Genomic DNA, 144,179 nt, shown 5'->3' on the forward strand with positions numbered 1-144,179 from the left:
AGGAGTATGGCGTTCGGTGTGGCAGGTTAGCAGTGTATTCAATCTTTAGTATGAGAAAGTTCATGGAAAGGCGTTGGGAGTGTGCGAAGGATCTGGTGATCTTCACTTAGCGAAGAATTACGATAGTGTCCGCAGAGAAAAGCAATGGAAATGTTGGAGAGAAAGAGAGTTGGAAAATAAACAACTGAAATCCTTCAAACAATTTACGACCAAGTCATCAGCTGTGTCCAGACCCATGTTCGACGAATTGATTGTTTTAGGGATGTAATGGACTTGAGACAAGGAAGTGCGTGTTGTTATATTTATAAAGGTGATGCATGGAATTTCGAGAGAGGCAAAAGCAGTGCATAGTGGAAGGGAGATGAGCTTATTGCTTTTTGCCGTTGATGCTGTGGTGTGGGGAACCAACAGTAAGGAGATGCAAGAACAAGTAGGCATATTAAATGAAAAAAGTCGAGAGATATGGAATGAAATGAAGACTGGAGGATACGGAAGAGATGGTGGTAACCAGAGGAAACAGAGAAGGTAAGGGACAAATTAACACTGCAGAACAGGATATTGTAATTGTAGATAACTTGTAGAGAACAGTCTCTGCGCCAACCGTCAGTCCAATGTGTGTCCGAGAAGCTACAAATTCCGTGAGCAGTATCATTAACTGGATACAGCTGCTAGTATGAAAGCCTCCAGCTAGACCTAGTGGTAGATCCCCCAGTGGAAATTAGCACAAAGATCATTTTAACTTGAATGGAAGATATTTAACAATCTTTCATTTGACACGTTAACTTATTCAATAAACATATCCATATAGAATGGATTATCAAAGACTGTGGAATGGTTTACGAGCTTTATATGTACAAATTCAGATTAGTGGATTTACATGACGGCATAAGAAAAGTATGCCCTTCAAACGGGCGTACCGATCTGAAACTGGATCTCAAAGTTTGTTAACGTCAAATAGAAACAGTGACTGTAAACCTACTAGTTAATCAAGAAGCTCAACCATTCAATATAGTAATGGGGGACCTGAGAGAGGCTATCAAACAAATCTGTGAAAGTGCAGAGCAAGAAATGTTCTATCGCTGCAGTACTGCTACTTACGCTCACTGTAATTATTCCCGGACAGCCATGGTGAACGGCACTGTCGTGCGAACGTCTCAAACGTGGAGAAGCCGAGATCACGTTGCTGATGCAGGAACTATTGACCCCGTCGATCTCCTAAGATGCGCGCTGATCTGTGGCTCCAACGTGCTTAGCTGGTATGCACAAGATGTGCGCAGTTCTACGTCTTTGCCCTCCTATGCGCGTAACCACCGACTCCTTTAATTTTTGCCGGCCGAAGTGGCCGTGCGGTTAAAGGCGCTGCAGTCTGGAACCGCAAGACCGCTACGGTCGCAGGTTCTAATCCTGCCTCGGGCATGGATGTTTGTGATGTCCTTAGGTTAGTTAGGTTTAACTAGTTCTAAGTTCTAGGGGACTAATGACCTCAGCAGTTGAGTCCCATAGTGCTCAGAGCCTTGAACCTTTAATTTTTATTGATTATTACGCCCTGATATAATTTCCTGCAAAACACTGCAGCGAAAAACGCATGCACGGTGGCCCCATACCGCAGATCTTACCAGGACGCAAAATTCCGCCAAGACGTCAGTCAGTTGACAAAACGCTTTCCCACTTCTAAAAAAATCACACTGACTAGTTTACTACTGGCAAGTTTTCGCGCCCAGCACTATCCTCAAATCAGAGGTTCTCTGTATTTGGAACGCAGCTTACGACGCTAGACAATTATTTCTGCAAGCCGTGTTTCTTTTGGAAAGTTGGCAATGGTTATGTAAAAAAAAAAGCTCTCAGAAAAACGTGAGGGAGTGTCACTCTGCCGCTGCTAGTGTGGCGTCCCGGCCAAAGTTAGCCACTGTGCAGGGCCCAGGCTGGGGGCACACAATGGCCAACAACACACTTATTCGCCCCTGATGTAACTTCCACGAATACAGACACTTGGGCTCCCGGCTGTGCTGAAGGCAAGCGGCCGCTTTTTCGTAGCATTCTCTGCCCGAGATGTCTCAAATCCAACACACTTTCACACGCACACCAAAATAATCGAGGAAAACAAGGCACTCCAGCACGATGTTAAATGAAAGTAAATGAGGATGGAAAGATCACATTATGTCCAGTTGGTTGGTTGGTTGGTTGGTTTGGGGAAGGAGACCAGACAGCGTGGTCATCGGTCTCATCGGATTAGGGAAGGATTGGGAAGGAAGTCGGCCGTGCCCTTTCAGAGGAACCATCCCGGCATTTGCCTGGAGTGATTTAGGGAAATCACGGAAAACCTAAATCAGGATGGCCGGACGCGGGATTGAACCGTCGTCCTCCCGAATGCGATTATGTCCAGTCACTGTCATTCTATACACTTAAAGAAAAACATTGCCCAAGGAATCCGCATTGTTATCTCCCTCTAATTACCTAATCAACCACAACTTGAATGAAAAAGGCGTGTGAAATTCCTTTCCGCATTCCAGAGTGCCCCGGTCTCCGCTGGTAACGAAGTATCTGTACACGCGAGGGTTGTCGTGCGAAATGTGCAAGGCTGTCACATCTGGTGAGTGTCCTCAGTAAATCACTCACCCTGCTCCTTCTAAAGATGTCCCTTAGCTGTTGCGGAAGCGGGCAGTCATGGCCTTGTATAGAAGTGGCGCTGTAATTATGATAATCAGAGGATATCCTTCACTGCTTTGCAGTAAGGAGCACACAGTTGTTCTCTCTCGAGGGATGCCTTTTAATAATTCCAGTGGTGTCTGACCACAGAACAACGACACAGCGTGTTGCAAAATACGAGGGTAAACCCTAAAGTAAGGTCTCCTTTTTTTTTTATAAGTACATAGACTAGTTTATTTCTGCAATGGTTTACTTCAGTTTACAGCTTGAACATTTAGCTATTTTGCGACATAATCACCATTTCTGTCGATGCAGTTTTGTAGACGCTGTGACAGTTTTTGTATGCCCATGTCATACGAGCTCGCCGTCATGCTGTTCAGAAAGTTATGAACCTCTTCTTTCACCTCGTCGTCGGGGGTGAATCGCTTTCCGGCTAAATGTTCTTTTAAGCTAGGGAACAGGTGATAGTCACCGGGCGCCAAGTCACCACTATAGGGTGGGTGGATGATTATGTTCCACTGAAACTGTTGCAGGAGAGCAAAGGTTTGCCGAGCAATGTGTGGGCGTGCGTTGTCATTCGGAATGTGTAGGCCCTTGCTCAACATTCCTCTTCTCCGGTTCTGAATTGCCCGTTTTAGTTTTTTCAGAGTCTCACAGTACCTGTCAGCGTTAATTATGGCCCCAGAGATTCAGCTCTGACGACGAGGGGAAAGAAGTAGTTCATAACTTTCTGAACAGCATGGCGGTGAGCTGGTATGAAATGGGCATACAAAAACTGCCACAGCGTCTACAAAAGTGCATCGACAGAAATGGTGATTATGTCGCAAAATAGCTAAATGTTCAAGCTGTAAACTGATGTAAACCATTGTAGAAATAAACACGCCCATGTACTTATTAAAAATAGGAGACCTTACTTTTGGGATTACCCTCGTATATCGTTTACTCTTAATACTGAAATCGCTCTTGGATTAAATCTGTAATCAATTGTGGCTCACTTACGCGACCACACTAATCGTCGGTCCGCAACTGACTTTTTAGTAAACTATTATCAAAATTACACAAGAAATTACTCCATGGCTGACCATGCCTGTCCATATGCTCTGGCTGCCTCGAACGAACAGCCAATAAACAATAATTTTCAACTGTTGGCGAGAGCCGTAACTGATTTGACCGTCCACTATGAGACCCACTGCCAGACTTTTTTATAATGCAATAATTAATACCTTTTAGCAAATTACTGACGGAGTCATAAACGACACGACTTTACAATGTGGCCCCTTCCACCAGATTCCCTACCAGCAATAAACTAAGTTCCTTTCAGCACAAGAGAGCTTCTGGCTCGCGTCATTTAGCCAGTCGCAGCAAAGAAATTTTCATGCTAGTGTGCAGGGTGTTGGTACCTTAACATATACCCACTTCAGTATGCTAATTGTTTTTTCTTTGCATCCAACAGTCTTCCCACAAACACGTCACAGAATTTGCTACCTGATGTTTTCTGTACAGTCGTAACTGAAACTCTTTGTTGACTACTCCTGTCAGTATAGACTAGCCGTTTTGCGTGCACGTGTGCACACTTCAATATCCGAGGAGCTGCTCAGGGGAAAATAAACATTAATGGGTTGCTCTTGCCAGATGTACTTGGAGGTAAAGACCAACGTAAAAACGTACTACAGCTATTAGCTATAATTATAGGCTGCATATGAAGTAGACACTGACGCGTTGTTGTTCAGCACACTGTCCTCAATCATCAACAAATATTCTGCGCTGATATCCCTAACACTCTGTATGCAGTGGAGCCTTCCTTGACCAACAGTAAGCGAGGACATCGTTCACAGGTGGGTGACGCCGTACAGTGCTGGAACCACCAAGCCGAATTCAAAGTCTTCTGACATACTGCATCATATTACGAATATTCGATATCCATTTTAACACAAATGTTACTACTGTCGTGACGAATCAACACCCTGGATGCCATTGCCTGACACTCGAGCCAGTATTCCAGGGTCCCGGGTTCAACGTGGGGCCTCTGCAATCTCCTCGGTGAAGCTCAGGTCTCAGGTGTCCCACCATGCATGTGCAAAGCGGACAGCTGTCTTGCTTCAGCCAGGTCGTACACGCTGCCACCCGCTGTTAAGCTGAGGCGGCACGTTACAGCTCCGACGTCCGCATCCGCTGCCTGGCCCCTGGGAACTGTTGCTGGACGCCCGTATGGAGGCAGCACCTAATAAAGGCCGTCGTTATTGAGTAAGCATTCTTGACCCCGGGCTAGCCTCCGTACTGAAAGTTCCCATCCCACAGACCCCACACTACACTCTGGCGGAAGTGTCCATACCGGAAGCACGCGTTTTTGTGTTGATTAGGCAGTCGCGATATCATTACAGTAATCCTGAGGAAATGCAGTCCGAAAACAAAGGAAGTAGGTTACAGTACACTTGTTCGCCACCTGCTATCCATACCAGACAGGGTTGATAGAAGAGATAGAGAAGGTCCAACGGAGAGCAGCGCGCTTCGTTACAGGATCATTTAGTAATCGCGAAAGCGCTACGAAGATGACAGGTAAACTCCAGTGGAAGACTCTGCAAGAGAGACGCTCAGTAGCTCGGTACGGGCTTTTGTTGAAGTTTCGAGAACATACCTTCACCGAGGAGTCAAGCAGTATATTGCTCCCTCCTACGTATATATCGCGAAGAGACCATGAGGATAAAATCAGAGAGATTAGAGCCCACACAGAGGCATACCGACAATCTTTCTTTCCACGAACAATACGAGACTGGAATAGGAGGAAGAACCGACAGAGGTACTCAAGGTACCTTCCGCCACATACCGTCAGGTGGCTTGCGGCGTATAGATGCAGATGTGAGTACTAAATATGTAGCTTTCATCCTCGATCGTACGCTACCACTGAAGCGTCATTGCCACCTGTCAAAGTGGCTGGCCTCGATAGTAAATTCACTCCCCAACATTACCGGAAACAACCGAGGAGTAAGTGAAGATACGCCTTTGCTATGCTAAAGTTTGATTCGCGTACCAAGCTGCTGAACATCGTGCCCTGCATGGGAAAGTACAGCACATGCAACTAAGACAGAAGTACATTTACATGTGGCCACGAAGATCATTACTGCAGCTGTCAGGTCGACTTTTATTCAGGGACTGTCTGGTCTCTCCAACATTGGTCCTACATGTATCAGAATGAAAGCTAACTAGGTGATAATTCTTAAAAAGACAGAATCTCATAAGAACTCCTTTCCAAATCGATAATCCGCTATCTATGCGTCTGAAACCACATAACCTACCTTGGATCGATCTTCGGGACGCAGACGGTTTCGATATCACCAGCAGTTGGAAATAATGCTGGAGGGAACACCCACTCCAAAGATTGCAGGATTTGATGTTCTTAGTCTCGGATGGTGAAGACTCAACCGTGTCCGAACGGAAGTTGGTATGCCCACATTTTTAAATCAAAAACTTTAAAAAAAGCGGTTTTGATTAGAATTTTGTCATGACAGTTGTCGATTGATGAATGACGTGGTAGTGTCGTGTAAAGGAGACACCTACGGACACCAGTTATATGATATCTAATATTGGCTCCTGGGTTCAGGACTTGGAAACAAAGTCTAAGAAGGTGACCTTGCCTAGGGTACTGGACGGCTCACAGGTAGCGAATAGAGAAAGTTCCATCAGATACGGTGGACACCTGCAAATACAGAATAAACACTCCCGTGTCAAGGCAAAATAAAACCAAATCCACTTGTAACAAGCGGCGAAGTGGTCAGTGTCTGTTCACCAGTGGTGTGGGTGAAATTTATTTTCTGGAACTAACCATTCCAGTCTTAATTCACTAAGTTCACTCAGTGAGTCTACTCTGTCCCACCTGATACCATGCAGCGTTTTGATAATCACAGTATTACCCCATGTGGTCAATCCACGGCCAGTATTACTGGCGCAACTGGTCTTTCGGATCTGGGGTGGCCAGGTTGAAATGCAATGTGGTTCAACACAGGAAGTCGGAGTCCTCTAGCCAACTTAAAACCAAAGCAAATACTTTTTCCAACGCCCCATATACACTTTTGCAACCAAGGAAACTCCATAAAGTGGGAGATACATTAAAAGAGCAGAAGATTCAAATTTTGGCACTTCAAGAAACACGAAAGATGGACAATAAGACCATGAATTTCGGCAATTATCGTCTTTTTAAAAGTAAAACTGATAAAAGAATACTTAATAATACACCATGTCGGTGAGTTGCTTTTACAGTCTCCAAAAATATTTAAAATTCAATAACGGAGGTAAAACCCATTAATAATAGACCAATGACAATTTCTCTTCAAGGTGCAAATAAAGCATAGACTTTAATTAATGCCCATATGACATTCAATGAGGATAATCTTAAAAAACCTGAAGTAGTTAATGAAGCTTGAGAAATGTTAGAAAGCATCATCTCGAAAATTTCCTCAAACCATGTTAAAATTTTGATGGGTGATTTTAATGCTCAATTTTGTAAAGAGAAAAAAGTATGAGAAAAGGTTGGGTGGGTTTCCCGTGCATAAATGAACAAACCAAAATGGCGAAAGACTTGTTGAAACGTGCAAAATTTTAATCTTAAAATCATGTCAACACATTTCAAAAATAACCCTTCTAAAAAAGAAAACCTTGACGGGCAACCAATACATTTATTGGGGAATCTCAAATCGATCATGTAGCAATTTCATACCCTAACTACAAAGAAATTTTAAATGTGCAAGTTAGGAAAGGGGCTAATAATGATTCTGACCATTATTTAACCCAAATAAAAGTAAAAATTCAAGCTCAAAAACTCTTGAAAACAAAAAATGTTATGCCAAAATTTGACACTGCTAAAATAGCGCCTACTCTAACAAGCAAACTTGACAAAAAACAATGCAACAATTTGCAAAGCCTAAAAGAAAATTTCATCAAAAGAGCTTTGAAAGGAACAAAAACACCCTTGGTGGAACGCTGATTGTGAAACAGCTGTTAAGTCTAGGCATGAGACATTCAAAAATTGGAATAGTAACGAAACTGAAAATACGTACAGCACCTACCTAACTGTAAGAAAAGAAACTTCTAGATTAATCCGTCAGACTAAAAGAAACTACAAAATGCCCAACTTTTAGAAATCGAAAGAGAGTTCTAAAAGAACAGTGCAAGAAACTTTTATAAAACATTCAAAACAAAACTAACCGTTTACCAACCACAAAGCCTTTGCTTCAAGAATGAAAATGGCAGTTTGGCTCTAAACAACCACGAAAATTGTAAGGTAATTGCTAATTATTTTGAAAAACTATCAAACTGTCCAGAACCATCTAATAAATTCAGAAACAGCAAACTAATAATGCCATACCTAACTCTAAAGAACCTGACGAAATCTAATTAATTAAATTAATTAAGAGGCTTGAAAAAACAAAGCATCTGGAGAAGAAGTACTAAAATCAGCTGGCCCTAAGATTGTAAAAGAGATCACTCAACTAATAGGACATATCTGGCAAACTGAGGAAACACATGAGGACTGGAAAACTGCTCTAATTCATCCATTGCATAAAAAAGGGACAGATCCGATGTTAATAATTACCGATAAATCTCTCTTCTCCCTGTCACTACAAAATTCTCTCGCAGTGTTTACTTGATCGAGCCCAAAAACTGTTAGAAATTAAAATTGGTGAATACCAAGCAGTATTAGACCAAACAGATCCTGTTGAGAACAAATTCTTAATTTAGAACTAATCTTTAGGCACTAAAGGGTTTCTGGTAACAATATTGTACGCACATTTGTGAATATTAAAAAGGCCTACCACTCAGGTGATCGTGAATCTCTTTTCCAAATTTTAAAGCAACAAGGGCTAGATAACAAAACTCTAACACTGATTAAGGGAAAATCGACTGATACTAGCTCTAAAGTTATATTCAAGGAAGAAATTTCTGAACCATCTGATATAAAGACTGGTGTCTACATCTACATTGATACTCCGCAAGCCACCCAACGGTGTGTGGCGGAGGGTTACACAGAGAGACGGACTCTAGCCACAACTGTTTAACTGTGTTTTGGAAAAGGAAATTACAGAATGGGGAGAGCAAAATTTGAGCCAAAACACAGCTCAGTCAATCAAGTTAGGTAGAAGTAATATTAGAGTAAACACCTCGCCTTTTCAGATTATCTGACTATTTTACCTAGGGATATTACCAGAGCTCAAAAAAAAAATTGAAAATCTTGAAGAAGTTGCGAAAAAAGTAGGATTACAAACATCATTCGAAAAAAGTGAAAATATGACATGCAACAGGTAAATACCAAAGTTCTTGAACGCGAAAATCGAAAACAAAAAGGATTTCTCAGTTTAAATACTTGTGGGAAACCATACAATGTTGCGGTCTGGAGAAAGCGGCAAACGAAATTCCTTGTCAAAAATTGGCAACTGCATTCAGATTAATACAAAATGCTTATAATATAAAACCACTTTCTAAGTTTAGTTACAACACTGTAATCAAACCTGAATATCTTTATGGGTTGGAAATTTTAATTTTAAATAGAAAGAGGGATATTGAAGAAATTCAAAAGAAAGAAAGAAAATTCAAAAGAAAGAAAGATTATTAGGAAAATATTTGGCCCCAAAATTACTGATGGAGAAACTTATAGGCTCAGAAGTAATATGGGAATAGAAGAATACATACACATGATGACATGAGAAAGCGAAGACTTAAATTTTATGGGCACATTAAAAGAATGGCACGCACTAAGTTGACAAAACAAATAGAAGAATTATACAAAAACAGAATTAAGGCTAAAACTGAGCCAATTAAATGGATCGCTACGATTAAGGAGGTTCTTAAAATAGAAAGTATAACTCGAGCAGACTTTATAGGTAGAAAAACAATCAGACAAAAGATATTTAATAGGAAAGTTGGTCAGAGAGAAGATAGAAAACGGACTGGAACACCATGGTCTGTTGAAAGAAAGAGACTTCATTCTGACAAGGCCGACAATAAAACTCTACATTGATGGACTGTACTTCGCGTGGTCCTATGGGGCCCATACGTAAATAATAACAATAGATTGGCTCCTTTTATAGCTGCACACGATGCTGGATTCCTTCCAACCTAAGTTGGTCAAGGGGACTGTTGGTGGTGTAACGTAAAATTAGAACTGGTTGCGCAAATGAATTACATGCAGAAGTGACGGCTCCAGGTTTTTCAATTTAAAAAAATAAATTAAGACGCTATTAAACTGCTGGTCGTAATATTTTTGAAATTACAATGAAATGAACATCTTTAGTTGCTTACAGACGTTGACATACGTCAACGGGGACAGATGAAAATGTATGCCCCGATCGGGACTCGAACCCGGGATCTCCAGCTTACATGGCAGACACTCTATCCATTTTTTTTTTTTTTTTTTTGTAATCTCATTTTGTTCGTTGCATCTGGTCGGGGCGGATGTCACATGACATCCGTTTCAGTTCGTCGTTGATCCATTAACTCAGTTTTTTTATTATAGAGGGCAGCTAACCCTCTGACCGAACACGCTGAGTTACCGTGCCGGCTCCATCTGAGCCACCGAGGACACAGAGGATAGCGCGACTGCAGGGATTTATCTCTGGCACGCCTCCCGCGAAACCCACATTCTCAACGTATTGTCCCGCACTACATTCGTAGTGCCCTTGCCCATTATACTCATTACTCGCGGCGCGTTGCCGATTCCCGTAAGAGTTCGGGCACTGTTTCTGCATTCGCACAGAAGAAGAAGATGGTCAAGTGGCCGTTGAGCCTTAACTATGTATGTACAGGGTGTTTCAAAAATGATCGGTATATTTGAAACGGCAAGAAAAACTAAACGAGCAGCGATAGAAATACACCGTTTGTTGCAATATGCTTGGGACAACAGTACATTTTCAGGCAGACAAACTTTCGAAATTACATTAGTTACAATTTTCAACAACAGATGGCGCTGCGGTCTGGGAAACTCTATAGTACGATATTTTCCAGATATCCACCATGCGTAGCAATAATATGGCGTAGTCTCTGAATGAAATTACCCGAAACCTTTGAAACGTGTCTGCGGAATGGCTTCACATGCAGATGACATGTACTGCTCCAGCTGTTCAATTGTTTCTGGATTCTGGCGGTACACCTGGTCTTTCAAGTGTCCCCACAGAAAGAAGTCACAGGGGTTCATGTCTGGCGAATAGGGAGGCCAATCCACGCCGCCTCCTGTATGTTCGGATAGCCCAAAGCAATCACACGATCATCGAAATATTCATTCAGGAAATTAAAGACGTCGGCCGCGCGATGTGGACGGGCACCATCTTGCATAAACCACGAGGTGTTCGCAGTGTCGTCTAAGGCAGTTTGCACCGCCACAAATTCACGAAGAATGTCCAGATAGCGTGATGCAGTAATCGTTTCGGATCTGAAAAATGGGCCAATGATTCCTTTGGAAGAAATGGCGGCCCAGACCAGTACTTCTTGAGGATGCAGGGACGATGGGACTGCAACATGGGGCTTTTCGGTTCCCCATATGCGCCAGTTCTGTTTATTGACGAAGCCGTCCAGGTAAAAATAAGCTTCGTCAGTAAACCAAATGCTGCCCACATGCATATCGCCGTCATCAATCCTGTGCACTATATCGTTAGCGAATGTCTCTCGTGCAGCAATGGTAGCGGCGCTGAGGGGTTGCCGCGTTTGAATTTTGTATGGATAGAGGTGTAAACTCTGGCGCATGAGACGATACGTGGACGTTGGCGTCATTTGGACCGCAGCTGCAACACGGCGAACGGAAACCCGAGGCCGCTGTTGGATCACCTGCTGCACTAGCTGCGCGTTGCCCTCTGTGGTTGCCGTACGCGGTCGCCCTACCTTTCCAGCACGTTCATCCGTCACGTTCCCAGTCCGTTGAAATTTTTCAAACAGATCCTTTATTGTATCGCTTTTCGGTCCTTTGGCTACATTAAACCTCCGTTGAAAACTTCGTCTTGTTGCAACAACACTGTGTTCTAGGCGGTGGAATTCCAACACCAGAAAAAGCCTCTGTTCTAAGGAATAAACCATGTTGTCTACAGCACACTTGCACGTTGTGAACAGCACACGCTTACAGCAGAAAGACGACGTACAGAATGGCGCACGCACAGACTGCGTTGTCTTCTATATCTTTCACATCACTTGCAGCGCCATCTGTTGTTGAAAATTGTAACTACTGTAATTTCGAAAGTTTGTCCGCCTGAAAATGTACTGTTGTCCCAAGCATATTGCAACAAACGGTGTATTTCTATCGCTGCTCGTTTAGTTTTTATTGCCGTTTCAAATATACCGGTCATTTTTGAAACACCCTGTATGTATATACTAAGATGGTATCTGTTCTTTCGGACATGTCCGAAAGGACAGATACCATCTTAGTATATATATGTAATATTTTTGCTCATCACGGCATATGCAGAGACTTGTCTGTATCGGCGCCTCTGCTCTGCAGACGTTTATTTGTTTGCTACTGTTACAAACTACATTAAAAGGCAAAAATAAGGCATTATCGGTGACTCGAAGCTGTATTTTTTATGTAGCCTCGTAAGCTTCAACTTTCAGTACGTCACAATGCCTCTTTAGCGCCACTGGACTATCCTCCAATAAGGAAAACGGGCGTCGAGAGTATGTTTTTTAGAAGCTGACCCCTAACGTTTCCACCGAGCACGATACAGAAAGATAAGGGGCGGCCTGCGTGGTGTGAACGAAGCGTCCTGGCGTCGGCGCGAACGGACCCACTCAGTCAGTAGAAGCTGCCCCAACCGGCGCCTGCAGACCAACTGTTTGCTTAGGCGCGCCCGCTTCTGGGCGTCTGGCGAGAGGATCAAGGGCTGCCGCTCTCTTGTCTGGGCCTACGGAGGCCTAACGGCTACTTGCTGACGTAACCTGCAGTTGAAGACCCTGCCGACCTACGAGCATACTTGATGTCGCACTGCACACCGGGATACGCACATTAACAAAAATGGACGGAGGGGAGGGAAGATTGGTAATCTGTGTCTAAATGACGCTGAGTGTCCCATTAATCTTGAACACCACAAATATCTATTTGTTCTGAAGCAAAATAAAAATTCAGAAAGAAATTTTCACTCTGCTTCGGAGTGTGTGCTCATATAAAATATCTTGGTTGCGTTAAAACTGTGTGTCGGACAGATACTCGAACTCAGCACTTTTTCCTTTCGAGGGCAAGTGATCTACCGACTTTATTTTCCTGTTCGAAACACTGTATCAAGGTTTTTATAATAGCGTCAAATTTACTGACAACAATCATTACTATACTACAGTGCAAATACCCTGCATATTAACTAATGTTCATCAGGTACCTCCAACTTCCCAAAGTACGAATCATGGGCATGCCCATGTCCACTACCTGGATGCATCTTCTCCCAAGCTTCCTCAACTGCATTTGTTACTCAGAAAGCTGTAAAACCATATATTAATCTCCTGAATAAAAGTGGGGTAATTTTGTGGAAAAATCAAAACTTTCGTTCTATAGCGAGGGATGCATAGGCCCCTTCTGCGCCAGAGTTTTCTGGACATCTAACAACTAAGGACAATCATCTACTTTATATAATTGTCAATCCTGTACTTCGTATTGTTTTCCATGCCCATGGCTATGTCCATGATCTCCACCCATTGCTAAGGCAAATGAACTTCTGAAATTTCAAATTTACAACTCATTTACAAAAATACAATGTAATCAAAACGTTAGAATCATTGTGTACCACAAACCTCTTTCCGACTGGACTACCCAAGCACGACTCAGCTTTACTTCCCCCAGCACATATACAACTTATATTTACATCTACATACATACTCCGCATACCACCGTAGCGTTCAAGATGGAGGGTACCTTGTAGCACTAATAGTCATTTCCTTTCCTCTTTGCGAATAGACCGAGGGAAAAACGTCTGTCTAAAAACGAGCCCTAATTTCTAGCATCTTATCTTCATGGTCCTTACACCAAATGTACGTTGGCGGCATTAAAATAGTTCTGCAGTCAGCCTCAAATGCCGGTTCTCTGAATTTGCGCAATAGTGCCTTGCGGAAAGAGCAACTACTGCCCTCCAGAGATTCCCGCCTGAGTTTATGAAGCATCTCTCTAATATCTCTAATACCTGTATGCCGACCGAAACTACCGGTAACAAATCTAGCTCCCCGTCTCTGAATTGTTTCGATGTCTTTCTTTAATCCGACCTGATGGACATCCCAAACACTCGAACAGTACTCAAAAATGGGTCGCACTAGCGTTCTGTACGTTGTCTCCTTTATCGATGAGCTGCACTGTCCCAAAATTCTCCCAATGAAAGAAAGTCGAGCATTCGTCCACCCTTCAACCAACCTGACGTGCTTATTCCACTTTATATCGCTTCACAACGTTACCCCTGGCTGTTTAATCGAAGTGACTGTGTCAAGCTGCACCCTAACGTTGATGCATTCGAACGGTACAGGACTGATTTTCCTACTAATCTGCATTAACTGACATTTATGTACATTTAGAGCAAGCTGCCATTCATCATACCAACTAGAAATTTTGAAATTTTGTCTAAGTCATCTTGTATATTCCTGCAATCACTCAACTATGGAACCTTCCCCTACACCAGCCTGTCGTCAGCAAAAATCCTTAAACTGCTGCTCACCGTGTGAGCCGGGTTATTTACGTATACAGAGTATAGAAGCGGTCCTATCACGCTTCCCTGAGGCACTCGAGGACCATGTACTGGATTCTACTGAAAAGTCTCCGAGCCACTCACATACCTGTGGACCTAATCCGTATGGTTGGACATTCGTCGACGATCTGTAGGTTGGCACCGTTGAGAGACAAACATTTCAAGGAATGGCGGAAGTACAGCTGTGTGGAATGGTCGTAGTCATGCTTGGGTAGTTTAGTCTGTAGAGCACTTATCTGTCCCAAAGGTAAAGGCCCAGAGTTCGAGTCTCAGTACGGCATACAGATTTAATCCGCCAGTTTCAAAATAAAAATTGCGTTAGGAAGCATGGTTGTCTCACTTGCAAGTTTGCTCGTTACAGAAATACGAAAAGCACAACGTCTTGTTCTAAACAGCACCCTGCATTTTATTCGGTAATCCAGTTTCTGTCTTGAACGACCTTTCAATATCATATCACACTGTACCATTCGCGCTAAACATGACGTTATTAAAAACTTAATACAAGTGGCGATCAAAAAGTTTTCCCTTGATGGCTTTGCTGCAGAGGATATGCAACGTGGAGCTACTCCGATGCGGGTATACAGGGTGATACACAAAGATATGCAAATATTTTAATATGTTACTCTGAAAGTGAAACTAAGGAAAAAGGTTCATATAAACATAGGTCTGCAAGTGTTTAGTTACGGAGTTAAGGCTAATAAAGGATTTCACTTGAAATTTAGCCACTTCGCTAATACGGAGCCATCGCAAAACTGTTCGAGGTTAAAGCACGATTTCCATCTATTTTGTTGTTTTTGCTCTGGTGAATATAGTAAAAGATGTCCTAGACGTGTATCTGCAGTAGTTTTTCAGAACATCCACAGAAGAAAAGATTATTATATAAGTAAATTTGTTTACTTTCCATTAAGATTGTAGAAACGTTTGTGTCGTTGTTGGCAACCGTTAATGAGTTGCTTCAGTCATTTCCTAGCCTTGAAACGAGATAATTTTCTGCATTGTTCAGTAAAAGACCGTAATACCAACAGTGTATTGAAGCCATACCACATAGCAACTGTTGTAGTTTGTAGATTATTTATGAAATAGTGTCGCCTTTCAAATTTACGACAGAGGAACATGCCGATATGGTGTTTATTTACGCAAATGTGATGGTAACGCTATTGCTGAAGTTAACGAATATCGCGTACGTTATCCAACAAAGTCAATACTCATGAGGCTTTACTTGCTCGCGTTATGAAATCAATAGACGTAACTATGAACAACCCTTTGAAAATGAAACGAGAAACAAAATCTGTTCATATACGTGCAGCTAAATGCATTGAACTCGGTGGATACACTTTTGAACATTTATTGTGAATGTATTGTGATACTGCATGTACACTGTACAACTTCCTTAATACAGCTTTCTCTTTTTCGGTTTAACATGAATTCACGTGTGCTATGGTATTAATAAAAGCAGATTATCTGACAAATTCATACAGTATCAGTTAACGTTATTACCATCATTTTTCAAAAATTAAATTCTCTGCAGCTTCTGTTGAAAGCTTTGTGCAATTGTCCGGAATTAAAAAAAAAGAAAAAAAATTGGCCAAGTGGTTAATAAATTAAAAAAATTACGATATTACGTCTTTGCTTCTCTGGATGTTTTCGAAAACCACTGCAGATACACGTCTGGGACATGTTTTATTATATTCACGAAATCAATAACAACAAAATAAATGGAAACCGTGCTTTACTTTAACCTCGTACAGTTTTGCGATGGCTTCATATTAGCGAAGTTGCTAAATTTAAGGCAAAATCTTTTGTTAGCCGTAACTCCGAAACTAAAAATTTTCGGACCTGTGTTTATACGAACTTTTTTCTTTGGTTTTACTTGTGGCATAACATATTAAAATATTTACATATCTTCGTGAATCGCCGTGTATAAGCAACGACATGTAGGCATGTCATCAGTGTGGCAAATGCGGAAAGGGAACTATAGCGACGTTATTACCAAATGTGTCGAAACAGGACCAACATGATGTTATTCTTTTCTTGGCTGCCGAAGAACGAACACCGATAGAGATCCATCGGGTGCTGACGAATGTGTATTGGGCAGCAAATCTATCGAAAATCACCGCGGTGGAATGGTGCTCCAAATTCCATTCTGGTTACTATTCGATACAACACGCCATTCGAAAAGGAAGGCCAGCCTATCAATTATGGGCAACAACAACCGAGAGGTTGGTGATGCCCTGCAATCGTGTTCTCGCACTATACTATTATCACGTCTTTTGTCCTTTGAAGGAGGCCTTGAAGGGTCGATGACTCTTGTTAAGCCAAGGATGTGCAGCAGGCAGTTGCGGACTTTTTTCACGCAGCAGGACACAGTGCTTTATTCAACGGGTGTCCAGCCCAATAGCTGAGTGGTCAGGGTGACGACGGACTGCCATCCTACGGGCCCGTGTTCGATTCCCGGCTGGGTAGGGGATTTTCTCCGCTCAGGGACTGGGTGTTGTGTTGTCTTCATCACCATTTCACCCCGATCCGGCGCGCAGGTCGCCCAGTGTGGCGTCGAATGTAATAAGACCTACAGCAAGGCGGACGGACCTGCTCCGCAAGGGGCCTCGTGGCCAATGACGCCAAACGCTCATTTCCATTTTTCATTCAACGGGTATCTTCAACATGCTTCGTCAGTGAAACCATTGTCTCGATGCTTACGGTGATTTTGCGTGATTGTCACAATGTTTTCCGGATTGTGTGCCCTTCCAGTGGAATCCTTTTTTATACAGAATTGCCTTTCATTCTCCGGTAATAGCACACAATGTAGGTATTCAGTGTAACACAGTATGTCCGCTCGCTGGAGTTGACAGAAAGCAAATGGAAACGCAAGGTGATTGCGTACTAGACATTCAGTTAGTCGTCTTGAGTTGAAGTTTGATACGTTTTTTGAGCAAGTGTTGAGGAGGAAAACTGAATTACGTAATAAAAAAAATGTTCCACTGTTCATCTTTGAAACGAACATAACTACGTGAAAGGGAGTCTTACTGTTGATGCTTTTTTTTTTATTTTGCTTGTGAACAAAACAAATGCGGAGTGGTCAAGATAAATGGGACAGCTAGTATTCTTACTGCTTATTTTGGTTTAATACACTCCAGGCCACAAAGTTTTTCCTTTCTTCCTTCATTTTAGTTGGTTCTGCGTTTTTTTGCGAGTAAACACAGTCAGTGTCAGTGTCATTTTGTTTGCTACCCCCAAGCGTTATGAAAACCTGAAACAGCTGTAAGGACGACAATCCGACCGTCCGTGTTCAGCTGGCCTGAAGTGAATCGCTGCAGATAAGGTCTAAACATCAGCTTTACAAATGTTTTACAATGACGCAGTTTAATATACAAACAGATTTTACTAAATATTATTATCTACTTTTTTTGTTAAAACAAAAGAGTTTTTCGTTGCAGCGAGATCTTTTCAGAAAATTTCAGTAACCTTTTCCGTATGCGAAAATACTCAGTTCAGAACAATTATGGAAACACTTGTACCTGTGTTTGTGCTGCGTAATTTGAGATCCTCGCTTTCAGTGTGTGCAGCAGAGAAGGTGATTCACCATCTGTCGTTTGTGTTATGTATTACTGTATCAGGTGGCTCCTCAGAGGGAAAGGAGGACCGCTGTTCCAGTGTTGTCTAGTGAAGTACACAGATGGTAGTTGTCATTTCTGGGCGTTGTATTCAACCAAGCACATGCAATGCGACGTCTTAATGCCCTGCAAGTTACTAGGGCGGTCTGTTTGATCAAAAAAGGATGGACTTTCCCCTATGTTGTTGCAGATTCCAGTGCCTCTAGATGTGTCATCAATAGGTTGCGGAACACTACGGGAGACAGATCAGTATACAAGGTGATTTGGGCAAGGTCGCCGACGCATTATTACCCAGATGAAGGCCAATCTCCAGTCATCTCTGCGTTACGGTGTCTTACGGATACCACCAGAGCGGCGCAAGACGATCTCAAAAAGGCCGCTGGAGCCGCTGTTTCCGATCGGACTGTAATGAACAGGTCATGAGAAAGGACTATTTGACTCAGACATCGTGTTCGAGTTCCATGCTTGACTCATCTTGCAGTTCGCCTTCAGATCTGGCGTTCCCATATCAACTGGCAACTTCGTCACTGGCGAAACGTGTTATTCACAAACAAGTCTAGACATTCTCTGACGTAAAGTGATGGCCGTGCTCGTGTGTAGAGTACCCGTGGAGAGCGGTACCTGCCAAATGTTGTCCGTGAAGTCGACAGATCTCTATGGTTCTGTGGATCTGTGGTCCGCGTAGGGTAGCCGCGCGACCCGAGGCATCTTGTCACGGTCAGCGCGGCTCCCCCCGTCGGAGGTTCGAGTCCTCCCTCGTGCGTGTGTGTGTGTATTGGTCTCATAACCCCTTATCACAAATTTCCAATTTTTCTAAGGTTCTGTGAATTTATGAGGAGACTTCTGTATTGACAGCCATACGGGTCTCTTCCATGTGCACGGTCGCCTTAACACCAGGAAGTACATCGAACAGATCGTGTGGAGTCATGTGGTGGATGCTGTATACGGTGTTGGCCCTGATTTCCTTCTAATACCAGGGCCCACGTTGCGAGCGTTAATTGAAAATAGCAAGTAACTTTATTGTGATAGAAAATAATTACAACAATGATGATCTGTATGGAAATACTTAAAACTTACACCATACACATCAAATGAATGAAATTGCGTCATATTGTACACGACGGAGAAGACAACGTGAAACAGCAGGAGGATTTGAAACTTGTCACCCGTGATCCTCTAAATATCCTGTTTTGTACCAGGCGTATTTCAGTACTTTGGAAAGCCTTGGCGAAGAGAACTGGTTCTTATTACTGACTGCAGCTTGACTGTATGGTTCCGAAGGTGGAGTTTGACATCATAATCAATCAACAGAACTAGATCTGAAAATCATCTCACAAAGTTCTTTCGGCATCGACAGCCGTATACGTTTCAGGGCTACACCTGTGTCATCGAGCATTTCGGGACCACCACATCAGTTCGATTTAAAAATATCATTCAAACTAATGGGCATGTATCAAACTAAATTTTGAAAATATAACATAATGCCAATAGGAAGTATGCGACGTTTGTAAATGTGTATAATGGTTTATTATGACAACGATCGCTAAGATATACACTACTGGCCATTAAAATTACTACACCAAGAAGAAATGCAGATGATAAACGGGTATTCATTGGGCAAATATATTATACTAGAACTGACACGTGATTACATTTTCACGCAATTTCGGTGAATAGATCCTGAGAAATCAGTACCCAGAACAACCACCTCTGGCCGTAACAACGGCCTTGGTACGCCTGGGCATTGAGTCAAACAGAGCTTCGATGGCGTGTACAGGTACAGCTTCAATACGATACCACAGTTCATCAAGAGTAGTGACTGGCGTATTGTGACGAGTCAGTTGCTCGGCCACCATTGACCAGACGTTTTCAATTGGTGAGAGATCTGGAGAATGTGCTGGCCAGGGCAGCTGTCGAACATTTTCTGTATCCAGAAAGGCCTGTACAGGACATGCAACAGGCGGTCGTGCATTATCCTGCTGAAATGTAGGGTTTCGCAGAGATCGAATGAAGGGTAGAGCCACGGGTCGTAACACATCTGAAATGTGACGTCCACTGTTCCAAGTGCCGTCAGTGCGAACAAGAGGTGACCGAGACGTGTAACCAGTGGCACCCCATACCATCATGCCGGGTGATACGCCAGTATGGCGATGACGAATACACGCTTCCAACGTGCGTTCACCCCGATGTCGCCAAACACGGATGCGACCATCATGATGCTGTAAACAGAACCTGGATTTATCCGATAAAATGACGTTTTGCCGTTCGTGCCCCCAGGTTCGGCGTTGAGTACACCATCGCAGGCGCTCCTGTCTGTGATGCAGCGTCAAGGGCAACCGCAGCCATGGACTCCGAGCTGATAGTCCATGCTGCTACAAACGTCGTGGAACTGTTCGTGCAGATGGTTGTTGTCTTGCAACCGTCCCCATCTGTTGACTCAGGGATTGAGACGTGGCCGCACGATCCTTAACAGCCATGCGGATAAGATGCCTGTCATCTCGACTGCTACCGATACGAGGCAGTTGGGATCCAACACGGCCTTTATCAAAGTCGGAAACGTGATGGGACGCATTTCTCCTCCTTACACGAGGCATCACAACGTTTCACCAGGCAACGCCGTTGAACTGCTGTTTGTGTATGAGAAATCGGTTAGAAAGTTTCCTCATGTCAGCACGTTGTAGGTGTCGCCACCGGCGCGAACCTTGTGTGAATGCTCTGAAAAGCTAATCATTTACATGTCACAGTATCTTCTTCCTGTCGGTTGAATTTCGCGTCTGTAGCACGTCATCCTCGTGGTGTAGCAATTTTAATGGCCAGTAGTGTATAAAAAAAAATTACATTACCAATTTCGGCAAATAGATGTGATCAATCCACTAAAAAGCTTCGTGCAGGTATGTTAACAAGTAAAGTTAGGTAGTCTGACATTATGAAGTCATTTAACTTTTCACTCATGTCGTCACATGATAAAGGAGACATCTGTTGGAAAGCGTAGCTTGCGTTTTTTCTTTAACCAGAGAGTGAATTCTGTCCTGCAATATACTACAATGAAAAGGCAACAATAAACTACATCGATTCGCTTAGACAGTCAATGCTTCTAAAATTTTTGCATCGTAATTTGTTTTAACTTATTAAAAAAAACTTGCCATCATGTCTTATCTATGGAAGCTGGTACCACCGATATTGTATTTGTAATTAACCATTGCCAAGAGATTTATTATTTGGTTCCACAAAAGCTTGGACGTTACTGAATTTCTTTTGTGTCTATAGACCACTTCATTCAATTAGATATTTGCCATCCAGCGACTGAATTGTCGATACAGGTCTGCTCACTTTTTATCCTTCTCAGCTTTAATATTTCACCGCAGATATGAATATTAAACGGTAACCATTAATATTAAACGTCTGATAGCTCTTCGATTATGCACCGTGGTCTCGACTGTTACCCATAAAGAAGTGTGACAGTAAATTAATGATCAACACGTTCAACGAGCGCTGTAGTTTAAGAAAGTGAAGCGATAACCAACATTGGTACATTAGGAAAATACGCATGACTATACACGGTGAATGTGAACTCCACCGAGAAAATTCGTAATTCGTTCAGGCATATTCTCTGTGTATTTTGGTACTGGTAGTTAATGAGTAGTAAGTAACTATGATGTACTCCGATTGCGTCCGCCCCGGTAGCTGAGTGGTCAGCGTGACAGACTGTCAATCCTAAGGGCCCGGGTTCGATTCCCGGCTGGGTCGGAAATTTTCTCCGCTCAGGGACTGGGTGTTGTGTTGTCCTAATCATCATCATTTCATCCCCATCGACGCGCAGGTCGCCGAAGTGGCGTCAAATCGAAAGACCTGCACCAGGCGAACGGTCTACCCGACGGGAGGCCCTAGCCACACGACGACTCCGATTGTTACCACAGTTGCCTTTTAAAATAACATCACAGTAGTAAAAAAATACAGTTATATGAAATCACCAAAATGTACATCATAAAACGAAGAGTAAATCGAGAATCCTCTTCTGTAAAAGTACTGCGGTGCGGTTGCCACCAATACTGAAACATCTGAGCATAGTGTCCCTATAGTACTCTTCCACTGTATTTAACGAACCAATACAGGAGGTGTACATTGGCCAACAAATATGACCTTACTGCTGTACACGATGTCCGCTTTTTAATTAAAATTTCTTCTATGAAACATAAGGAGTAGTTTAGAAGAAGTGATTTTAGACTAGATTTAAAATTTGCTTTGCTAGTTGTCAGACTTTTATGTTTCTTGCACATGAACAAAAATCTTTGTTGATGCATTTTGAACCAATTTTCTGAGCCAATGAGTAGGTAATTTTAAACAATAGGTAATAAAAGTCTTTGCTTCGCGTGTTGTAGGTATGGATATCAAATTTTTCCAGAAACGTAACAAATTACTCTTATTACTTTTGACGAACTTCAGTAGCGAATTATAAATATGTATACTCAGTAACGCCTTAAAGAATATTTTCCGAGGCAACTCCTCAATTTAAAAGAATAAGCGATGATTTACCTTAGAAAAATATTCATTAAGACATTATTGAGTATAAGTAGGTGAAGTACATTCGCAGATTGATTCATTTTTTTCCAAGCCTAACAACTGCACAAACAGCAAATGTAGCTAATCTTAATTTTTTGAGCAGCGCAGTAACATGCTTCATCAATATGTATACCCGAAAACTAGGAGAATTGTACATGAATGGTTGGTATGACCATCTGTTGTACAGAGCTGAATAAAGTGCGTGGTTTGGAACGAGGAATAGCAAGCCGTGCTCGGTGAAACATAGTGGCCGGCCGTGGAGTGGAGAGCCAACACCAAGAGTTGTCTCCGGAATAGGCGCCATCACCTGATACTTGCTCACTCATCTGGTACGAGGGTACTTCATTGCGCGGTGCTAGTCTTAGAAGAGTTTCCAGTATGTACATGGAAGACCAGTCCCTAGTTTCATCGGGAAGGGGCTCAGCTTTATACGATACCACGGAAGTATGAAGTGTTTACTAATCTTTTGCTCTTCTTACCAGTGTCTTGCTAATAAACAATTTGTTCATTGTGTTGCTGTAATCAATGAAGCCACGGAGGTCTTTCTATCTATTTATGTACGTTTTTGTTTCGTAGTAGTTTATTTATTTGATTACGTTTGTCGCTCCAGTTTACTAATTCACCACCCGAAACACAAACAACAACAAAGAATTCACTGTACAGCTATCGTCCTACATAATAAACCTAATTACTTCAAACTTTAGTCTAATTTTATTCCAGGCGAAAAACTGAACTACGCAGTCACAAAACCTGTAAAGAGAAGTCTTTCTTATACGTCTGTGAAACACTGTGACTCCTACTTAAAAGCTTCAGTTTTGGAGAAACTTGTTTTATTCTTTTCCTCAACTGGTCTAAGTAAAAATAGGGTGTAACTGGTATAAGTGCAGGTATTTTTTATATTTAGTAGCCTGATATGTTCACACATCAGAGAACTGATTATTTTTTTCCTCTGCATCGAACAGTCTTTCGACAAGGAAGTCACAGACTTCAGGACTTGATATTTTCTGCATGGCCATAACTACACCACTAAGTGTACTATGCATGCCAATATGGACTAAAGGTTTTGCGTCCGCGCATCCACGCATCAACACCTGACCTGATGCACATAAACATAAAAAAATAGCTGTAAACAGGTTTTAAAAAATATATTTTTTTGAATGTTGTTTGAAATCTTATAACTGACTTTTATGTACTTTTCAGCGCTGTTTTCAAAAATGCAATCAATTTTTTTCTATCACGTCATGTTTTCTAACAAAAAAGGGAGAATTTTTTAGTATAATAACAAAATTTAAGCAATTTATCACATTTTTCCCAACTTTATAAAATTTTATTTTATTTATAAATCGTGATCTAAACTACATATCCAGTACAGTTCCAATTCTCTTTAAGCTCTTAAGTCATTGTAATAACGACATCGGTAGTAAATAAATTGGTCTATTGCAGCTTTGTGTCATGAATTTCCTGAAACTCTTGCAATCATTCTGTAGAGATAATGTATTGTTAACCACCCACTATAAACTTCGTACGACAATTTGATCATATACAAGGTGAGTCACAAACTATTGCCACCAAGAAAAACTGCGAAAATATGATAGTAGCTGAATAGTTTATGGGACAAAAGTTGCATCAGACAGCGAGGGCTATTATATGACCTTTTTTTTTTTAAGGATGCTATAGTTTGATACTTATTTTCTTACACACCATTGTATTCGTCTCGATAGTCGCTGTAACACTAAGGTCTTTGAAGGTCAACGAAGGTATAAAATGTGGCATGGACGTCCATTTACAGAAGATGTTCGAAGTGGTGACCATTGGTATCAATGCAGTGCTGCAATTATGGACTGAGTGGTATTTCTTATCACATCGACAGTTGTCGAAGCACATGCTCTGACAATTATCTCTCGCATATCTTCAGGTGTACATGGAACGTGTTTATAAACAATGTCTTTTACGAATCCCCACAAGAAAAAAATCTAGAGGCGTCAAGTCTGCCGAGCGAGTCAGCCACGACACACCTCCTACGCGTCCAATCCAACGATCAGGGAAGTGTGTCTGCCACTCATTTCTAGCCATCAGCGAAAAATGTAGCGGACACCCTTCGTGTTGATAACCACATTCTGTTCCTCGTTCCTAAAGGCATTTCTTCCAATAACAGACGTAATGTTTCTTGCAGGAATGTGATGTACTTCCTACCATTAAGATTTCCTTCGATGAAATAGGGCCTATAATTCTGTCCTCCAGAATGACACACCATACATTCACCGACCACGGATTTTTGTGTGCAACTATCGGCATCCAACATAGATTTTCAGATGCACAATAATGCATATTGTGCAAATTAACATTTCCATGGTTCGTGAATGTAGCCTCGTCAGTAAATAAAATCAAATTAATAAATGTGTCATCCCTCTGAATCTGAAGTTGAGCCCATCGGCAGAATTCAATGCAACACTTACAATCCATACCAATTAATTCTTGCTGGAGACTCATACGGTAAGGATGATATTTGTGGTGATGCAGAACACGAACAACACTACTCTAGCTGATGCCAGATTCACTTGCGATTTGACGCGAAATAACACAAGGATCTCGTACAACAGTGGCAGAATACCAATTTCCGTTTCCTCGTTAGTACTAATTGTTCTCAATTTATCATGTACGTATTTAAATGTACGACGTGTACCATGAGTACGTATGAGTCTCTAGCTCTCACTGAATTTCGTTGGCATTCTTCGTAAATGAGAAGCATATCGACTTATTCTTCGAAGGAATACTTCATTACACATTCGCTTGGTTCGACGATATTAGTCTTACCGTTCCTATTAGTGTTGTAATGCGAAACCGTCGAGTGGTGTTTACATGTCAATTGCACGTAAGGTGGATACGCCGTATTCGGAGACTATTTACTATTTGGACGATATACGAGAGAGAATTGTCAGAGCATGTGCTTCGATAGGTGCCGAAGTGATAAGGAATATCACTCAATTCATGACAAGTAGATTGCAGCACTGCATTGATACCAATGGTCATCACTTCTAACACCTTCTATAAATGGACGTTCGTGCCACATTGTTGACCTTCGATTACCTTCAAAGACGTTATAAACATCATTGGATTCGTCTCGATAGCCGCTATCAGAAAATAAGGACCAAACTACAGCATCCCATTTAGAAAAACAATGTTGATGTCATATCTCTGACGCGACTCCACCTAGTAACAAAAAACCAACGTCATATTATTGCTCCCGTTGTCCCCTGCAACATTTGTCCGACAAACGTTTCAGCTACTATCATACTTTCGGAGTTATTCTAGGTGGCAATAGTTAGTGACGCACCCTGTATAACATCTGTACTAAGTTTTCTTTATAGTCCTCGCAGGATCTTAGAAACCTTAAAAGTGCCCAAATTCATATTTTGAAGGAATGACGTTTTTAAATGTGTTAAACCAAACCTGTTAACCGTTTATTGACTGAAAAGTTGTGCCTTGTAATTTGTATTTGGGTTAAGGTTGATGTGGAAAGTTCTATTTATATTATCACACTTAAATGTAACTCAGATCATGCTGGCCAATGAAGATCTGAGCTGTATTTAAGAGTAGTGACATAAATACAGGTGTCCACACCAAACTTACACCAAATACAAATTACGTAGATTGTGAAAATATACGAAGCCCGATAAATAATCAGTGGTTTTGGTGTTAAAAATTTGAAAAGGTCTTTCCTTCAATATTTGAGAGCTACAAGACGTAATGTACTGAAACAGTTTATATTATGTTTTATAATGCAGCTGCTGACCCTACGCCCCTCCTATCCGCATCCTTCACGGAGGATGACACGGCGGTCAGATGATCCAGGTAGGCAACTCGTGGCCTGAAGACGGAGTGCTTTGTTATGGAGCAGTGAGTGAGACAGGATTATAGCCTATCCCTCGTGTTATTCAAACTGTGTATTGAGCAAGCAGTAAAGGAAACAACAGAAATTTTTTTAGTACGAATTAAAATCCATGCAGAAGAAATAAAAATTTTGAGGCTTGCCGATGATATTGTAATCCTGTCAGAGACAGCAAAGGACCTGGAAGAGCAATTGAACGGAATGGACAGTGTTTGAAAAAAGAATATAAGATGAATATCAACAAGAGTAAAACGAGGATATTGGAATGTAGTCGAATTAAATCAGGTGATGCTGAGGGAATTAGATTAGGAAATGAGACGCTTGAAGTAGTAGATGAATTGTGCTATTTGGGGAGCAAAATAACTGATCACTTGTGTGTAGTGTAGACGTGTATGGAAGTGAAACATGGGCGATAAATAGTTTAGACAAGAAGAGAACAGAAGCTGTCGAAATGTGGTGCTACAGAAGAATTCTGAAAAGTAGATGGATAAAGCACGTAAGTAATGAGATGCCGGCCTGTGTGACCGAGCGGTTCTAGGCGCTACAGTCTGAAACTGCGCGACTTCTACGGTCGCATGTTCGAATCCTGCCTCGGTATGGATGTCTGTGATGTCCTTAGGTTAGTTAGGTTTAAGTAGTTCTAAGTTCTAGGGGACTGATGACCTCAGAAGTTAAGAACCATAGTGCTCAGAGCCATTTGAAGTAATGAGGTGGTACTGAACAGAATTGGGGAGAAGAGGAATTTATGGCACAACGTGTCTAGAGGAAGGCGTCGGTTGGTATGACACGTTCTGATGTATCAAGGGATCACCAATTTAGTATTGGAGGGCAGCGTGGAGGGTAAAAACCCTAGATCGAGACCAAGAGATGAATACACCAAGCAGATTCTCAAGCATGTAGGTAGCAATCGTTACTCGGACATGAAGATATCTTGTTGCTGGACGCTAACATCCCCTTGTGTTGTAACTATGGACTGCCTCTGGCTTCTGAGAGAAAGTTCTAGCCTTTGAGAGGAACTTGAGAGTATTATAAACCGCACAACAGAGGATGCTGTGGAACACTAACAAGATATATTGTACTTCCGATGGTACATCACATAGAAGGCAGTGAAAAACGTTTGAAGTCGCTTCGAAATCGACTGCAGATCATGAAAGCAAAAAAAAAACAATGAGGAAGAAAATTACTAAAATGTTATTCTTCGTACTCCATAAAAAAATTTCACCGCTAATGTACACAGTTTCCAGCACCATATTTGTACTAATCATTACCAGTGGAAAATTGTAAATTTGTAATCCAGAATCCATCAGGATAACAAGTTGCAATATGGCTAAAAAAGATTTATAATCATTCAGAACTTCTTCAAAACGTGCGTATTTCAATGATAACATTATTGGAGGCTCTTTAATGTTAAAGTAAAATGTTTTAAGAAGAACTGCGATAAACCAAAATTAATGATTCACTTGAGTTTGGAGCTCAGGCTCAGAAATACATTGTGGCTAATACTCATAAATTTAAGTCACTTGTTATAGAATGATGCGGTTTTCTTAACGGCTTATAATTCAGTCTCTGACAAACCACTCAGAAATATAGTTGAAGATGGTGGTGTAACCCTTCTCTCGGAATTTAAGGAAGGCTTACGATAACTCTTGCCGGGGCCGGGCAACTTTTGTAACACAAAAATGAGGTTGAGGGTGAACAAAACACAGATAAAATTTATTAAATTGTAAAGATGAATATAACGCGAAAATGCTGTGGAAATATCGAAACGATGTAACAAACTAGGAAACAAGATTACGATGACTGAAATCTGGTATGTACTGCATCATTAGTAGTTTGGCACAGCTCAATAAAGTTATCTTGAGGAAAGATATTCGCACAAAATAAAGAAGGTAGTCTCTGAAGTATTGTTTCAGAGCGAAGGGAAGTATGAAGTATCTCTCTACCGTAGATAAAATTAGAATGAGTACAGCATAGAGGCACGATATTTTTCGGGAACTAGTCACATGCTAACGTCCTGGGCTGTGACGTAAACAGCGTGTTTCTTTTACAGATTGTCTACTTTCGGCCCAATCCGGCTGTTATTTTTCTCATAACGGACTGCATTTCCTTAATTACAACGGCTTTATTAGAAACCGCAGTAATACCACCCGTCTACTTTGCAGAGCTATCGGCACCTCCCATAGAGGTTCGCTTGACTGAGCAGTTCATAAAATAACACAGACGCGTAACGAAGTGAACTTGGTCTTACGACGACTCTCGACAGTCAGCCGTCGAAGTTTTAAGCGGATTTCCAATTTTATAACACGAACTCTTTTCATGAGCATGCGAAGAGAGTTTAGAGCGAAGATAGTTTGACTGACGCTGAATAATGTCAAATTATACACATTTCGAGTTCAAAAGGAAGTTAATCGGTGAACGACAAAGACAGCAATTAGTAGTGCTCTTCCACTTCCATTTCGGAGCTTTAGGCGATGAAGTAAAGGTTTGTTTTTGACACTCACTGTAAACTTAATCAGAGGAAAATTGCTTTAACTATTATTAGTAGCTCTGATCACTTTTCTTTACAAAATTTTTCGAACTTATTACTTTAATTTTAATAGAACTGATTATACACAGGATATGTAGCACGCTAGACTGAGAGGCAGAGAGTTGAAGATTAAAACCGAGTGGTGGATTAAACTATGACGATTTGGTAAAGAAGGAAATCTGGTGTTGGTTTTTACGCTCGTCTATGCCAATCCCAGGCTGACCGCTCGCACACACCTCAGAAATCACAGGACACAAAGCAGGGAGGGTAGTTCAAAAAAATTGACAGACTCCCTAAACATACCTGTCACAACCCTTCTGCCTCCAATATTGAGTGAGTGCTCATCTCGTGAATTCCCCAAGGAAAAGGAAATAACGAAAAATATAAAAAGGAATTCTCCTACCGAAGCTGGGGCACTGGAAAGGTAAAATGTATTTATATAGATTTGTAACAAAAACATGTCTATATGCAGCCCTCTCTTTCATCTAACCAGGCATTTTTACATTAGTTCACTACAACATCAAGCTTATAAGAAGTATTGGGCATAATGTGGCCCCTGACGATTACTAATAACTGTAAAATGAACTATGGCTACAGTTGTAGACGCAAAGAAATCCACAGCTGTATTTATTCATAGAAATTAGAAAAATGAAGACAAATTAGAGGTACGGAGATTTCAAATGATGGCACTGGTAGCAATAGACTTGACATAAGGGATAGGAGGGGGGGGGGGGGGAGGGAAGAGGAGCGTAACAGAATACAAAAAATGAAGAAAATGGGGGATGGAGGACAAAAATGCTGCGACTGGATGAGAAATGAAAAGAGAAAGAAGCGTAACTCGCATATAACGGAAACATTTGTTTTTTCTGTTTGACAGACAGAAACTGTTTATGCATGTTAATTACTAAGGGCTATCGGCCTTTAGTGAAAAGATACCGAGAGAAAATTCGCTGTTCGCTGCTTAGGATACTTCTTTTTAATACAGTGCTATTTGACTTTAATTGAATTTCAGTGATTTCCTGGCTTTCGTTTAGGCGATAAGATTTAATGAACACTGTGAATATACAGCATTCTGCAACAGGGGGTATGACATCGCACTGCAGGTCACTATCATTATATTGGTATTATGTAACAGGATGTAATTGTTATTGTGTCAGCGATTGTGTTAAGTGTCGCGGAAAATATTGCAGTGTGGAATAAGTACTTAGAAACCCTTGTAAATATAACATACTTATTACTGGAAAGTAGACTTGGACATTCATATAACAGATTCACAGAACCAGATCATTAACGCAGTCACGACTGTGTGAGATTTTCTGCTAGAGGGATATATCTGTAGAAAAAGCCAGCAGAGGAAACTGAACTTAGGCAACAGTGCACGATGTGTACAGGTCCAACTGTATCTCCGACGTGAAGTAGTTGTTACAGCCAGCCACACTCTCGCCTTCGTGGTAAGTTGCGCCGGCCGCGGTGGCCGAGCGGTTCTAGGCACTTCAGTCCGGAACCGCGTGACTGTTACGGTCGCAGGTTCGAATCCTGCCTCGGATATGGATGTGTGTGATGTCCTTAGGTTAGTTAGGTTTAAGTAGTTCTAAGTTCTAGGGGACTGATGATCTCAAATTTTAAGTCCCATAGTTCTCAGAGCCATTGGAACCACGGTAAGTTGCAGTTGGACCGTTGATAAATGGAGGCGTGTCGCCTGGTCGTTTCTTGTCACGCCACGTCTATGGTCGTGAGTGGATACGCCATCATCCAAACGAACTGTATCTCGAAACATGCACCGCGCCTCGGATGCAGGCTGGCCGCGGCAGTATTACGCTATGGGCTTCCATGGAGTCTGTGCTAGTAGTGGAGACACAAAGACAGCTGTGGACTACTTTAACATCATCGCAGATCATCTGCATCCTTTCACGCTTTTTTTCTTCCTTTATGGCGGTGGTATTTTCCAGCACGATAACTCCCCGTGTCACATTGGCAGAATCGTGCTTCTGTGGTTTGGGAATACGATAATGAACTCACGTTGATGTCTTGGCCACCAACCGCCTGATCTGGTCCCAGTGTAACACATCTAATGCGGCATCAGGCGGCAGCTCTGTGCTCACAAACCAGTGGCCCTTAGTTTTTCGAACTGCCCGACCTGAGGGTAGACATCGGGTGCCAGATACCTCCGGAAACCTACCAAGGATTTGTGAAATCCATGCCACACAGAATCAAACGTGGACCAACACTCTTAAGCAGATGCTCGTAATGTTCTGTCACATTAGCTTGTGTACATCTGGGAGCTCTTGTTCAGTGAGTCCAAAAAGTATTCGCCTAATGCATTTTTTTTAAAAAAAACTAAGTATATCGTATGTGAAAAAAAGCGAATACAAAATCTGGAGAGCCTATAGTGTTGAAAGAAACTCGGTAAATAATTTTTGTTGAAACACAAGGAAAAAAAATATTCATAGAGACAACAAGGCTAAAAAAATAGAAAATTTAATACAAAACCTACTTCATACAGTATTAGACCAATCAGATGTTTTGGAAGTTAGAGGCTGAGAACACGATTCAAATTAGAAAAACTGATATTTCGTGAGGTACAACCTCGTATTTATTGTCCTGATGATGTAATTCCCTTCGAGACCTAATTTTTCGGCAGTAGCGCTTTGCGTTTCCTTTAAAATGTGAATATACAGTTTGTGATGCATCGTACCGTCTGTCAGATGTAGTTTTTCAACACCTGCATCACTTATACACCTCTAATCCACCGTGGTTACATGTTATGCGGCACCATCTCCGTGTTTTTCTTAAGCCACATCATTCCGCTGGCATTCGACCAGAATATGTAACTATAATCCACAAGTGCCGGCCGGGGTGGTCGACCGGTTCTAGGCGCTACAGTCTGGAACCGCGCAACCGCTACGGTCGCCGGTTCGAATCCTGCCTCGGGCATGGATGTGTGTGATGTCCTTAGGTTGGTTAGGTTTAAGTAGTTCTAAGTTCTAGGGGACTGATGATCTCCGAAGTTAAGTCCCATAGTGCTCAGAACCATTTTGAACCAATCCACAAGTTTTCTTCATTAATCTAAATTTCTGGGCAAAATAAAGACGTTTCTTCCGATTCTGTTCACTGACGCAAATTTTCTTACGAACTACTTGGCCAATATATTCGTATCTCTTGCAGGTATTTCTGACTGTGTTGGCACACACCTTTTTGCTCCTCGACTCTAACTCCCTAGTCAACTCAGGAGCGCCGATTTTAGGATTTTTCTTGATTTCTCTCTCGATGAACCTCAACTATGCTTCAGTCAATGAGCGAGGGCGTCCGGTCCGCGTTGGGTTCCTCATTTTTTTCTTCGCAAAAGCAATCTGTTATCGACTGAACCGTCGATCTAGATCAACCGACTACTTCAGCAATTAGGATATGCACGAATTACGCAATCGCAGAATAGGTTTTCTTTCAGTTAGGTTCGTCTCACCAACCTTACGGGCTATGTTGCAAACTGCACTCTCCCCGTGCTACCATTAAACAACAACAGGGCGCAGAGTATCATTGCGCACAGTTGACGATAGAGTGTTGCGTGGTTCAGGATTAAAGTTTCGTCCCGGGGCGCGAATTTTAAGCATATTCCGATGATGGGCGAATACGAAGTGCTTGAATAATGATATCAAAACCAGCGACTGTATTTAAATCCAACGTCGTTTATTCTTTTTGAAACATGCTATCAGTTTCGATGCCAAATGGTGTGATCTTCAGGCCCCAAGCATAACCTGCCATCCAGACGTCGCCTCGTCTGACCATGCTGGGCTTGTTATCGCCATGGAAGATACGGAATCCAGTTAATTTTGGTCCGCTGCATACCATTATGTTCATTACACGTGAAAACGATTGTGGATTGGAGCCTGAAGATGACACCATTTGGTGTCGAAACTGGTAACATGTTTTAAAAAGAATAAACAACGTTGGATTCAATTACAGCCGCTGGTTTTCTTATCATTATTCAAGCTTTTGTATGAAACATTCCAGTTTGTTAACCTTATTATAACTATGAACATATTTTGTTCCCTTCTTTCAATAAAAATACCGGGTGATGAAAAAGTCAGTATAAATTTGAAAACTGAATAAATCACGGAATAATGTAGATAGAGAGGTACAAATTGACACACATGCTTGGAATGACATGGGATTTTATTAGAACCAAAAAATACAAAAGTTCAAAACTGTCCAACAAATGGCGCTTCATCTGATCAAAATAGCAATAATTAGCATAACAAAGTAAGACAAAGCAAAGATGGTGTTCTTTACAGGAAATGCTCAATATGTCCACCATCATTCTTCAACAATAGCTGTAGTCGATGAATAATGCTGTGAACAGCACTGTAAAGCATGTCCGGAGTTATGGTGAGGCACTGGCGTCGGATGTTGTCTTTCAGCATCCCTATAGATGTCGGTCGATCACGATACACTTGCGACTTCAGGTAACCCCAAAGCCAATAATCGCACGGACTGAGGTCTGGGGACCTCGGAGGCCAAGCATGACGAGAGTGGCGGCTGAGCACACGATCGTCACCAAACGACGCGCGCAAGAGATCTTTCACGCGTCTAGCAATTTGGGGTGGAGCGCCATCCTGCATAAACATAGTACGTTCCAGCAGGTGTTTGTCAGCCAGGCTGGGGATGATGCGAATCTGTAACATATCGGCGTATTTCTCACCTGTCACGGTAGCAGTTACTGACGTTTTGCCGTCCAGCGCCATCTGTCGGACATTTTGTGAACTTTTTTTTTTGTTCTAATAAAACCATGTCATTCCAAGCATGTGTGTCAATTTTTACCTCTCTATCTACATTATTCCGTGGTTTATTAAGTTTTCAAATTTATACTGACTTTTTGATCACCTGGTACTTTAGAGAGGTACTTTCCATAGAACTAATCTTCAGATTTTGTATTCGCTGCTTTTCACGTTCCACATGTACTTTTGGAGTCACTGAAAGTTTTGGTACCTTCCCTAACATTTTGGAGTGCCAGCTCAACGATATTTCGTCAGTCAAGTTATCCAAGCAATCAAGTTATCCAGCCCTGTAGAAGGGGCCGCTTGTCACGCCACGTCGCATTGAGTGGCAGTTGGCTGCGCGCCCACGGCAGCTGTTGGTGTGGTGTCGAGTTGAGTGGAGTGCCGTGGTGCTGCGGGCTGTTGACCGCTGGCCTTGCATTCCGGGGGCCGCGAGCGAGCCCAGACCAGTTCACGGACGCCGCCGCCTGCTCCTGCCTGTCCGCGCTGGAGCCGGCACACACACACACACACACACACACACACACCTGCTGTCAGTAGCCAAATTCCTGAACGCGTTCATCAGAGACGCTGTTTCTCTAGACCACACTAAATTTGTGCGTGTTGCCGCATGTCCCTATTATCGCGGGATGTATCGAGGTATGTCATCTGTCTCGCATAAAATTTACGCAGGACGCCAAATGTCCCAACTTTCGGTCTCTGCTAACAATTTGAAATACAGGGTGGTTATAATTAGACTTTTGCAACATCGGAGGGCACCCATGAATAGTGGGTGATCGTAGAACAACTACAAAAAAAAATAAAAAAAAAAAAAAAAAAAAAAAAAACATGTAGGAGAGAAGTAACGAAAAAACCATTAAGGCATCATCAGTGGGATGGTTCTTCCTGTTTACAGTTGACATTGGTTTCTCATCTGGTCACATGGAGGTCTCACTGCTCCTCTATTTACGAAACACAAATTTCCTTTTATTTGCCTATTTAATTTAGTATTTTGATTCTACGTATCGTGAAACTGAGAGAGGCAAAATTTTTGATTATTTGTTTGATTTCTATGTTTATTAAATCAGCTGTTTCGGAAACCGGTCATTTTGAGCTTTTTTAACAGTCAGATTAAACTTACGTGAAGAAAAAGGGATATTCACCGATAACCTCCATCCCTAAGACAGCCTGGAACCTCAATAGAGATTGATCTACTGCTCCCCAAAATATCTCAGGTGAAATGTTGGCTATCTTCCTCGTTAAGCTCATCTTCATGCCACGTAAGATAGACATGATTACAAAACTACCACCTAAGCCATTAGTATATCACATCATGCATACATAGTAGGTTAACACAATATTTAACTGTAAGAATAACAAGAACTTATAACTGTCACAGGTGTGAACACAGGGAATAACAGCCTACATTAAAACCGGAAAAATGTAGAAAAACAGAAATATTTCTTCGAAAAGGGGAGAGAAAGAGGCGTGTGGACCCATTACATAAATGATGCAACATATGGGCACTAATATCCAAAGGGTGGGAGGGAGGGGGGTGAGGTAACTCATTACATAAATAAAGCATAAATATAACGTAAACTAACTGCAGAAACAAATCCACCATATGGGCCACTAATATCTCATATCATGTACACTCCTGGAAATTGAAATAAGAACACCGTGAATTCATTGTCCCAGGAAGGGGAAACTTTATTGACACATTCCTGGGGTCAGATACATCACATGATCACACTGACAGAACCACAGGCACATAGACACAGGCAACAGAGCATGCACAATGTCGGCACTAGTACAGTGTATATCCACCTTTCGCAGCAATGCAGGCTGCTATTCTCCCATGGAGACGATCGTAGAGATGCAGGATGTAGTCCTGTGGAACGGCTTGCCATGCCATTTCCACCTGGCGCCTCAGCTGGACCAGCGTTCGTGCTGGACGTGCAGACCGCGTGAGACGACGCTTCATCCAGACCCAAACATGCTCAATGGGGGACAGATCCGGAGATCTTGCTGGCCAGGGTAGTTGACTTACACCTTCTAGAGCACGTTGGGTGGCACGGGATACATGCGGACGTGCATTGTCCTGTTGGAGCAGCAAGTTCCCTTGCCGGTCTAGGAATGGTAGAACGATGGGTTCGATGACGGTTTGGATGTACCGTGCACTATTCAGTGTCCCCTCGACGATCACCAGTGGTGTACGGCCAGTGTAGGAGATCGCTCCCCACACCATGATGCCGGGTGTTGGCCCTGTGTGCCTCGGTCGTATGCAGTCCTGATTGTGGCGCTCACCTGCACGGCGCCAAACACGCATACGACCATCATTGGCACCAAGGCAGAAGCGACTCTCATCGCTGAAGACGACACGTCTCCATTCGTCCCTCCATTCACGCCTGTCGCGACACCACTGGAGGCGGGCTGCACGATGTTGGGGCGTGAGCGGAAGACGGCCTAACGGTGTGCGGGACCGTAGCCCAGCTTCATGGAGACGGTTGCGAATGGTCCTCGCCGATACCCCAGGAGCAACAGTGTCCCTAATTTGCTGGGAAGTGGCGGTGCGGTCCCCTACGGCACTGCGTAGGATCCTACGGTCTTGGCGTGCATCCGTGCGTCGCTGCGGTCCGGTCCCAGGTCGACGGGCACGTGCACCTTCCGCCGACCACTGGCGACAACATCGATGTACTGTGGAGACCTCACGCCCCACGTGTTGAGCAATTCGGCGGTACGTCCACCCGGCCTCCCGCATGCCCACTATACGCCCTCGCTCAAAGTCCGTCAACTGCACATACGGTTCACGTCCACGCTGTCGCGGCATGCTACCAGTGTTAAAGACTGCGATGGAGCTCCGTATGCCACGGCAAACTGCCTGACACTGACGGCGGCGGTGCACAAATGCTGCGCAGCTAGCGCCATTCGACGGCCAATACCGCGGTTCCTGGTGTGTCCGCTGTGCCGTGCGTGTGATCATTGCTTGTACAGCCCTCTCGCAGTGTCCGGAGCAAGTATGGTGGGTCTGACACACCGGTGTCAATGTGTTCTTTTTTCCATTTCCAGGAGTGTATATGTACTGGGCCATAATGATAAGAGAAGCTGATCAGGTGATGTCTGCTGTCCTAGTAACTTCTGCAATCTGGCCTCTAAGAATCAGCTGTTTTAACTAAATTCTCATTTTAAGTCCTTCTTTATTGGTAAATAATAGTTCAATCTAAAGAAATTTGTGTGTTGAGATGTACCTTACTGAGACATTCAAAACCTGTTGCTATATTCTGCCAACAGTATTATTTTTGTAAGGAACAGTCTAATTATGTGGTTATTATTTGTTCAGTTGTTAGAGGCATTAATATGTCAAAGCAAGAATCTAAGGCGAGTATACTAATCAGCTGCTGTATTTCATATTGTATTTGATTCACTTTATAGTTATGTGGGTATTAGCTTGTACGTAATGAAGTCATTTGTAACTAATTTTTGTCATCCTGCAGTCGACCCGTAAGTATTTTTGGGGTTGGTGGTCTTTATTATCATTGTCCTATCTACTGACTTGCTAGTCTGGTGAGTATAGCACCGAGGATTATAGTGGATAAATCTCATTTACACTTCGTTGTCCAATTGCCAGGTCACAAAACAGAACCATATACGTTAACGATAGTAACGATTTTCTTAAATAAGCAATCTTGACATCTAGGAGATGGAAGCCTCGCTGTGTCGTTGTAGTCGGCACAGAGAGAACCATATTTTACGACACGATCTTACTGTTGCAAGTGAACACTTTCGTAAAGCGTAGTTACAATCTCTAGCATGCACAATACCGTTCCTAGTACCGGACAGAAAGTAATCAAGAATGTAAGATCGAAGAAAGACATAATTTCCACTACCCTGTCTGTATAAAATAAGAAGTTTATTTAGCACTATTGAACATTTCCGAGCTTTAGTTCATTTTCAAGTGCACAACTGAGCTTGGACACACCTATCAGAGGTCTCATGCGCACAGTATTTACACATGGCACGTCTAATTGTGCATGGCCTATCATGCGTAAAGAGAATTTGTCAATTTTGGAAAAACTGAAGGTGGGAGATACTATCCTAATTTGCAACTTTCTCGTAGTCTTTTCCCAATTGTTGTGGACATCTAATGATAGAGAGTAGGAGCTATTGAAATTGGCTAACATTTCTGCGTCGGTTCATGCAATAGCAGTGGCGTTGCCATCAGCTTTGACTTATGCAATCATCATATGTGTAAGTCGATTCATGCGCTGTTACATGGCGTAAAACTGTCAAGAAAGTTAATGCAATGGTTCACGACACAATTACGGCGAGATGAAAGATTATGGGAAGACACGGAGAACGTGCAGGAATATTATTAGAAAATTCAATCACATTGACGGTTAATGTACTGCACAAATAATGAGCCTACCGAACACAATCCGAAGATACTCCGAAGCCAATTCTCTCAGACTTCGGCGCTGTTCCGTGCCCAGACTATACATATCCGTTCTAGGATTGTCTCTTGAAAAATGCCGTCTTGCACAACACAATAATACGCCCCAAATATGACTCATACTTAGTAGACAGTATAAGACTAACCTGAAAAATATTTCATGCATTTCAAGATAAACAAACCAGTTCACATCATACGACGTGGTGTGCGGATGGTTAGATGGGCTGTTTGCTTTAAGGTGCATGAAATACTTTCCGCGTCAGTCTTATTTTGGCCATCCCGTATTTGAGTGGACACCTTTTGCTTTTCCTCAGCAAATGTACAGTAGTAACTCCCACTTTTTCCTCATTTTTGTTATCATTAAAGATATGTTTCAGCACGTGAGAGAATTTTTAAAATATTAACCCATTCATTTAAAACAAATTTTTTCACGATACCTGTTCACTGAAATACGCTGATATAAGTAAATTTGAAGTCATGTAGTTAAACTAATTGTGTTACACCACAGCTCAGTATGTGGTTCCATTTATAGAATGCTGAACTTGGTCATACATCTGTGGAATAAAAAGCGTGTCAAATACTGAATCTATTACATGGAACTGCACAATGCAGCTTCATTTTTTGTGTAGCTGTAACGCCAATAGGCCAATGGCCTTGACGCTGTGGTAACACCGTTTCCTATCACTAACCGAAGTTAAATGCTGTCAGGCTGAAGTAACACCTGAATGGGTGACCACCCAGTCTACTGCGCGCTGTTGGCAAGTGGGGTGCACTCAGCTCTTTTGAGGCAAATTGAGGAGCTATTTGATTGAGAAGTAGCGGCTCCGGCCTCGTACACTGACATACGGCTGGGAAAGGATCGTGCTGACCACATGCCCCTCCATAATGCCTGTGGCCTGAGGATGACACGCAGGCCGGTCGGTACCGTTGGGCTTTCATGGCCAGTGTTTAGTTTTTTAGTAACGCCGATAGAGATTTTTTGAAGTATGTAATTAATCTCATAGAATTGTATTAGGAAGTATTTAAAGTCCCTTTGAAAATAAGAAAAACAACAATGAGTCGAAATATTCAGAAAGATAGTTAAAACATTCGAAAATCAAACCGTAGTTGTGAAATTAGCTCTGAAATGAACGGCAGTGACTAACCTTGAAGTTGAGTGGACTAAATTGAAAGCTAACTTATTGATGAAACCATCGAACACATTATTTGTACTTCTACCGCTAAGGATGCAATAACAGTTAAAATATTCTACTCACTTGTATAACATTCTTACTCCATTTACCAGGCGTGAAGATCGAGGGACCGTTAAAAAATACACTGCCTGGCGAAAGACGATACGGTTAGGTATCTATAAATTCCTATACGTAAACGGCGTCACCGGGTATGTAAATGATTAGAGTTGCAATTCTTTGTGACAGGCAGAGTGGCCACCAGAACACATCAGTGTTGTGAGAGTTTAATGGTGGTACAAGGCCTGGATGAGCATGTAAGGGACTTGATGAGCGTCTGGACCACTGAAAGACACGGAGATACCTGGTACTCAAGTGAAGCAGTGTTATTAGCATCTGACAGGGTATGAGAGGGGCCTCATTTTGGGTCTCCTTTTGGCTGGCTGGTCGAGCAGTACAGCATCCAAATCATTGGGCCGTTCGGCCTTGAATGTGGCCCAGTGTTGGATTGCATGAGAAAGGGAGAGAATGCATAGTCGTCGTACTGGTCGAGGACGTCTGACCACTGCAAGGGGGGATCACCGAATTGTGCACCAAAGCACATGGTAGCCCCTTCACATCTACGCCTGCCATCCGAGAGCAAGTAATGGATACCCACAACATTCTGTGTCATCCCACACCAATGGTCGGAGACCAGCAGCAGCCGGAATGGGGGATTACTCTAGGCGTCAGGAAGGGCTTTATCTGACTGCCCTCTACCACATCCAGTTTAATATACCAAGAAAAAGAAAGGTACACTAGACGAGACCTGTTAATGTTTTTGAATACCTTACTGCTTGCCTTTGATGTCTTCACTTACAAGGAGCTTTGCCTATTGGACTATCGGAGCTTTATGTACACTGGTGTCCAAAATTAAAGCAACAAATCGCTATTTCTCCGTCCTGTGTCTGTCACGAAATAATCATACTAACTGTCAACAGGTGTCCGTACGATCGCGCTCTGCTCGGAAGATGGCAGCGATGGGCAGCGAGGACATCAGGGCACCTATCAAAAGGGTAGTATTTGTCGAGTAATGCCACATCCACAATCGCTGTGTACGCAGTCACAAACGGTGCAGAGAAGAAGCCTACCAGACTCCCTACAGCGGAGAGCTGTAGGAAGAATGGAAGCAGTATGGTCGCAAACGTTTATAGCTCGATGGCTTAATGTGAATCGTTCTGTTGTTTCTCGGGTGTGGTGACAGATTTTAGAGACCGAAACGGTATCCCAAAGACCAGGACAGGGCCGACTATACGTCACATAAGAAAGAGAAGGCCGTTATTTGGCTGTAAGGGCACAACGGTACCGCCTTAGTACTGCAAGGCAACTGGCACCTGACCTCGTAGTGTGCAGTGGTAGTGTTGTATCGAGGCAAGCGGTGTACAGGAGGCATCGACAAAGTGGCCGTTGTTGCCGAGATTTGCTGTTCATGTATGTCTGGCGTGTCTTCACAGAAGGGAACGTCTAGAGTGGAGTCGTCAACGTGCCATCTGGACGGTCGACCAGTGGGCCAAAATTCTTCTCACAGGTGAGTCCCGGTTTGGTCTGGAGAATGATTCTCAACGGATTCGCCTCTGGAGGGAACGTGGGAAGAGGCCGATATAGAGGAGGATCTCTAATGGTGTGGTCAGGGATTGTGCCGATCACTCGGACACCTCTTCATGAAATTGTACGGGTGAATCGGTATAGTTTAACTACTGTCAGGTATCGTGCCGAGATCTTGGGACATCATGTGCGGTTGTTGCGAGGTGCTGTGGTCCCAGATTTTCTACTGATGAAAAATAATGCTGGACCTCCTAGAGCACAGCTGATTGATGATTTCTTGGAAACGGTAGATGTTGTATGCATGGTGTGGCCTCCTCTCCCTTCCGATTTGAATCCTGTAAAACAAGTCTAGAATGCACTGCGAAGACGGGTTGCATCACGTCATCATCCGCCAACCACTCCCCAAGAGTTTCCAGCAGATCTGCATGAAGAATGGGCGTTATTGCCTCAACATGAGATGGATAGCATCATTCGGTGCATGTCACGTGGTTGTTAGGCCTGCGTTGCTGCCAGAGGTGGTCACACCCCATACTGAGCACGTTAATCAGTTGTTGGAATGTGTGTGCGAATCCTTTAAGTTGGAAAAAACGAAGAACATTTCTGTCTACCGTTATGCATATTGCAGTTGTTTACGTTCTGTAGTCTTTACGTTGTTTCTACTTTACTATCACCTATTTATACTGTTTTGTGGCAAAATAAATGCAACCTTACAAAATTTCCGTTTGTTGCTTTAATTTTGGACATCAGTGTAGTATCCGCATATAATCTCTAAGAAAACCTAGAAAAGGGGAGGATTTTTTTTGTACTAGTGGTGAGTTAATGTCGTTACTAGGAGCGGCTCCGTACTAGCATCTCCACGCTGCTAAATACAAGCCGAGCTACCAACCGTGCGAGCCAGGGCTACGTAACTGCTGGAGCCGCAACCTACCCGGTTATCGTTCCATTAGCGACTTCCTCTGTTTACGTTTTACGTTTTTGCCGGATGGCGATTAACGGTGGATCTGAGTGTTTCCCTCGCGCGTTTTGTATCATCCAGCGCGTTTCTGTACCTCGTTTATGGGGTACTCATTTGTCTGGTAGGAGAAACTCAACCTCCCCCCCCCCCCTTCTCTCTCTCTCTCTCTCTCTCTCTCTCTCTCTCTCTCGCAAGAGGGATAAGACCGCTACGGTGTTCAATCCTTGTGTGGAGAGACAGAGCACTGGTGTTGCGGACGCTTTAGAGCTTAATTACTTCGAACTCGCACCTTGCGATGCATAGATGAGATGATTGATGGTTACGTAGAGTGGCAGTGTATAGTCAATACTCTGGATTTCTCAAATGTGATCTCATCTGAGACAAGGTTAGTAATAATGGATAATTTATTATTCTCAAATTTGTAGCTGGATGCCTTTTTTTGTCAGCATATAGCTCTGCTATCAAAGTGAGAGGGTAGGAGAAAGTGAATTGTGTATGTATGTTCTGCGTGTATCATGTATTAGCTTTTTGTGTTAAGTATTTGACAGTTAGTCTGTCAAGCATTTTCCTAAACCACTATGGAAATTAGCCTAAAATGAAATTCAAATCACACTGTTTATCAGACTAAGGAGCTTCAGTTCGGTACACGGGTTCTGTTCAGGTCTCACTCCTGAAAGCCAGCGCGTTCGGGGTTCATGCATACAAGCTTTGTTAAAGTCGAGCCGGCCCGTGTGGCCGAGCGGTTCTAGGCGCTTCAGTCAGGAGCCGCGCGACCGCTACGGTCGCAGGTTCGAATCCTGCCTCGGGCATGGATGTGTGTGATGTCCTTAGGTTAGTTAGGTTTAAGTAGTTCTAAGTTCTAGTGGACTGATGACCTCAGAAGTTAAGTCACGTAGCGCGCAGAGCCATTTGAACCATTTTTTAAAGTCGCCAATAAACAGCCTAAGGTGTTGTTCAACCAACAGAGAGTGAAATGCAACTTCCGGGCATACGCTAGATAGGTCCTTAACCTACAAAGATCATCTTAAAAATGTAAATCAAAAACTGAAGACACAAATTAATAATATTGGAAAATTTAATGGTAGGTTTTGGGTGCAGATGCATCGACAGTGCGAATAGCAGCAACGTCAGGGATCTTCACCACTGCAGAGTACTGAACTCAGGTCTGGCAAGGAACGGAGTTCCACGAAACCATGCTTATTATCCGCGGTACATTAAGGTCTACTCCGATACCGTGGCCATCCGTCATCAGTAACGTAACTCTGCCAAAGACAAGATGACAAAACGTGACTACTAAATAACAGAAGAAAGCACTACAGATATACCATTAAAAATACATACATATTCAAAATGTAGTAACGAATTTGCCAAAAACACGCTTGAAATCACGGAAGCCAATATGGAACAACAGCTGTGTAAAAAGGCACATGGATAAAAGAGTGTAAGAACCCAGCAGTTACGTAGACGACCGTGGAGTAAGTCAGCTACCCGCAGTTTTATAGCGGACTGCATTTTCCTCCCTAGAAGTACCGATTCTACAGATACTCCGTTGTTAAGTACAAGGCAACAGTTCCGGCCGGCCGGAGTGGCCGTGCGGTTCTATGCGCTACAGTCTGGAGCCGAGCGACCGCTACGGTCGCAGGTTCGAATCCTGCCTCGGGCATGGATGTGTGTGATGTCCTTAGGTTAGTTAGGTTTAATTAGTTCTAAGTTCTAGGCGATTGATGACCTCAGAAGTTAAGTCGCATAGTGCTCAGAGCCATTTGAACCATTTTTGAGCAACAGTTCCACACGGAGGAAGTGGGTGCTACTCCGTTATTCAAAATCAGACAGTTATTATAGAATTTTCTATGCTGAAATACTACTTCACTTCGCTGCAATATGAATTGCATGCGACGAAACATCTGTTATTAAATGGATAGACGTTTTCTGTGATAGTAGGGGAAAGACACGACCGAGGTAATTTCTGACAACACCCTTCATAAAGACGGCTGTCTTTCCTCCGCAGCTACGCACAGCTTGGGATCCGGCCATTGGAAGGCTGAAGCGGATGAGATGGTCTTGCAACCAAAACACTACCTTTATGGCGCTGGATTTGACACGGGGCCCACGGAAAATACGGACCCTGAAACGTACTCATGACGTCACAGTAGTTTCCTTGCCCAATACACATCACGAACGGTCGGCCACGCCCGGAGCTACGTGGTAAATCAGTATGCCAATGAAAACGAACTCCATCTAGTCCTTGAAGCGACTGGAAGCCCGACGGAATTTAGTCAGTGAACGTCGCTGTGAAACCATGCGTTTGTGTATATTGATAATACATGACGCAACACAATACTTTCGCGATTAATTATTGTGGTTCAGTTCACAGCTCGAAGCGAAAGTGTAGTCAACGCGGCGAGGCAAGCATTGACAAGCATAAATCATTTCCCTCTCGGATTGTTTCAACATAAGCACGGAAGTGCGCCGCTTGTTCCGTTGCGTGGCGTACTCGAACACGCGCCGACAATTGATTACTTACTATCGTTATAGCCCGCCCGATTGGCTGTGCAGCCTAACGCACTGCTTCCCAGGCGTGAAGGCGTGCGGCACGAAACCGTCCGGCGGATTAGTGTCGAGGTCCGGTGTGCAGGCCATTCTGTTGATGCGGTTTTCCATCTGCCTCGGCGAAAGCGGGCTGGTTCCCCATATTCGGCCTCAGTTACACTATGTTGACGATTGCTGCGCAAACACTATTTCCACGTATGCGAACACCATAATTACTCGCCCACGCAAACATTGGGGCTACACTCGCAATAACGCTGGGTTCGGTGTGTAGTGGCGGTGGGGTGAGAGGACTGCTGTAGCCTGTTGTGGGGGTTGTGAACCACTGAGGTCTATGGCGGTGACGAAGCTTCTCCGTCGTTTCTAGGTCCCCAGTTCCATACAATACAATACTATCATTATAATATAATTTTCGGTACTATAGTCTGCGCCATGTATGGGGGAGCGAGCGAACTGTATCCTCAGAGTTCTTCGTAATTACTTTTCGCGAACGAACAAAAGTGTCATTGTTTGCGAATTATCGGTAGCGGCGTACGACTAGACACAGCTTGTAAGGAGATTAGCCTCATGGAGCTGTTACGAGTTGATAAATGATTTAAAAAACGTGTTTAATCTTCATTGCGAAAGTGGGAAATCACTATTGGAAACAGGAGGAGTGGTTGTACGTAAAACTTGTACTATATTATTTGATTATTCCACCTCTTCATGGAATAAATGAAAAGCGGAATACTGTGGAAACAAAGACATGTGACATCTTTGACAATACAGTGTTAGTTACGCTCAACAAAAGAGAGGATGTGGAACACACGGTATAACAATCTATTACACTATACAAAAATTTACATGAAATTAACGATCACAATAAGATAAATACAACACCACTGAAAAATAACTTGAAGAGGTATTGGATGTGGAGCGAGAAACAGAGTAAAAGAAATACCTGATAACTATAACAGTATATGTAAACTGATTTCCGTTTCCACGTGACTTTTACCTACATGGGGCGGCGGAGGAGTGAAGGAGACTGCGGTAGTCGTCGTGGGGTTGTGGGCCACTGCGGCTGCGGCTGCCGCTGGGACAGAGTCTCTCCGTTGTTTCTAGGCCCCCGGTTGCACGCAGTTACCACAGCACTATCAAATCTGACATTTACTTTTTATCTTTGCCGTACTCTCAATATACTTCTTTTTTCAATGTTATTATTCGCTATTATAGCCTCTTTGACGGCTACATCCTGATGGTGGTTAACAGAATGAATTTGTCCTGTAGAGCATCCATCACAGTGAGCTTTTCATTTATAAAACTTTTACTCATGAGAAGCCATTCTACACCCTGACAGAATTTCAGCAGCAGTCTAAAAACTTCTCCAAGTCCCATGTTCGATTGATGGTCTACATTCTTTAGTTCCTCCGTAACGTTTTCTTGTTCGCACTGATGGTCTCCATGGTGATTTAATGAGCAGTGATTGCCCGAGGGTCGCCAGACCTGGTGTAACTGCGAAGTGCCAGCTGCGGCCTCCATCTACAATGCAAATAGGCAGGGCAGGCGACCTCGCGGAACGGTCAAATAATTCGCCGCCGGATGGCCGAGTGGCCCCCGCGTTTGCCTCGTGGCACTCGAGAGCGCCACCCGCCGCAGCGTCCTCTGACGTCACGTGGCCGGCACTGCCTGATGCGAAACACGTCAGTCTCTTGCACCAACCGACGTTTAAGACGATAAAGTAACTGTCCAGTGGACTCGTATACACAGTCATTACACGTAAAGTAATCTTTAACGTCACGCTTAATTTTAAAAACCGAACTTGTGCGAGTACCACCCGCTCTCCGCGCTTTCATTTCAACTTACAGGATGGCAGTTATTGACCTATATGAAATAAAATCGTCATAATTTCTGAAGGGTTTGGGCTAGGACGTTCAAACTGTACGGCTAGCTGCGTGGTGAGCAGTGTCCCTCCCCCCCCCCCCCCCTCTCTCTCTCTCTCTTCTCAGCGATCACAGGCCCTGTAGACCACGCGCTGCATCAACGATCTGCTTCCACCGCCTTCTGCCTCTCGCAGCCTCTCTCCACCCTGCGGAAATTCCTAATGCTGCGATGTCATTCTCTGTGTCATCTTTCCACCCTGTACGAGGTCGCCCCAATGGTCTTGTTGCCTGGAGAGTTCCTTCAAATGAAACTTCCTGGCAGATTAAAACTGTGTGCCCGACCGAAACTCGATCTCGGGACCTTTGCCTTTCGCGGGCAAGTGCTCTACCAACTGAGCTACCGAAGCACGACTCACGCCCGGTACTCACAGCTTAACTTCTGCCAGTACCTCGTCTCCTACCTTCCAAACTTTACAGAATCTCTCCTGCGAACCTTGCAGAACTAGCACTCCTGAAAGAAAGGATATTGCGGAGACATAGCTTTGCCACAGCCTGGGGGATGTTTCCAGAGTGAGATTTTCACTCTGCAGCGGAGTGTGCGCTGATATGAAACTTCCTGGCAGATTAAAACTGTGTGCCCGACCGAGACTCGAACTAGGGATGTCTCCGCAATATCCTTTCTTTCAGGAGTGCTAGTTCTGCAAGGTTCGCAGGAGAGCTTCTGTAAAGTTTGGAAGGTAGGAGACGAGGTACTGGCAGAAGTAAAGCTGTGAGTACCGGGCGTGAGTCGTGCTTCGGTAGCTCAGTTGGTAGAGCACTTGCCCGCGAAAGGCAAAGGTCCCGAGTTCGAGTCTCGGTCGGGCACACAGTTTAAATCTGCCAGGAAGTTTCATATCAGCGCACACTCCGCTGCAGAGTGAAAATCTCATTCTAGTTCCTTCAAATGCTTTCTTGGTTATTTTGTTGTTTTCCAGCCCATTGCAGTATCCTACTTTCTAATTTCTGGATGATAGTGGGTTGGTTCATTAACTGATAAATTTCATTGTTCTTTCGAGTTCTCCATACGCCATTCTCCAACACAGGTCCCCAGATTTTTCTCATTACTTTTCTTTCAAAAACATTCCGTTTTCCTCTTTCATTCTTTGTAAGCGTCCAGCTTTCTGAACCCTACAGTGCTATGGAGCAGATAATAGTGCTGTATATCTTCATCTTTGTGGTGATTGACAAAGCTTTACTTTTGAGTGGATTGCTTAGTGAGTACAGACATCTTGACCCTGAGGCTATTCTTTCATTTATATCCATCGCTATGATATTTTTACTGTTGAAACGTGATCCAAGGTATTTAAACTGGAGAAATTTTCTGAATTTAGAATGTTGGTCAATTTCAAAGTAAGGATTTGGGTTTATGACTCTACCTATTTTCATATATTTGGTTTTCTCTTGGTTAATCAAAAGCCCGATTCTGCTGGCACTCTGCCTGAGAGATCTGTATATGTCTTTCAGTTCTTCTTCAGTTTCACTCAGCAACACTATATCATCTGCATAAGCCAGGAGTTTTTACTTCACTGTGTTCGAATCGGAGACCATTGTATAGATGTAAATTACTCTCCCGAACCACTTTCTCTAATGCAAGGTTGAAGAGGACACATGAAAGAGCGTCTCCCGGTCGTAAGCCTGTTTAATTGTAAAGGTGGGCGACATGGGTCCTCTGAACTTCACTACTGCCTGGGAGCCATCCATGCACAGTTGTATGTCCAGTCACGGAATAATCAGTGCGATATTCCTTAATGGTACGGTGACTACCGAACGGTACGTGAAGGTTTTGGAAGATGATTTCATCCCCATTATCATAATTGACTCTGATTTCGGCAATATGTGGTTCGTGCAAGACGGAGCTCGACCCCGTTGAAGCAGGAGAATGTTTGATGTCCTGGAGGAGCATTTTGGGAACCGCATTCAGGCTCTTGGGTGTCCAGAGGCCACTGGCATCTGCCTTCATTGGCCGCCATATTCTCCCGATCTCAACACATGCGACTCCTTGTTGTGGGGCTATATTAAAGACAAGATATACAGCAATAACCCCAAAACCATTGCTGAGCTCAAAACAGCCATTCAACAGGTCATCGACAGCGTCGATGTTCCGACACTTCAGCGGGTCATGCAGAATTTCGCTGTTCGTCTGCGCTACATCGTCGCCAATGATGGCATGACGTCATAACCCACATCCGAATAACTGTAGCGACGTTTACATGTTTAATAAAGTGTGTGCACGCCGTAGTTTGTAACTAATTAAAGTTTTTTCATATAGTTCAATAATTATCACCAGGTAATTATATGTACGAGGGTTGAATGAAAAGTAATGCCTCCGCCTTCGTTAATTGGATTTGGATGGGAATATTTTAATAAATCAAACGCAGAAATAATCTTTAGAATATAATCTTTAATTAATAATAATCACTTTTCCACATAATCGCCAGCCAATTGGATACATTTTTGCCAACGATGAACAAGTTTTCTGAAGCCGTCACAGAAGAAGTCGACACTCTGTTACAGTCTGGAACCGCGTGACTGCTACGGTCGCAGGTTCGAATCCTGCCTCGAGCATGGATGTGTGTGATGTCCTTAGGTTAGTTAGGTTTAAGTAGTTCTAAGTTCTAGGGGACTGATGACCTCAGATGTTAAGTCCCATAGTGCTCAGAGCCATTTGAACCTTTTTTGACACTCTGTTTCCGCAACCACAGTGTCAGAATTCTCTCAACGTCTTCATCAGGAGTATAATGATGTTCCCGTCTTTCATTATCGAGAACAGATTGAAGTTAGACGGTGCTAAATCTGGACTGTGTGGAGGATGTCGTACGGTGGTGAGATTCAGTCTCTGAAGTTCTGCTGTACCAATGGTGCACAGATCATCCAATAACGAAGCAAAGGAATAATGTGACCCACACGTTCTTGTGAACTGCTGATTGTGCTTGCATTTTCTCTCTGAGTCATACGACGATCGTCCGGGATCAATCTGGCAACATTTTACTTGTGAAACTCGGTGGTTGCTGTCACAGGACGTCCAACTCCTTGTTTGTGACGCAGGTCAGATGTTCCCACTTCAACATCTTTAAACTTACTCGCCCAACAACGCACAGTACTCACATCAACACAATCACCATAAACTGCTTTCATGCTCTGATGACTCTCCTTTGGGGTGACGTCATCTGCTGTCAAGGATTCAATGGCTGCACGTCGCTTAAATCGCATTGACCGACCGGCTGCGCAGGGTTTCATACTTAACACTGTAACAACAGAACCCTTCAATGCTAACGCTTCCTGCCAAGTGGAGCTGTAGAGAAGAGGCTACGGAACAAGCCAGTACCTGCCGCATAACAATGCTGCCAACTGTTGAAGAGTTGCGAAGGTGGAGGCATCACTTTTCAGTCAACCCTCGTATAATAGGTTAGTGCATAAGTTCATAGACACTTTCTTTTACATGTTGGTATTCCTGTTGCTGTGGGTTCACTTATTGATTATTACTTTATATTTGTAGTTCACTGACGCAATTTGAATTTACATATTGTCATTTAGTGAGTCGAGCTGTGAACGCTAGAAAATGGAGTGCCGAGTGGAGAAACAGGAACATTTCCGAAATAGGCATCTGTTTGAGTTCAATCCAGGCGTGACAGGAGCGGAGGCAGTGAGAAACATTTCCGCCATCTATGGGGTAGTGCCACAGGATAGCGCATGGCAAGAAAATGGTTTTCTCGTTTTAAAGAAGATGATTTTGACAAAATTAACTATTCGCTTCCAGGGAGACCTTCTGGGTTCGATGGAGGTCGTTTAAAGGCGTTAGTCCATTACAATCCACGTCAGTGTACTCGATGGCAAGTGTGATGAACTGTGAACATTCTACCGTCGTGCCACATTTGCATGCAATGGGGAAAGTTCTAAAAACAGGTGTATGGGTACCGCTTGTCGTAAGCCAAAATCACAAAAATCAGCGGGAGGCCATATCTGCATCTCTGCTTGCTCGTCATCAGTTGGTTCGTCAACAATACTTACCATTCCTGTCCTGTATCGATACTGCTGACAAGAAACGACGTCTTTATGTTAAATCCCCGGACAAAGAAGTGAGCGTGCCGATAAAAGATGATGTTATGCATCTGGTGGAACAGCGACGGTGTGATTTACAACGAACTACTTCCCCGAGATGTAACCATCACTGCTGATACGTATTATCAGCAACCGAAATGTCTCGCAGACGCAATCCAAGAACAACGACAAGGAAGACTGCGTGAAGTGATGCTATACTACGATAACGCCCGCCCACATTCTGCTAGATGGAAGAAAAATACTGTGCAGAAACTGGGTTGGAAAGTCACTCCGCACCCGTCTTACACACCTGATCTTGTGCCCTCGGATTTTTCACTTTTTCCGCCCCCTATAGCACGACCTTCAAGAAAATTTGCTTCCGTATCAAAAGGTTCTCCGAATATTGCTCGACGAGTTCTTCGTTTCAAAAAATGAGTGATTTCTACAGTCGCGGCTTCGAAAAGTTATTTCAGCGTTGGCTGACTGTTGCAAATAGTGAAGAAGAGTATATTTTCGATGACTGAGGTCTCTGTTACGTTTACTGTTGTGTTCATTAAATTTACGATAAAACGAACTATTGCACTGACCTCATAGACAGACCATCCATCCCGGGTATCGAGAATCGCGGCAATTTTTGCCTGTTATCGATGTTGATACTGGCAAGATAACGGTCCCAGGCATTCCAAGACTTTCTAGGATGTTGTTGTTGTTGTGGTCTTCAGTCCAGAGACTGGTTTGATGCAGCTCTCCATGCTAATCTATCCTGTGCAAGCTTCTTCATCTCCCAGTACTTACTGCAACCTACCTCCTTCTGAATCTGTTTAGTGTATTCATCTCCTGGTTTCCCTCTACGATTTTTACCCTCCACGCTGCCCTCCAATACTAAATTGGTGATCCGTTGATGCCTCAGAATATGTCCTACCAACCGATCCCTTCGTCTAGTCAAGTTGTGCCACAAATTTCTCTTCTCTCCAATTCTGTTCAGTTTCTCCCCATTAGTTATGTGATTTACCCATCTAATCTTCAGCATTCTTCTGTAGCACCACATTTCGAAATCTCCTATTCTCTCCTTGTCAAAACTATTTATCGTCCACGTTTCACTTCCATACATGGCTACACCCCATACAAATACTTTCACAAACGACTTCCTGACACTTAAATCTATACTCAATGTTAACAAATTTCTCTTCTTCAGTAACGTTTTCCTTGCCATTGCCAGTCTACATTCTATATCCTCTCTACTTCGACCATCATCAGTTATTTTGCTCCACAAATAGCAAAACTCATTTACTACTTTACGCGTCTCATTTCCTAATCTAATTCCCTCAGCATCACCCGATTTAATTCCACTAAATTCCATTATTCTCGTTTTGCTTTTGTTGATGTTCATCTTATATCCTCCTTTCATAGCACTGTCCATTCCGTTCAGCTGCTCTTCCAGGTCCTTTGCTTTTTCTGACAGAATTACAATGTCATCGGCGAACCTCAAAGTTTTCATTTCTTCTCCGTGGACTTTAATACCTACTCCGAACTTTTCTTTTGTTTCCTTTACTGCTTGCTCAATATACAGATTGAATAACATCAGGGATAGGCTACAACTCTGTCGCACTCCCTTCGCAACCACTGCTTCCTTCCCTTTCATGCCCGTCTGGTTTATGTACAAATTGTAAATAGCCTTTCGCTCCCTGTATTTTACCCCTGCCACCTTCAGAATTTGAAAGAGTATTCCAGTCAACATTGTCAAAAGCTTTCTCTAAGTCTACAAATGCTAGAGACGTAGGTTTGCCTTTCCTTAATCTAGTTTCTAAGATAAGTCGTAGGGTCGGTATTGCCTCGCATGCTACAACATTTCTACGGAATTCAAACTGATCTTCCTCTAGGTCGCCTTCTACCAGTTTTTCCATTCGTCTGCAAAGAATTCGTGTTAGTATTTTGCAGCCGTGGCTTATTAAACTGATAGTTTGGTCATTTTCACATCTGTCAACAACTGCTTTCTTTGGTATTGGTATTATTATATACTTCTTGAAGTGTGAGGGTATTTCGCCTGTCTAATACATCTTGCTCACCAGATTCTACAGTTTTGTCAGGGCTGGCTCTCCCAAGGCTATCAGTAGTTCTAATGGAACGTTGTCTATTCACGGGGCCTTGTTTCGACTTAGGTCTTTCAGTGCTCTGTCAAACCTTTCAGGCAATAACATATCTGCCATTTCATCTTCATCTAAATCCTCTTTCATTTCCATGATATTGTCTCAAGAACGTCGCCCTTGTATTGACCCTCTATATACTCCTTCCAACTTCCTGCTTTCCCTTCTTTGCTTAGGATATTATCTTTTTAAGAGATGACTGTAACTTTTTGCGAATTTCGCATTTGCTATTGCAATTTTTTATGTATTTCATTAATTTTTGAGTTATATTAACATGCTATCTAATTAGCAATTGTAAACACTTTGACTTCGTCTGCTCTCATTCCTGTTGCTATTACGGGTAAGATTTGGTGGAAGTCTCCAGAGGAGAAAACGATACAGCCGGCCACAGGGCTAGTGTTGTTATGCAAATGTCGAATTGTGCTGAGGACTGTTACAAGGGATGTTTTATGAGATATTAGAACCTCATCCCAAAGAATAGAGGTGCAGTTCTGCATCAACTACCAGTAGTAATTTGCTTTTAAATATTATAGATGGTGTACGTGTCGTAGGGATAGAATGTCAAACATTTCTAAATATAATAAACAGATCGTAAAGAACCTGTGATGCTAGCGCTGACGTGGTGCGGCAGTCAACTGGCCTTAGCGCGTATCACTGCTAGATGGCAAAGGCATCGTTTTCACAGCGGTAGGGGAATTCACGCAATCGCAGCTCAGCGAATCGGCACAAGATAAAAATTTGGAAATTTGTAGTTGGTTCTATGGCGTCAAACCGCTGAGGTCATCGGACCCTAGACTTACACACTACTTAATCTAACTTAAACTAACTACACTAAGGGCAACACACACACTCATGCCCAAGGGAGGACTCGAACCTCCGACGGGGGAGGCCGCGCGAACCGTGGCAAGGCGCCCCAGACAGCACGGCTATCCCGCGCGGCCGCATGAGATATTTGTGAATTACATGTATAAACTTTCCTCGTGAATCACTCTACATATTACTGAAAACCAGAGAAAAATCCCTACAACAGTTCCTGAGATATTTGAAACATTACAGATGCATTTTAAGTTTGTAATGACAAAAAAATGTTTATGTGATATAATTAAAAATTAACAATTTTCGGATTTTTTTCTTTACTTTCACCGTTAAAGCTTACTTATTGTCTAATTTTGTGATTCTAGGGCAACGGGAAGCACACTATGTAGGTTTTGGTAAGTAAGTTTGTGAGTATCAAAAGCGGCGTTAGTTTTGACTGCATTGACTTAGAAGCTTAAGTTTTCTACACCTCCAAGGGCTGGTAGACCTTGGTATGTGACATAAATTTCAACGTGATACCTCTAGCCGTTCATGAGAAAAAAGGGGTCTTAACAGTCGGACAGACAGACAGAGAACCTGATGGACAACAAAGGGATTTTATAAGGATCCTGCTTTTACCGACTGAGACGTGGAACTCTCAAAATATAAGCAAAATAACAGTGAAGGGAATTCACCATTTGTCAAATAGGTGACCATCCCTAATACTAGTACAACAGTCACTCAGTTTTAAAAACAATAATAAATAATTAACAGTCAAACCAAAACTCAATAATAAACAATAATCCTTTGACAAGTTGAAATGGTATGCTATCATTAGATGACCGCACGTATGTAGACATTGGCATGTGGATCAGAGACATTGCCAGAGAAATTCGTTTTGATGTCGGTAAGGTTAAGTCGACGATTAGATCTAGCCTCCACAAAAGAACAGCACGTTACAATTCAACTAACGTAAACTCCAATCACAGATTCGAAGAGCTGATGAAATTACGAATCGGACGTGGTCGTCCGATTCGGGTTCATTACAATTCATTTCATCTGCTTACCGAACGTTACAGACGTATCGTGTACAATGTCTGCATGCGCTGTTTTTCCTCCCGCAACCTTCTTCACACAGTAAACATTATCATACACAATTAAACTGGAACTAGTCAATTAATGTAATGCACTAATGTGGTCTACGAATGAGGAAGCAAAGCGAACTGGAATAGTCCTGTCGGAAGTAGTATGTACGTAGTAGACAAGTTCGTCGGTAGACACCTGTTGCTGGAACCGTTCTGTATCTCTACCGGCCAGCGTCGTCGTGTGAAACAGCAGTGTCGCTGAATCGTTTTGTTTGTCTGCTTTCTATTTTTCTGTACTAGCGAACTACACGAGGTTGTGTGCTTTTGAAACAGGAGAAACAGCTCTAGTACCAGGCATTACTCCTTGCACTAAATGGCTCAGAAACGCACACAAAAATAAAACTGTCAATCCGTCTACTAACTGGGTGGTGTCATCTTCAGGTTGTGAAACTTATGAATTATTTACCTCAGACCGCCCTAATTCATCTTGTTACCTTTAAGCATGTAGTCCTAGGGAAATATTTTGTGGTTGTAAAATAGGTAAAGAAATGTAGAATGTCAATGAAAGGCACCACACCCGCATGAAGTTCAAGACTGGTTCGGAAAGCGCGAAATATGTTTCTACTGGTAATCTGATTTTAATCCATTTCTGCCACCTCAGAACAAAAATGTGGAATTGAGGGTTTTCGTATATGTTGTGAAAAAATATAAACAGGAGACCATTATCACATTTCCAGTAAATCAGCATTACATAGGAAGGCATAATTAGAAAATTGTGAATCGTAGGAAGATATGCGGATATCACAAATTTAAATAATATATGAAGGATATACAGGAGAATCTAAGAACAACATATAGATGAATAGAAACAAAAATTTAAGAATTATTAGATGAAGGTCAGTTTTGGTTCGTATTAACCGAAGGCACCACAGAACTAAATATGAATTTTGCGCTTCGTAACAATGGGCTGAGTAAATATATCTTTATTTCCAGAATGAATTTTCACTCTGTTGCAGAGTGTATGCTGTTCTGGAACTTCCTCGCAGATTCAAACTATGTTCCAGACCGAGAATCGAACACAGCAGCTTAATTCTGCGGGCTAGTGCTCTATCGACTGAGCTATCCGAACGCGACTCTCACCAACTCCCCCCCCCCCCCCCCCCCCCCCGCATCAGTACTTTAGCCATTACCTCTTCTCCACCTTCCTGACTTGTAGAAGTTCTGCATGCTTTGCGGGATTAGCACTCCTTGTAGGAAGCATATTGCGGAGACACAGCTTAGCCACATTCTGAGAGATTGTTTCCAGAATTGATTTTCACTCTGCTGAGGAGTGTGCGCTGATCTGCAAGTGTAACGTATGCAGGAGAACTTCTGTGAAGTTGCCGGCCGCGGTGGTCTCGCGGATCTAGGCGCGCAGTCCGGCACCGTGCGACTGCTACGGTCGCAGGTTCGAATCCTGCCTCGGGCATGGATGTGTGTGATGTCCTTAGGTTAGTTAGGTTTAAGTAGTTCTAAGTTCTAGGGGACTGATGACCACAGCTGTTAAGTCCCATAGTGCTCAGAGCCATTTGAACCATTTTTTTCTGTGAACTTGGGACTATAGGAAATGATGGCGAAAGTAGAGCCGTAAGGATGCGTCGTATTTTGTGCTTGGGTAGTTGATTCGGTGCCGGTACGGTAGCTCAACCTGTTCGGTCAGAGGGTTAGGTGCCGTCTGTGACTTTTTTTTTAAAAAAAAAAAAAAAAAAGACACCTGAGTTAACGGATCAACGATGAACTTTAACAAGCGTCGTGGGACGTCCACCACGAACAAATACAACGATCAATAACGAACAAAATGAGATAAAAAAGTATTTGCCCACGAAAAGCGGAAGTGTCAGGTTCGAGCCCCGATGGAGACAACAGTTTCAACCTGCCAGTAAGTTTAACACGTTCATTTCATTTACAGAGTTACCGAAACAGGTAACGATGTTGTATATTTACGTCTTTCTTTCTTCCATATATTACTGTAAATAGCTTAAGTCATAGGGAATAAATGCTGTTTTTATTTCACTTTATTCTAGTGTTAAATCTGAATTTGGCCTAATAAAATGTAATGTAGATTTTCCGTCCAGTAAATAAAAAAAAGATCACTGGCTTCTCTTGCGACAAAATGCAGCCTTTCTCTAAGTCAGTGACGCAACATCTAGCTCTATAGCCGACCGTAGTTGTCGAGCGGTTCTAGGCGCTTCAGTCTGGAACCGCGCTACCGCTACGGTCGCAGGTTCGAATCCTGCCCCGGGCATGGTTGTTTGTGATGTCCTTAGGTTAGTTACGTTTAAGTAGTTCAAAGTTCTAGGGGACTGATGACCTCAGATGTTAAGTCCCATAGTGCTCAGAGCCATTTGAACCATATTTGCTCAGAGCCATTTCAACCATTTTTTTCTTGTTCTATACTGGTTGAGTCAGGAGGAAAGGTACATGCATAGAGGCGTGATAGTATTGGTGATTCTGAACAACGAACTTCAGATGAACATATGGCCTTTTTTTAACCGTGTGCGACATACAGCTGTCTGAAAATCACGGGTGTCAGTCGCTTGCCCTTCTTCACTAGTACTCTCATGCAAATATAACCAAAGCAACATTAGGCTACGTAATGTTGTCCTTAATGATTACTTCAGAGATGGCCAACTGATCGGTCCAAATGTTTTAGATAATAGTCCCAATGTAGCAGGGTACTTTGATTTCCTTCAAAATGTGTTATCAGAACACTTGGAGGATACACCATTCCTTTGTCAACACGACGTCGTATGTACTTCCTCATGACAGCTCCTGCACATTCCGTACGGCCAGTGACACAATACCTCACTGGAGCTTATCCTGGACGGTAGATCAGTCACCGTGGGGTCATTTCTTGGCCATCTAAGTAACCGAATATTATTCTATTAGATTACTGTTTATGGGTTGGCCCAAGAGCCAAGTCTACAAGCACAGAGTGGACGGCCATCCTGATTTAGGTTTTCCGTGATTTCCCTAAATCGCTCCAGGCAAATGCCGGGATGGTTCCTTTCAAAGGGCACGGCCGACTTCCTTCCCCGTCCTTCCCTAACCCGATGAGAACGATGACCTCGCTGTCTGGTCTCCTTCCCCGAAACAACCAACCACAGAGTGGATATTCGCATTTTATATGCTTGTACTCAAGTGAAGGACCATACGAATGAGCTCAGATCAGCAACACAGCAACTGTCTACAAGAGCTGCAAAATCCATTTCAGTTGGTGATGGACTTTCTGAATATCTTTTGTAGGGAAATGTACAGAATTAAACACAACGTTAAATCAAAATCTTTGATTCACTATCGTCTGCATTAATTTGTCCTTATTCCCATCGTTTTCATTCCTTTCCTCGGAAACTGTTAAGGACGGGACACACTGACGGGAAAAAAGTCACAACACCAAGAATGGGTCGTACAATATAAACGATAGTTGGTAGTCGTGTTTCTACATCTGAAAGATGATGTCTATTCAAATTTCGCGCCAGTCGCGTAAGAGTGGCGCTGGTAACACCATTATGAAGATGCAGATAAGGTTTCCGTTAAATACGCTCTGTAACGGTCATGAGTCTTTGTTACGCTTGAGATTGGACGTGGTGGGTTGACGTTAGTCAAGAATGCCTTTATGGGGACAAAGACGTCATTATCAACACCACAATGAGTTTGAACGAGGTCGTTCAATTGGGCTACAAGAAGCTTGATGTTCTTTCTGTATTCTGCATAAAGACTTGGCAGGAATACAGTCACTGCACATGATTGTCGGCGGAGATGGTGACGAGAACCAGGCTTCGGACAGCCACGTGGCACTACCGTTCGGGTTATGGCTCTAGCACATCGTACTGCATATGTAACAAGAGTGTGAGTAGCAGTTGGTACCGCAGTGACCCAACTTATTGGTGCAAATCGGTTACTTTAAGGACAGCACCGAGCCAGAAGCCCTGTAGCGAGTATTCCACTGACTCCAAACCAGCACCATCTCCGACTTCAGTGGCGTCAAGCGAGGGTAGGGTGGAGGTCCCTCGTGTTTTCTGATGAAAGCTCGTTATGCATGATGCCAGTGATGGCCGTGTGGTCGTTAACAGGAGGCCAGATGAGGACCTGCAACCAGACTGAACGTTCACTTGGGGCTACGACTGGGATGCGATTTCCTATGACAGCATGAGCACTGTCGGGGTTATCCCACACACCTTGATTGCAGATCAGTACGTCAGTCTGATGATTCGACCTGTTGTGCTGTCAATCATGAACAACACCCCAGAGAGTATTGTCCAAAAGGAGAACGCTCGCCCGCATACCGCTTTGTAGCCCTACATGCTTGGAGGAATGTTGATTACCAGATCGGTCTCCAGTCAAGTATATGTGGGACATCATCAGACCACACCACCAGTGTCATCCACAAACAACATTAGCCGTCCCTGGATTGGCCGATCGAGTGCTATGGGCATGGAACTCCATCCCACAAACTGACATCCGGCATCCGCACAACACAAAGCACGCACGTCTGCATGCTTGCATTCAACATTCTGTCGGTTACACCGGTTATTAATGTACCAGCATTCTGTGGTCATCAGTCCCCTAGAACTTAGAACTACTTAAACATAACTAACCTAAGGACATCACACACATCCATGCCCGAGGCAGGATTCGAACCTGCAATCGTAGCAGTCCCGCGGTTCCGGACTGAGCGCCTAGACGATGTTATTCAATCTGCATATTGAGCAAGCAGTAAAGGAAACAAAAGAAAAATTCGGAGTAGGTATTAAAATCCTCGGAGAAGAAATAAAAACTTTGAGGTTCGTTGATGACATTGTAATTCTGTCAGAGACAGCAAAGGACTTGGAAGAACAGTTGAACGGAGGGGATAGTGTCTTGAAAGGAGGATATAAGATGAACATCAACAAAAGCAAAACGAGAATAATGGAATGTAGTCCAATTAAATCTGGTGATGCTGAGGGAATTAGATTAGGAAATGAGACACTTAAAGTAGTAAAGGAGTTTTGCTATATGGGGAGCAAAATAACTGATGGTGGTCGAAGTAGAGAGGATATAAAAAATGGTTCAAATGGCTCTGAGCACTATGGGACTTAACCTTGGTCATCAGTCCCCTAGAACTTAGAACTACTTAAACCTAACTAACCTTAGGACAGCACACAACACCCAGTCATCACGAGGCAGAGAAAAGGAGGATATAAAATGTAGACTGACAATGGCAAGGAAAGCGTTTCTGAAGAAGAGAAATTTGTTAACATCGAGTATAGATTTAAAAGTCAGGAAGTCGTTTCTGAAAGTATTTGTATGGAGAGTAGCCATGTATGGAAGTGAAACGTGGACGATAAATAGTTTGGACAAGAAGGAATAGAAGCTTTCGAAATGTGGTTCTACAGAAGAATGCTGAAGATTAGATGTGTAGATCACATACCAAATGAGGAGGTATTGAATAGGATTGGGGAGATGAGGAGTTTGTGGCACAACTTGACTAGAAGAAGGGATCGGTTGGTAGGACACGTTCTGAGGCATCAAGGGATCACCAATTTAGTACTGGAGGGCAGCGTGGAGGGTAAAAATAGTAGAGGGAGACCAAGAGATGAATACACTAAGCAGATTCTGAAGAATGTAGGTTGCAGTGGGTGCTGGGAGATGATGAACTTTGCACAGGTGGAGAGCTGCATCAAACCAGTCTCAGGACTGAAGACCTTAATAACAACAATAACAAGTCTACTTCCGAAATTTAATTACTCCACATTAATTATTTTTTTGTTGTTGAGATTGTTTTCCCGTAAGAGCATGTGTATCTACTATTTTCTTATTCGTAATCACTATCACCCCTCGAAGCATGCACCTTCCCCCCTGACTCATCCTGTATTATCCGCAGTGATCCGCTAGAGCGGCGCCGGAATGCAAAATACTAGCTACCATGAAACAGGATGCCCAGGAAATGCGGTAACCACGACGGGTGGCGGCTACACGGAGGCCGCGGTCGGCTGAACACGTGGTGTCTCGGCGGGCAGCAAGTTGCGGCGGTGGCAGGCACCGGCGGCTGGTGGTCAATGCCCTGCCCGGCGTCCTCCTTCGGCTGACCGGGCCCAGCTGCAGCCAATGGCCCGGCCCGTGCGCCGCCGCAGACGAGCAAACCAGCCCGCTGTGCTTCGTATCTGGAGCGCTGATTGCCCGCTCACTGTGCGGAACGCCGCAGCGTTATTCATTCGCGATGTGCGGTCCGTAGTGAAGCCACTTCCCAGTGCCAGCAACTCTGAGCGGGCAGGATAAAAATGGCCCGGAAAACATGCTGACGGAAAAAAATCGCCACACCACAAAATATTTAATGTAGAGTAATGAAAATTCGGGAATAAATCTATTTAAGTAACGTATTTAAGTGACTTAACATTGCAAGATCGGAGGTTAACACACTACTGGCCATTAAAATTGCTACACCACGAAGATGACGTGTTACAGACTCGAAATTTACCCGACAGGAAGAACATGCTGCGACATGCAAATGATTATAGCTTTTCAGAGCATGCACACAAGGTTGGCGCCGGTGGCTACACCTACAACGTGCTGACATGAGAAAAGTTTCCAACCGATTTCTCATACACAAACAGCAGTTGACAGGCGTTGCCTGGTGAAATGTTGTTGTGATGCCTCATATAAGGAGCAAAAATGCGTACCATCGCGTTTCCGACTTTGATAAAGGTCGTATTGTAGCCTATCGCAATTGCGGTTTATCGTAACGCCGCACTGCTTGTCGCGTTGGTCGAGATCCAATGACTGTCAGCAGAATATGGAATCGGTGGGTTCAGGAGGTTAATACGGAACGCCGTGCTGGATCCCAACGGCCTCGTATCACTAGCAGTCGAAATGACAGGCATCTTATCAGCATGGCTGTTACGGATCGTGCGGCCACGTCTCGATCCCTGAGTCAACAGATGGGGACGTTTGCAAGACAACAACCATCTGCACCAACAGTTCGACGACGTTTGCAGCAGCATTGACTATCAGCTCGGAGACCATGGCTGCGGTTACCCTTGACGCTGCATCACAGACAGGAGCGCCTGCGATGGTGTACTCAACGACGAACCTGGGTGCACGAATGGCAAAACGTCATTTTTTAGGATGAATCCAGGTTCTGTTTACAGCATCATGATGGTCACATCCGTGTTTGGCGACATCGCGGTGAAACCACATTGGAAGTGTGTATTCGTCATCGCCATACTGGCGTATCACCCGGCGTGAATGTATGGGGTGCCAATGGTTACATGTCTCGGTCACCTCTTGTTCGCACTGACGGCACTTTGAACAATGGACGTTACATTTCAGATGTGTTACGACCCGTGGCTCTACCCTTCATTCGATCCCTGCGAAACCCTACATTTCAGCAGGATAATTCACGACCGCATGTTGCAGGTCCTGTATGCGCCTTTCTGGATACAGAAAATGTTCGACTGCTGCCCTGGCCAGCACGTTCTTCAGATCTCTCACCAATTGAAAACGTCTGGTCAATGGTGGCCGAGCAACTGGCTTGTCACAATACGCCAGCCACTACTCTTGATGAACTGTGGTATCGTGTTGAAGCTGCATGGGCAGCTGTACCTGTACACACCATCCAAGATCTGGCTGAATCAATGCCCAGGCGTATCAAGGCCGCTATTACGGAGAGAGGTAGTTGTTCTGGGTATTGATGGCTCAGGATCCATGCACCCAAATTGCGTGAAAATATAATCACATGTCAGTTCTAGTATTATGTATTTGTCCAATGAATACCCGTTTATCATCTGCATTTCTTCTTGGTGTAGTAATTTTAATGGCCAGTGGTGTATAAGCAAATGTGAAATACTGGTACATCAGTAGCCAGTGTAACCGCCAGAATGTTATATGTAAGGATGCTGAAGTGTATGCATTACGTTGTATAGGTGCCAGACGTCAGTTGCGGGATGGAGCTCCATCCTGTTGCACCTGGTCGGCCAACACAGGGACGGCTAATGCTGTTTGTAGATGACGGTGAAGTTTTCGTCGAATGATGTCCCATATGACCTTGACTGAAGGCAGATATGGTGATCGAGCAGTCGACACTGTACAGTATAGTGAGCTACAGCAGCGATGTATGGGCGAGCGTTATCCTATTGGAAAACACCCCCTGGAATGCTGTTAATGAATGGCGACACGACAGGTCCAATCACCAGACTGATGTACAATTTCGCAGTCAGGCTGTGTGGGATTCCACGAGAGTATGCCTGATGTCACACAAATCCGCACCCCAAACCAGGTGCAGTGTGTCTAGCACTCAGAAAAGTTGGTTGCAGGCCCTCAACTGGAATCACCACACAACTGGACCACCCCAAAACACGGCCATTACTGGCACCGAGGCAGAAATAACTTCCATCAGAAAACGTAAGACTTTATACTGCCCTCCTATGGGCTCTCGCTTGACACCACTGAAGTCGCAAATGGCGGTGGTTTTGCGTCAGTGGAATGTGCGTTGCAGTACGTCTGGGTCGGAGCTGTCCTTGAGTAAGCGATTTGTGATAGTTCGTTGTGTCACTGTCATGCCAGCTGCTGCTCAGATTGCTGCTGCAGATACAGTTTGATACACCAGAACCATAGGACGAACACGATGGTTTTCCCTTTCGGTAGTGCCGCGTGACCGTCCGGAGCCAGATTTTGCGACCTTGCTCTGTCGCGACCACCGTTGCCAGGAATCATGAGCCTGGTTACATTCCTGCCACGTCTTTCTGCAGTATCGCCGAAGGAACATACAGCTTCTCGCAGCCTATTACACGACCTCATTCAAATAGAGTGAGGTGATGATTACGGCGTCTTTGTTGCCTTAAAGGCATTCTTGACTAATATTAACTCACCACGTCTAATCTTACAGGTAACTGACGCTCACGACCGTTACTGCGTTTACTTTAAGGCAAACCTGATTTGCATCCTTATAGCGGCGCTCCTAGTGCCACTCTTATTCGACAGATGAGAAATCTGAATAGACATCATCTTTCAGATGTAGAAACACGCCTACCAACTTTCATTTATGCCAAGCAACTTCTTGGTTTTGCAACTTTTTGTCTGCGTCAGTGTATTAACGCTGCCAGCCAAAAAAGTGAAATACCCAGACAGGAAGGTAGAAACGGAAAAAGCATGCCAAATTGAAAAGAACGCAGACTCCCCAAGGCTGGCAAAATTTTGCAGACGTTCGAAATATGGCGCGTACTTCAATGCAAGATGCTTTTAATAATTTACACAACGAAATTCTGTCTCGAAATCTGGCAGAAAACCCAAAGAGATTCTGGTCATACGTAAAGCACACCTGTGGCAAGACGCAATCAGTACCATCACTGCGCGATAACAACAGTGAAATCAATAATGGCAGTGCCACTAAAGCAGAGTTATTAAACATGGTTTTCCGAAATTCCTTCACCAAAGAAGACGAAGTAAATATTCCTGAATTCCAATCAAGAACAACTGCCGAGGTGAGAAACATAGAAGTAGATATCCTCGATGCCGCAAAGCAGCTTAAATCACTTAATAAAGGCAACGCTTCCGGTCCAGATTGAATGCTAGTCAGCTTCCTCTCATAGTATGCTGATACAATAGCTCCATATTTAGCAATTATATACAACCGCTCGCTCACAGAGAGATTCGTACCTAAAGACTGAAAAATTGCTCAAGTCACACCAATACCCAAAAAGGGAAGTAGGAGTAATCCGTTGAATTACAGACGCACATCATTAACGTCGATTTGCACTGGGGTTTTGGAACATATACTGTATTCGAACTTTGTGAAGTACCTCGAAGAAAACTATTTATTGACACATAGCATGGATTCAGAAAATATCGTTCTTGCGAATCACAATGCTGTCATATACCGTCTTGTAAAGTCATCAAATGCCCAAAGCGAATTGCAAAAGGATTTAGATAAGGTATCTGTATTGCGCGAAAAGTGGCAATTGACCCTGAATGGAGAAACGTGTGAACTCATTCACATGAGTACTAAAAGAAGTCCGCCGCGCGTATTAGCCGAGGGGTCTGAGGTGCTGAAATTATGGACTGTGCGGCTGGTCCCGGTGGAGGTTCGAGTCCTCCCTCGGGCATGGGTGTGTGTGTTTGTCCTTAGGATAATTTAGGCTAGGTGTGTAAGCTTAGGGACTGATGACCTTAGCAGTTAAGTCCCATAAGATTTCACACACATTTGAACATTTTTAAAAGAACTCCACTAAATTTCGATTATGCTGTAAGTCACACAAATCTGAAGGCTGTAAATTCAAGTAAATAGTTAGGGACTACAATTACAAATAACCTAAATTGGAACGATCACATAGATAATGTTGTGGATAGAACAAACCAAAGACTGCGATTCACAGGCAGAACACTTCGAAAGTGCAACAGGTCTACTAAAGAGACGGCTTACACCACGTTTGTCCGCCCTATTCTGAAGTATTGCTGTGCGGTGAGGGATTCGCATCCGGTGGGACTGACGGATGACATCGCAAAAGTTTAAAGAAGGGCGGCTCGTTTTTTACTATCGCGAAATAGGGGAGATAGTGTTACAGACATGATACGTGAATTCGAGTGGCAATCACTAAAACAAAGGCGTTTTTCGTTGCGACGGAGTCTCATGAAAATTCAATCACCAGTTTTCTCCTCCGATTGCGAGAACATTCTGTTGGCTTCCACCTACATGGGGAGAAATGATCATCACGATAAAATAAAAGAAATCAGGGCTCTCACAGAAGAATGTAAGTGCTCGTTTTTCCCGCGCGCCGTTAGAGAGTGGAACGGTAGAGAGACGGCTTGAAGGTAGTTCGGTGAACCATCTTCCAGGCACTTAACTGTGAGTAGCAGAGTGATCACGTAAATGTAGATTGAGATGTGTAGAAACTTAAAACGGATTGAGTGGGTGTATGCTGTTATTTCGGTTATTGCAAAATAGAATCAAATATACAGAAAAGGCCTTGGCAGTATGAACCGTCTTACCTGTATGATGTTGCATTTTTGCTGGCCTGGTTCAATGCACTGATTCAACTGGGCAGGGTGCCATAAGGGAGGCAAACTGGCCCAGAACTGTCGAAACTGTTTGCTGATATCCTGGCTACCAGCCCTGCGATGGAAGTAACGCCGGAGATGGTCACACAAATGTTCTCGGGATCGCATTTCCCACAAGAGTACCTCAACACCGCTCAGATTTCTCATTGATACACATGCCACGTGTGGAGAACAACATTCCTGAAGTCAAATGACCTGCCCGAAGTCCAGACCTGAACCCAATGGCCGGCCGAGGTGGCCGAGCGGTTCTAGGCGCTACAGTCTGGAACTGCGCGACCACTACGGTCGTAGGTTCGAATCCTGCCTCGGGCGTAGATGTGTGTGATGTCCTTAGATCAGGTTTAAATAGTTCTAAGTTCTATGGGACTGATGACCTCAGAAGTTAAGTCTCATAGTGCGCAGAGTCTTTTGAACCATTTTTTTGAACCCAATGGGGCACCTCTGGAGTGAGAACATCGACTTCGTTCCAGACCCCACGTCCAACATCACTGCCTCCTCTGGCTTCGACTCTTTAGGAAGAATCAGCTGCCATTCCTCCATAGACATTCAGACACTTCAGTGATGCCCAGCAGAATTCAGTCCGTCATGAAGGCAAAGGATGGAGACACCCCGTATTAACGTCCACTAACAGGTGTCAAAATACTTTTGAGCAGATAGGGTAGGTTCACAATATCAGACCGTAAGATCAAGGAACTCTGAGGAAGTAATTTCGGAATGGGTCAGGATCAAAGGTTTCTACTTTGTGGGGACATTCCAGTACCACTGACCACATTGTCCAGTCTTTACGGAGAATGGCTAATCGAAAAGAAACGCTTAGGTAGGCTTGCATCTTCTCTGCCTAATCTCTTGGAGTACCTGATGCCACCATCAATGTTACGACAACCCACCTACAACGGTAACGGCAGCTCGACCTAACACTTATCTGCACGGCCAAAAAACACATACTGACCAAATCGTTGCAGTTACCGTGTTTGCCAGTGTTATGCGGCAAGTATGGAAAGAGATCATGCCTCTTGATTTATGTTTCAATCCCGTGAGATGCGCACATCAGCAGCAAAGAAGAAACTGGTGTAACTGAGCGTAGAGTTACATGGGGAAGACTAAAACTGCAGTGATGTATGTCATAACGCGTGAAATGGGCTGAACCAAGGAAATTGACCAGGCGTCTTTTTAACACTCCAGAATGCAGTATAACCAGCGATATACACGGCATAGTAGTGTTTGGGTCCACTCTTTTAAAATGAGCTTAAACAGCAGTTCTGATGCTAAGAAATCTCGAAAATTATTATTATTATTTTTATAATAGGACTGTCAGCTGTAAATCACTGAGCTTCTTTACTGCAAGCCATTGTTAGAAACAACGACAGGTACATTAGCTATGTCTGTACGTTTAGAGAAGACATCTAATTAATAAACATAAAAATTATTTTGTTCTTTGAACAGTGTAGACAAAGTGCACTCAAAGTACTGAAGAAGAATTCCAGTTATGATCTCTGATTATGCGGAATCAAACTGTAGGCTATGTAATTTTTTGCGGTAGCGCTAGATCAAACAGTGGAAGAGTGTTGTGTCAAATTTACATGGACTGAAGACATTACGGTGGCCAGTAGTGACACTGAGTCGTGCTACAGTTCATGCGTTACTGCCGCGAAAGGCGAGGACCAGCAGTTCTATCTCGTCACATAAAGTCAAATTTAACAATGTCGTTTTTAGAGGCACGAAGCAGTACGAAAGTTCAGTGATAAATCTACAAGGACTGGAGAGAACACAACGGCAAATAGACGTATAGAGTCGCGAGGGAATTGGTGATTTATGGCCGCGAAATGTGAGAGCGAAGAGTTTTATCTCTTCATATACAGTTAAATTTAACAATGGTGTTCTTACAGGCACGAATGAGTCCGAGACGACAGAAGTATGCAGGGAAAGAGAAAAGAAGATGGGAAGTTAACGTTTCACTTATCTACTAAGGAGACTGTGTTAATCCACACATATTACAGAAATGGATGTACATGTATAATATATGTATGTACGTTCCACCTCTTCTCCTAAACCACCGGACAGATTTCAAGCAAGCTTGATTCACCTACCACTCACTTCTGGAAAGAATAGCTATGGTGGTTAGAAACACGTACCTATGAAAAGGGGAGGAGGTCGGGGTTAAAAATAAGTGTAGCCCACGATGGGCGAATAACCGGACTTTATTCACCCAGTATTTAAGAATGAGAGCAGTTGCAACAAATTCTCCACATAGTTTCAAATCTTTACGAAAGTTTTTGTCATTGACAACGCTACAAAATGAAGAAAGGGAAAAAGCTTATCGCTTACTCCACTTCCGCTGTTCATGCAGTAAAACTGCCGCATCAAGAATGACGTTTAAATGTGTTACGCCTTTACTACTAAATCTATTCGCAACACATTTCGCAGACAGTATCCACTTATGCCGCCGAATAATGTAATAACAAAATTATATCACTGTGCGACACATACTAAAGGACATACGACGTCATAAACTCTCAGATGCGTGATAAACAGTGTCATCACGAATGATGTTTCGATTTATTACGTCTTTGCTACTAACTGTATGTGCAGCACATCTCGCAGACGCTATCAAAATACACCACGGAATGTACCTCCAAAATTCTTTCTTTGTACGAACAATTGCTCAGAAGATATGACGTCATAAAAATTGAGCTGCGAGAAAGCGAAACTGCAGGGCAAATTCGCTTCAGTTACAGAAAAAATATGTGCACAACTATGTGTGAAATATGTTAAATATGTGTGAAATGTATGCCACACGTGCGTACTCCGGGAAAACCGCCGCTAAAAAGCTGTTACTAAACTACTGTACCGATTTCAACCAAAATTGTTACACGTATTACCACGGCCTGCTATTGGGCTATGGTTATACGTTCGAGAGAGAAGGCGGGGAGGAAGAGATGGACGGAGAAAGGTGGAGGAGAAGACGGACAGAGAGAGGGGGGATGAGCAGATATTATGGAGAAGAGCTGGGGGAGATGGATCGAGAGGGGGCGGGGGAGGAGGAGAAAGAGGAAGTGAGGGATAGGAATAAAGGATTTGAATACAACCCAGGCAGCGCAGAATACTCAGCTAATTGAATATAAATACAGATAACTGGGTCCAGTTACTTTTAAAATATCTGTTTCTACAAACTGGTTCTCGAGGCTCTTCTGGCTCATCTTCAGATGGGGGATGCAGAAGTTACATACTTACCTTCTTAGGGTGTGATAAGAAGAGACTAAAACAGCTCAATGTATATCGCCACGAGTGATAGCTGTGTTTCAAGTTGTGCCGAAAAACGCATTTCTCTGCGCACTACGGCAGTACGAGCGGTACTGTTGTTGATAACCACCTAATAGCGTCTTCTACATCTACATACATACACCGCAATCCACCATACGGTGCGTGGCGGAGGGTACCCCGTACCACAACTAGCATCTTCTCTCCCTGTTCCACTCCCAAACAGAACGAGGGAAAAATGACTGGCTATATGCCTTTGTACGAGCCCTAATCTCTCTTATCTTATCTTTGTGGTCATTCCGCGAAATATAAGTTGGCCGCAGGAAAAGTGCACTGCAGTCAGCCTCAAATGCTGGTTCTCTAAATTTCCTCAGTAGCGATTCATGAAAAGAACCCCCCCCTTTCCTCTAGAGACTCCCACCTGAGTTCCTGAAGCATTTCCGTAACACTCTCGTGATGATCAAACCTACCAGTAACAAATCTAGCAGCCCACTTCTGAATTGCTTCTATGTCCTCCCCCAATGCGACCCGATAGGCATCCCAAACGCTCGAGCAGTACTCAAGAATAGCTCGTATTAGTGTTTTATAAGCGGTCTCCTTTACAGTTGAACCACATCTTCCCAAAATTATACCAATGAACCGAAGACGACTATCCGCCTTCCCCACAACTGCCATTACATGCTTGTCCCACTTCATATCGCTCTGCAATGTTACGCCCAAATATTTAATCGACGTGACTGTGTGAAGCGCTACACTACTACATCTCAATCTACATCTACATCTACATTTATACTCCAGAAGCCATCCAACGGTGTGTGGCGGAGGACACTTTACGTGCCACTGTCATTACCTCCGTTTTCTGTTCCAGTTGCGTATGGTTCGCGGGAAGAACGACTGATTGAAAGCCTCCGTGCGTGCTCGAATCTCTCTAATTTTACATTCGTGATCTCCTCGGGAGAGTAGGGGGAAGCAATATATTCGATACCTCATCCAGAAACACACCCTCTCGAAACCTGGACAGCAAGCTACACCGCGATGCAGAGCGCCTCTCTTGCAGAGTCTGCCACTTGAGTTTGCTAAACATCTTCGTAACGCTATCACGGTTCCCAAATAACCATGTGACGAAACGCGCCGCTCTTCTTTGGATCTTCTCTATCTCTTCCGTCAACCCGATCTGGTACGGATCCCACACTGATAAGCAATACTCAAGTATAGGTCGAACGAGTGTTTTGTAAGCCATCTCCTTTGTTGATGGACTACATTTTCTAAGGACTCTCCCAATGAATCTCAACTTGGTACCCGCCTTACCAACAATTAATTTTATATGATCATTCCACTTCAAATCGTTCCGCACGCATACTCCCAGATATTTTACAGAAGTAACTGCTACCAGTGTTTGTTCCGCTATCATGTAATCATACAATAAAGGATCCTTCTTTCTATGTATTCGCAATACATTACATTTGTCTATGTTAAGGGTCAGTTGCCACTCCCTGCACCAAGTGCCTATCCGCTGCGGATCTTCCTGCATTTCGCTACAATTTTCTAATGCTGCAACTTCTCTGTATACTACAGCATCATCCCCGAAAAGCCGCATGGAACTTCCGACACTATCTACTAGGTCATTTATACATATTGTGAAAAGTAATGGTCCCATAACACTCCCCTGTGACACGCCAGAGGTTACTTTAACGTCTGTAGCCGTCTCTCCATTGATAACAACATGCTGTGTTCTGTTTGCTAAAAATTCTTCAATCCAGTTACACAGCTGGTCTGATATTCCGTAGGCTCTTACTTTGTTTATCAGGCGACAGTGCGGAACTGTATCGAACGCCTTCCGGAAGTCAAGGAAAATAGCATCTACCTGGGAGCCTGTATCTAATATTTTCTGGGTTTCATGAACAAATAAAGCGAGTTGGGTCTCACACGATCGCTGTTTCCGGAATCCATGTTGATTCCTACAGAGTAGATTCTGGGTTTCCAAAAACGACATGATACTCGAGCAAATAAACATGTTCCAAAATTCTACAACAGATCGATGTCAGAGATATAGGTCTATAGTTTTGCGCATCTGCTCGACGAGTTATAATGGAGTATTCAAACATTACAGGATTCTTTTTCCTATTCATCTGGATTAATTTACATTTATCTACATTTAGAGTTAGCTGCCATTCTTTACACCAATCACAAATCCTGTCCAAGTCATCTTGTATCCTCCTACAGTCACCCAACGACGACACCTTCCCGTACACCTCAGCATCATCATCATCGTCTTCGTCGTCTGTTGGCCCCAGAATTATTTACTAAAGCACCTCACCATAAATACGCTGCCAGATAACAATATTACCGCCCCCACTGTCACACCTCATAGGTATCCGTCGTGGCTAGATACGGAAGTATTTCCTATATTCTTGGCACAGAACTAGTGCCACCAGCATCACGCTTATGGAAAGAAACATGTAGCTTCTACACACCCCAGTTGATGAAAAGACTGAAAAGGCTTGAAAACTAGTTTATGGAAAGAAACAGTTCGAAAATTATCAGTAACAGTCATTAACATCATAGTAGAAGGGGAAAGGATTTACACTATCCTACTCCCAGACTTGAAGTGGCACAGGAAGGAGTGAGATATTCAACCATAAAAGTTTTTGACCACCCACTGCAGTGACATCAAGAATTTCGTAGTGAATAAATATATCTTGTAACACAAACTGAACCCATACGTGCCTGACTGTTCCTTCTGCTCTATAGAGGAATTTATGAATGTTCAGTACTGTAATTATACAGTGTGCGTGTACGCGCGCAAGCGCGAGTGCGTGGAGTTGTTTTGAAAAATTAAAAAATAATCTGAAAACTCATGTGGCCTTTGCTGATTTTAAGAAAGCTTCCAATTCAGCTGACAGAGGAAAACTTTGGAAAATCCTCGCAGAAATTAAAAACCCACCACAGATCTTAAAAGCAATTCAGAAAGCTTACATCCAAAATATGACTGCAGGCACAACCAGACAACACCTTCCGGAATGGCAACACGTTGACAAAGGAGTTACACAATTATGTTGCCACTCATCGTTTTTGATCAACATATACATAAATAAAATCGAAAGTGAATTTAGATTAAATCCCCAGGGTGAAAGCAAGATAGACGAACTGACCTAGGCATTCTAGTGTTTCAGGGTAAGCAGATAATTTTTTTTCAGAATCCAAGGACGATCTACTGAGATCAATGTATATCCTGCGCACAACAGCAGAAACGTATAAAATGGAGATCTCCCTCAATAAATAAAGCTAGCGTTATGGCGTTCATCGGGAAAGAGCACAAGAGAATCGGAATATCGATTGACAACACAACGTTCGCGCAAATATCAACATTCGAAAAACCTAGGGTATATCTACATTCAAGAAAACGATATGCAACACACAATGACAAACTTCACAAAAGTTACACGACTAACAGAAAGCATCGTCAGACCATCCTTTGTTCAGCAGCGCACCAGATTAATACTATACAACTACACAACAACCTGGCCAAACCCACCCTCTTGTATGGCAGCGAAGCTTGGACACTCCGCTGAGATGACAAACGGAGACGAATGAGGGCCGAGATGTGGTTAATGAGAAGAAGAACTGGCTAGACACTGTGAGGTAGTAAAAGATCTAATGACATGCTTAAGTATCTCAAAGTAATACCAGTTTCCAGTTCAGGTTTACGAAACATCTTGGGGGAACCATGTACTGCGGATGAAGACAGGACAGAGCCCCGAAAATTCTCAAATACAACCCCAGAGGTAAATGAGGTGTAGGAAGACCAGCGAGGAGACGGACAGAGATGGCAACAGTAGCTCTAATACTGGATAAAAAGACGAAAAAGACGGGAAGGTATAAGGACGCAAGAAAACACGAACATGACACAAAATGCCAGATTAGTATTAAATGACCAGACGTGATTTCGTGTTTCGTCTTTCTTATATTAAGTTTTCACTAGAAATACTAGATTCAAATTGTAAATTCATCTTATTTCTCATCAGATATTAAATGTATCTTCACAAAAAGATTTTGTTGCTATCCATATTTTCCGCTGTACTGTAAATGTAGAATACATTATGATAGTCGCATTCGGGAGGACGACGGTTCAATCCCGCGTCCGGCCACCCTGATTTAGGTTTTCCGAGATTTCCCTAAATCACTCCAGGCAAATGCCGGGATGGTTCCTCTGAAAGGACACGGCCGACTTCCTTCCCCATTCTTCCCTAATCCGATGAGACCGATGACCACGCTGTTTGGTCTCCTTCCCGAACCAACCAACCAACCAACCATTATGATAGCCAGAGGTTGCATTGTGACTCACGGAACATGTAAATAACCAACTTTATGTTCCCGGATTTAGTCCCTTCTATGCACACTAATCGCCGTTAATAGCAGTAGACGGTTGCTCTTACATCAAAGGGCAAGTTCCATAAAAAGGACTAATGCTCAATTGTTCTTTTTGTATCAGCCTGTAAGTTTACGGGAGGCCACATAACTGATCTTTTTGTTAATGAAGAGAAAAGGAAACCATATGTAACAGTCAATGTTTGGTTCGAGCCAAGATGCGTTTCCCAGTGGCTTGTTTTATTATGGTGACTGTTCGCGGTCAGAAGGAGTGCGTATTCGATTACCGGTCCGGCAGAAACATTCCTTTGTCGCAACGTACTTATCAAATTCTAGTTGGATTAGAATCACCACTGGTCTGGACGGGAGATTGTCCTAGCGAAATACTTGCTCAAATATTTATCATTCGACAGCTGTTACAATGCGATTTAAATAAATTTCCGTTGCAAAAAGTTAGCAGCAAAAGTAGAAAGTGTTAAAAAAAGCTGCAACAAAATAAAAGCATCATTAACGATGTATGTAAATCTGCCTCAGTAGTCCTCTATTGTCACTTAACATTTCCTGTAACATAACTGAATTTTCCGTCGATGTTTCGCAGAGCATATAATAATACTAAAAAGCAAGGCACAGAACGCCAGCTTAGTATTAAATGATCACGCTGAATTTCCATCTTCCCCTTTGTTAAATTAGGTTTTCGTTACAAATACTACATTCAGTTACAAATTCATCGTATTTCTCATCTGTTGTTAAATGTATCTCCACAAAAAACTTTGCTTCCCTCCTTTCGTAATTAATGTAAATATTTCAATGTGACAAAAAATTTAATGTTTCTTACGTAAACGCTTAATGTCATTTTCGCATACAAATAATGTCTGTGTAAGTCGCACATCATTTTTATCTGTGTTTACAACAGTCAGTTGTCATCTGTAAATGGCCTAAGAAACCGACAGTATGGCCAAACAGGTATAGCTTTGCAGAACATTACGACGTGTTTTCGTATTTAATGTTATGTCTTATAGTATTATTTGCTTATTTCTGTCTGTTTAAGGTCTCTGTATGAGACACTAGCAGTAACTGACGTCAGAAGGTTTTAGTATGGTGAAGACACCACGTCATTCTTACATAATTTTCCGATCCTACTTTGCGGTCGTCGTTGCTGAGTCGCTCTTCGTCGAAATGTCTGACTGACCGCACACTGTCAGCCAGTTCCCTAGTTCCCTGGAGATGGCGTCAGCAACGAAGACCGCAACGTCAGATCGGAAATTATGTAGGGATGATGCCACATCAATACCCAGGAATTGTTAGCATTTTCAACAAAGGCTGTCAAACAAACGCACGTATGTGACAGTAGTGCGTCTCCTCTAAAATTGTGAGTACATTCGGCTATGACGAAATACGATCTTCACAGGGCACCTAGTCACATTAGTACGTTCAATCACTAGGATTATTTGTGCCGAGTTTCGTGTTCTCTCTGAGTGACTACGGTTTCAACAATATCGGAGTTCTGATGCAGGCTGATTGTACACTGCAAGTGAAAGCAAAGCCGTGTATCGGTTCGAGAGAAACTACCCGCATACCATCCACCCTTACTTTCCAGTTCCGCAGAGAAAATTTAACGGAGACATCGTGTGCGAAAGGAGCGGTTCCTCGTTGTCTCCATTTCGTGGAGAAGACGTCGTAATTCCCTACTATTTCCAACTTTCTCTGTAATTTAATCGGGGAAGAGGAAATCGATGAAGCAACATAAATGTGATCTGTCCTGGCCAGAACAGTTTCCACTAACACCGGCGTTGCCAGCGCCCTTGTGCTCGCTCGGCTTCTTGCAACCGTGAAGGAAAACGATTGTGTATCCATGAATATAACGGAAGTGTATTCCGATAACAATGTCTCGCTATCGCACTCCTCTCAATACCAACGTGTTAACATAGATGCCTCTACTACGGCCGTCTACGCTTTCTTGCATTAACTGGTGTTATAGCACTCTCTTACTGTTGCTTCATAAAATAACACAGTTCTACGTTGCAACTATAGGTCTGTCTTCTCCGAAATTCTTGCCATTGCCCACTTCCAACGACATTATGAAAGCGTACAACAAACCATCACAAAATACATTGTGTGCAATATCAATGAGTATACTAAAATTCGTGATTGCAAATGGCTATGTCAATGACGGATATTTAGCAGTGGTGGTGGGAAAACATTCTTTCACTATCTGTTGTATATTCCATAACTTGCAGCGACCAAATGTTTATTGAATAACTCCATTATTGTGTACTTCCTGCAACCTTTCTGTGTTCTGTAGAGTACAGGACATATTTTAGACGTTGCGTCCATTTACATCTGTTTCGAGTGCAAAAGTAAAAACGCGGTAGACGAAGTTGAAAATCGACACAACGGCTGAAAAATGTGCCGTCATTTAAACGTCTTGAAATTAGGCAACTCTGTCAAACATTTTATAATATAATCTTATAGACATGTGTATAATTTCCACAAAAATGGAATTTGGTAATCTTTATCCTTTCGTTTTGATAGAAATAAAGCTTTATGTGCAGTGAGGTATTCACAGTATGCAATATTGTCACAAAATTATCCCGGAGCTAAGGACGACAGTATAACATGAAGTCCAAGACAGGGAAAGTAGAGTTAAATCCATTTGTCACAACGATGGGCTGACCTAGCGTTTCTTTTCAAGACTTAGTCACAACTCTGTTACAAATTTACCGAATTTTATGAGTTTTATTCTATCCATCCACAGAAGAATATACATCACAATCATGCAAATTTGATGAGATTTCCTGTTCTCATTTTCTTAAAATCCAAACAGTTAGGGGCCAATCACCATCGAAACAAAATAAGAATGAAAAAGTGTAAATTGTGTTAAATAACGAAATTAAAATCTTTACACCCTTATATATGCAACTGTTCGGAGCAACCGTATAGAACAATATGTCACAACACTTACAGTTGACGCAATATCCTCTAGGCAAGGTAATTAGTTCCCACTGTTAGCCACTTAAGTCGGCCACTGAGGTCGAGCGGTTCTAGGCGCTTCAGTCCGGAACCGCGCGACTGCTACGGTCGCAGGTTCGAATCCTGCCGCGGGCATTGATGTGTGTGATGTACTTAGGTTAGTTAGGTTTAAGTAGTTCTAAGTCTAGGGGACTGATGACCTCAGATGTTAAGTCCCGTAGTGCTCAGGGCCATTTTCTGTTAGCCACTTACTTACAAGTTCAGTGGTATGAGAAGAAACGAAGTCACGACGCAATCAATACAGTATTCTGAACAACTGTATGTTATATTTAGAAACACCAAAATAGAACTTAGTCTTTTTTACCAAAACATTCAGAAACGCTTCTAACTTTGCTAGACTTGTTTTCTACATTTTCAACTGTCACACCTCTTTCTGCAAATATGTGTGCTGTAACAAAGTGACCTTTATACTTCATGAAAATAACTTTTCTCGCTTTCCAATAGTTGAAGAAATTTTTTGTATAATGCAGAATGATCTGCACATGTAACTACCTTCAGGTAGCTCTTGAAAGTTATCGGCAGTAGAAGAAAGTTTCCAAGAAATCTAGTCACTTTTTCCACTTGTCAACAAAATGGCATTGTGACGAGCCCAAGTGTAGTGTACGTACTTGTATCGTCCATCACTAACGGCAGTACTATGCAAAGACACACTGCAGCAGAGTTGTAAACTGAATGTTGATCCGAATTACAACATTTAAGAATAAAAAGTTGGAGCGTGCCGTTTTCACACAGTTATACCATTGTCACGAAGGTGCCCACCTTTTCTATACCATAAAAGTTGAAGCAGGTGCGCAAGAACGGAGTTATTCAGTAAATAACTCTTCCGTTACATTGTCCAGTCTCCATAACTCCCAACACAGTAACAAAAATTGTCCCCGTATTGATGCCGGCTCGATGCCATCTATGAGTAACACACCCAATGACGAGGGATTGTCTGAGTAACACGTCGATGACAGCTGCTCGCAACTGCACATCCGCAGTTGTACAGATAACTCCCTATGCCCTTCCCTGTCCCTCTCTGCCGCTACTCCCACACCGCACGACCATTCGTTCTCCCCTGTAGCGACCGGGTCAGCCGTCTCCCTTGCTCCATTCCGCGAGCTTAGCTGCGCCGCTATAAATCCCGCCAGGCGCATTTTCCACCACACCTCCAGCGGAGCTAACCCTCTCCCCCTCCCTCCGCTCACCCCTTCCCACCCAAACTGCATCTCCGCGTCACTTCCCCCCCCCCCCCTTTCCGCTCCCTCTGCCTCCGACGTGACTTTAATTAAGCTTGCGTCTCTGGCACGGTGTGGCACCAATGCGCACATGTCTACGAAAACGCGACTTAACTTCGATTCTCCTACGCAGTCTAAGTTATGAGCGGCAGTTCAGCCGAGCTCTGATATTTCATGCAAACGATGCGAATGTCAAACGTTCTGGTTAACAACTTCCTTCCGTGTTATAAATCTCTCCAGAAATTGGGAAGCACGTTGGGTTCTTCTCGACCTCTACCCGATTACCGACGTAAGGTACAATAAATCAAGTCTTGCAAAATTTTAGTGATTTCTTGGTACCACCTAGAGCAGAAAAATACTCCAAAAAAAAAAAAAAAAGTTAACGAATTTCGAACGATGTGCTGTATATATACAAGTTATTATCAGTAAGTGCGTGAGTGTGTGTACATATTTTATATGATCAGCGATGTTATGCAGGTAGAAATTAATCTTGTGTGTTTACGTTGTATTTTCAGTCATTAAATAGCACCCCAGCATGAAAAGACAGCAATTTTTAGTTTATGTCACTGAAAAATACGTCTGAAATGCCCCAACGTGCACGACATACGTCACACATCTACCTCGAATTCGTCCAATTGAGGGCAGTTCTATTAGTTTTGCTGTAGGCTACTTCATGATTCGCCACGGCAGGAAGTGTCGCTTCAGCATTGCTACTGGCGGGTGTATAGGCCATTCTCAGTTGTCATACTTTTCACGTATACAGTAACTTGCAAATTATTTTCAATATCGTCAGTTATTACAGTGTATTTTTGTACAGAGTGTAGAGAGTGCAAAAATGTAAAATGACACAGACAATGCTCTACTGAGCAATTTGAGATAGGGAACGTGGGCTTGGAGACGCCTAAGCTTAAGGAAATGTGGAAGTAATCTTGTCTACCGCTTTGTCAAGCACTACTGTTTTCCAAATGGTTCAAATGGTTCTAAGCACGGTGAGACTTAACATCTGAGGTCATCAGTTCCCTAGAACTTAGAACTACTTAAACCTAACAAACCTAAGGACATCACACACATCCATGCCAGAGGCAGAATTCGAACCTGTGATCGTAGCAGCAGCGCGGTTCCGGACTGAAGCGCCTAGAACCGCACGGCCACAGCGGCCGGCTACTGTTTTCCAGCTTATTTACTACCATATTTTTTTTAACACGCGTACAAGTTTACACGTACTGTGCTGTTTATTTACACGTACGATCTTTATTTCCTGCAAGCAAGTGGAGGACGAGCCTCCCGCGACAGAACGTGCTATGAACCAACGACAGACCCATTCATTACGCTGTTATACAGAGACTTGCAGTACTGTACGATAGAGCAGTACCGGTGCAGGATTTCCTGGTCGCTGGATTGGTCCATGGTCTGCGAGGTCACCTGACCTGAATGCCCTTAGTTACGTCCTATGGGGATATCTAAAGCCACTCGTGCATGAGAGCTCAGTGGATACGGAAATGGAAATAGTTGCCAAGATTGTAGCTACCTGTGATGTGATTCGAAACACACCAGTGATATTTGTCAGGGTGCATAGAAACTTGTTCGCCGATGTCATACTGCCATTGAAGTTGATGGCCCTCAGTTTCAGCACATCTTGTAAGATGCAGTAGAAAAGGTAGGCTCATTGTGTCAATGACGTTATGTGCAGTTAATTAACCTAAATAAAAAAATAAAAAAATGTGATTTTATTCCTATTTCCTTAAGCTGAATTCTCCGATCTCAGTTTCCCTGCCTCAAATTGTTCAATGGAGCATCCTATATGTCGTGTTAAATTTATGTATGCTCTTACGGAAATGCCCTGCAGGGTGCCTGTATCTTACATTAAAATGTTCTCCAGACATTCGTGCACGCATGAAGGACATTGTAATGCAAGGTACAAACACTACACGAATGCGTTGTAATAACCAAGAAGTATAGTTGCCTCGATAAGATAAACATAACGATAGTAAAAAACGTTTGTCTCCGCCTGTGAGGAAATCGTAAGCGCGATCATAAATGATAAGGACAATGTGACATAAAAGTACTCAAAGAACAGAAGAGTGCCCAGGCATTCTTTCCGTGAAAACGACATACGAGCAAAAACGAATAGGCGCCAATCATCGTTAGCAATATCAGGAGAAAAGGCAGTGTGTTGCAGCGTACAAATTGAAATTTCTATGAAGAAAGATCATATAGAATCCCTTTTCTCGGTGAAATCTATTCCTACTTGATATAAGGCCATTTATGATTCTGTGTTTTCGTGAACTGTGTTCCTTACATTATTCCTAACTGATGTTCTTTATTAAATTGTGTTAGTTTTCATAATTTTGCATTTTGCAAAAAGATTTCGACGGGGCTGAACCACAGTCACGCAATAGTCTATGAAAGAATAAACCGCCGTTTGACGATGTATTACTGTGTCTATCTTCTATGCTATATAGATTTCAGCTTTTATGACATTGTCGAGTACAATGCTAAGAGCTTTTAGATCATTAACATGTCACATCTGTTAAGGCAATCCAAAGCAGATAATCGTAGATAGTACAGAAGATAAATACAGTAATAGACAGTCAAATGGGGGCTTACTCTTTCAAAAACATTACATTTCGTATTTTTTCAAATAAAACTATTTGAACTTGTTTCTCATTCTTTATTCTAACGTACGTACAACTTTGTCTGATAGAGGACCGAAATCGTTAATATTACAATAAGTAAAAAAAAAAAAATAAAAAAAATGGGGTGGAACATAGACAAAAAGTATTACGTGAAGTGTCATAACGAAAGTAAAGACGTTTTTATAACAGTAGAAAAAGTGGCACTATTGAAGGAACTATTTAATTACTACCTGGTAACATCTCTGATACTACGAGAATAGAACTACATGTCCGTATTACTGATGTATAGAATATAATGGAATTTACTGTCAAAAGTACTTTCTTTAACTTTAAAAGAAGCTTATACTATTTCAGAATACGTTTTTTAGAATTCTTTAAGTCGATTTTTCTGAAGTGTTGTATTTTTGGTTCGTGTCACAGTTCTTGCCTTGGTGCGATATGAGCTAACGACAGCTGTATGTTCAACAAGTGTATGCAGCCATGCCAGACATACAGCAGATACAATGGCAGAGGCTGAAATGGGAGCCGCACTTGGCGGTGTTTATACAATAACAACCGATTCCGACCACTCCTTTAATTTTAATAAATTCCTCCAGTGTTTCTGCCGAAAGTTCCAACGACAAAAATAACGAGCGACATACTGTGTGATACTTGCTTTCAATTTCGCTGTTGAAAGGACATCAATCTATAGGAATAACACTTTTTTTCAATACTTCGGATGATACTTTTGAACACGCAAAAAACTGTGTACTAGCATTTGCCGAAAACCGAGGTTCGATATCTTGAAGTAAAAGAGGTGTTACATGTTTTCAGAACTCCCTGTGTGTACGTCTCAATTAAATTTAAAATTCTGTCGTGTTATAAACCACAGTATTTTTGTCTAGTTGAAAATGGCAAAAGGGCCAAAACTGCCATAGTGAACGTTATCGACAAATAGTGGTAAGGGTCAAAGGTGGTGATGGCATCAGCGCTGGTTTAAGGCGCAAGCAACACATATGTAGTTTGGTGCGCCAAGCTGAGGTGCACCAGTTGCAAAATCTGTATACAGCATGTCATAATTGGTAACGAAAACTGGCACCGGTGGATGTATTTATCTTAACAATAAATGGTACCTGAACACATTACGCGTTACAATTTATTGGACCTCTTACCTGTTAAATGAGGTGTTCAGTACGCAATACTCACAACTGGAAGAAATACTGTACTGGTCTCGGCAGCGAGTTGCGAATTCTGTTAACACACTCGCATCACGTAGTAAATCTTGACAAGACCGTACAATTCGTTGCTGCAGTTCTTCAACCGTATCAGTGGTTGTACATATACTGAAGAACAGTAGGAATTATACATGGATTTTCTAACAGAAATTTATGTTTCGTGTCATTCACAAATTCACTTTTTCTGTTTCAACTGCATCTGACCAAGTTCATGAATTTCCAGCAACATTTATGTCAAATTTCCTTAACTTTTCCTACTTCCTGGTCATTTTTCTTAACATGTAACACACACTGAGGTGACGAACGTCTTAAAATAATTCTTAATACCCTGCCGGACGTCATTTCTACCGGTGTAATGTAGTAACCTGACTTGGCATAGACTCAACAAGTCGTTGAAATTCCCCTGCAGAAATATTGAGCCATGCTGCCTCTATAACCATCCATAATTGCACAAGTGATGCTGGTGGAGGATTTTGTGCAGGAACTCACCTCTCCATTATGTTCCACAAATATTCCATGCGACTCATGTTGGGCGACCTGGTTGGCATTCGCTCGCAATGTCTAGACTGTTCTACCAACCAACCGGAAACAACTACGGCCCGGTGACATAGCACATTTTCATTGGAACATGAAGTGTATGAAGGGCTGTAAATGGTCTCCAAGTAGCCGAACATAATAATTTCCAGGCAATGATCGGTTCACATCTACGCATAGACAGCCCACAGTATTATGGAGCTACCACCAGCTTGCACAGTGCTTTGTTGACAATTTCGGTCCATGGCTTCGTGGGGAGGAACACCACACTCGAACCCTACCGTCGACTCCTGCCAACTGAAACTGGTACTCCTCTGACCTGGCCACGGTCTTTCCAGTCGTCTAGGATCCAACCGATACGGTCATGAGCCCAGGAGATGCGCTGCAGGCGATGTGCTATTAGCAAAGGAGCTCGCGTCCGTCGTCTGCTGCCCTAGCCCATTAACGCCAAATTCCGCAGTACTGTCCTAACGGATGCGTTGGTCGTACGTCTCACACTGATTTCTGCGCTTATTTGACAGCGTGTTGCTTGTCTGTCATCTGTTCGCAATGACAACTGTACGCAAACGGCGCTGCTCTCGGTCGTTCAGTGAAGTCCGTTGGCCACTGCGTCGTGGTGATGAGAGGTAACGCCTGAAATTTGGTATTCTCGGCACACTCTTGACTCTGTGGATCTCGGAATATTGTATTCACTAACGATTTCCGAAATTCTATGTCCAATGCGTCTTGCTCCAACTACCATTCCGCATTCAGAGTCTTAATTTCCGTCGTGCGGTCATAGTCAAGTGTCGGGTGGGGTGGCCGAGCGGTTCTAGGTGCTACAGTCTGGAACCGCGGGACCGCTACGGTCGCATGTTCGAATCCTGCCTCGGGCATGGATGTGTGTGATGTCATTAGGTTAGTTAGCTTTAAGTAGTTGTAAGTTCTAGGAGACTGATGACCTCAAAAGTTAAGTCCCATAGTGCTCAGAGCCATAGTCAAGTCAGGAACATTTTCATATGAATCACCTGAGTACAAATGACAGCTCCGCCAATACGCTGCCCTTTTATACCTTGTGTAAGCAGTGCTACCGCCAACAACTGTATATGTTCATACCGCTATCCCATGTGTTTGTCAAAAAAATGTTCAAATGTGTGTGAAATCTTATGGGACTTAACAGTGCCTTTAGACCGCTCGGCTAATCCCGCGGGGCCATGTGTTTGTCACCTCAGTGTGTAACTTACTCAGTTAAACGGCGTGTTTTGTTTGACGCGTCAATATGAAATAAATCATAGTTTTTTGTATTTCTGTCCCACTTTTTCCGAAGGAAAGTGAAATAATTTTTAAATTATATTATTTAATAGTTTCATCATTAGACTAAAAAATATCAAAAGTTTTATATTTCCATTCTTGCGCTCATTGTATAAGATAGTACATTTTTTTTAGGTAAGACAATACGTCTAGTTCTTTCTACTTAAATTGAGGTGAATTGTTTCTACTTTTAGAACTGAAAACTGGAATATGACGCACATATTTGTTTCTGTTAGCGATGAACGTTTATGCAGTATTTATTTTAAGTGAGAAAACATTTCCCCGATCACTAGATTTAGGTTTACTTTTAAGGATCTTACCAAGAGCGCAAGGATTGGAATGTAAGGTTTTAGGGAGGGAGGCGGAGGACACCAAATGGTACTTCGCTTGTATGGGAAAACGTTCTCGAACCGCCCCCGAAAAGCCTGTTTCTAAGGCGGAAAGCACAGCTTACCTGACAGGAGGCATGAGGCCGGCCCAAAATCGAGCATGGTTTGGTACACAGCCCAGCCTGAATAAGGTTTTTAGGCGGTTTCTGAGGCTCGGTTAGGCAAATTCTGGGATGTTCTCAAATCTCCGCCTTAGAAAATAATCACACAACCACTTAAAATACGATAACGCACAGAATACACGCGGTCCGCAGATAGCGCGCACGACCCGTCCCTCTTCTGTTACCTTGATGACTGTGGCTTCAGGTAGGTCGGAAACGTTCCTTTCGTAGCGAGAATCCGCGCACTGTTGGCGGTGTGCTGTGTTGTGTATTTATACCGGGGACCTAGAAACGACAGAGAGGCTTCGTCCCGCCGTAGTCCTCAGTGGTTCACAAACCCACAACAGGCCACAGCAGTCCACCCACCCCACCGCCGTCCAACACCGAACCCTGGGTTATTGTGCGGTTCGGCCCCCAGTGGACGACACGGTTTGCGCATACGTCTGCGAGGCATCCTGCACGTCTGCTCAAATCAGACGGATCCATTACCTTCGGTTTATAGTGACAACGAAACTCGCAGGGACATTTAACGGTCAGGTGATGTTGCGCCACGACATCGATGTTGACCTTGAACCAGAGGGTCGACATGTTTCAAATGGTAATCATTTCTCCAGTCGTTCAATGTGTTCTGTTTTTCGTGAATATTAGTGTGAATACGAAAACGCTTCAAGAGGAAATGGGCCGCCAAAATAATTTGAAATTGTATAGCGGTATTTGAATAATCTTTTACCACAACAACCAGAACACATAAAATGTATGTTCAATGTGTGGGAACTCCCAAGGGATCAAACTGCTGAGGTCACCGGTCCCTAGACTTACACACTACTTAAACCAACGTAAGCCAACTAAACACACACCCATGCCCGAGGGAGGACTCGAATCTCCGGCGAAAGGGGCCGCGCAGTCCGTTACATGGCGCCCCACACCGCGCGGCAACACATAAAACCATATCCCAAAGAAACTGTCCAGCATAATTCTGTATTGCGTAGTGGAGTAAACAGTGCTACAATGTGTGACGTCACACTGCCTGACTTGGAATTCCAACAGAGCTAACAGAATGAAAATTCTATATAAAACACCAATTGAATAAATAATCAAGAATGTGTCTGTGACATTGCCCTGTGATTTTTAAGTACGCGATTTGAATAAATAAAATTCCGAACTGAAATTGATCCACATGCACACGTAACACTAGTATAAGAACAAAACTGCCTGCGTATGAATTGAATTGTGATCATCACCTAAACTGCAGCTGATAACCATTTTGAGAAAACAGCACCGAAGTGTGATTAATCTCACTATGTTCTGACTGCGATGTAAAACTGGCTCCAAATAATTCTAAGGCTACCTGTGGCAATGGTAGCTCGCTAATGCTCGAATTGATGAACACTCGTAGAAATATAGCAGAGCAGCAAAGAAGCTAAAGGGAAGGAAATTCTTGCGCAGTGCAGTGCAAAGTTGTGTAGCCAATCTAACACATTAAGCCTTGGCTTTAGTAACTGTGTTCCGCAGAGTGCAGTGCGGTGACAACTAAACAGAAAATAACCTTCCGTGTGGAGACGGTGGTGTAATTTAAACTTGTTAGATGACTGAAAAGAAAGTAACGTTTTTTAAAGAACTTTATTCTGCACAATAAAATTCATTCTTTGCCAGTTGCAAAAATTACTTGTTACTAAAAATAAGACTTCCTTGAAATTAACTACCGAACTGGTAAGGGAGTGATAAATTTATAACTTCTGAGTGCAACCCATGTGAAATGATAACTTCACTTATTCACGCCTTAACAATGAAACTAACCCGAACCGATAAAGAAAAATCCTACGAACTTTCGATTTTCCAAACACAACATAAATTACGCGCCGACAAGCAATGCAGCAAAAAATAATTACCTGAATATCTTCGTTTCTCAGATTAATCTTTAGCAAATTTCATTACGAACATTCAACATGCTCTGTACATTTATCTCCGTATAACTTACACATGTCGTTTTAAGTCCTTTGTTCCAACTACTTGTTTCGACAGAATCGTGCTGTCTTCTTTAGATTGGCATTACACTTCGTGTATATGTTCACATCCATGTATCGTCGAAATTTTGAGGACAAAGTGTAAATAACTTAAAAGAACTCGCCATGGTTTGTCATTTATAAAAGAGAATGCTCGCAGATGGGTTGTCAAATGAATAAATGGATGAAGTACAACACCCATAGCACCAATACAGTTAAACCTACACATCAAGTCAACTACCTCACGTGTCGACATGGCGTTTGGTTTTGACTACTGGCTGGGTGGATGTTGTACTTTTACCTTTTATTCATTCTGTTGACACTAGTAATTGGAATAAAGGTCTTAAAATTAAGCGCTCTTCGCTTTCACAAAACAATATAGGTTAGGTTTATATCCGTGCTATGCAAGCTACTTAAAGACCGCTCAGCATGAGCAACGCCCAACTCACTAGCTTGTCTTGGAATGCCACGGCAACGACAATGCTGCTAGCAGCCAGAGATCACGTTTCTTGTACTCAGAACCTCTGCGGCGTAACATGTCGACTATTGAAAACCTCTGTTTGAAAAATATGCAGTATGCACATATGAAGTACGACAAATCGAATAGAATGAAAATACAACTTACATCACTTTCCTCGAATACCAAAAACCAGCTAGAAACCTTAAAACTCCATCCCGCAAGCCCCCGATCAGCCAGCGAGTCGCCACGAAGGCCGGACACCGACTCTTGGATTCCGCCAGCTCCCAAACCACTCCATGAAATAACTTAACATTCAGGATTTCATGGACAGAATGCAGACATTCTACACCTTACAGTGCTACTGTAAGGTGCTGCCTTCTGGAAGGACGTTTTCTGCAATGGATGTTCGAAACACCGACCCTAAGGCAGAATCTACTCTCTCTCTCTCTCTTCTCTCTTTCTCTCTCTCTCTGCGATTACGCCAACCAAGCTGAAGAAAATCCCTCTTGCGCCTACAGCAAAAGGATACTAGCCCTGGTAGCTGTACCAGCGGACAGGGCGGATGGAAATGACATGTTACCCAGCATCTAGTTACAAAGTTGAATTAAAAAAATAAAAAAAAGAAAGGAAAAGGACCCTCTGCTAGGCGGGATGAACGCTACGGAAACGAAACAAGTCTGCGGCCGTGATGGTGTCAGGCAATAAATATCAAATAAGATCATTTGCATTGCTTCGGTGGCAACGGCCTTGCCGCAGTGGATACACCGGTACCCATGTGATCACCCAAGTTAAGCGCTGTCGGGCGTGGTCGGCACTTGGATGGGTGACCATGCAGGCTGTCATGCGCTGTTGCCATTTTTCGGGGTGCACTCAGCCTCGTCTCGACCTAATAGTAGCGGCTTCGGTCAAGAATACCATCTTACGACCAGGAGAGCGCTGTGCTGACCCCACGCCCTTCCTATCCGCGTCCTCCACTGAGGATGACACGGCGGTCGGATGTTCGCAGTCAGCCACTCGTGGCTAGGAGACGGAGTGCTTTATTTGCATTGCTCTGTGGTTTCATCAGAGACCGTCGTTTAGACTGCCGTGTCCAGAAATCCAGAGTATTCTTCCAGTCGCGGTCTGCAGAGTGAAATATGGAGTCAGCAGAAGCTCTGGCTTCCGGTTGTCTCGCGGCTGCGCCATGAGCATACAGCCTTCTGAGAAGGCGGCGTCAGGAGCGCGCCGTGCCCTGGCCAACACATATCTCGCCGCCCACGCAGTTACGCGGCGCCGTATCACCCACCGGCGGCGGCCGTGGCATGCCGTCAGCAATGGCGATAGCCGGCCGCCTCACCCCGCTCGCCCCCCCCCCCCCCTCACCCCCCACCATAGTCTACCACCATCCAAACCCTCGCCCTTCCAGGTGGTCTCCAGACGACCTGCGTCGCTGCCGTCTTCCACGCGGCAGGCCAGAGCCAATCCCAGCCGCAATACGGCGCAAGCTGCGCTCGTATCGTCAGGTATGGCAGCCACATAAGGCTGACATTCAGCAGTAAAAGCAACGCTAGGCGAGATCCGCAGAACGATATATAGCGCTCGCAAAAGCAACAAGTAACGCCGTCTTCTCTCGTGCGTCATAGAAGCGCAGACGGAACGTTATGTCCAGAAATATCTCAAACAACAAAAGCATTTCCCTCCAACCCCTCTCCATCCACTCGCCCACTCCCTACCATCAAAATATAACTTGCTATCACCTCCACTTCTAACATCTCATATCCCACATATTTAAAAATACGTCCAATAAAATGTGTAATATGTTCCAGTATAATAGTGTTGTTAATATTTGCAACAATTTCACCTCAGTTGCTATTTCAATTATGCTTTATCATATCGATTAGAAGAATTCCATGTTTTGCTACTGAACATCATTTTTGTGTGTACAGAACGTGTTTGGCCTATTCATATTAGGCAACTACAGTTGTCTATCTACATCCATACTCCGCAAGCCACCTGACGGCGTGTGGCGGAGGGTACTTTTAGTACCTCTATCGGTTCTCCCTTCTATTCCAGTCTCGTATTGTTCGTCGAAAGAAAGATTGTCGGTATGCCTCTGTGAGGGCACTAATCTCTCTGATTTTATCTTCATGGTCTCTTCGTGAGATATACGTAGGAGGGAGCAATATACTGCTTGACTCCTCGGTGAAGGTATATTCTCGAAACTTCAACAAAAGCCCGTACCGAGCTACTGAGCGTCTCTCCTGCAGAGTCTTCCACTGGAGTTTATCTATCATCTCCGTAACGCTTTCGCGAATACTAAATGATCCCGTAACGAAGCGCGCTGCTCTCCGTTGGATCTTCTCTATCTCTTCTATCAACTCTATCTGGTACGGATCCCACACTGGTGAGCAATATTCAAGCAGTGGGCGAACAAGTGTACTGTAACCTACTTGCTTTGTTTTCGGATTACATTTCCTCAGGATTCTTCCAATGAATCTCAGTCTAGCATCTGCTTTACCGACGATCAACTTTATATGTGATCATTCCATTTTAAATCACTCCTAATGTCTACAATACAAAGAAAATTATTCAACTACGCAAATTTTGATGTGAGATCTTTAGTTATTCTTGACAGCTCATTCAAATCCAGTTATTTATATTTACAACTATATGGTTGTGTTTGTTACACACACACACACACACACACACACACACAGTCTCCCACCATCTACTGGTCTCTCTGTCAGCCCTATAGCCTCTGAGCATGAACAAGTGCAGTACAAGTTATGTACAAAAAAATGTCACGTTTCAATTGGAAGAAATCTGTAATATGTGCATTTCGCCAGAAAGCTATGCAGCCCACGTAACATAAATATCATGCGTTTCGTTATTCAAGATGATTTTCAGCTGCATTCAGCAGGGGCAATGAAGACCGATCGGACCTTACTTTCCTAACAGCCCTCGTAATAAAAGGAAATGTCTAGGGAGAGTTGTGTTAACTGCAGCGAAGCTCTCTGTATGCATTCGTCAGTTAATGCAGTGCGGTGTTTGACGAACGTTATTCTGCGACCGATTAGTGCGACACTCCTTATGGTACGGCAACATGTCTGCAAGTGATTACGTGAGTGCTTATGGTCATGGACGAGCTGGACGGCTCAAGGCTGGTCGAAGTGTCACTACTGTAGCCACAGTAATGAGGGTGTCCGAAAGTGTCATCTCGCTACTATGGCAGCCGGCCGGAGTCGCCGAGCGGTTCTAGGCGCTACAGTCTGGAACCGCGCGACCGCTACGGTCGCAGGTTCGAATCCTGCCTCGCACATGGATGTATGTGATGTCCTTAGGTTAGTTAGGTTTAAGTAGTTCTAAGTTCTGGGGACTGATGACCTCAGAAGTTAAGTTCCATTGTGCTCAGAGCCGTTGGAACCATCGCTCAAGGCAGAAATGGGATTCGAAAGGATGCCGGTAGTCGTTGAGGCACCAGACCCGAAGAACGATCAACACGTAGCCCTAGTGGCGAAAAGGAACTGAAATCTCACTCCTAGGCAGGTCGCCACAGACCTTGCAATGGATACCGGTACACGTGTCTCTGCCAGAACCATTTCACGCCGATGAAATAAGGCTGGTTTGTAGGCTCGGAAGCTTCAACCAAGCCATCTTCGAGAAACAGTTTGTTGGTGTAGGCAGCATATTGGCTGGGGTCAGCAACAGTGGTGCAGTGGTGATATCCGACGAATCTCGCTTCACTGTGACGGTTGATTGTACCCTCCAGGTAGTGTGTAGGAAGGAAGGGAGGGAGGGAGCGGGAGAGAGAGAGAGAGAGAGAGAGAGAGAGAGAGAGAGAGAGAGAGAGAGAAATACATTACATGCCAAAGAATGTTCACATGAAGGTCATCAGTATGGCCTAGGCTCTAATGGTGTGGACAGGCGTTTGCACAATGGCCAAATACCGCTGCATATCTCCACTCGAGGTGGCTCAAAAATGGCTCAAAATAGTTCTGAGCACTATGGGACTTAACATCTGAGGTCATCAGTCTCCTACAACTTAGAACTACTTAAACCTAACTAACCTTAGGACATCACACATATCCATGCCCGAGGCAGGATTCGAACCTACGACTGTGGCGGTAGCGCGGTTCCAGACTGAAACGCCTAGAACCGCTCGGCCACTACGGCCTGCACTCGAGGTAGTGTTACAGCACTGCCGCATTCCAGGGAGGTTATTGTGGATCATGTCCGTCTGTTTAGTGGTGTGGCAGGTCCGAGTTTCTATTTATGGACGGCAATGCCGGCACACATAGGACCGCTGAGGCGTCGGACACACCGGAAAATCAAGATAGTGAACGTATGGAATGGCTATCATACTTTCCAGACGGAAGCCCTATAGAACTTGCCTGGGATACTACTGGCAGACGTGTTTCCCAGCCAACACCTACTCCCCGAACTGTGCAAGAACTGAAAACCGATTTGAAAGAGGAGTAGCATAATATTCCCCAAGAACTCGCCGAAAGTATGGCAGCCAGCAGGAATAACAGGTGCAAAACATACGATATCGACCTTTATGATGGGAGTCCGACCTGTGTCAAACATGAAAGTTATTGATGTCTGTTATCTTCCTTTCCCATGTGTGAAATCTGTACCAATTTTCATCATAAATATACCACTTCGCCTCTATTACATATATATACTGTGTTTCATGTCGTCCATCATTGCCTGTGATTATTTCTGTGCAACACTTTCTCTTTTCCTCAGCAATTGTCAAGCAGTCTATCTATAGAACAACACATTGAGCATGAAAAGGACAAAATGAATGTAAGCATCTAAATTCAAAAAATGTTGTTCAGATGTGTGTGAAATCTTATGGGACTTTACTGCTAAGGTCATCAGTCCCTAAGCTTACACACTACTTAACCTAAATTATCCTAGGCACAAACACACACACCCATGCCCGAGGGAGGACTCGAACCTCCGCCGGGACCAGCCGCACAGTCCATGACTGCAGCGCCGCAGACCGCTCGGCTAATCCCGCGCGGCTCAAAATTCAACATATGATTGTTAACAGAAGTAATTAAATCTAAATGAGCTGCCAAAAATAGCTACAGCTCTTTCAAAACATGTATAATTAAACAATTTTCTTTGTATTGTAGACCACTGAAGTTGCCTAGCATGAATAGACGAAACATTTTTGGTAGAAAAAACAAAACACTTAATTGCAAACGACAGAATTTTCCTATCTATATGAGAAAGCTTAATAATAATCTTCAGAATGGACTTTCACTCTGCAGCGGAGTGTGCGCTGATACGAAGCTCCCTGGCGGATTAAAACTGTGTTCCGGACTGTGTGCCAAACCCGTAACCTTCGCCTTTCGCGGACGAGTGCTCTGCCATTAACCATTACGATTGTGAGCTAAAGTTTGGATGCTATGGCTAAACCTCTGGGAGAAAGTATATATCATCTTAAGGGGCTCCGGAACGCCCTATACTTGCAATGTTAAAATAACGCTTATAAATTACATCTTTCCTCACAAAGTATTTGAGGTAGGAAGTTGAACTTTTTACAGATTATTTATTGGAATATGGGCTACAACTTAACACAGGGATTTTACAAAATTTTAGTTCAGTTATTAAAGATGATTTTTTTTTCAATTGTAATAAAAATTCACAACATTTTTTTTGCAATTTTTTATTTATATATTCAAAAATATACAGTTTTTTGGAAAAAGGCTGTGTTAAATTATGCAGAAGGTACTGTGTAACATTTACTGAAAGTTTGAAACAAATATGTTTGGAAGATCCTTAGAAAACATGTAATTAGTATGAGAAAATAAAAGTTTTGGGAATCGAGCGACAAAGATTGGATTAACTTTTTAGTGCATTCCAGGTCCATAGGATGGATTATCTTCATCCTCTGCAAACTCCTCCTCCAGCTTCCTCTTGTTCCTCCTCCTGTTTACTCTTGCTTGTATTTCTAGACTCTTTACAGCCCTGTCTGCAGCCCGAAGGCGTTCCTTGTCTAAAGCAAGCATCGCTCGTTGTTGTGTTCGTAGATTTTGCTACCATTTTCTTCAGTTGCAGTTACTGCAACACTGTTCCAAAAGGTGGTCATCTATGAACACTTATCACATTTCAGTTGTATTTCACTAGCAAGTCCTACGTGCTTTATTGTGGAGAGTTCCAGACCAACTTCACTACAATGAATACATCTTACACAGTTTGAAAAAATTCCTTTGAGAACCGACATATCAAATATTTCATTCACATCCGATTCGCCCATAAAACATTCATAGTTTTCACTCATTGAACCAAGCTTCTTCTGTGAAGTATTTTCTTTCCCGCTTTGACTGCTATGGGCAGGTGTACTTGAGAGGTTAGGTTCACTCACTTGGTTATCGTCTTTATTGTTTACAGTAATAACACATACCTTTGGCTTTCTAACATTTCTCCTTTTCTTAAAAGCCTTCAGAGGATTTCTAATAACTTTACTTTTACTCATTATTATACTTCAACAAAACAGAGACTCAAGAAACAGAATTAATTACGAATATTTTCGAGATAACGACAGAGTAAATAAACATGAAACAATCGACAATCACACCAGCGATATATATTGAACCATCACAGGTTAGCCACAACACATACTTTATCTCACATCACTAACATGTACCTGATGAACACGGACGTTAATAATAACACCATTTGACAGCAGTTTAACAGCGCCACAGTGGGTCACGCCCATGTAGAACACATTTCAAAAAAAAATTTAAAAATAGTTGTAGTCTTCGGAATTGAATAAATTATATATCTATTAAAAGGTAATAGTCTGCAGGTTCAGAAAACGCAAAAAAGTAAAAATTGAACTTTCCATGATTTTGAGCCTTTCCGGAGCCCCTTAAAGAAGCCGTTTATTTTCTCGGCAGAACTCGGTTTTGTGTTGCTTCTGATCGTCTTGATGCGGTCGTGGCACAAACTTCGACGCAGTGCTTCTTGTCTTTAATTTTTCAGACAGAATACGATATCATTTAATATGTCTCATTCCCGAAGTGTTGCACAGGTTTTGGATAGTCTTTCTAGTATTTTGCAGAATCAGATCGCTGACTCTCTAGAAGTTATCACGTTTTTTTAAACTCTTATACCCGTCGTATAATGACGTGGCACCCGCGCAGACTCATATTAGTCCCGAGCTCTGGGCGACTCTACTCCTTTGTTTCAAAGGGGCAGCCGCCTCAGTTGGCTGAAGTCTACCGACGTGCGCACGTAGTGTTCTTGGTGCTGCCTCTTTCCTACACAGCATGGCACCACAGCCTTCGTGCATTGTAGGCGAGGGAAAATTCTTCATTATTGTATACCATATAGGTTATGCGCAGTGAAATGTTGAAATGGGAACTGTCAATTGGAAGAACGTGAACTATATGCGTCTAGTACATACAGAAGAACAAATGGATACATGAAAACGAATGAAAATGAATTGTAAGTGTAAAATACAGGACCGTGTAATTATAAATAGATAATTTACATGCGCTGCCAAGAAACACTACAGATATCTATATGCATGTAAATATGTAAATAAATAATTTTCTCGTGCCTTACAGACCACTGAAGATTTCTAGCTTGAATAGGTGAAACGTGTTTGCTTCACACAAATGAAACATTCAGTTGGAAAATTAGAATTTTTCTTTACCTGTTTGATAAGGCATAATAGTTGCAAGTACTTCTCAAGGCTTCATTATTTCCGGACAGAAGTGGAAGAATGAGAAGAAAATTTTATGTTCAGATAGTATTGACAAACGAGTTATCAAGTGACATCTTTATTTTACGTTGTGAGTTAAATTGTACGTGACATTGTCCAGCTTATGTATTAAGAAACTTTCCTGCTCATTGTGTCTTTTTTAAGCAACTACCAGCTGAGGTACCTGGGGTTGAGCAGGTATGTACATATTCCAGTCTTCTATTAGTCCGTCTGCTCCTCCTCCCCCCTCCCTCTGACAATATCATTCTTCATCCCCTCTCTGTCCCTCCTCCTCCCCAATCTTCTCACTGTCCATCTCCTCCTTATCCCCATCCCTCTGTCTGTCCACTTCCTTCTCTTCTGTTTTGCTGTCCATTTCCTCCTTTACCATGTCTCTGTCCATCTCTTCCTCTTTGATTTCCCTGTTCATCTTCTCCTCTCACCTCTCTCTGTCCATTTCTCCCTTCTCCTCTTTCTCCGTCTCTCTGTTTATCTCCTCCCGCCCATTTCCACCTTGTCACGTTCACCTCAGTAGCATGCTATTGGTTCTTACCACTTAAACATATATATATATATATATATATATATATCCAGATCGTAGCTAGTATTTGCACCAAACTGGATTAAAATCATTGCAGGGGTTTAGGATGGGGTTCTTACCTGTGGCTTTGCCGCCCCCGCCCCCTCCCCACACCACACACACACACACACACACACACACACACACACACACACACACACACATTCGCAAAATATGTTACACATACATTTAACTTACGTACATACGCACTTTAACATATTTCACACGTATTTGTACACGTATTTTACCATACCTGTGGTTAATTTTCCCCTGCAGTTTCATTTTCACGCAGCTTAGTGTTAAAGATGTCGTATCTACTAAAATATTTGTATGTGATGTTCAACATCGTTGCAGTTAGATAGAGTGGTATATGTGAATACCTTCCGAAAATTTTTTCGAGAATACTGGTAGTCGCAGTACAGTACTAAATTAAAACATCTTGCCTGATGGGGCACTTTTACTGCATGTGGAGCAAAGTGTAGGAGGCAATAAACCTTTTCCGTTTCATCAGGTTGTGGTTGCGATGTCAGCGAGAAAAAGTGTCGTAAAGATTTGAATAACATGTAAAGTCTGTTCCAAGCCACCAAGTGCTTTCATTCTCAAATACTGTTTGAATACAGTATGGTTATTCGCTCGTCGTCGGCTGTACTGCTTTTTCATCCCCACACCTTTTGATAGGTACGTGGTTCTTCCCACAGAGCGATGTTTTACAGACAATAAATGATGCAAATATCAAGACTGGTTGAAATCCAGTACTTTAGCAGGAGATATGGACTACACGGACACAGATACGTTCATTTACTTTTATAATATGAATGGATTTGTTTTTCGGTGCTCTAGTGATTCACTGTTGACCCTGATCTATATTTTTCGAATTATTGGTCATACTGCCATAACTGTTTAATACGACGACTTGTGCTTACAAGTTAAGGAATATATGGATTTATGTGCAGGCTTCAGGTGCATGCGCAGGTAGGAGCAAAGTTATTTCGTGCGCGTTCTCTTGGGCACAAAACTCAAATTTCGAACTTCCGGATAACACCTCATACACTACTGGCCAATAAGATAGCTACACCAAGAAGAAATACATTTGAGAAACGGGTATTCATTGGACAAATATATTATACTAGGACTGACATGTGATTACATTATCACCCAATTTGGGTGCATAGATCCTGAGAAATCAGTACCCAGAACAACCACCTCTGGCCGTAATAACGGCCTTGATACGCCTGGGCATTGAGTCAAACAGAGCTTGGATGGCGTGTACAGGCACAGCTGCCCATGCAGCTTCAACACGATACCACAGTTCATCAAGAGTATTGACTGGCGTATTGTGACGAGCCAGTTGCTCGGCCACCATTGACCAAACGTTTTCAATTGGTGAGAGATCTAGAGATTGTGCTGGCCAGGGCAGCAGTCGAACATTTTATGTATCCAGAAAGGCCCGTACAGGGCCTGCAACATGCGGTCGTGCATTATCCTGCTGAAATGTAGGGTTTCGCAGGGATCGAATGAAGGATACAGCCATGGGTCGAAACACATCTGAAATGTTACGTCCACTGTTCGAAGTGCCGTCAGTGCGAACAAGAGGTGACCGAGACGTGTAACCAATGGCACCCCAAACCACCACGCCGGGTGATACGCCAGTATGGTGATGACGAATACACGCTTCCAATGTGCGTTCACCGCGATGTCGCCAAACACGGATGCGATCATCATGATACTGTAAACAGAATCTGGATCCATTCGAAAAAATGACGTTTTGCCATTCGTGCACCCAAGTTCGTTGTTGAATACACCATCACAGGCGCTCCTGTCGGTGATGCAGCGTCAAGGGTAACCACAGCCATGGTCTCCGAGCTGATAGTCCACGCTGCTGCAAACGTCGTCGAACTGTTCGTGCAGATGGTTGTTGTCTTGCAAACGTCCCCATCTGTTGATTCGGGGATCGACACGTGGCTGCTCGATCCGTTACAGCCATGCGGATAAGATGCCTGTCATCTAGACTGCTAGTGATACGAGGCCGTTGGGATCCAGCACGGCGTTCCGTATTACCCTCCTGAACCCACCGATGTCATATTCTGCTAACAGTCATTGGATCTCGACCAACGCGAGCAGGAATGTCGCGATACGATAAACCGCAATCGCGATAGGCTACAATCCGACCTTTATCAAAGTCGGAAACGTGATGGTACGCATTTCTCCTCCTTACACGAGGCATCACAACAACGTTTCACCAGGCAACGCCGGTGAACTGCTGTTTGTGCATGAGAAATCCGTTAGGAAGTTTCCTCATTTCAGCACGTTGTAGGTGTCGCCACCGGCGCCAACCTTGTGTGAATGCTCTGAAGAGCTAATCATTTGCACATCAAAGCATCTTCTTCCGTGTCGCGGTGTTCGTGGTGTAGCAATTTTAACGGCCAGTAGTGTATTACTACACGTCAACAGAGAAAAGAAACGAGTCTTCGTCATTTTAGCAGACGAGTGGATTAAGTTCGAAGCAAAGGCAAGTATCAGTGACCAGTGTGCTGGGTTGGGGATCAGACTGAGCGAGGCACGCCGGGGCTTCTGCTGTAGGACAGACGCAGCTCGAAGGCCGACCGGCCGTGTTTACACATGCGCGGCGGGTCCTTCCTGCTAACAATGGGCCGCGTCGTATCGGGCTGCATCTTAATGTAGGTCGCCGCGGGAAATTACATGCTAATCACATGTGGCGCGCGGGACCCATTAGGTAGCAGTAGCGGCTGCAGCGGGCAGCGTGGAGCGGGACCCGCGCAGCGGCTCCGCTTTTAAAACGGGTCGCCGCTCATTGATTACGTAATTGCTCTCGCGCAGTCTGACATAGTCAGCTCAAGCGGCTGGGACCGGGCGCGCCGCGAATAGGACCGCGCTGCGGTAGAGAGGTTCTTCTCTTACTGCGACAACAAGACGTCGTATATTTTGTGAAGTCTGTGGCCCACGGTATTCAGCTGTTGTCTTAATCAGCGAGTGTATGAAGTGGTTTCTGCCGTGACTTTAATAATTCCCACTGTTTGTGCCTGTTACCATTAGTAACGTGCTATACATGTAACTACACGGTCCAGTCGCATTAATGTGACTACGATCTAGGCAGAGTCGAAGGACATGAAAGGGAAGCAGTGGTTGGGAAGGGAGTGAGATAGGGTTGTAGCCTCTCCCCGATGTTATTCAATCTGTATATTGAGCAAGCAATAAAGGAAACAAAAGAAAAATCCGTAGTAGGTATTAAAATCCATAGAGAATAAATAAAAAGTTTAAGGTTCGCCGATGATATTGTTATTCTGTCAGAGACAGCAAAAGACTTGGAAGAGCAATTGAACGGAATGGACAGTGTCTTGAAAGGAGGATATAAGATGAATATCAACAAAAGCAAAACGAGGCTAATGGAATGTAGTCGAATAAAGTCGAGTGATGCTGAGGCAATTAGATTAGGAAATGAGACACTTAAAGTAGTAAAGGAGTTTTGCTATTTGGGGAGCAAAATAACTGATGATGGTCGAAGTAGAGAGGATATAAAATGTGGAATGGCAATGGCAAAGAAAGCGTTTCTGAAGAAGAGAAATTTGTTAACATCGAGTTTAGATGTAAGTGTCAGGAAGTCCTTTCTGAAAGTATTTGTATGGAGTGTAGCCATGTATGGAAGTGAAACATGGACGATAAATAGTTTGGACAAGAAGAGAATAGAAGCTTTCTAAATGTGGTGCTACGGAAGAATGCTGAAGATTAGATGGGTAGATCACATAACTAATGAGTTGGTTTTGAATAGAATTGGGGATAAGAGGAGTTTGTGGCACAACTTGACTAGAAGAAGGGATCGGTTGGTAGGACATGTTCTGAGGCATCACGGGATCACCAATTTAGTATTGGAGGGCAGCGTGGAGGGTAAAAATCGTAGAGGGAGACCAAGAGATGATTACACTATGCAGATTCACAAGGATGTAGGTTGCAGTAGGTGCTGGGAGATGAAGAAGCTTGCACAGGATGGAGTAGCACGGAGAGCTGCATCATACCAGTCTCAGGACTGAAGACCACAACAACAACAACGGTCTATGCTCGACGTCAACGTGCAATAACCGCTCACAGACAGCTGGTGGCAGCACTAGCAATGGAAACTATATACAAAGTGTCGAGGGGTCGCGGAAACAGTGCAGTCGTCGTAATGCCGAAGCGAAGCGAAGCGATTTATCTTGCAGATGGTGGTTATTCATGCTTTTGACAGATGGTCAGCTTAATGAGACTGGACACTGCACATTCGTACATATCGTCAGCCTACATTTTACTGATTCACTTTGAGCAATATTTCCTTTAAAGAATTACAATTTAACCTGTCATTGTTAATGCACGTTATATGAAGCCAGCGACGTCCAATACATACTACATATCTTTCTTAACTTATGTGTATTATCTTCCTAAACGCTCGCTGTAAACAAAATGGTGGTTATTCGTACTTTTGACGTACGGTCACATTAATGAGGTTGTACAGTGTACGTTCCTACATATTTGTCACACTGTGCAATGTGGGATTTATTTCACAGAGACGAAAATGCATAAATATAATTCGCTACTCATTTGTACTTTACTACTGTCAGGGCTAATGCTGTTAGAATTCACATAATGTGTTGCTATAAAAAACTATAGATAAGTTTCTATGTATGATTCCCATACATGCTCATAGGTAGTATAATACACAACATGTATAATCATATTACTGACTGGAATCGTAGTGTAAATATCGATGTAAAGATGTAGGCAGACCCTCTGTATAACCTTTGGTTGTAGTTGTAGTCGCCAGTATGCAGAATGCCTCTGGACGAAATGTTGAAACCATACATTATATACAGTGCGATGACTAACAGACTTACTGAGACTGTCAATCGACCGTGACTGTTTCAAAAATATCATGAATTTTGTCAGATAACTACCAGTCACAGAATTTTGTTGTCTTACTGAAATGATTTTGTAAAACAATAAGTTTCGAGGTACAAATCCGATCTTCAGGCAACAAAATAAGAATTAACGAAAGTACCACAACAACACAGCCATTTTTCATCTGAACAAAGACGATCACAGCACATGATTAGACTATAAATATCAACTTTAGTATCTGAGAGTACTTTCGTTCAATGTTTTTGTATTTCTGTTTTAGGATGAAAATGAAATTCTTACCTCCAAGAATGCTGCTCCGTGGAATCACTTCAGAAAGACAACTTAATTTTGTGACCGGTAGTGGATTCTAAAAAACCTTCTCTTGAAACTTCCTGGCAGATTAAAACTGTGTGCCCGACCGAGACTCGAACTCGGGACCTTTGCCTTTCGCGGGCAAGCGCTCTACCAACTGAGCTACCGAAGCACGACTCACGCCCGGTACTCACAGCTTTACTTCTGCCAGTACCTCGTCTCCTACCTTCCAAACTTTACAGAAGCTCTCCTGCGAACCTTGCAGAACTAGCACTCCTGAAAGAAAGGATATAGCGGAGACATGGCTTAGCCACAGCCTGGGGGATGTTTCCAGAATGAGATTTTCACTCTGCAGCGGAGTGTGCGCTGATATGAAACTTCCTGGCAGATTAAAAGTGTGTGCCCGACCGAGACTCGAACTCGGGACCTTTGCCTTTCGCGGGCAAGTGCTCAACCAACTGAGCTACCGACGCACGACTCACGCCCGGTACTGGCAGAAGTAAAGCTGTGAGTACCGGGCGTGAGTCGTGCTTCGGTAGTTCAGTTGGTAGAGCACTTGCCCGCGAAAGGCAAAGGTCCCGAGTTCGAGTCTCGGTCGGGCACACAGTTTTAATCTGCCAGGAAGTTTCATATCAGAGCACACTCCGCTGCAGAGTGAAAATCTCATTCTGGAAACCTGCTCTTAATATATTTTACTATTGACAAAAGGTGACACTATACAAATGAACAGTACGTACGAAGTATGTCCACACAGTAAGTTCCGTTTGGTTATACAAAACTAACGTGTACGGATAGAGAAAAAAATTTTATTGTACAAAAATCTATACTGCGAAACTACTTTTCTACATAGCTTCCGAAATTTTGCAGTCACTTGTCATGGCGTGGCAGAAGTTTTTATATGCCTTCTTCATAGAAGGTTGCCGCCTGTATATTCAACCACGTGGTAACATGTTTTTTCATCTCGTCATCATCGTTGAAGTGTTGACCACCAAGGACAGATTTTACGAGTAGGTGGAAGATGAAAGTCGCTAGGAGCTTGTGCTTAATCTTCTCTTCAATTGAGTGAACCAGTTCATCAGTAACCACAGACGGGCGTCCACTTCGTCCTTCATTGAACAGTCTGACCCATCTTCTAACCATTGAATCACTGATAGCATTTTGTCCGTAAACCTCGCAGATTTGCCGATGAATTTCTTTTAGTTTAACTTTCTTTGCATTTAGAAAATGAATCACAGATCTGATTTCACAGGCGGTGGCATTTTCAATTACGGCTGATATTATAAAGAGGCACTACAAAGCACACGTCGGCAGCAGCGATCTGATAATGGCGTACATGTCTTCTCCTTTAGAGAAACTGCCGCGCATGCTCAGAACTGCGATCGTAGCGCTGCCGTGGATGGAAATAGAAACGGAACTTACTTTGTGGACGACCCTCGTAGGTATTTCGTTACGTTACGAACCCTGTCAGACCTGCTACTTCATGTGTCGTACTTTTATTTTCAGTGACGTGACGGATTTTATGACATGCGTCGCCCTTACTTTTACATCGCCAAGTAACCTCTTTTCAGCGTCTTAAATGGCTAAGTGGCCTCTTATTACGCGAGTTTTTGTATGCACACCACGTAATGTTATATTGAAAAGTAAATATGAAACGAATTTCGCGTATTCTGTCCCTTGGTATATAGGATGTATTTGATTGTCTTAACTGAAACCGGGTATAATAAAGAAATGTTTATTAGCAGCTCTTTGCGGTGAACCACTAAAAAAAAAAAAAAAAAAAAAAAAAAAAAAAAAAGCGTTGATTAATGTCTTTCAGTCAGGTCGTAACTAAGGTCATAAATCGCAGTAGTTACACGGCCGCTACATTTATCGAATCTTATTACAAAAAGGTCCGCGGCCAGCATTCTGCTGGCGAATGGATGACAGGGAACAAAGATGTTTCCTCGGGAATCATAATCCAATATTAATGATCTTTTTTACTTTTTGTTTAAATACAAAGTTTTAATTATTACACTGAAAAAATTGTGACAATGAAATCCTTCACTTGGCGATTTCAACAGTCTGCTTCTGTGACGGTTTGCATCTTACCAAGACAGTCTCAAAAATACTGCCAACATCACCTTCCCATACACGTAAGGAAATAAAACACCAACAGCCGACTTTACGATGTCATTTACTGTATGGCTACCGCTTCCGGTGCTTTAGTGCACCATCTTCAAGCCTTAGCTGATGCCGAAGGAGTTAACACCATCCACATACACGATATGTCAGTGGTCAAAACCATAACTGGCTTACACAGACTACATGTAACCGCAACTTTGTCTCTGCAACCGTCACCTGTCGATCAGCTGATTCTTGATAGTTGGAGACAAAACATCGTTATAGATGTTGGCCACTGACACATCGTGTACACAGATGATGTTAACCCTTTCAGCATCAACTAAGGCCTGAAGATAGTTCCCTGAAGCACGAAAGTTGTGACCATACAGTAAATGACGTCATAAGGACGGTTGCAGGTGTCTCACTTTCTTACGTAAGTGAACGGGTGAAAGTCCCCCAGACCTCCAATCACAAGGATGGACATACAAGAACTTCCCCTACGATGGTTGGGTCTTCGCCTTTTACGGTGATGCTCAATCAGTCCACACGTTTCCATTGCTTACTTCGCTCCTTTTATTTCGAGCTCATACGACACACCCTGCATACTACGTAACCAACGTGGCTATGTAAGTCACCTGGACTGGCCGGACACAAACTGCCTCGTTTCGGCATGCTTTCTGAATGGGTGCGAGTAGTCGTGCAACAGCCCTGTTTAACATGTGATGCAAGATATTGGAAATATCCCTCGGTTTCCCTTTTGTCGCCTTTATTGCGTTGCGCCAGTGTTGGGTACTAGAGTTTCCACCTCCAGCGCGAACTAGGTGCTTCCAAGAGAGACGGCATCTCACTTGGTTCTTCATCATGTAAACATGTACGACAACTGTGGAAGCGCCTACCCCAACCAACCACCGTGTCATATGGTGGTGTACTGTTGATGTAAACTTCCACCAACCCAGCATAGGTTGTCGCAGCGTTGTTTCCTTTGAGATCCTGATAACCAATTGCCATACCATACTGCACTTCATCAACAGACTGCGCAATATATATATATATATATATATATATATATATATATATATATAATCTAACAGCGTGCACCCGTAGTGTACACGGCGGTACCGAGGTATCTTTTTTAATCAGTACCTGGACTGCAGACACGAACCTGCAAACAAACAGAAACTAATGTCGTAACCTTATTTTTTTTCGAGCTTATAACTGAGAGATTTTGACTACGTGTCGTACGTTTTTAGCAACACGAATACCTAAGCACAGTCTGCATAATCTATTGGCTAGCAACCCTGGCTTCTGGTTCAGAGACCCTGGGATAGATTCCTGATGATATCACATTTTTCTGATAAGGGTTGCAGTTTGCCACATACGTTCCGGGAGTAAATAAGCTAGACAGAATAATGAAACAGCAAAATAGCTTACGTCCCATTACGGGACACGCAGCGTTTATTTACTAATGTACTTAATATGCCAGACGGAGCAATTAAAACATTTTATGTAAATATTAGTTTATGTAAATACTATCTTTCACTTTCTTCATGTATGGTACTGCAGCCGTTAATTTGTTTAAGGTCAGTATGATAGTTCTACGTCGACTGTTGCTTAATTAACAAGTATTTACTTTATTACGGTTCTCACATTTGCGAAATGTAGTAAGGTAAATACTTGTTAATTAAGCAACAGCAGACGTGGGACGAGGAATCTTATAGCGTTATTACGTTTCACTTCGCAACCACCATCCCATGTACCAACGTCCTGAATTAATTCAGACATCTGCGCGAGTTAGGTAATGTGAGACTTCTGACCATTATTCGTCCGTTAGATGGATGGTGTTGCTTTTGTCCTTGTTGGTCTTTGAGATGCGTCTCGTATCTGTTAGAGCTGCATTTCATCCTTTACATAGTCTCTCAGCACGAGTACTTCGCCATGCTCTCAAGGCCGTCTGTCTCATTTACTAATAGGCAGTGTGACGAATCTATTTTTAGATATCATCACAAATTCGATGGTACCTTACCCACTCACAAAAGTGACTTTTACATAGCCTTTATATTACGGGAAGGAAAACTCACTACTAAAAAGAAGAAAAACTTTTCAAGAACCCGGCATAAAGTGCCGTATCATTTTACTTTTCACAATGATTTATGGGAGTTATTGTTTTTCCAGTTTTCACTACCAGTCTGTGGGACTGTTTATAAATAATCAGCTTCTCTTACGAGAAATGGAACTGTACATCAACCTCAATAAACTTACGGAAAATGTGAAAGAATGGACTAAGCAGACCGAAACCAAATACCTCATTTACGAATATTAATAATATCACAAAAGTTTTGAAACTATTTCACAGAAGTCCAAGTAAAATAATGTAGAATGTAGGTCTGCCATGTTCCTTCTGAACTTTGTCAATACAGTATTTTAGTTTCGCTGGTGGAAAATTTCTCAGGAAGGGTTTTCAAACAATTAGACCAGGAAGAGGAAATTGATTCGAGCTAACAGAACTTCATTTATGTTGACAACAGTCACAAATCTATCAGACCTACATTTTACTACTGCCTCTACAACCAAGTTACAGTGTAATTTTATTAAAGTCTGTGAATGAAAGGCTCCACTTTATGTTAATCTACAATTGCTTGTTGCCGACGTAGCATAATTAATATTCAGCTGAGGCTGTGTTTGATACATTTTATTTCCAAGCAATTATTTACTAGCAAAACTTTTCAGAAAGATGGGTGAAAGACAAAGAGGGGAAAACATTTGTTTCATATCTCCATCAGTCATCACCATGTTATGATCAGTGTATTACTTGCGTAAAGACGTTAAAACTTAGGTTATTAGAAGGCCTGAAAACAGCCTTGTCCTTTTTCATTTTGTATGAACTATAATAATTTTCCAGTTGACAAATTACCGATGTCACGTTGTATAATATCGAACATCGTTTCACACTCAGATACGAGAGGTAGATGCAAAGTTTTAATTATTACCTAAGAGAAAGTAAAATAACGTAATTAAATTTTTCTCTTGTTTCCACACTGATATCTCCGCGTGACGGTACAACAGCACACCGCTGGAGGATTCAAAAGGAAACAGCGCAGCCCATTGATAGGGTGGAGACGTAACGTTTCGGGGTGTATCAAAGGATGGCGCAGACTTACGCGGCTGAAAGTACACGGTAGTAGAAGCACAAATGTCCCAGTAAACACAGGTCCGCAAACGAGCCGCTTGCGAGATAACCACGACTGTATGGTTCCACTCCGCCACTGACGTCATTGTAAACATCGTCCTAGTTAGTAAATATTAATTTGAAATTTAGACTTTACTATTGGGTTGTACATCGCGATTAGTTCACATTTCACGTATGGGGTGCCAGTTAAAGGAGGTGTTCGACGTGTTTTCCTTGCATCTGGATGCAATACTGTGCTCGTCTCTGCAATGAATTTCGAATCCTTTCGAAAACTCTGGATCCTTCTAGAATTCTTGACAAGCATGTACAACTATCTGCTCCAGTTCATCAACCGTATTAACGGGTGTGCTGCACAGTTTGTTTTTGAGTTGACCCCAAGCCGGCCTGTGTGGCCGTGCGGTTAAAGGCGCTTCAGTCTGGAACCGCGTGACCGCTACGGTCGCAGGTTCGAATCCTGCCTCGGGCATGGATGTGTGTGCTGTCCTTAGGTTAGTTAGGTTTAATTAGTTCTAAGTTCTAGGCGACTGATGACCTCAGAAGTTAAGTCGCATAGTGCTCAGAGCCAGTTGACCCCAGACACAAAAATCCAAAGTATTTAGATTCGGTGATCTTGAGGGCTAAGGTGCAGGTCCGCCTCGACCTATCCATCTTTGGCCATGTCTGCGCGTTAGATGCCGTCTCAAAGAAAAAAAAAATGGTTCAAATGGCTCTAAGCACTATGGTACTTAACATTTGAAGTCATCAGTCCCCTAGAACTTAGAACTACTTAAACCTAACTAACCTGAGGACATCACACACATCCATGCCCGAGGCAGTATTCGAACCTGCGACCGTAGCAGCAGCGCGTTTCGGGGCTTAAGAGCCTAGAACCTTTCGGCCACAGCGGCCGGCATGTCGTATCCCATCAGCAGAAAAATGCGCCGGAGCTCCATCATGCACATACCACATAATCTGGCGTTACTGAAGGGGAACATCCTCAAGCAATCCTGGGAGATAAAGCCGTAGAAAGCAAAGGTACCTCCGTCCATTAAGTTGTGGTAGAAGAATGTGCAGCCCAATGAGCTGATCGTCTAGTACCCCTACCCACACTTTCAGTGAGAAACGTTGCTGATGTGGTGACTCACGAACAGCATGTGAGTTTATTTCACACCAAAAATGTGTGTTATGACAGTTAAACACACCATCGCCTGTGAATCCTGCTTCGTCTGTAAATGAAATGTTACATGCGAAACGAGGGTCGACTACAGCCTGCTATTGCAGCCACTGACGAAACGTCAATCTAGGAACCAAGTGGGCATCACTGAGATATTGAACTCGTTGGAGGTGGTAAGGGGACAGTAAATTGCGATGTAAAATTCTTCATACACTACTATGGCTTAGTACACCAGTGTGGCAATTCTTCTCGACGAGGTTCCTGGAGAGCGCTGTGCTACTTCCAACACCATATCCTGAACCTTAGGAGCAATACGAGCGGGCCTACTTTTTGCTCTGCCATGTGCAAAACCCCCGGGTTCTCCAAGGCGCTGATGGACCCTTGTAACTGTACGACATTCGGGGTGTCTTCGATCAGGATATGTTTCTTGGTACAAGTGTGCAGCTTCCAGTGCATTGCCATTAGCCCTACCGTACGTGAATCAGACGCGACTGATACCCTTCGAGTCTGTGTACAGTATCAGTGCCCGCATCTCGTGGTCGTGCGGTAGCGTTCTCGCTTCCCACGCCCGGGTTCCCGGGTTCGATTCCCGGCGGGGTCAGGGATTTTCTCTGCCTCGTGATGGCTGGGTGTTGTGTGCTGTTCTTAGGTTAGTTAGGTTTAAGTAGTTCTAAGTTCTAGGGGACTTATGACCACAGCAGTTGAGTCCCATAGTGCTCAGAGCCATTTTTTTTTACAGTATCAGTCCTGTACGTTCTGCGTGTATGGTGTGATTCCAACTCCACCTCTCGGCAATGTTCCGTTATATAAACAGCGCACATAGGACGGCCTCAAGTGGGCAAGGGGGAAACCGGACGATGTTACAAACAATGACGTCAGTGACGGCGTGGAACCATGCAGTTGTGATTACCTCGCAAGCGGCTCGTTTGCTGACCCGTGTTTACTGCTTTTATTTTCATGTACTTTCAGGCGTGTAAGTTTGCACCATCCTTTTTGATACACCCTATGTAAGTACAAGAAACTTTATATATATGGTCCGCGCAAAGTAAAAGAATTCATTCCCCCTCAGTTTAATATTGCATTAATGTATGTCGCAGTTCGCATTACGGAACAGCTGACAGAATGTTATGCGGGGTGTACGGAGTGGTGAAGGCACTGAAGTAGATACGATGGTAAAGTTTCTCATTTGCTCTGACTCGCTTAGCGCCCTACCACTGGCGCTACAGCTGTATCCAGTAAAACAAAAAAAAATATTCAGAACATGGGTAGCAAGTCCAGACAGCATTGGAGCAGATACAAAGAGTTTCATTTGATAGAAGCGGCGCAGTAACTGCATTCAGTAGAAAAAGTGATTCAACTTGCTTCCTGCATTCGCATTTCCTTTATGTTGCTAGAATTTACAAACGCTTCAAAGCTATGCAAAATAGCACTAACTTCTCGTGTCGCGCTTCCATTCGTATTACTGAGGGATCTCAGAATTCTTTTGTGAACTATTTGGTTTCGTCAGAGCACGTGGAATCCAGTGCCCGGTTTTAGTTTATGCATCTCTCTCTCTCTCTCTCTCTCTCTCTCTCTCTCTCTCTCTCTCACTCACTCACTCAAAATAACGATATTCAGCTTTGTAATGTTGTTTTGTGTAAAGACGGATTCGAGGTAGTATTTGCCCATGAGGTATGATTGATTCTGTAGAATGCTTTTGACCCTTATAATGCTTTTCAGTACTTTTGGCATTCGTGAATTCACTGGTTCACATATTTACTTCTGTATATCACTCGGACCCCTTGTCCCTCATCTACTCAAAAGTATATTTAGATATGAATCAGGAAACGTGTTCCATTTAATGGGTTTTTATATAAATAAGTTTTCTGGTACCACTCAGAATTTTCTTTTATTGATATTTTACACGATACGTTTCGGGAAATAATTTCCATTTTCAGGTGCGTTTTTCTCAGTGTACTACGACATTTTTACGAAATGTTTCTGATGTGTGAAGATGCGCGTTGTTCTGTTGACTTCACTGAAACATATGAAAAACGGGCAATTTTTTGTTGGTTATCGATCTTTTCGCGTAGGTAGTGGCAAAATTTGGATGAACTTGTGCTTTCGGTTCTCTTATTTGTAGCAGCAGAACAGAGCAAACCTCTCTCATCGAAAACGTTCAGCTCCCCCCCGTCGAAGGTTCGAGTCTTCTCTCGGGCATGGGTGTGTTTGCTGTCCTTAGCGTAAGTTAGTTTTAATTACAGTAAGTAGTGCGTAAGCCTAGGGACCGATGACGTCAGCAGTTTGGTCCCATAGGAACTTACCACCAATCACCAAAAATCAGAAACGTTACGTAAAAATGGCGCAGTACACAGAAAAAATCGCACTTGAAATAGGGAATCATTTCCCGAAACGCGAACGTGTGAAATATAAACAAAAGAAAATTGAGACTGGTGGCAAAAAAGTTACTTACAAACAAACCAGTTGTTTTCATTGTCCCAGCCTTTCCCAAATAATTTGTAATGGATAAAATCAGAGTACTCCATTTGATTGCTTTCCGTTAGTCTCATGGACAACAGCACCTAAATATGCAACGCTTTTACTAATGTCTTTCTTAGAATTTTCGCAATAGTACAGGCTGTGTGCTGCAGTATCGTTTCTACGAGAACTGTAGCGGCAGAAACAGCGTCGCCGGAACTCACTTTCTCCGCCACAACAGCACATGCACGATTAGTTTCCCATGTACTAGCGGTTACAAATGGCAATGACGTATGCCATTCACAAGCATAGACAGTAGGGCAAGAATTAATACATGACATAGGTTGCTGCGCAATGTTTCCAATCAGTGTTCAAACTTAAATTTTTCAGAACAGACTTGTTTCGATTGTGAGAGTTTTGTCGCATTTGAGAAGCTATTGTTCCAGTCAAACTACGTTACCAGGGTTTCATGATACATAATTCTTGGATAACTATCAGGGTGAACTATGTTCGGAATGTTTCATGAACATTCAGGTTTAAATTTACAAGTTGTGGCAGGTTTTCAACATGTCTTAAAATTGTTTGAATGCCTACAGATACGGGAAGAGGAGGTCGGTGAGCTGTGAATGGGTAGCTCTGCTAGGCAGATCAACAGTTTTATTCACCGATTTTCAATATCATAGTTTCCTGTATCGTATGCAGGGTGTTTCCTTAAGAGAGTGCAAAAAATTAAGAGAGCATAGAGGATGCTCTATTGAACCATTTGAGGTAGGGAACCTGAGGTCTGATAAGCCACCTTAAGGGGATAACATGAATAAAATCACGTTACTGTGTACTTTTTTATTTACATTAGTTAACTGTAAATACCATCACTGATACAATAAACGTACCATTATTACGACACCCCCGGAATAACAAGGCCGCCCAGCAGTGTTAGTGGCACTAAGCGGCCCATAGCCGACGCAGCAGTCCACGGACACCTCCGTACAGACGCCCCTGATGCTAACGATCTTCTGTTCGTCATACAGAAAGGAGCGAACTATAATTCGAACCAAAGACCAAATTATATATATTCTTGTAAACAGCATAAAGGTTCATAACGAAATACCGATTACATATACGGGCAGGAATAAGTTTAATCGATTGAGGAAGTTTGCCACTATTTTATAATTGTCAGAACACTATTTAGCTTAAAAAATCGCATACAGGTGGTGACAAATGCCAACTGACAGCAGGACTTAACATTTTCAAGCTATTACACTGAAAGTAAATTATCTTAAACACTGTCATACATAGCAAAACCCCTCACAACTTTCGTTTACAATAAGGTAACAAGATTTCGCTTTATCTCATAAAACACATGACTATTGTGAATTTACTCATATGTTCATGGTGACAGCTCTTTTCAAGAATTTTTACATGTGTATCCCCAGTAATAAAGAATGGAAACAAAAGATAGATATCAAATATTCTCCTTTTAACATAGACATCACTGAACACAAGATTCTGTCTTGCACTGTGATACTAAGGGACTGCTCTTTCCTTTAAGAAAAGCCTGACAATTTGAAGTTCACTCTGCTATTGAAGATACACTTCTTGAAACAATATTAAAAATGTTATGAAAGGTAAGGAAATGAAAAACAACCAAGCGCATTACATGTAGGAATGTGAGCAAAAGGCTGAAGCTCTCTTTACTTACCATTTTCAATCTCTCTACGGCTTATTTCATTTTCCACGTAGAAATCACCAACTGCAAGTCTCATTATTGCTGTCTGTTACTAACAAAGTGCTTTACTATTTAGAAAACCTGACAATTTGATGTTCATTCTGGTACTGAAGATAAACACTTTTCAGAGGAGTTCTAGAACCTATTCCTGCCCGTAAATGTAATCGGTATTTCGTTATGAACCTTTATGCTGTTTACAAGAATATATATAATTTGGTCTTTGGTTCGAATTATCGATTAGTTCGCTCCTTTCTGTATGACGGACAGAAGATCGTTAGCATCAGGCGCATCTGTACGGAGGTGTCCGTGGACTGCTGCGTCGGCTATGGGCCGCTTAGTGTGACGTCACTAACACTGCTGGGCGGCCTTGCTTTCCCGGGGTGTCGGTTATTACTATATCTTACAAAATGTGCTGAAACTGATGGCCATCAACCTCAATGCAAGCATTACATCGGCGAACAACATTCTGACTCATTCCAATCCGGCGACCAGGAAATACTGCACTGGTACTGCTCCATCGTATTGTGCTGTACGTCTCTGAATAGCACTGTAATGAATGGGTCTGTCTTGAGCCATAGCACGCTCTGTCATGGGACAATGTAAATACAACAGAGCCACCGTATGGGCAAGTAAAGTAAAAAAAAAAAAAAACCTGCATTATGGCTTTCTGGCATTCAGGCTCGTCGTCCTTTATTCCTCACAAGAAGTGAAAAATCTACATGTAAATAAGCAGCACAGTACGCGTAAACTTGTTCGCATGTTAGCTGTAAATAAGCTGGAAAACTGTAATGCTGGACAAAGCGATGGATAAGTTTACTTCCATAACTCCTAAGCTGGATTCTTCGACCCCATCCTCCCTACCTAAAATTGTTCAATGGAGCATTCTCTATGTCGTGTTACATTTTTGCCGCCGCACGGTATTAGCCGAGCGGTCTGGCGCTGCAGTTATGGACTGAGCGGCTGATCCGGGCGGAGGTTCGAGTCCTCCCTCGGGCATGGGTGTATGTGTTTGTCCTTAGGATAATTTAGGTTAAGTAGCGTGTAAGCTTAGGGTCTGATGACTTTAGCAGTTAAGTCCCATAAGATTTCACACACATTTGAACATTTTTTTACATTTTTGCCCATTCTTGCGGAAACACCCAGTAGATGGTTTTTACAACTGATACGTGGATTTTAACCATTGTAAGTAACTTATTGTCGTCCATGTTGGACCGTGGCTTGGAAACTGTAATTGTTTATGAGGTTCAAGATAAATTGCAGCAATTGTTCTGTGTCAGCCACTTTTGTCTCACGACGAGTTTCGAGGGCATAAGCCCTCATCGTCAGGTGGATCAGTGGATTATATTACAATTCACTTGCTGAATGTAGCCAGTAGTCTTCTGTAAAACAAACAAGTTAGCCAGTGAGGACCGGCATCGTCCTTGCCCCTTCAACCCGCCCTCCCCTCTCTGCTAAAGTGATTTATATGCTGGCACCCAGAAAGCAGAAAGCGCGCTGTTGAAAGAGCCGCCGGCACACGGGCCTTGCTGTCGAATGTCAGCGCTGTGCGTGCTGCTGTACGCTCAGAAATGATGCGACTTGTGCATACGGTACGTGGGCCCTAACGTGGTATACGCGATCACAACGCACTCAAGCGACAGTTCCGGGATGTTTCTAGTTCGTAAACCACACTGTTTACTAAATGGGCGCGCGAAAAATTCCCACGTTAGCTCTATAAAAACGCACACTTCCTCCATCATCCACAAAAAGGAAATTACCATGTCCAATCAATAAGGACACAGGTTTATAAAAGTTTAATTACAAAGAGTGCGATACAAATTTGCAATACTTCTCCACATAAGATAAACATTGTTTCATCATTCCCACATTTTAGTAAAACCCCAGGGGTCAGCCTCACTTGATCACTGTTCCTACCCAGTAGAAGAATCTTTGCAACATGTGAATTACGAAAAGTAAAGGAAAGAGGAGCAAAATATCTTTATACAAGTAGCGCAAGCTGTTCCCAAGATTAAGCCAATCGAACAAAGTCACCCCTCGAAGAAAGGTGAACTTATATTTACACAATCTCAGGTATTATAGTATATAATTATATTAAACTAATAATAAACTATCAGAACTTAAAAAAAACGCAAATGTTAGGAAAAAAAATTGAGAGTGTTAGGACGCGAACCACCGCGCCAACGAAGACTTGTTATCGGACTTGTTACCGGCTCTCATACTGAACAGTGACACTTCGCTAAACCAATAACACACTACTGACTGTCAGTCATAGCATTTTAGCACTTGCTGAAAACCTTAATCGTAGATATTTTACTAATTGAAATTATAACAAATTGTACCAAGAACAATGCTTTTTGGTTGGATCTTCAGTGTGTCGCTGCCTTCAAATAGCATACTCTCACAATACGCAAGTTACAATAATTCTTTTGCCACGAATATGATGTTTCTCATTACTTTATTGGAACGAATCACACAGTTAACAACGGGTTTTCCAGTGATTCTCAATTTACTGGTGCCCAGAAACGGGATATTTACGTATAGGCTTGAAATGAATGCCAATATGGCGTCTCACAGCTCTGTACTGAAGGGAGACGGCGGCGTGCGTGTGACGTAGGTGGCGTTGTGCCATCTCATTGGTCAACGCTCAGACGCACGCTCTGAATATCTGACATGCCAGATATTGCTCTGCACGTTCGGAAAGACCCTCGAACGCTATGACGTCAGAAACTCGGCACGCTCAACGCTCGGTTGCACGGACCGTGAACCACGGCTTAAGGCTTCGCGTCGGGTAGACCGCCACCTGATGCAAGTCTTATTTCTTGACGCCACTTCGGCGACTTAATTGTCGGTGCAGGTGAAATGATGATGACGACAACATGACGCCCAGTCCTCGGGCTGAGAAAACCTACGGCCCGGCCGGAAATCGAACCAGTGCCTGTGGTATGGCATTCTGCCGTGCTGATCACTCAGTTACGGGAGCGGAAAACGAGTTATTCAGCGCCCACCGCGATCATCATAAATGTACTTCGCAGCGCATACTCCAATACAACGTATCTCGGCAATTGCGTGCTCCACGGATCTCGCTAATTTTCAGCGACACGTTTCTTCATATTGCGGGAGAGACTGCGCAAAAGTCGTCCGTCCATTATGTGTTGTCCGAAACCTTACATTGATATGCATGACGAGCGCTTCCGAACGGCGATAGTTGAAGGGCGATGTAGCCCTGAGCCGTCCCATAGCGCGCGACAGGTGAGCGGCGCGGCTGTTGGACAGCGGTACGCACGAGCTCCTACCGGCGCGTAGCATTGGCCGTGTGTAGCGGCGGCGTCACCTTGCGCCCAGACAAGGACAGGCGCCACGCCTCCCGAGGCCAGCAGAGGTATCGGGCTCAAGGCGGACACTGCCGCCGCCGCTGCACTGTCGCTGCTCGCTGCAGCACTCCAAGGCCGCCAGCCGGGCTGCCTCATTCAGGGCGTCTCGTGGAAATGCCACTCTTACAGGACACTGTACTGTGTGACGTACTTACGCTCTCCGGGATTCTTACACGCATCCCTGATGTTCTGTGACTTTCAGAATAGGCTTCTATATAGTACCAGCAGAATGCGAATGGCCAACTGCTTTGCCGGAGCGGTAAAACCGGTTCTCGTCACATCACCGAAGTTAAGCGCTGTCGGGCTCGGCTGGCACTTGTATGGGTGACCATCTGGGTCTGTCGAGCTCTGTTGATAAGCGGTGCGCACTCAGCCCCTGTGATGCCAATGGAGGAGCTATTTGATTGAAGAACAGCACATTCGATCACGAAAACTGACAACGGCCGGTAGCGTAGTGTGCTGACCACATGCCCCTCCATATCCACATCCAGCGACGCCTGCGGATGTCACGGCGGTCGGTCGGTACCGTTGGAGCTTCCAAAGCTTGTTTGGACGGAGAGAGAGAATGCGAATAAATCTACGACTGAAAATTATTATGCAGCAAAACACCTTTCTCCAATAACGCATGAGAGTAGAAAAATGTGTAATTGTGTTAACAGGTGTTGCGTAGTTAAAGAGAATTTAACTAATTTTTATTACGGCGTAAAGTGAAGCTCCGGCACACCAGTCGGGAACTAGAGAGCAGATAGGGCTGTGAGAAGACATCAGCCAATTGCACGCTACCCAGCCTCTCTCCAGGACGACAACGTGACGACAGTAGCCTTTATGCGAAGAGAACATAAGCGCAGCACAGCACCCAACTGGTCACGGCCCAGTTCTGCAATAACTTCAGGACTAGTCATTTCGTTTGCACTATGTAGCATTGTCTAGACAATAAACTTGCTTATTTTGTCTGTCGCCCTCTGCTCAAGTTAAGAATTGCCACGTACTTTTCGTAATAAAACTCATTAATACGATTTCTTTGGATTGTTTGTCTAGCGATCCGAGAAAGCAGGTTTCCTAGACACACCACAATTGATGCTAGGTAGGATTCAACAGCTTTGAAATGAAATTTAATGAAACAAATTATTTTGTGAAAGAATACGGTTGCCAACCCGTGTATGAGCAAAAGTTATCATCTTACTATGCTGAGCGAGAATAAATTTACGTAATAATTTCTGAAGGCAGTGTAAGCAGTAGCAGTCAATGCCTGCGTGAGAACTCGATTGAAAATCCTAGACGTTATAAAATGTTTTAAATTTAATCATCATCGTACTGAACACTTTTTCAGTATTTCAAAATGAAAAGTCATTTACTAAATATAACACGTAATGTGGTAATGACAGAGAAACGTTACTAGTTCACTGTAATGCTTGTTATCTTGAAGATTCGCTAACCACTTATTTTCAATAAAAGTAACTCATTACTGGAAACACAATAAATGAACACTAAATTGAATGACAAGCACCAGCAATGGAAACAGGCAACGTCGAAAATGCGAAATCCAAGAATCGTCCAACATACGGATAAACATGTAACTTTACGTAACACCTTTGAAATATAATATGTACTACATTCCCAGACAAACTCATTCAAACATGTAATACATATCTTCTTTGAAAAGTTAATGAAAGTAATTAAATTTACGGAAGTTAGTTAATACTGTCAGTTACCGCCAGGTTACCCGAGAGCGCTAGTGCGCTGCTTCCTGGACTCGAGTAGGCGCGCCGGCCCCGGATCGAATCCGCCTCCCGGATGAACGACGGAGCCGGTGTGTCAGCCAGCCTGGCTGTGCTTTTTTAGGCGGTTTTCCACATCCCACTAGGTGAATATCGGGCTGGTCCCTACTTCCCGCCTCAGTTACACGGCTCGCACTATTCCATGGATTACACTAGACACAGACATTTGGGATACACTAATTCCGTCCCAGGGGGTACGGGGTGGCGGCAGGAAGGGCATCCGGCCATCCCTTAACTTAACCTTGCCAAATCTGATTAACCATGCCGACCCTGGGTCATTGCGGGAGAAAGGCACAAGCAAAAGAAAGAAGGGAAGTTAATACTGTCAGTTAAATTGTAAAGTTTTTCTTTTCACTGAGCCTGGCCATTTCATAAATTTAAAATGGAAATCTTTTCATTTATTTGATACTCGGTTCTTACTATCTTGGGATCATGTTCCTATTGATGCTAGGCGGCCGAAATGGCCGCGCGGTTCTGGCGCTGCAGTCTGGAACCGCGAGACCGCTACGGTCGCAGGTTCGAATCCTGCCTCGGGCATGGATGTGTGTGATGTCCTTACGTTAGTTAGGTTTAACTAGTTCTAAGTTCTAGGGGACTAATGACCTCAGCAGTTGAGTCCCATAGTGCTCAGGGCCATTTTTTGAACCTATTGATGCTAGTGATTGTTTACGGTAATTACTGACACTGAATAATTGTGAATGTAACAAAATACCTGTAACTTTCGTTTGCTGAGCCTAATATACGATGACAAGTGCTATACATTTCTAAATTTCTGAAATGGCACGATGTTACTTTGAATTGGTGTTGCTGACATTACACAACAACAAGCTCTTCCTTTCATCTACGAGGAGAATTAAAGATATTTAGCAACACAATACTTCTCATCCATTAACACCCTTGAAATTCTTATCAAATTATTATTCGCCGTTGCTTAAACGAGGGCAGTTCAATAAGTAATGCAACACTTTTTTTCTGAAACAAGGGTTGTTTTATTCAACATTGAAATACACCAGGTTATTCCCCAATCTTTTAGCTACACAACACTATTTTTCAACGTAATCTCCATTCAATGCTACGGCCTTACGCCACCTTGTAATGAGGGCCTGTATGCCTGCACGGTACCATTCCACTGGTCGATGTCGGAGCCAACGTCGTACTGCATCAATAACTTCTTCGTCATCCGCGTAGTGCCTCCCACGGATTGCGTCCTTCATTGGGCCAAACATATGGAAATCCGACGGTGCGAGATTGGGGCTGTAGGGTGCATGAGGAAGAACAGTCCACTGAAGTTTTGTGAGCTCCTCTCGGGTTCGAAGACTTGTGTGAGGTCTTGCGTTGTCATGAAGAAGGAGAAGTTCGTTCAGATTTTTGTGCCTACGAACACGCTGAAGTCGTTTCTTCAATTTCTGAAGAGTAGCACAATACACTTCAGAGTTGATCGTTTGACCATTGGGAAGGACATCGAACAGAATAACCCCTTCAGTGGGGTGTGGGTGTGGCGCCACTCCATTGATTGGCGTTTTGTTTCAGGTTCGAAGTGATGAACCCATGTTTCATCGCCTGTAACAATCTTTGACAAGAAATTGTCACCCTCAGCCACATGACGAGCAAGCAATTCCGCACAGATGGTCTCCTTTGCTCTTTATGGTGTTCGGTTGGACAACGAGGGACCCAGCGGGAACAAACCTTTGAATATCCCAACTGGTGAACAATTGTGACAGTACTACCAACAGAGATCTCAAGTTGAGCACTGAGTTGTTTGATGGTGATCCGTCGATCATCTCGAACGAGTGTGTTCGCACGCTCCGCCATTGCAGGAGTCACAGCTGTGCACGGCCGGCCCGCACGCGGGAGATCAGACAGTCTTGCTTGACCTTGCGGCGATGATGACACACGCTTTGCCCAACGACTCACCGTGCTTTTGTCCACTGCCAGATCACCGTAGACATTCTGCAAGCGCCTATGAATATCTGAGATTCCCTGGTTTTCCGCCAAAAGAAACTCGATCACTGCCCGTTGCTTGCAACGCACATCCGTTACAGACGCCATTTTAACAGCTCCGTACAGCGCTGCCACCTGTCGGAAGTCAATGAAACTAAACGAGACGAAGCGGGAATGTTTGAAAATATTCCACAAGAAATTTCCGGTTTTTTCAACAAAAATTGGCCGAGAAAAAAAGTGTGTTGCATTACTTATTGAACTGCCCTCGTACTATCGTTCGTCATCTTCACTGTGCCTCGCCCAACATTTTATCACCACGTTTGCACACGCTTTCGCCATTGCTCAAGTTCGATTTCTCTCACTGTCAACTTGCAACTCCTGTGTCAGGTCGAGATTGTCTTTGGCTAGATACTGTTGTTGCAGGTAGCAAAAACGCTTTCTCTGTCAACATGTCTATTACATTTCTTTACAACATAATTTAACGATGAAATTGACATTTATAACCTGAAATCCTTATGAAAAAATTGTAAAGACAAAATGTGAAAAACATTAAGTATTGTGGTGTAGTGTTAAGCTCGTGAAAACAAGAAAAAAATCTTATAAACCTCTTGACGCGTGCCAATTCGCGGGATCTATAGTGCATGTGAGTACATCTTTTCTAAACAGGCGACCTAATTACCTTCCCCTTCCACATGAAACAGCCGGCCCAATGCCGACATAAGCGGCTCGCTGGAGCTCGTCACAGCAATCGTGTCCTAAAGTGACTTGTGGCATCCTGCCTGGTGTTGGGCTAGGCGTGGTACATTGTCACGTGGCTCTACCTTGTGACCTAATGGGGGAGTTCGTCATTCCATTCCAGGCTTCCATTGCTTATGAAATGTATTTCTCTTATTAAATGATGAGATCTGTTTTTTGAGAAATTTTATGTTGCCAGGTTTTATTTCTGGAGAAGGCTAAGGTAACAATTGTTTTTGCAAACCGTGCTTTTCACGTCCTGGCACCTTACCATTTAATTCTAATTCTCTATCACCATTGTCCAGAAATGTGCATGTTGCTGTATGAGTAATTATGTTCTACGATATCCGTCTGTTGACCTACAGTATGTGCTCCATGCGACTGCGTCTCATTCTTACACAACCTTCAACCGTCTTCATCGAATCACCAGCCACCTGGCTGCTTTCAGATTCGGTCACAAGCATGGAACAATCGCTTCTACAGACTTTGCTCGTTTTCAATGGGTGTGAGATACATAAATGCCTTTAAATGTACTCATAGCCGGAAATCTAAGGGATTAACGACAGATCGGGAAGGCCATACTTCGGATCCCTCCTCGCGTATATCGTTAAAATTTTGTGTTGTGAACAAACACTCACTCTATGTCCTGCTTATGCCTTCTCCGTTCAGTTGGTAAATTGATACTGTAGGTCCTATCTTACGAAATGAGGACTGTGAGAAGGACCTTCTCGGAGAAACGGTGAATACACTGTTAAAAAATCAGAAGAGGAGGAAGTAGGGAACCGCGAGGAGATACGGGAAGTTTCCAGCTGGATTACATCACGGTCAGACAGAGATTCTGATATCGCGTATTGGAATGTAGGGCATACCTGGAAGGAGATACAGACTCACATCACGGTTTAGTAATGATGAAGAGTAGGCTGAAGTATAAAAGAATCGTGTGGGAGAATCGATATACAAATAAGTGCGATGCTGAAATACTGAGGCGTAGATACTGCGATAATGAATACCACAGTAAAGAGTTCAGTTTGAGTGGATTGGACGTCTATAAAAAGGGCAGTTCAAATCGTTCAAATGGCTTTGAGCACTATGGGACTTAACATCTGAGGCCATCAGTCCCCTAGAACTTAGAACTACTTAAACCTAATTAACCTATGGACATCACACACATCCATGCCCGAGGTAGGATTCGAACCTGCTACCGTAGCGGTCGCGCGGTTCCAGACTGAGGCGCCTAGAACCGCTCGGCCACACCGGCCGGCAAAAAGGGAGAGATGAACAGAGAGAGGGGGAGATGAACAGAGAGCAGTGGAGAATGAGGTGGGCAGAGAAAGGGGAAAGGAGGAGAGGGACTAATAGAAGACAGGAATAAATACATATACGGGCAACGCTGCGCCCTTATCTAGTCTAACATAAGTTTAAGACTTGCTTGTCAGCTTAAGGTATAACAATACCAAACATTTGTGACAGAACTTCCCCCGGTGGCAATAAAGCAGTATTTGGACCTTTTGCTGTTAGAGACGCGCCTTCAGCCGACGGAGCTATTGTAATTCAGTGGCCGGTGGTAGGACGACGTGACTTTTTGTCAGAGGGAGCGAGCGCTGCCCCGTACCTGAACACACGCATATGAAATACGAGCGAGAATTTCCTCCTCTGTGTCCACTCTGCTCTTACACCAACAGCAATCTAACGGAGTGAGTTAGGGTGACTTCGGTGGCTGAGAAACGACTCTATGGGAACCGAACCCAGGCGCAGGGTACCGTTCAGTGAGCTACTGTGCCACTGACCGCACGAAATGTGCAAGTGAAGTACGCTTTGAAATGGTCAGTGAAGACAACACTACGTAGCCTAATGTCGTTTTGGCTGCATTCGCACGTGAGTCCTGGTGGCGAAGGGCATGCGACTTACACTCGTGATTTTCAAACAGCTGTATGTCGCACACGGTTAAGAAAAAGACATACGCTCATTTGGAGGTTTTTGTTCCGAATTACCAATACTCTTCGAAGCATCTACCTTTCCTCTTGACGGACTCTATATGATTATAAATTGGTAGCGTATCCGGCCGTCATTTATTGCTCAATGGAGTATGGCAGAGGCCAGAGTCATGTTCCCGTAATGCTTTTGAACAGCGTATATACACCGGTCTCCCAAATTAAAGAAACGAACTGCTGTTTCACCGCCCTGTATCCAATTCACGATATAATCATACAAACTGTCAACAGATGTCGTTACGTCTTGTAAAGTCATCAGATGATCAAATCGACTTGCAAAATGATTTAGATAAGTTGTCTGTATGGTGCGAAAAGTGGCAATTGATCCTGAATAAAGTAAAGTGCGAAGTTATTCACATGAGTACTAAAAGAAATCAGCTACATTTCTATTACGCGATAAGTCACACAAATCTGAGGGCTGTAAATTCAACTAAATACTTAGGGATTACAATTAAAAATAACCTAAACTGGAACGATCACATGGATAATATAGTGGGTAGAGCAAACCAAAGACTGCGATTCATTGACAGAACACTTAGAATATGCAACAGGTCTACCAAAGAGACTGCTTACACTACTCTTGTCCGCTCTGTTCTGGAGAACAGCTGTGCGATGTGGGATCCTCATCAGGTGGGACTGACGGATGACATCGAAAAAGTACAAAGAAGGGCAGCTCATTTTGTATTATCGCGAAATAGGGGAGATAGTATCACAGACATGATACTTCAATTGGAGTGGCACTCATTAAAGCAAAGGCGTTTTTAGTTGCGACGGGATCTTCTCATGAAATTTCAATCACCAGTTTTCTCCTCCGATTGCGGAAACATTCTGTTGGCACCCACCTACATAGGGAGAAATGATCTACACGATAAAATATGAAAAATCAGGGCTCGCACGGAAAAAATTAAGTGCTCGTTTTTCCCGCGTGCCGTTCGAGAGTGGAACGGTAGAGAGACAACATGAAGGTGGTTCATTGAAACCTCTTACAGGCACTTTATTTTGAATAGCAGAGTAATCACGTAGATGTAGATGCGTAGATGTACGATCGTGTTCTGCACAGAAGATGGTATTTCAATCATTGGACAACCATGGCATCAATGACACCACAGCACCTGTCAAGCGCGGTAGTGTTTACAGTGTATTCCCACATCCACAATCGCTGTGTACACGGTCACGGATGGTACGTATGGCACAGAGAAGACGCCTGCAAACTCTCTGCTGTGGAGGACCATAGGAAGATTGGAACAGGAGTGTCGCAAACTGATATGGCCCGATGGCTTAATATGAACTGTTCTCGTGTTATTCGGATGAGGCGACAGTTTATAGAGGCCGAAACTGTATCCAAGGAGACCAGGACATCAGAAAGAGTGGCTATTTGGCTGTAAGGACACGACGGTACAGCCTTACTACTGCACTGCAACTGGCATCTGACTTTGCAGCATCCCCTGGACGAGTTGTATCGAGGCAAACGGTATACAGACGGCTGCAGCAGAGTGGCCTTTATTGTTGGACACATGCTGTCTGTTTACCTCTGACGTGTCTTCACAGGCCGGCCGAAGTGGCCGAGCGGTTCTAGGCGCTTCCGTCTGGAACCGCGCGACCGCTACAGCCGCAGGTTCGAATCCTGCCTCGGGCATGGATGTGTGTGATATCCTTAGGTTAGTTAGGTTTACTTAGATCTAAGTTCTAGGGGACTGATGATATCAGAAGTTAAGTCCCATAGTGCTCAGAGCCATATAAACCATATTGTCTTCGCAGAAGGGAACGCCTAGAGTAGAGCCGTCAACATGCCTTATGGACGGTCGAACGGTAGGCCAATTTTCTTTTCACAGAGGAGCCCCGACTTGTTCTGGAGAGTGCTTCTCGATGGTTTCGCATCTGGAGGACACGTGGAGCTGGCCGCGGTGGCCGTGCGGTTCTGGCGCTGCAGTCCGGAACCGCGGGACTGCTACGGTCGCAGGTTCGAATCCTGCCTCGGGCATGGATGGGTGTGTGTGATGTCCTTAGGTTAGTTAGGTTTAAGTAGTTCTCAGTTCTAGGGGACTTATGACCTAAGATGTTGAGTCCCATAGTGCTCAGAGCCATTTGAACCATTTGGACACGTGGAACACGATTTCGGGACCCAAACATTGAGGAGAGGGACCACTATCCAGGAGCATTCCTAATGGTGTGGGCACGGATTATGGTGACCGGTCGGATACCTCTTCATGAAATTGTACAGGAGAAACAGCAGCAAGGTTTAACTGCTGTCAGATACCGCGAGGAAATCTTGGCACGTCGTGCGCGGTGGTTGCGATGTGCTGTGGGCCCAGACTTCGTATTGATGGACGATCAAGCTCGACATCATGTAGCATGGCTGGTTGATGTCTTTTTAGGAATGGAAGATACTGCACGCATGTCATGCGCTACTCGCTTTTCGGATTTGAATCCCATAGAGCGTGTCTGGAATGCGGTAGGGAGACAGGTTGCACCTCGTCAGCATCGACCAACCACTCTCCAAGATTTGTGAGCAGCTCTGAAGGAACAATGGGCGTTATTGCCTCAACATGAGATTGATGACATCATTCACAGGTGGCCCCCTCGTTACCGGAGGTGGGCACACCCCATACTGAGCACATTAACCGGTTGTCAGAACGTGTGCGCAAATCCGTTAAGTAGGAAGAAAAACGAACATTTTTGTCTATCGTTATGCCTGTTGAAGTCGATTACGTTCTGTTTTCTTTACATTTAAATGTAAATAAACAGTGGATCACTGTGAGGAATAATATCAAAGAGGAGGCGAAGGTCACAAAGGTGCAATTAAGAAGAACAAGAGGAAACCGTGGTTTGATGAGGAATGCAAGAAATTGGTACAGGAAAGTAGAAAAGCACGATTAGATTGCGTTAGAATGGGAGACAGAAAACGAGAGGAGTTCTTGAACATGAGAAGGGAAGTTGGTCGTAGGCTACGAGCAAAGAAGAGGGATTATTTGAACAATCAAATTAAAGAAAATGGAAACAAACAGTAAAAAAAAACATTAAGGAACTCTACCTAGACATAAATGGGTATAGGATGGAGTTCAAAAAATGGTTCAAATGGCTCTGATCACTATGCGACATAACTTCTGAGGTCATCAGTCGCCCAGAACTTAGAACTAAGTAAACCTAACCAACCTAAGGATATCACACACATCCATGGCCGAGGCAGGATTCGAACCTGCGACCGGAGCGGTCGCTCGGCTCCAGACTGTAGATCCTAGAACCGCACGGCCACTCCGGCCGGCGATGGGGTTCAAGGCTACGACAAATGCACTTCGAGGGAATGCCGGGCGAATACTGACAGACCCCAGTGCTATATTAAGTAAATGGAGGGCGTATTTTGACATCTATTAAATGTACACCAGGAAGCAGGAAATGAGCATGCGTACGAAATACATACAGCAGAACCCCAGATACCTGAGCCAACGTTAAAGGAAGTAAGAGATAGAATCAACAAATTGAAAAACCATAAAGCACCAGGATCAGATTGCGTAACTGCAGAATTAGTTAAAAATGGGTGACCGAAATACGTGGAAGTAGTTCACAAAGTGATAACTGAAGTATGGAACTCAGATATGATACCTGAAAAGTCGCAGGAGTCGATTCTGATCCCAATTTTTAAGAAGGGCGACAAAATGGATTGTAGGAATTACAGAGGGATATCGCTATTACCAGTATGTTCCAAAATTTTCTAGAATATTCTGCTAAGCAGGCTTACACCATATGCAGATGAAATTGTGGGGGATTACCAAGCTGGCTTTCGGAGGAACAGATCAACTATAGACCAAATATTCACCCTGCATCAAATTGTGGAAAAAATGGGAATACAATAAACCAGTTCATAATCTTTTCATAGATTTTACAAAAGCATATGATTCAGTATTCCAATCAAAATTGTACAGAATTCTTTTGGAACTTGGAACACCAAAGAAGTTTGTTAGACTTATAGAAGTGAGTTTGAAAAACACAAAAGGTAGAGTACGCGTGGGGAAATTGGAGTCAGAAGAATTTGTAATAAAGAACGGACTTAAGCAGGGAGATGCCCTGTCTCCGCTACTTCTTAATTTAGTCGTGAATATATTGTACGAATGGCAGCAGATAATTCAGAGGGTGTGGAGTTAAATGGAAATATTAATATATTAGGGTATGCAGATGATCTAAACATCATTATCGATAGGAAAGAATCTGTAACAGCAAATGCGAATGCGTTAATCAAGGCTGGTGAAGATGTAGGTCTAAGGATAAGTGAAGACAAAACTAAATACCTAGTTACTACTAGAATGCCAACAGCAGTAGATAAGGAAATGTTAAGAGTTGGAGACATGCAGTTTGAAAAAGTGAACACATTTAAGTATCTAGGCGTGGAAATCACTTCGAGAAATGAGATTGAATCCGAACTGAAGAAGAGATTATGGGCGGGAATTGCGTGCTACTTCTCACTGAATACATTATTTTCATCACGGATATTGTCTAGGAATTTAAAGATTAGAATATACAAAACTATTATTCTACCAGCTATGCTGTATGGGTGTGAGACTTGGATCTCGCACTGTGCAAAATGAAAAGCCGTTTTGAGTATTTGAAAACAAAATTTTGAGGAAAATTTTCGGAGCAAAAAGGGATGACATTAGCGGAGAGTGGCGAAAACTGCATAACGAAGAGGTTCACGAACTCTATTCGAGCCCTGACATAATCAGTATTATTACTCGTAAAACACGTAAGCTGCGATGGGCGGGTCACACAGCTCGAATGGATAAGGGCAGGGCAGCGCGCAGAGTACTGGTAGGGCACTTAGAGGGAAAACGTCCTGTGGGGAGACCGAGGCGCAGATGGGAGGACAATGTGAAGGCTGTTCCATTAAGTTTCGGGTGTGCAGCCGCAAGAAATCTCCTTCTTCTTCTAATATTTCGGCTGTGTACCGCCCAGCCATCTTCAGAGTGAGTCACAAGAGTTCCGCTCCAGTGCTCGCTTCGTCCCTTTATACTCGTGTATAGAGCGCATATTATTTCTGACGAAAGCAGTCTGTAAGATGAACATTCCCACTTACAAAGAGTGTTTGAAGACAATGGGTACTCTCCACAACAAATACAGAGGGCACTGAAAATGAAACCGAAAGAGGCCACAAAGAAAGCAGAAGAAGATGAAGAAACCTTTAAATCGATGACCTTCCTGCCATATGTGGGTAGCCTCTCATCAAAAATAGGACGGATTCTCGGCAGACACAAAGTAAAAGTGATTTTTCGTCCTCCACCCAAGACTGCTGCACTCGTGGGCTCCGTCAAAGATGATTTGCTGCTCTGAAAATCTGGAGTTTACAAAATTCCATGTGAATGTGGCCTTTCTTACATGGAACAAACAACTCGTTCTGTCCAAGAAAGATGTACAGAACACCGGAGGTACACACGACTTTTACAACCTAACAAGTCGGCAGGGGCAGAGCACTGTATTGATAATGGTCACAGTATGTTGTATGACAACGTCGAAACTTTTGCAACTACATCATCCTTTTGGGACTCGATAGTGAAGGAGGCAATTGAAATTCGCTTGACGACGAATTTAATTAATAGAGATAGTGGTTTCAGTCTTGATAAATCATGGAATCCGGCACTTGCTGTAATAAACTCACAAAGACGTCGTCACAGTGCAGCTCACAATGATATATCGATATGCCAACACAGATCGACTTCGGAGTCATAGATACAACTCGCGCATTATGCACGTCTCTGCCGCCGACCAACGTCTCTGGCGCATTTGCATCTGTGGCCGCATGCGCAGTCGCGCGGTGTATACAGCCGAAATATTATATTTCTTGCGGCTGCACACCCAAAACTTGATGGAACAGTCTTTGCGCCCCCAAAATCTGAAGATTCACAATGTGAAGGCTGATTTGAGGAGCCTAGGTATTGAAGGTGAATGGAAGGAAATAGCCCAAGACAGGGACAGATGGCGAAAATACGTTGCTGCGGTAATGGACTCTCGAGTCCGGTATGACCAGTGAGTGTGGGTGTGTGTGTTTTTCTTTACATTATTGCTACTTTACTATTACCTGTTTATACTGTTTTGTGGCAAAATAAACGCAACTTTGCAAAATTTCCGTTTGTTGCTTTAATTTTGGACACCAGTGTATATTGACCAGTATCACTTACGGAGTAAGCAGAGAAGTGTATTGGAGTACGGGGCGGACGGCCAGCAGGTAGTGTTGTGTCCCGCGGCGGCCAGTAGCAACACCGAAAGGCCTCGGCGCTTGTTCGTGACGTCACCTCAGCTAGGCACGGCGAACGCCAGGTCTGTTGCAGGCATACTCATAATGGTGGTGTCTCCCTCCCTGACACAGGAAAATGTGAAACTATTGCCGGTAGTTGACCAACACACATTGTTCTGAGAGATTTCTGCAATCAATTAATTGTGTAACTCATTACACTTCTTAGCAAATAGGGTACTCTTGAACTTAAATTTCCACCTGTTTTAAGGACTGACGTACAAAAACAACTTCATGGTCCAGCAGCAACAGAATCGTGCTTCTTTACCTTATTTGTAATCTGAGGAATTTACGTTTGTACTAGGTTGCTTTTACAAGAAACTGTGAACATATTGGTGCTCTTCTTTAGGTATCTTGGTTGACTATGGGGTGAGGAGCACTGAATGTTAATGAAATATCTTGCGATTGTACACGTTGGGGGAGGGGGTGGGGGACAGAAGAAGAGGCAAAAGAGAGATACTTGTTTTATCAAAAAAAAATTTTTTATCTTATAAAGTTTTTCCTTTCAGTTGCAAGAGGGGAACATTTATCTTTTTTAATGTGCATGTCTAAAAAAGTTTAAGCTCCGCAGTATTTTCGATGTATGAAGCTATTTTGCTTCCTGTTTAGAATTCCTTTCGTTGAAAACGACTGCAATCTAATGACTGGTAACAGTTGGTCATTTACACATGTAAATTAGTTCACGTTTCCGGTGACGATGTCGAACGAAAATAAATAAATAAATAAAAGAAACGAGTTAATTGTAAGGGGGTTGGGGTAAGTTTCGATAACAAAATGGATCAAGTAAATATAATTACTTGAATGTAAAATTTCAGACGCTTGCAATGGGGCAAAGCAGCTTCTCACATTGATCTACGTTTGTTTCGACTGGATTCAGTAATACAGAACTATTATCTTCATTTGTAGCTTTACGATAGTAAGAAAATCTTTCATCTAAATAAAACTGCAGATTCCAAAACAATAGCAAGCATTTTGTCCAAAATTAAGAGATTTATAGTGATAAGCACGCCCAGGCGTTTCTGCCTGCAACAGACCCGGCGTTCGCCGTGCCTAGCTGACGTGCCGTCACCAACCAGCGCCGAGGCCTTGCTCTGAGTCGGTGTTGCCAGTAGCCGGCGCGCAGCCAGTGGGCAGTGGCGGGCGGCCTGGCCTACTTGGCGGTCCGCGTTGTGTGTCTGCCCGGCTGCACTCTCGGTTCGCCGGGTGACTGGCCGCGCCTCGCACTGCAGTGGTCTCAATCAGGGCCCCTCGGCCGCCCAATAACCGTAAATCGATCGCCGGCCACTGCCGCTCTGTGGCCGGCAGACACTGGCCGATCCCGGGCGATTCCAGGAATGCGGCAGCACTCGCTCGCCCCCTCTGACAAAAAGCCACCTCGTCCGGCCACCGGCCACTGAATTAAAATACCTCCGCCGGACGACGGCGCGCCTACAACAGCAAAGGCTCCGAATACCGCTTTACTACCAACGGAGGGAACAGTTGTTCACTGCTACAAAATGTTTGGTACGGTTATATCTGAAACCGACAAGCGAGGCTAAACTTACGTTGGACTAGCTAAGTACCAAGCTTTGCCAGGGTCCGTAAAGGACCGTACGAATGAGATCAGATCAGCCACAGAGCTGTAAAATGCTTTGCAGTTGAAACGTCCCCTTTAAAAAATTATGAATGACTGTGCTGGTAAACTTCTACGTTATTTGATTTTCGAACAACTGAATAAAACTGAACGTACTCACACATTTCTCTCTTTACTTATTCTGATCAACAGAAAACTGACACACAGTATATTTCTTTAGCGCAGCGCAATCTGACTTTCGATAATCCCTACAAAAGAATGGCCCTGACTAACAATTACCTACACCTTTTATGAATCACTTATGTCACAAAAATCTTCATTACTCGAACCACTGCAATACAGCGAGCGCCAATACTGCCAACTAAATAAAAGGCACTGATAGGCATAGTTAGCAAATAAAAGATTTTGATAGAGAACAAACAATGTATTTACCTTAATAATGTTCCAAAGTCTACATATATATATATATATATATATATATATATATATATAATCATTAAGACTGATTATGCCTTTCACCGTTCTGTCAGGAGCATAGTCCCCCTTATAAAATTCCTCCATGATCCCCTATTCAGTGCTAACATTGGTGCCTCTTCTGATGTTAAGCCTATTACTTCAAAATCATTCGTAAACGAATCCAGATACCTTCTCCTTGGTCTACCCCGACTCCCCCTACCATCTACTGCTGAACCCATGAGCCTCTTGGGTAACCTTGCTTCTCCTATGCGTATAACAAGACCCCACCATCTAAGTCTGTTCGCCCTGACTGCTGCATCTATAGAGTTCATTCCCAGTTTTTCTTTGATTTCCTCATTGTGCACACCCTCCTGCCATTGTTCCCATCTACTAGTACCTGATATCATCCTAGCTACTTTCATATGCGTAACCTCAACCTTATTGATAAGGTAACCTGAATCCGCCCAACTTGCGCTCCCATACAACAAAGTAGGTCGAAAGATTGAACGGCCCACAGATAACTTAGTCTTGGTACTGACTTCCTTCTTGCAGAAGAGAGTAGATTGTAGCTGAGCGCTCACTGCATTAGCTTTGCTACACCTCGTTTCCAGTTCTTTCACTATGTTGCCATCCTGTGAGAATATGCTTACTAAGTACTTGAAACCGTCCACCTGTTCTAACTTTGTTCCTCCTATTTGGCACTCAATCCGTTTACATCTCTTTCTCACTGACATTACTTTCGTTTTGGAGATGCTAATCTTGATAGCATAGTCCTTACATTTCTGATCTAGCTCTGAAATATTACTTTGCAAACTTTCAATGGAATCTGCCATCACAACTAAGTCATCCGCATATGCGAGACTGCTTATTTTGTCCTCACATATATCAATTCACGACCTCTATCTTTACAAATTTCCTTTTTCTGGTGGACACACGTCCAGATCGTCCGCTCTCAAAACTGGCATTTCTCTCTTCACCACTGCTGGTGGCTCACCTCCAACTGTCCAACGCTACGCACTGTTCACATCCAACTACCCAACACTACACAAGCGAATAGTCCAACAATGCCAACCAGCCCCAGACTGCACACAGAACAGTCAGTCATTTTCATACAGAGCGCTACGTGGCGTTACCAACACAAAAACCTAAACAGCCTACTTACACAGTTGACGGATTATTGTACAGAATTAAACAAAACATTAGATCACAATGTCTCATTTACTGTCGCCAGCATTTGTTCTGTTTGCTGTTAATATCGTCAGTTTCCGGAGAAACCATTAAGAGCAGGACATATGTTCATATGACTGTTTTTTTCAGCATCACTAATACTGTCACATCTCAAAGTACGTACATTTATCACTGACTCACCTTGTATATCTCACAAACTAAGTACACCACGAAACATCGGTAAAGCTCCGATCGCTTTGTGAAATGTCCGAGAGATGTCGCCAACAAAGTGGAAACAATCATTCATCCCGTCATCCTGGATGCTTCTCATTGGATTTTGAGATATTCAGGAACGTGTGTGTCTTCCGTGAGCGTTTATCACTGCCGGGCACTGGCATGGCATGCCCCATATTGTGTCTATGGAGGTCTTCGTGTGGTATCCGATCTCGTTCCTGAATCAGATGTGATGTATGATGATTTTAGGTGAGGGACGCTCAACATCATGGTCATCAGCGCTCTGGCGAAAAGTCAGCATACCAGTCTGATGGGTGGGGACGAAAGCTGTCCCCCCCCCCCCCCCCCATCTGGAGCAGTTTATAATGCATTAAAGTCTGCCTCCCATCCCCATCAACTTAGGAATGAATTCTGACAGTTCACAAACTGTCACCACTCTTGTAATACTGGATTTAGTATAGGAGAGCGTGGTACGCAGTTCTCCATCGAGACTAAGGGCTGCACTGATGTCAGAACATAAGACACATGTTGCCAAATCTTGCTGAACTGAAAGTGGCATGCCAGAAACCTCACAGAGTCGTGGATTCTCCCCGATTCGAGGACTACTTGTGTCAAAGGACTATGTCTGATGCGCAGCCTGATAAGCAGAACGTCCTTCCGGCGGTGAGGCTGACATGAAGTCCACCAGGCCTGTGTGCCGATTTAAGCAACCGCAATTCTTTTCTGTCACCTTCAACGCATGATGCGCCTGTCAGAAAACGAGATGACGGCTTGCAAAGGGATGGGACGTTGACGGACAACACGATCCCAACATGCCTCCTTGGCTTCTTTGTCACCCATGTCATTTCCCTTTGGTCAGGTACCGAGCAAAAGATCACCTCCTTGCTACGGTGCTGGAGCCGGTGTAATGAGTCATGGATGAGCTGAATCATCTGGTCTAGTGCATACATTTGGCTAAGTGCTTGTAGTGCACAAAGTGGGACAAGAATTCTTGTACAGTAACGCCTGTAAATCCTCTCCAGTGTCTTCATAATGCCATATAACCCCGCATCATAATTTGTAAATTGTTATAGGAGACGCACTCATCAATCAGAGCCCTTGAGAGATCGTGGAGGGTCTGTAGTGGAACAGTATGGCCGAAACACGTCTGTCAAGAATGACCTAAACATGCTCGATGGGGCTTAGGTTGGGATGCACCGCTAGCCATTCCATTAGTTCAATGTCCTGGCTTCGCAAGACATCCCTTGTGACGCCTTCCACAGGGACCGCAGCAATAGAAAGACTTGAGGGACACGCACTAGCCACTACACGCTCCAACAGGACCTATTCGATGTACTGGCTGACAGAAACTCGACCGTGGACAATGACAAGATGCGTGACAGTCTACACTGATGCCTCCCCACGGCCTACGCCATCACAGCACCTGACCAAATCTGTCGAGTTCGTAGATAACGTCTGGCAGGTAGTGCTCACCACAGCGTCTCCACACAAATTTGTGAACACACTGAAAAAGCATTGTCCTTGACAACACCTGCCGGCCGCTGCGGCCAAGCGGTTCTAGGCGCTTCAGTCCAGAACCACGCGGCTGCTACGGTCACAGGTTCGAATAATGCCTCGGGCATGGATGTGTGTGATAGGTTAGTTACGTTTAAGTATTTGTAAGTCTAGGGGACTGATGACCTCAAATGTTATGTCCTATAGTGCTTAAAGCCATTTGAACCATTTTGACCTTTTATTCCGTAGAAGAATTTTTATAACTATAATTAGTCAAAGGCGTCGGGTAGGAGTTACTAAGTTGCATCTGTGTAAAAAAAAAAAAAAAAAAAAAAATTATATGCTTCAGCAAGTAGCCATACTTCGAAATTAATTTGCAATGTGAATGTAAAATGACTCGTTCCACATCTCTAAGATTTATCGTGCAAAATGATCCATGAACATGAAACTGCATGAATAATCTTGGTTCAGATAAAATCTTCACTCGTCGCTAGTGACGGAGTTGCCAATTGACAATGGGGCGGCAAAACTTGTCGTGGAAAGCGAATCACTCCAACAGGACGTCTGGGTCGTAAGGTCCTTTCTCGTAAGTTGTTCCTTACATTATGATCGGTCACAGCAGTCCCAGTGGCCCTTATGAGACCGTCCCGCAGTGCTGTGACGGTAACCGTACGGCACTGCAACGCACAAATGGCCAAATATCGGCCTTCACGTGGGGTAGTAATGGATCGGCTACATTGTCCAGCGCTTTGTATACTGACCTGTCTCCCCGTAGCGTGTTCACAATACATGGATGACAGATGGAGAGTTATTGGCAACTGCAGCAACACGACAGAAAGTCCATCCATCTTGCATCAAACAGACTGCCCTTGCAATTTGTACCGCATTATGACGTCGTATTGCAAGTGCTTGGTTGAATACAACACTCGCAAGTGGCAGGTGCCGTCAATGTACTTCACTGGGGGACACTAGGAAACCGGCGCTCCCTTCCTTCTGATGAGTTACCCAATACTGTAATCCGTTACACAAATGGCAGATGGCGAATTAATTTAGTGATTCGTACATTTAAAGCCAAGATTTCACAACTACTCAGTGCTACCATATGCACCGCCTGTACCATAACAGATTTAAGGTACCGCATGTTTATAGACACGTCCCCCAATTCTCTTAAGCAGTATATATACTGACGCTTTCCTGAGAGACAGTCTCCACCCCTTCCAAATTACCAATGTAAGTTTAGAGGAGACGTGGCTTGAATTCAAAGAAATAGGATCGGTAGAAATCGAGAGATTTATACCAAAAAATTAACAAACGACGGAGCTGACCCCCCAAGGTACACAAAACGGGTCAGAACATTGTTGCAGATACAACGAAAAAAAAACATGCCAAATTTAAACAGACGCAAAATCTCCAAGATTGGAGATCTTCTACAGAAGCTCGAAACTTAGCACGGACTTCAATACAAGATGCTTATAATTGTTTCCACAACGAAACTTTGTCTCGCAACCTACCAGAAAATCCAAATAGATTCTGGTCGTATGTGAAGTATGCTAGCAGCAAGACACAATCAGTGCCTTCTCTGAGCAATAGCAGTGGAGGTACTATCGAAGACAGTGCTGCCAAAGCAGAGTTACTGAACACAGCCTTCCGAAATTCCATCACAAAAGAAGACGAAGTAAATATTCCAGAATTCGAATCAAGAACAGCTACCAACATGAGTAATGTAGAGGTAAATATCCTCGGAGTAGTGAAACAACTTAAGCCACTTAATAAGAGAAGTCTTTTGGTCCGGACTGTATACCAATTAGGTTCCTTTCACAGTATGTTGATGCAATAGCTCCATACTTAACAATCATATACAACCGTTCGATCGACGAAAGATCCGTACCCAAAGACTGCGAAGTTGCACAGGTCACACCAATATTCAAGAAAGGTAGTAGGAGCAGTCCACTAAATTACAGACCCATATAATTAAAGTCGATATGCAACAGGATTTTGGAACATGTATTGTGTTCGAACATTATGAATTACCTCGAAGAAAACGGTCTATTGACGCACGGTCACCACGGATTTGGAAAACATCGTTCTTGTGAAATACAAAAAGCCCTTCACTCGCACGAACTGCTGAGTGCTACTGAAAAGGCATTTCAAATGGATTCAGTATTTCTGGATTTCCGGAAGGCTTTTGATACTGTACCACACAAGCTGCTTGTAGAGAAATTGTGTGCTTATGGAATATCGTCTGTTATTTGGATTCGCGATTTTCTACCAGAGAGTCACAGTTCGTACTAACTGTTTGTAAGTCATAGAGTAAAACAGAAGTGATTTCTGGTGTTCCCCAAGGTAGTGTTATGGGCCCTTTGCTGCTCCTTATCTATATAAACGATTTGGGAGACAATCTGATCAGCCGTTTTAGATTGTTTGCAGATGACTCTGTTGTTTATCGACTAGTAAAGTCATCAGAAGATCAAAACAAATTGCAAAACGATTTATAAAGGATAACTGTATCGTGCGAAAATTGGCAATTGCCTCGAAATAGCGAAAAGTGTGAGGTCATCCTGATGAGTGCTAAAAGGAATTCGTTAAACTTCGGTTACACCATATATCAGTCAAATCTAAAAGCCGTAAGTTGAACTACATATCTAGGTATTACAATTACGAGCAACTTAAATTATAAGGAACACACAGAAAATGTTGTGGCGACGACTAACCAAAGACTGCGTTTTATTGGCAGGACACTGAGAAAATGTAACAGACCTACTAAGGAGACTGCCTACACTACGCTTGTCCGTCCTCTTTTAGAATACTGCTGCGCGGTGTGGATCCTTACCAGATAGGACTGACGGAGTACATTGAAAAAGTTCAAAGAAGGGCAACACGTTTTGTATTACTGCGAAATAGGGCAGAGATTGTCAGTGAAATGATACAAGATCTGGGCTGGAAATCATTCAAACAAAAAGGCGTTTTTCGTTGCGGAGGAATATTCTCACGAAATTGAAATCAGAAGCTTTCTCGTGCGAGTGCGAAAATATTTTGTTGACGCAGACTTACATAGGGAGAAACGATCACCACGATAAAATGAGGAAAATGAGAGCTCGCACTGAAAGACATAGATGAACGTTCTTTCCACGCGCTATGCGAGATTGGAATAATAGGTGGTTCGCCGAAACCTCTGCCAGGCACTTAAAATGTGATTTGCTGAGTATCCATGTAGATGTAGATGTAGGGTTTCAAATACTGCTACAGTAACTGATGGTGGTGTGAGTAACACATCGGCAAGTCGACCAGTGGGTGAAAACGTCTAGTACAGGTGCAACAAGTAAGGTAAAGGCGCTTAAAGAAACATTTCACGAAAGTTGTGCAGCTGACTCTGATAGTGAAGTGACTGCAATCGTGGATTTAGAAGCACGTCTAAAATTGATTGTGAATCCCGGTCCTTTGGGAAATGTGTTCCTCCTGAGGGCGTATGTTTACCAACAGAATGGTTCAAATGGCTCTGAGCACTATGGGACTTAACTTATGAGGTCATCAGTCCCCTAGACTTAGAACTACTTAAACCTAACTAACCTAAGGACATCACACATATCCATTGCCGAGGCAGGATTCGAACCTGTGACCGTAGCGGTCGCGCGGTTCCAGACTGTAGCGCCTAGAACCGCTCGGTCACCACGGCCGGCTTTACCAACAGAAGTTGTCGGCATGCTTAAGAGCGGATTTGTCACGGTTAGGTTAAGTAATGGTTGGATGCCGTTGGTAAAGTTTACAGTTACAGTTGGTACCAATTCGCGGTTTCCACCAGTGTGGTGTTGTTAGTATACGGTGTAAAACGGAAAATTTTGTACTTGTTTGTATGTCAAGTACCACTTCAGACCTTATAATTGTAATTAACTAGTGCACAAACTATAAATTACTAATTCTGTAGTAAAATTTAGGGTAGTTTAGTAACACTGTAAGATTTCCTTCTTTTAGTGTTCTAGGGCTGTCTGGAATGACAGCACAAAACAAATGCGCTGCTCTACATAATTTGAGGACGAGATAGATAAAGTGATGTAATATATTAACAACTCGGTAGAAATAAATGAAAGTACGGGAGCATGTTTCCGGAAGTCTTCCAGTCGTGTACAGAAAGCTTGATGTCATCCACGTCAAACAGATGGTGCAGTTCCGATCACATTCATCACTGCAAGGCACGCAATCTAACGCTCCACAGTGGTAAGCCGATTGCATAGGTATGGTCTATTTGCCCGACGAACAGTACATTCAGTTCCTTTGACACACAAACATCAGCGGCACCGTTTTCATTGTGCAAAGTGCATAGAGACCGACCAACGAGAAGTGGTGTCGCGTGCGCTTCACGGACGAGAATAAATTTAGTCTGAAGAGCGATTCTGGACATACCCTCATATGTGGGAACATGTAATGCATACAGCAACATTGTCGAACATGGTCAGTTTGGTGGTCCAGGTTTATGGTCCGGATAGGGATAATGTTACATGAGGTTACTGATTTCCAAATCTTCGAATACGGTACACTGATCGATCAACGTTATTGTGACACCGTTCCCCTTCCACGTGTGCGTCTTTTCAGAGCGGCATTCGCCCCGACTTCATTTTAGGGGTGACGATGAGAGACCGCTTCGAACAGCACAGTTGGAGGAGCTTTTGGAACGAGAGGACTTTCGCCGAATAGACTGGCCTTCCCGTTCCGCCGACTTCACATCGAACACGTGGAATACGTTGGGGGAACGTACTGTAACACGCTCACTTGGACGAATGGCCAGCCAACAGTTGTCAATCGTTCTGTTGGAGAAATGGAACGCCCTATTACAAGAACTCTTAACCCACCTTGTGACCAGCATGGATGCAGGTTGTATAGCATGCTTTGTCGTCGGTGGTGATCACACACGCTATTAAGAACCGTGTCCCGCTTTCTTTGACGTTAAGGGACCGTCACGTATCGCGGCGGCTACATTGTAATTATTATCTTTGAATAGAAGTGTCGTTTCCGTTCGTCTCCTTGCGTATTTCTTTCAGTTACCTTCTGTACTATACAGCAGCAGTTCCTTCTATGGTACGGTCCTGTTCATCGAGCTATGTTACTTGGCAGTGACACATTAGGCGAAACTTTTTGCTCATCAGAGTAGCTGGAACAACCCATGCCAGGCTGAAATTCATTGGGAGAATGTTAAGGGGCTCCGGAACGCCCTATACTTGCAATGTTAAAATAGCGCTTATAAATTACATATTTCCTCACAAAGTATTTGAGGTAGGAAGTTGAAATTTTTACAGATTATTTATTGGAATATGGGCTACAACTTAACACAGGGATTTTACAAAATTTTAGTTCAGTTATTAAAGATGATTTTTTTTCAATTGTAATGAAAATCCACAACATTTTTTTGCAATTTTTTATTTATATATTCAAAAATATACAGTTTTTTGCAAAAAGGCTGTGTTAAATTATGCAGAAGGTACTGTGTAACATTTACTGAAAGTTTGAAACAAATATGTTTGGAAGATCCTTAGAAAACATGTAATTAGTATGAGAAAATAAAAGTTTTGGGAATCGAGCGACAAAGATTGGATTAACTTTTTAGTGCATTCCAGGTCCATAGGATGGATTATCTTCATCCTCTGCAAACTCCTCCTCCAGCTTCCTCTTGTTCCTCCTCCTGTTTACTCTTGCTTGTATTTCTAGACTCTTTACAGCCCTGTCTGCTGCCCGAAGGCGTTCCTTGTCTAAAGCAAGCATCGCTCGTACCATGTTAGAACCTATCTTCATTCCCATATTTCTAAATACCTTGCACCTTACAATGTTGCCATCATTGAAAGTCGCAACAGCATCATACACACCAAAGTGAAGTGTTTCTATTCCAACAAATACAGTCTTAAGGATTCTCGACCATATAACACTATTTACACTTTCATTGGGGTTTTGAGTTTTTCCGTGAATACACTTTTTCAACAGTTCAGGTGCTGCTAATTCTCTGAAAATAGGTTTTAATCACCTCCATTATTGCATGAGGCAGATTAAAATGTACCTGATGAACACGGACGTTAATAATAACACCATTTGACAGCAGTTTAACAGTGCCACAGTGGGTCACGCCCATGTAGAACACATTTCAAAAAAAAATTAAAAATAGTTGTAGTCTTCGGAATTGAATAAATTATATATCTATTAAAAGGTGATAGTCTGCAGATTCAGAAAACGCAAAAAAGTAAAAATTGAACTTTTCATGATTTTGAGCCTTTCCGGAGCCCCTTAAGAAAACTTAAATCATCGACGAAGGAAGTGGCATGCAAATACTCGTTCGACCGATGTTTTCATTTTGGATGTCAGGTTGACACCCTAACATGAGATATAGAAGTTCCAACGAAGAGCAGCGAGTTTCGTCACGGGGCCGTTTGGTGGGCTCATGAGCATTACAGAGGTGCTCAAAAAACTGAAGTGATCGTCGCAGTACGAGAGATACCTTGGTTCACAGGGCTCACGTCATTTCAGACCCCGGAATTTTCTCAGCTAAGTTAGCCCATCTCGAAAGGCAGATCAGAGGTGCGATGCACTATTGACCAGACGTGCGCCGGATGCGTGATGATAAATACGAAGTGACACTAAATTTTACAGCCTTTCCTTCTTACGCAGGAACCGTTTTCAACACTATTCGCTGTATTTTGTGGATATATGATGTGAAATACGAATGAAATTTTTTTTGTTTTATTGTTATACGTTTTACAATAGCGTCAGCTCGCTGCCCGCTTTACTTGCGCAACGGTTTTGTCCATGCTGCTTTTGAATGGGGCTGCACTGCATGCACTTGTTCCTATAAATAAAATACAAAACTGCTCTCTCATAACATTTTCTTTCGGGCTGTTTGCGGACCATGGAAGTTCATTGAAGTTTCACAAAGTTTCATAAGGAGTCTACATTTTCTGCAGCTAAGAGCAGGGCGACTGAATTGTACCATGTCGTTCGTCACAAAATAAACCAAACGAAGGACGAATCAAAACGGCAACTACGGATGAAACCATGGAAAAATGTGCATAATGTCGAATTAGACGCTGGTTGAAGGTGTAAAAAATACCTAACACCTCACGCATGTCAGAAGAAACACTTTTTTTATTACACAAAAATAGCGGGAAAACGTTTTCTACCAGAGCCTGTTATATACTGACTGAAGGCAGATTTCTCACCACTGTTTATTCCACTTTAAAAACAATAGAACTTTGAGCTTTACGGAGATGAATTTTGTAGAAACTAAAACAGTCCATCACAGTTTTCCTTATTTAACTCAGTTACCGAGTTCGATTAATACGATCATCGTAAGGTATATCTCACTCCTTAAACTCAGTAAAGGAAGCAAATAAAATTTCTAGCCGTGATTAGCATCGTCACGATGTATAAAAACGTGATAATACTGTGATGAAAACTCATGGCGCCTGATCCTTGGGCACACCGTGCTCACACATTGTGTACGTCTCATTGTTTGCATAGTAGCTACTTTGCAAACATCTCATTGTTTGCTTAGAAAGTGCAAGCGGGTTGTGCTAATGCCAGCGCCGTATCACGGGCCATGATCACAGTATTATCAGGATTTTATGTCTCGTGACGATGCCAGTCATGGCAAACAACTTTATTTTCTTCTTTTACTAAGTTTAACGACAGAGATAAATCTTATGATGACCATAATAATCGATACCGGTAATTGAATCAAATAAGGTAATTGCGATCAGTGATGATTTATATTTCTACGAATTCTTAAACACTGAATCGTTGAATTCTTTAAGGTGATCTTATCAGTCTTCGTCGTTACGGAGCTACTCAATGGTGGCAGAAGGTACAAGAGAGGCATTGTGTATCACGAAGAGGTTTACCGTTGACCAAGAAAATGCCTAAAAATTACATTCATTGTGGATTCGTATCTGGTTTCAACGCTGGTAACAGTTGCAGTCGAGCTTAATGGAAGTGTAAACGATTTCGAAGGACTGTTCACGGTCACACGGAGAATTTAGAGATTCTGTAAGAGCCGGCCGGTGTGACCGAGCGGTTCTAGGCGCTTCAGTCTGCAACTGCGCGACTGCTACCGTCGCAGGTTCGAATCCTGCCTCGGGCATGGATGTGTGTGATGTCCTTAGGTTAGTTAGGTTTAAGTAGCTTAAGTTCTAGGGGACTGATGACCTCAGAAGTTAAGTCCCATAGTGCTCAGAGCCATTTGAACCATTTTTTTGATTCTGTAAGACTTGTTTGTTGTACGCTGGAAATTCAGCCTGTGCGCTCTGGATCAACATGTGCCTGGTCAAACGGGGTGATGCTTCACATCTACCGTGTTAGTCACGCAGGTTTCTTCCCGCAGTTTGTTTGGAAGATGGACCTCAGTTATGAGTGTCTCCGCATACATAGGGTTGCCATCCGTCCCGCTACATCACTACAGACACTGCTATGGACTTATAGTCCTGCCATCATGAAAAGGCCCAATTTTGTCCCGATTTTGCAAAATACTGTTACCAGCTTGGCTCAAGTACTGAAGTAACGCCATCTGTTAGTGCTGATTACATAGAGAAATGGGCTATTTCCTTTAACAAATGTCAAACATTTGATTGTATGACACTACATGAAGCCCCTGATTTGGTGATGATTGTAAATATTATTATATACCTGACTAAAGATGGTGTGACTTTTTCAGGCGTCAGTTGTTTTCAGGGAGTTATGTACCTAAGAGCTTTTTAGAAACTACGCATGACTAGGAAGAATGAAAGTCTAAACATTCCGTAGCAGGAACGTGGACTCACTTTCGTAAGGAAACCTAAAATCCAGAACGCAAATGCCAGGTGTTAAAATTATGCGAGTATTTTATTTCCTATTCCCGCACACAATTCCCTTGCGGAAAGAATATTTTCGCTGATATCGGCCCAGTGGGCCGATGAAAGAAATCGACTGCTGCAGTGACAGTGGAAGCAAGCTTACAGTGGCAGTTTAACTACAAGCTGACTTGCATGGAGTTTTATAAACAAAAAAATGGTTCAAATGGCTCTGAACACTATGGGACTTAACAGCTATGGTCATCAGACCCCTAGAACTTAGAACTACTTAAACCTAACTAACCTAAGGACAGCACACAACACACAGTCATCACGAGGCAGAGAAAACCCCTGACCCCGCCGGGAATCGAACCCGGGCGTGGGATTTTATAAACACATAAGATGAAAAAAGACTCATAGGAAAAGGTGAAATTTTTCCAAAACTACGGTGTACCAACTACTTCTGCAACAACAAGTTCCATGTAATTGCGTTCCAAATAAAAGGTAATTCTACTAAGTAAATGTTTTACTTCATTTCTACACCCATCCATAGAGTCCAGACGATGTCCCAGCTAGATATGGCAGCCCTGTGTATACACCATTTAACGTAGCACGTCTCTTATCTTAGTTTTCGCTAGGACTCACACACTTAAAAACTTGGAGTTGGCGCATCACATGCGCAAGTTATTAATGCCGAGGGTCGCAAATTCTCATCGTACAAGTGCCGTGCTAATAACTGAAATGTTAACTGTTTTTAAACGCCAGACCCGTAGATGCTGATTCTTCATGGAGCTACCAATGCTTCTGACGAGTGCTGCATTCTCCTGAACGTTTCGGGTACTTCTGAACCAGCACGATTTTCGATTTTTATCTTTCATCTAGAAATTTATTAAGGGATTAGAGAATATTCTTTTGCAATCCAGGCCGGCCGCGGTAGTCTAGCGGTTCTAGGCGCTCAGTCCGGAACCGCGCGACTGCTACGGTTGCAGGTTCGAATCCTGCCTCGGGCATGGATGTGTGTGATGTCCTTAGGTTAGTTAGGTTTAAGTAGTTCTAAGTTCTAGGGGACTGATGACCCCATAGTGCTCAGAGCCATTTAAACCAATTTTTTTTTTTTTTTTTTTTTTTTTGCAATCCAGGGCACTTCTCATGTACATTTTCATACTGATAGTTGCAAAGAATCATTTTCCATCCACGAATAAATTAAGAACAGTAGGCCTATATTGCGTTGCCTGTGTTCTTAAGAAGACTGGTACATTGTTCCTTTAGATGTGCATGTACACTATGTGTTCAAAAGTATCCGAGCACCTGGCTGAAAATGACTTACAAGTTCGTGGCGCTCTCTATCGGCAATGCTGGAATTCAATATGGTGTTGGCCCATCCTTAGCCTTGATGACAGCTTCCACTCTCGCAGGCATCCGTTTAATCAGGTGCTGGAAGCTTACTTGGGGGGTGGCAGCCCATTCTTCACGGAGTGCCGCACTGAGGAGAGGTATGGATGTCGGTCGGTGAGGCCTGGCACGAAGTCGGCGTTCCAAAACATCCCAAAGGTGTTCTATAGGAGTGAGGTGAGGACACTGTGCAGGCCATTCCATTACAGTGACGTTGTTGTCGTGCAGCCACTCCTCCACAGGCCGTGTATTATGAACAGGTGGTCGATTGTGCCGAATGATGCAATCGTCATACCTGAGTTGCTCTTCAACAGAGGGAAGCAGTGCTTTAAACATCAATGTAGGCCTGTGCTGTGATAGCGCCTCGCAAAATAAGGGTTGCAAGCCCTCTCCATGGAAAACACGACCACACCATAACACCACCGCCTCCGAAATTTACTGGTGGCACTACACATGCTGGCAGATGACGTTCACCGGGCATTCACCATACCCACACCCTGATATCAGATTGCCACGTTGTGTACCGTGATTCGTCACTCCACACAACGTTTTTCCACTGTTCAATCGTCCCACGTGTACGCTCCTTACACCAAGCGAGGAGTCGTTTGGCATTTACCAGCGTGGTGTGTGGCCTTTGAGCAGCCGCTCGACCATGAAATCCATGCTTTCTCACCGCCCGCCTAACTGCCATAGCACTTGCAGTGGATCTCATGCAATAAGGAATTCCTGTGTGACGGTATGGATAGATATCTGCGTATTACACATCACGACCCTCTTCAACTGTCGGCGGTCTGTGTCAGTCAACAGACGAGGTCGACCTGTACGCTTTTGTGCTGTACGTGTCCCTTCACGTTTTCACTTCACTAACTCATCGGAAACAGTGGATCTAGGGATGTTTAGCAGTGTGGAAAACTCGCGTACAGACGTATGACACAAGTGACATTCAATCACCTGATCACGATCGAAGTTCGCAGCACCGCGGCACGCCCCATTCTGCTCTCTCACGAAATATAATAACTATTGAGGTTGTTGATATGGAGTACCTGGCAGCAGGTGGCAGCACAGTGCACCTAATATGAAATACATATGTTTTTGTGGGTGTCCGGATACTTTTAATCACATCGTGTATGTCCATCGGAACAGGCTCTGCGGAAACTACAGCCGTTATGAAACACACGAACTGTATTTGCATTTGCGCATACGAGTAACCATCAGCTGTTTAAGGGAATGACGCAAACCTGTGGCGGACTGGGACTCTGATCAGATATCCCGCTTTACGCGAGTGGTCGCTTTAACCGCTTCGGCCATCCGTGCACGACTCGTGGTCAGGCGGAAACTTCCGTAGTCGTCGTTCCTCCGTAATTACCTGTACTCGTACATACATTACGTAATTACCGCACAGTGGAGGACATTTTAATTCAAATTCGCTGAAATGTCCTCCCCTGTGCGGGAAATACCCTTACACATCTAATAGCTGTCTGTATTCGCAACTGCGAATAACAGTCTCTCCAGCAGATCTGCCACCTCTCTGTTCCAAATTTCGCACGGACTGTCCCACGATACATCGGAATTATCACTTCCTCGAGGAAACATATGTCAGGCAGTTAGAGATGGAGATGAATCCACAGCTTCACGAAGTTTTCTTCTGGAAATTGTCAATGTCTATAATTTTGTTTTATCGTGTGTTTTGAAATGTACCAGAATGTACTATCGCATTAAAATACGAACTACTGTGGCAGTTCCTCGCTCGTTATTTCGGCCACGGGCCAGCAGCAGCGCGCAGGTGTCAAACCGAGCGAATTGGCTGCCAGCGTCGCGTGCGGATCATCCCACCTTGGGCGCGCACTTCTGTAGCCTGTAGCAAGAGCGCTCTTCTACCGGCGCAGAGCTTCGGGGCATGAAAGATGCATGGCGTGTGTCAGGGCGGCGACTGCCAAGAGAGCTACAGACACTCGCCCCCGCCTCAAATTGCTCACCAGGCGCCGTCGGCGAATACAAATCGCTTCTGTATTGGTGCGGCAACATCCGGCGGACAGTGTTTCAGGAAGCAGTTCTCCGCACAGAGAAAAACGCGTATCTAAACTTTTCTGTAATCATAGAATAATTAGCTAGGTATGAACATATTGACAGCAAGGAACTGTTTCATTAGCACATGAGGTAACGGATTAAAAAAAACAGCCAAACAGTTGCAGTATAAAGATTTATTAAAATTCTTGACCACGGTTTCGGTAGTTAAAACATCATCTCCATTTAACTACTGATGACGCATTTAGCACAATTGTTTTATGTATCTCCAATTCAGGATGTGATTTTAGTGTTTTTTACTTCTGATGAAGGTATATTTAGATATACGGAAACCGTGGTCAAGAATTTTAATAAATCTTTATCCTGCAACTGTTTGGCTGTTATTTAGCGTGAAGAATTTCAACAGTTGTTGTTTCAGCCATGTTTAAAATCTTGGATTAAAAAGACTTCTGCAACACCAAATTAGAGTCACGAAAATTCTGGAACACATTTGCCTAGGTAACGTATTTTAGTGATTAGCATTGCAAGATCATAGGTTAACGTAAGCGGGGGCTAAGCCATTGCAAAGGTGAAATGCTGGTACATTAATAATTGGTGTAGCGGACTGCTAACGTTGGACCTGAATGACGCTGCAATTGTAGTCGGATAATTCCCACATGTGGTCGACTGAAGACAGATGTGGTGATCGAGCAGGCCAAGGCTATATGTCGACATGCATGCTGAGGTACAACAGTGGTATGTGGTCGAGCGTTATGCTGTTGGAAAGCTCCCTCTGGTGTACTGTCCATGAATGACAGCTCTACAGGTCATGTCAACCAGAATGACGTACGAATTTACAGTCAGCGATCGTGAGATAATCACGAAAGTACTTCAGCTGTCATACTAAATAGCTTCGCAGACCATAACACTAGGTGTAGGTCCTGCGTGTTTAGCACAC

General features: G+C 43.3%; 1 non-coding gene across 1 annotated transcript; it reads right to left on the reverse strand.

Moving 5' to 3' along the window:
- Window positions 1-99,485: 99,485 nt before the first annotated feature.
- Window positions 99,486-99,560, reverse strand: Trnas-cga. Its single transcript has one exon. It is a non-coding gene; the product is annotated as a tRNA-Ser (tRNA).
- Window positions 99,561-144,179: the final 44,619 nt, after the last annotated feature.

Source organism: Schistocerca piceifrons, chromosome 2 (genome assembly GCF_021461385.2).
Source record: "Schistocerca piceifrons isolate TAMUIC-IGC-003096 chromosome 2, iqSchPice1.1, whole genome shotgun sequence".
NCBI lineage: Eukaryota > Metazoa > Arthropoda > Insecta > Orthoptera > Acrididae > Schistocerca > Schistocerca piceifrons.